Genomic DNA, 104066 nt, shown 5'->3' on the forward strand with positions numbered 1-104066 from the left:
CTTTGGTGAACTGATTAGAAGAAAACATTTCTCAAGTTTTGTGCTATCTTATTAAAATATTTTTTAAAGAGTGCAATTGAGCGGTAAAAAAAGCATAAATGAAAAGTTGGAGTCTTATCAAAAAATTTTTAAATTGGAAGTATGATAGCTTTCCAAAAAAGCTCTTGCGTTCTTTCTGCTGCTATGGATACTAAGTTTTGCCGCTCATACAACTTTTTTTCTGCATATTCTCTACACCTATTGATATTTCACAAAAATAGAACAAATCAGCTAGAGTGATTTGAGATTTCATTTAGAGTTAGGATTTGCAATTCAATTAACTGGTATTATGTCTATTTTACATTTTCTCTAATTCAAAAATATTAGGAGTTATACAAAATTAGTTAGTATAAAAGCAGAGAGTTGACAAATAGTCTCGGATCATATGTTAGATAAAATATTTTGTAGTATAAAAGTTCCCTTTTAACTCAAAATATTTTAGTTTGATACATTGTAAATACAATCTGAACCATTGTCGCTGTAGTTTGGGTTTTTGTTTTTGTATGCCAGTTTTAAATGGCATAGCCACATAAATATTAGTTGAAAGGCATGATGTATTAGTTTTTTGGCCAAAGTAATCTGATTTTTTTTGGTCTTCGATTACATGCTTTGCCATTTTGTTCTCTAGATAAACATCAGTTATCCGGGTCTATTTGCTGCTCGAGAATATAAATTCGTGACTCTTTTTGGAGTGCGTCTCATGATTTGTTCTTGCAAAACTGTGTTTTCTCCTTCTTTGGGACAATGGAAACTTTTTTTGCAAAATCTGTGTTTGCACTCATAAAACTTGTTTTCCAGGTTCTCATTCATGGCCGGTTATAGGGATTTAGTTTTATAACTCACAACGCCATTACCGCAATATCGTATAGTCCATCCAAGTTTTTTTGCCTTTGGTTCGGATTTTTCTTGCGCACCAGCAGCTATAAGTTCTTTTGATTTCGAATTTGTGTGTTTTTGTGTTTGTGTGTGTGTGTGTGTGGGGGGGGGGGGGGGGTTGGGGGGGGGGGGGGGAGGGGACTTGGGCCGGGGGGGGGGGGTTATATGATCAAATTGATTGTCGTCTTTTGCCTTTTGTTCACGTTCCGTTGCGCCAGTTGAAACAATAGGCATTAGTATATTCCAAATTGAGGTTCGAAAAGTGTTTTCTTTGTTGCCTTTTGAAGGTAAGTATGTTCGTAAAGGAATTATGTTCTTGTTTTGATCGAGTTTTTTTTTGCACTGTTCGTTTTGTTGAAATTTCTTACGAGATAGATAGCTTTTTTTAAATTTGAATCAGGCGGTCAACAAAAGCAATTGTTTAATGTTCCTCTGCCTGAGCAAAAGTTAGTTCAACATTTTTATTTCTCGAGAAAGTTTTGCAGTTAGTTTCTTCTGTTAGTTCGATTGGTTCTTATATTTCATTCTTGATTAAATGTTTCAAAAAACTTTATTAAGCTTGTGACGATGCAATTTTAGCAATTTCAATAGCCGAGAGTAACAAATATCTTTTTTTTATGTAGGAAATACCCGTCTTGTTTGATATTGGTTCACCAAAGTCTGTTTGAATTTCCTCATCAGGTTTTTTTGGATACAGATGGATGTGGGGACTATTTTTTTCCTCAAAAGAGACCGGTTTTTTCATTTGGCTATTTCAGTACACGCTTTGCATTCATTTACCTTTGCCCTGTATGTTTCCTTGAAGATAAGTAGTAAGATAATAGGGTACTAAGATAGGGGGGGATTATCCTACGAATTAATACGTGTGATAAAAGGGGGTTATGTGCTCAAGAAATCATCATGCAGGAGACCTTGATGAGCGGCCTTTGTTACTCCTTTAGCCGAAAGTTTTCGACAACCTAAAGAGAAGAAAAAGCCTTTAATCAAGTCTTTAAATGTTTACTAACCCCCTATGTATATAATAATGAAACTAATACAATTCAGATGCCAACTAACAACCTTTAATTAAGAGATAGAACTAACATGCTTTAGAATAAACAAAGAATACTTCCTTTTTGAGAGTATTGAGTATAATTTCGGCTTTAAACATACAAACTCCGTAATAAAATCTCCCGCAAATTCGTCCTTAAATTTGAGGACTACCCGCTTATTTTCTGAACTGTAAAAATAGTGATCGTTAGGATAATTGGAGAAATTGAATTTGCTAACAACTGAAGCTGGCTCTCTTGCTAATTCCTCATAAAAGTCTGTACTCCGGATTTTATATAGTAAACTATCCGTGTCACTATATAACAATCAAAATGAGCGCGCATTGTGTAGTAATGGAAATTGTACTTTTGATACTTGGCTAGATCAAGTGTAGTTGCTCCAATCATTGTTGGGGTATTCCAATAAATCTTTCTGGCGTGGAAAGACAATGCGGCCAGGTTATCTCCGAATATCATGAACTGATCAAACTCGAACTTTGAAATGGAACTCAGAACTTGATCAACATCCTGCGCTATGGTAAGCTTACTTCGTCTGCGTTTGGATTCGCAATTCTTACCATATACTGCATTGTTCATAAAAGTTCTCTTCAAATTTATTGCTAGCGGCTTGATGTTTATTACTGTTGAGTGAAATATAGGGTGCTAACCAATTCGCTTGTTTGAACTGTAGGACACGGTGTACTTCCGCAACAATTAACCCAAGACAAACATATAGTTTGAGAAGTTTGTAATGCAATACATAGTTCTCTTTGTCGAATAGCATCTGAAGCAATTTTTTAATCTTCGAGCTGGGTATTCTGTGTGGTTCTTTTAGCTCAAGTTGATATTCACCAAGCCAATCACCTTGAACAATTTCTTTGGTAGGGGCAATGGGAAAGTCTAGGTGGTTATCGTTTAAGTGAACAGTGTAGTTTAAGTCTACTTCAAGAAAATAACCAACTGAAGCGCCGTTAGGTTTTTTGAGGATTTCGTTAAGGTTATTTTCTACGTTAAAGGCGACTTCCCCCACTGGTAGCTTGCCCATCTGAATGACACCTCCATAGATATTATTTGCGTCTCCTCAGAAGGCCGGTATTCTGAAAAATACTTATAATTTGCATCAAAATGACGCTCCTCGTAAACAGGTGTTACTCCTCCTCGTTTTGCTGGTTCAATCATGTCCAAATGTTCTCGTTGTGTCATCAACTCAATGTTTGCCTTGCATATCTTTAGTGACGCCTCTTTTGCAATATTGGGGAGAGTGTAGAAATGCATGCAGTCGAGTTTGTATGTACGAAAGCTAAGTTCAGGGTGAAACTCACATACACAGGCTAATAAAGCGCAGTCCAGTTTAAGGTATGCGTCATGATAGTCTTGTAAAGTTTAGCACCCCAGTAACTTCCACATCTGGTTAGCATGACTTAAATCTTCTTCACGAACAGCCAATTTTCTGCCTTCTTATGTGTTGCGCCATTCTGAGAGGGGTGGTAGACGTTCCTCAGAAAACTATGTACAATCACATACATAAGAATAAGGATAATATCCTTTTTGTTTGAGTAAGTGTGCGTTTGATTCAAAAACCTAGGGGAACATCGATTTCATGATATCGAATTGTGTGTCAGGCAAAATTTCCACCAGTTTTTCCAGCGAACTGTTCATCATTTTGTACGAATCTATTAATCTTAAATACTCGTGAATTTTTTGGTTCTTCCTTCTTGAGTTGTAATAGTATCAATCAGATTTCCGAATGTCATTGATATGTTTTTCTCATCTGTTGGCGGAATGACTTTTACTGTTGTGGTAGACTCACAGTCGTTCAAACCAGACAAATATGATGTAAGTCATAGTTTTGTATACTATGACCGACCACAGGCTTAAAATTAACATAAAGTCTCGCTCGATTACATTTTCCGTGTGCCCAGCCCAAGAATTGGCCACTAAAATGACAATGGTCCAAATCTATGCTCTCCTCGGGGTCAAGCTCACTGTCAAATGGTTCTTCGCATATCCAACAGTGTGTAGTGCTATTTTTGTCCATATTTCTACAATTTCTATTGTAGAAAGGAAACTGTTTTTTGCGTTTATGTATGTCCCTTGCTAACGAATGCAGCATTCGAACAAAATTGCCCATGCAACCTTCTGAGTTGTCCACATGATGAAAATAGGGAACATTCGAATGATGATCAACAACTGCCAAAGCAAATCCACATGGCTTGTGCTTTTCAATCACGCGTGTTGATGATTGTCAGTTGTTGAATCACATCCAGCGACGGGTGGGAGAAACAATTCAAATTCAAAATAAATGACCAGATGAACAAACCACGTGGCTGAAAAATTTGAAAATTTATATTCATTTTTATCTGGTGATGGCATTTGAATAACGGCAGGGGCATTTAGATAACAGTTTTCGGTATGAATATTATAGCTTTCCAGTCCATCACGATACAGCCAGAAACAATTACGACAAATGCGATAACCAAATTTGGATTCCAGGTCTCTAACTTTCCAAACAACTTTCACAAGGTCAGTAATGAGAACATAGTGATAAATGTCGGCATCAAAAAGAAGTAAAAGACCCATAACAAAAACTGATTCAAAAGAGGAGACTCGTAGAAGGTAAAGTTGTCATTTATCATAACCAAAGACGTGGATTGCCACATCATTGAGGGTTTCAAAGGCTTTCATTTGCTCAAATTCTATTGGCATTTCAAATTCGCCTACAGGTTGGTGAATGTTCTGTTGTTGATATGTTGCTGGGGATGTTTTATCGATATGATAGTTGCCATCTCTATCAAGTCATCTCTATCAAGACTGATTTCATGATGCGCATGATACGCTGCCACGAAACAATAATTGAAACAATTGGCATCGTCGTGGTTTCAAATTTTGAGCAATCCGCGACAGTTTGCAAGCTTATGAGGTAAGTCAAGATAGCATGAGCCGCGAATTGGTCGGTAGCTGGCAAATTTGATGTCAAGTTTGATTTTTTTTTCATCAACCCAACCACTTCCAGATGAAGCAAACGTAGACAAGACAGCCATCATTTTCTCCACCATACTCCAGTACAACTCGTCTGTGAGACCCTCTACGAAAATGGGCGTCATGAAAGAGTTGGCATAAATTTCAAAGCGCTTCTCCGTTTCGGTTGAGTTTTCATCTTGATGCAGCTTCAATAACTGTATTCTTACCGCAAATTGTATTTATTGGGGCCCTTGGCTCAGCCGTTGCTCAATTAGCGTTGGAATTGCAGATATTTGATTTAGCATGAAGCTCTCAAGATCTCTGTCAGCTGTATTATTGACAGTTTCATAAGTTTGTAACGCACCGTTGAAAGCTGTCTCCGCTTTAGTCTCCTTCGGTTGGTATTCAGGTCCAAATACAGGCAGCGAGTGAAGGGAGTTCATATGCTGCGCAAACAAGTGCGCATCATTGAATCCCATGAAGCAGTTTGTAAACTTTGAGTGGCAAGTTCGCATATGCTGTTCCAGTTCAGACAGTTTCTGTGAATTGAACGCACATAGGGAGCAGTTGTAGACACGAAGCCCAACGTCGTCTGGATGAAATTTAAGTTGATGTCTCGAACGGTTCCCACGAGTGCTAAACGTAGCGGAGCAGAAGTTGCATGAATAGACCATTTCTAATAGTTTTGACGAATTTCAAATTCTAACAGAACTTTGATAACAAGTAAATAACGCGGAAATGACTAATGTCACCAAACTGAAGCACGAATGTAGTTTCTGAGCGCGATATTCAAAATTTCAAAACGCTGCACTCTCATTGGTCGGTTTTGGCGGGTACTTTTATTTCGAAAATTTGTTAGTTATGAGAGAAAAAAGATGTGTTTTCAACTCTCCATTGCAATCGTATGCCAAATATTCCACCATAAGGAACCCTACCGAGTGTTGCTGGTCATCGTTTGTTTCAAAAAACATTTTTTGAGAAGCTGGAAAAACATTTTAATTTTCAAAATTGTAATAAAATGCACTATTTTATGCACTTTCAATTACGAGTGGTTAGATATGTCCTACGTTGTTAAGTGTGATGAGCAAAAATGGTCCCCTTGCCGAAAAACATAGGACGCATATAAAAAATTTGATCAAAAAAAACAGAAAAAAAGTTTGTTTTTCTGTCAATCAAGTCATTAATTAACAATTACAGGACAATTACTTGACATAAACATGTGTCTTTTTTCTGAGGCCTTTTTTTGATGACAGCTGTAATGAGATAAATTTGCACTGAGGACACAATAAGTCCAAAAATGTAAGGAAAACTGATCTAACATCTTCTTTCCTTATGGTACTTCATATGCTAATTAATGCCGGATGTTAATGTGACATTAATTGCCAGATGTTTTGAAAATCGGTGAAGGAGCCATTTTTTGATGGTAAGGCTCATGAGCAGTAATGTCAGGCATGAAGCAGTGATTACAAAACCGTTGCAAAAATTTGAATTTTTTCTCCCTTAATTTTAATTAGGTTAGTTAACTCTTAGGTTAATTAGGTTAGTTAATTATTCGCTAATTAGGGGCTAATTATCTCCATAACGGGTGAGTAAAATTTGACAAGTGTGATGAGATAATTTGTACTTTAGAGTATGCTGAGTCTTACTGAACAATCAGTTTCATCCCAAGTATATATTGGAATCTCTTTTTGGGGTCAAAGGTCAGAGATCATGTGTCAAAAAAAATTTTTTTGAGTTTTTTTCGCTTTTTTTATCAAACATGCTCTCTTTCTTTCAATTGAACCCAAAGAAACAAATGAGAGTTGATTCTAGTGTAAGCTGAAGAGCGCATCTACTGATTTATGTGTCAAAATTTGACGGTTGAAATGCATTTTTTCGGAAATTTTCCTTGAATATTTTTCATTTTTTGAACATTTCTTCAACTTATGAATTGAATTTGGAGTTCAATCCATGCTACAGCTGTGGCATGGAGTTAGTATGTCATTAGCGTCAATACTGCATAGTCTAAAATATGGCTTAATCTGTAAATTTTTTGTTTAATATATATAATGTTAACGAAAATCTTTTCTGAAAATGTTCGAACTTGATCATTAGCCAAGTTTTAATTCCTTGGCTCAACAGATTTAAAACTGTAAAAACAGATATAAAAAGTTAAATGCAGCTTTCAAAAAATTGAAATCACATATTAATGAAACAAAATCAAGTTAGCATCTCACTATATAAAAGAGTTTTGTGGTGATTCATAAAGTCTTTTTTCAAGTTAGTCAAATAAGTCTATTAAAGAATTCTCAGGATGCCGTTTCTTTGGTGCAAAAACACGTGCTGGTTCTAGTGTTTGAAATTTTGTAGCTGACAGCAACACTGTATCAAGCTGGTTGTCATTGAACAGAGCCGTAGAATTATTCTTGTGAATTCCCGCAAAGAGAGATGATCTAGATGTCGGTGTTAAACTGGGATTTGGATCAACTGCTGGTGTTACTGGCAAGTTGGCTGAATCCATTTGCTATTGATTTTCCGGGGAGCAAGAAGATTACTTTATGCCCCACATGTCCCCACAAGTTTTCGCAAGCTTGATAAACCCCTAGCTGGTTTTCTAACAGAGGCAGACAGTCGCAACTGTAACGAAACAAAATTCGTTCAACGTCGTCAGGTAATGACTCCATGCCAAGATGTTGAAATGTTGGCAAAGTTTTTGGAGGTAAATGTTCTCCTGACGTAATAAGACTGCATTCTGCTGGTTCTGTCTTCTCTGGTAAAGAAGCATTTGCGTTAATGAAAAGCTTAGGTATCAAACAGTGCTGGTAAGTGTGCCAGACATCGCCTTGTCTCTTCTGTAGAGTCAGCACAACAAAATTTTTGAACACTGTCTGATAAACCAGTGTTCGCTCCAACGAAATTACAGATTCAGCAAGTGTTTGGACGGACATAATTTTTTTTACAAATTTTGAGAAAGAAATTAAAACCAATTTGATAGAAGACGGTTGGTAGGTGTTTGTCTAGTAACGAACAAAGCAAAGTGAGCTAATCGCAAGTTTTAAAGAAAATGAATAACTATTTTTATATTTATATAGCGCAACGTTTAATTCAACAATTTATATCTGGGGGTCAAATTTGTTTTTAAAATTGGTAGTGTATATGCTCTTTTATATGCTCTAAATTTTGTTATTATACACGGGTTGATACGCTTTATAGTGTGTACTGAATCAATTCTTATCTAGAGCGTATTTAATATTAGCATTTCATGATACACATTATTCTTATCGAAATTTCCTTACTGCTGTAGGTTCACAAGTGCTACTAATTATATCACACACCCAGGGTCACATCTGTTTCAAGTTATAAACATATGGTCCGCATATGATTCCAATAAACAGTGTGCACTGCATTGCTGGTCCAAATACACACCTAGGGTCACATTTGTTTTGTCAAAACATATGGTCCGCATATAATTTCAATAAACAATGTACACTACACTCCCCAATGAAGTCAAATACACACCTAGGGTCAGATATGTGTTTTGTTTTATCTAAGGTCACAGCTGAAGTTAATTATGCAATATGTGAACAACAGACAGACTCAAGTACGCCATAGGCGTACTTGAGCCTGTATTCAGAAATCATTTGGATTTAATTAGGCAGTTTGATGACACTTGTTTAAACCCAACTTGCCGCCCCCATTGAATTGGTGTTTTACACATTATAATACTTGAAAATAATAAAACAAGTTGCAAACTATGCCTTTCACGTCCACTAAACACACAGAGTTTGGAGATTGTTATTTCGATATTTCCAAAACTGATAAGCGCTTAATAAGGGCAACGCTGAAAACCTATGAAAGGACAGGGACATAAGTATTTCTGAAATTGTTCAAAAAAGCAACAGACGATTACGAGTTTGAACATAGAATTTCGTTAACTCTTGGAGATTTTGAAAATTTGGTCAGCTCAGCTAGCAAAATACAGAACTCAGTGGATGATCAGCAGTCAACAACAAAACTACCACTAGCAAAGAAACCAAAAATTCAAAAAGAAGTTGTCAACAACGATGGTTGAAACGATGTTTGAGCGTTCTCCAAGTTACTGTAAACAATTTCAGAAACAGTTCAAATTTCTCATTGTGGAAGAAAAATCTAGCTTTTCTATTTGAAAATTATATGCAGTTCCAAATTTTGCAATTTGATTCCGAATTTTGCAATTTAGTAAATAGCATTTTGATTCCGAATTTTGCAATTTAGTAAATAGCCATTATCACGTTCTGATTTATACAACTACTTTTGAAAACGAAACATTGAAACGATATCAGAGCTTTCCTGTGCCTTGTGTTAATACAGCTTTCAAATTTTTGTTTTGGACTGCGCCAAATTTGGAGACTAATGGAGATCTGTTTTCAAAGCTTAAATTAGCAATCGAATTCAACAGTTCTGCAGAAAAAACGACTTCCAAAAAACAGTCAGTGCGCAACCGACTTCCAGCTTTTACTAACCACAACAATTTATCGAAAAGCGGCTCTGCAAAACAAACAAATGTCAATCCCAAACCGAGTGCCAAAATTCCAGTAGTCGCTCAAAAGATTTTCTTCTATGCCCGGCCTCCATCAAAACAAATTCAAACTGATTTTGTTAATTGTGAAAATTTACGAAGAGTTGAAACAATTTTGTATGGTCCTCGTTCTAGTGCTTTTTGTCAAGTTATGGATATTTTTTTGAGTGGATATGGAAAATTGAATAATAATTCTGATTTATTGAGTGTTTGCTTTGTGTATGAAGAAAAAGTAAAGTTTTGAAAAAAAATAGATTTTTCAAGTAAGTAAGGTTAGAACATCATATGAAAAGCAAAACGAATCATTCCATTATCGTTAATATTTATAATTTTTTGAGCATTGAAAACAAAATGAGCAATATAAATACAAAAAAGTCCACAAAGTTTAGAGTTTGCACTTTGAATTGGTTGATTTTCTAAGAGTTGATAAATGTTGTGATTGCTGCCAACAGAAATGAATCCTTGATATAGTTGTTTTTACGATGAAATGGGCTGATCAAGGGGATTGGCAAACAAAAACTGATTGTTTTTCCTGCATAACAGTAACCAGTGGGTGCCAATATTTTGAGCAGTTGCTGTATTGACAATAAGGAAGCTGTTTCTTTTCATTTTTTCCGGAAAGTTGTTGGCCGTAAACACACCATGGAGTTTATTTTTAAGAGTTTTGCAGCCTTGGATTAAATCATTAATATCATCTTCATCCATCATTATTTTCCATCATTAATGTAATTCTTTGATACTCTTCTTGCACTATCAACAAAAATTGTGCTTGCTTTTTCGCCAATAATGAATATCTCCATATTGTTCGGTAAGGCCGCAGAAAAATTCAACTCAATAGAACTTGAAAAATTTGTCAGCTCAGGATGCATAAAATCGGGGGATGCTTGTTGGGTGCTGGTCAAATCAAAAAAATTATAAAATGGTTCGGGTAATCTGTCAAACTTATTCCATGACCATTGTCGATTTAAGCTAAATCCGATTTTGTATTAAAGTAGAGACGTTTGTCCTCACTTGTTGATATCGGACTGTCTGCCACAGGTAAACCGTTTCAATAAATATAAATCTGCCCAAGGTCGAATTTGCGAAAATTGGATAGTTTTTGTCTGTTGTTACCAAGAAACGATTCGTTAGTGTTCAGACAAAATGCTAGTCTACGAATCGGTTCTCTGGCAAAAATATCTTCTTGTTTCCAACAGTGGAGACCCGTTGACGTCAGAAAGGTTTTTGCTTTTTTGCTGGAGTCTCCAGATAGGGATACGAAGCTGGACTTGTTAATGAAGTTTTTTCTATAGCCGATACGACATCATCGTTCAATGTCATTTTGCGCACATACAAATTAGCTTCGACAATTTTTACTTTGTAGTGCTTGGCTGCTTTGTCAGATTTTAAAACAAAATCATCTATTGACCTTCTAAGTGCAATGCGAAGTGTCACACCACTCAGCAAATGTCTGTCACAAGTGAAGAAGTCAACTGCAACTTTACCGTAGAATGTGCACTCAGCCGATTGCCACACTAGGGCTTTGCTTCTGTTCACGCTCCTGGATTTTCTTCGTAGGAGTAGCCCTGACATGCCAACCAAGTGTTTTTTTGCATCTTTATTATGTGAAAATTCTGTTTCAATAAAACTTTTATGAGCGTAGTTTCCGTTTGCGTTTGAAATTTTTAGTCCCTCAGCAGACATTGTACAGTAAGAGAAGAGTGAATGTAACACATTATTGCAAAAATAGGGAGCATCTGTTTTCGCAACAATTGTTGCTGCTCCTGCGTCATATCTCAAATCAGCTTCTGATGAGGGGACAATTTCACATTTCACTTCACTGAAAAATTTTTTGTAGGTCAATAAAATTATTTCGGTCATCACAGTCATATGGGTCCATTTTGACTGTAGACTGGGCCCAACTTTTGACAAAAACTACCATCGAAAGTTACTAAAAGAGAAGATTTTTCGAACAAATCCAAAGAACTGCGAGTTGCTTCTGATGGTAAGAAGCGATCATCGTTCACTCTGGCAAAAAAATCTGACCGACTTCTTTTGGAGCTCTGTGCGTTGAAATGGTTTTTTTGCGTTTGTTGATTGCTTTCTGTGGCTTGACTAGAATTGACTTCCTCCGACGTGAAGTATTTCGTCAAGATCCCCCTGTATGTTTTTAACAGTTTTTGCTATTGTATTTTTAAACGCCTGTTTTGGAGATTTTTTGCTTCCGACTACATCCAAAATCTCTGGAACACTTTGTTTCAAAATCTCTTTCCCGATACGCTTCGTTGTAGGCAGAATGACACGACGTGCTAAAGGCAGCGCAACACGTCCAACGCCTGCAGCTAGAGCTCCAGAACCACTTCCTCTTTGACGATAATGTCCAGAGAAGTGAGGCAAAGACGTTGGTTGATTAGCATAATAAGAATCCATCTATGGGGAAAATTTTTTGAATTGTAGTGTTAGAATAACTTTTTCCGTTCCCGAAAAGGGAACTAATTGTCCTGTTTCCGTTCTCAGTTCAATTGAAATCTAATTTGTAAAAACTATCCGATGAGTTGGTTCAAGCTCACAAACACTACAGTTTTTCAGACGTTGTTTTGAATCAATGACTCGCAAAAGAGGAGCCTGAGTGTCACCGACGTATTGATATTCAATTATGTTAGTGTAGATGAAAATTAGATGGTTTCCAGCACGAAGGTCAGCTGCGAACTCCGCATAATAAGCTTTTGTATCATCACTTTTCATAAGTCTGTTCGCATTAGGAATCATTTTGTACGCAATATGTATTCCATTACCGTCAGGAATACCCTTAAATCCAATAATGCTCAGAATTTCCTCGCTGGGAAATGTAATTCCCTCATACTTGCCAAATAAGTTTTCCTATTTTCCAGAGTTCTTCAACTCTCTTAAAGAAAAATCGGGCAGTCTAATTGTTCGCTTAATTGTAGCAAGAAGTTGTGCCACTGTATCAAAGGTTCCTGGCATAAAACTAAATTGTTGACCACTATAAGGACTAGAAATAACATTACCTCAAGACATCTTTTGGGAATCTTCATAGTCTTTTAAGTTGTACACAATTAGATTTCCGTTTACTATGTTTTCTATTTTTGTTGGGAATATGATTTCACTTAACGCCACTCTCCAATCACCTGCAAGTTGAATTTCATCATTAAAAAAATCCGATATAATGCAAGTGTGTTTGAATCCATCATTTCCATTGAAGCGGATGAAACAACGTGAACTGTAAACTCGTCATCAAACCGGTTGTTGGACATTTTCAACGAGAGGGAGCCTGACAAGTTGTAATTCGGGTTGTTAAAATTTTCCTTGAATTGATTCTTTGTCTGCTTCGACTAAGGAGACTGTTGGTTGGCTTAATGTCGGTATTCCCGTTATTTCAAAGACTTCGTCTGTGATTGATTGCTTGTAAATTTTCCTGAATGCTTTATCTTTTTTAACTATTCTCACAAAGACTCCAATGTAAAACTTGGGCTTCTGAGTTGAGCTTGTTTGGCTGCGAATGACACCAGTCATGGCGCATCCCTTTTTCTAACTTTGTTAGGAGCAATTTTAGTTACTCGATTGACTCTTGAATTGATTCTTTTCACAAATTGGTCTAATTGGTCAATGTAGCTATAGAGATACCGATGAATTATCTTTTTGAGAGATTTAACGTTCCTCTCTGCAAAAGCTGACTTTTTTTCACTGAAAGTACTTTATAACTGAATTCCGCGTTTGTTGCACAATTGTTTGAATTCTCCTAAAAATTATGTGCCAACCCATACTTTTTCGGGCTGTTTGATTTAGACCATCTTTTTGAATGCTTCAGATGCTTCTGTTGCGTACTTTGTTTTTAATGAATCCGCTCGTAAATATCTTGACAGACAATCAACCGCTACTAGGAGATACTTCATATTGCAGTTATACTTTGCTAATTTATCAACATGTGCCAAATCTAGAGACCAAATTTTGGTTAATGTCTTTTACAAAAACTTTAAGTCTAGGAAATTTTAATCGAACTGAACAGTACTTTGTGAAAGACGGCATTGTCTCCAGATAGGACAGGACTTTACCTATAGGGAGCTTGCTTCGAGACTGTAGTCGTTTTATGCTTCCATACGATGCTGGTCCTTTTAAATAAAACTGATCCAACTTTTTTACTGCAGGAAAAGCAAGACCACATCTACAGACTGGTCTCTACTTTGTCTGGCGTTTGGTCCGTTTCTTCTTTATATCTTTTTTGGGTTAGTTTTGAGCCACTGGGCCGTTCTCCAGTAGAGAAGAGCTCTTGTCGACTGGGTTGTTCTCTACTTGGGAAAAAATTCTTGTTCACTTTCAGACGAGGCTTCCAAGATATGCTTGGCATGTGTATTTGCAACTAGATGAGGTGAGATATTAAGAGCAATTAAAAATTTTGAGTCTTTTCAATGTCATTTTTTTTAGTTGGTTGCTGTAGATTCTACAGAGAAATTGAAGTTTTAATGCCCAGTGTTTCTTTATTAACGTGATGAACGTCGTTCGACTCTATGGGGACTGTTTCAGTTTGGTTAATCAAGTCAAGTAAGATTTTTGTTCTTTTGGTTTGCTTTTTATTCATAAATTCTAGCTCTATCATTATGGAGTCGAAGTCGTTGCCTTTTCTTTGTTTTTTCACTACCGGTCCAATCTCGCCGTCTTTGCTCATGGGTTCTGTTTTTTCCTCCTCTGCCGTATCAATCACTTTGTTTGCAGTCTCAACTGGTTCAAGTGCTTTCTCTGTTTTTTTTTGCACTGAGTTGGACTAGTTTCTTTGCAAAAGAGACAGCTGTGCAGCTTTCTGTTTATAAAGGGGATTGTCCAAAACTTCTTTTTTTACCGGTTGATGTGAAGGAAACATTCGTTTTGGTATTAAAATGAATTCTTTGGTGTGCATTATGACTTGGTCAAATAACGATAACAAGCGAAACCAGCAGTTTTTACCAAATTTGTTTCACTAGCAAAAAGTTGTCTCTTTTCTTTCAAACTTTTTTGTCTAGACAATAGCTTTCTGAATGATTTTTCATAACCTTCTACAAAACTTTTTCTTATTGGAACATTACCATTGACAATGTTGAGCAAACATTCCACTACCTGGGTTCTATAAAATAGCGCGAAGCCTTCTTATATAGTTTGATCATGTTAAATTTCAATTTCTTCAAGAAGACCGAGACTTTTTTTCGTCTGAACAATTCAAAATTTTCATGTAAAGTTTTCATTTCGCGGTAATAGTAGTGAACCACTACCCGGGTTGAATACAATAGCTTGAAGCCTTCTCATACAGTTTGATGATGAAAATTTCAATTTTTGCTAGAAGACGGCGACTTAATCTTCTCTGAACAAATCAAAATTTTCATCTGAAGAGTTTTCATGTCTCTGGAATACTAGTAGACCACAACCCGGGTTCAATACAATAGCGTGAAGCCTTTTTATACAGTTTGATCGTGTTAAATTTCGATTTCTGCAAGATAACAGCGACCTATTTTTCTCTGAACAATTCAAAAATTTCATATAAAGAGTTTTCAATTCTCGGTAATACTAGTGAACCACTACCCAGGTTCAATACAAAAGCGTGAAGCCTTCTTATACAGTTTGATCTCGTGAAATTTCAATTTTTGCACGAAGACTGCGACTTATTTTTCTCTGAGTAATTCAAAAATTTCATATAAAGAGATTTCATTTCTCGGTAATACTAGTGAACCACTACCCGGGTTCAATACAATAGCGTGAAGCCTTCTTATACAGTTTGATCATGTGAAAATTCAATTTTTGCAAGAAGACCGCGAACTATTTTTCTCTGAAGAATTAAAAATTTTCATCTAAAGAGTTTTCAATTCTCGGTAATACTAGTGAACCACTACCCAGGTTCAATACAAAAGCGTGAAGCCTTCTTATACAGTTTGATCACGTGAAATTTCAATTTTTGCACGAAGCCTGCGACTTATTTTTCTCTGAGTAATTCAAAAAATTCATATAAAGAGATTTCATTTCTCGGCAATACTAAAGAACCACTACCCGGGTTCTATAAAATAGCGCGAAGCCTTCTTATATAGTTTGATCATGTGAAATTTCAATTTTTGCAAGAAGACCGAGATTTTCTTTTGTCTGAAAAATTCAAAATTTTCATCTAAATTGTTTTCGCGTCTCTGGAACACTAGTAGACCACGACCTGGGTTCAATAAAACAGCGTGAAGCCTTCCTATACAGTTTGATCATGTAAAATTTTTTTTTGCAAGAAGACCCGTTTTATGTTTCTCTGAACAATCCAAAAAATTCATAATAAAGAGTTTTCATTTCTCGGCAATACTAAAGAACCACTACCCGGGTTCTATAAAATAGCGCGAAGCCTTCTTATATAGTTTGATCATGTGAAATTTCAATTTTTGCAAGAAGACCGAGATTTTCTTTTGTCTGAAAAATTCAAAATTTTCATCTAAAGTGTTTTCGCGTCTCTGAAATACTAGTAGACCACAACCCCGGTTTAATACAATAGCGTGAAACCTTCTTATACAGTTTGATCTTGTGAAATTTCATTTTTTGCAAGAAGACCAAGACTTATTTTTCTCTGAACAATACAAAAATTATATGTAAGAAGTTTTCAATTCTCGTTAATACTAGTGAACCACTACCCGGGTTGAATACAATAGCGTAAGGCCTTCTCAAACAGTTTGATGATGTAAAATTTCAATTTTTGCAAGAAGACGGAGACTTTATTTTCTCTGAACAATTCAAATTTTTCATCTAAAGGGTTCATGTCTCTGGAGTTCTAGTAGACCACAACCCGGGTTCAATACAATAATGTGAAGCCTTCTGTTACAGTTTAATCATGTTAAATTTCATTTTCTGCAAGAAGACCGCGACTTATTTTTCTCTGAACAATACAAAAATTTCAAGTAAGAAGTTTTTATTTCTCGTTAATACTAGTGAACCACTACCCGGGTTGAATACAATAGCGTAAGGCCTTCTCAAACAGTTTGATGATGTAAAATTTCAATTTTTGCCAGAAGACAGAGACTTATTTTTCTCTGAACAATTCAAAATTTTCATCTAAAGAGTTTTCATGTCTCTGGAATACTAGTAGACCACAACCCGGGTTCAATACAATAATGTGAAGTCTTCTCATACAGTTTGATCATGTAAAATTTCATTTTCTGCAAGAAGACCGCGCCCTTTTTTTCTCTGAACAATTCAAAAATTTCGAGTAAAAAGTTTTGATTTCTCGGTAATACTAGTGAACCACTAACCGGGTTCAATACAAAAGCATGAAGCCTTCTTACACAGTTCGATCATGTGAAGTTTTAATTTTTGCAAGAAGACCGCGACTTATTTTTCGCTGAACAATTCAAAAATTCCATATAAAGAGTTTTCATTTCTCGGTAATACTAGTGAACCACTACCCGCTTTCAATACAAAAGCGTGAAGACTTCTTATAAAGCTTGATCACGTGAAATTTCAATTTTTGCACAAAGACCGCTACTTATTTTTCGCTGAACAATACAAAAATTATATGTAAGAAGTTTTCATTTCTCGTTAATACTAGTGAACCACTACCCGGGTTGAATACAATAGCGTAAAGCCTTCTCAAACAGTTTGATGATGTAAAATTTCAATTTTTGCAAGAAGACCGCGACTTATTTTTCGCTGAACAACTCAAAAATTTCATTTAAAGAGTTTTCATTTCTCGGTAATACTAGTGAACCACTACCCGGGTTCATTACAATAACGTGAAGCCTTCTCAAACAGTTTGATCATGTGAAACTTCAATTTTTGCAAGAAGACAGCAAGCTATTTTTCTCTGAAGTATTCAAAATTTTCATCTAAAGAGTTTTCATGTCTCTGGAACACTAGTAGACCACAACCTGGGTTCAGTACAACAGCGTGAAGCCTTCCTATACAGTTTGATCATGTGAAATTTCGTTTTTTTGCAAGAAGACCAAGACTTATTTTTCTCTGAACAATACAAAAATTATATGTAAGAAGTTTTCAATTCTCGTTAATACTAGTGAACCACTACCCGGGTTGAATACAATAGCGTAAGGCCTTCTCAAACAGTTTGATGATGTAAAATTTCAATTTTTGCAAGAAGACGGAGACTTTATTTTCTCTGAACAATTCAAATTTTTCATCTAAAGGGTTCATGTCTCTGGAATTCTAGTAGACCACAACCCGGGTTCAATACAATAATGTGAAGCCTTCTGATACAGTTTAATCATGTTAAATTTCATTTTCTGCAAGAAGACCGCGACTTATTTTTCTCTGAACAATACAAAAAATATATGTAAGAAGTTTTCAATTCTCGTTAATACTAGTGAACCACTACCCGGGTTGAATACAATAGCGTAAGGCCTTCTCAAACAGTTTGATGATGTAAAATTTCAATTTTTGCAAGAAGACGGAGACTTTATTTTCTCTGAGCAATTCAAATTTTTCATCTAAAGGGTTCATGTCTCTGGAGTTCTAGTAGACCACAACCCGGGTTCAATACAATAATGTGAAGCCTTCTGATACAGTTTAATCATGTTAAATTTCATTTTCTGCAAGAAGACCGCGACTTATTTTTCTCTGAACAATACAAAAATTATATGTAAGAAGTTTTCAATTCTCGTTAATACTAGTGAACCACTACCCGGGTTGAATACCATAGCGTAAGGCCTTCTCAAACAGTTTTATGATGTAAAATTTCAATTTTTGCAAGAAGACGGAGACTTTATTTTCTCTGAACAATTCAAATTTTTCATCGAAAGGGTTCATGTCTCTGGAGTTCTAGTAGACCACAACCCGGGTTCAATACAATAATGTGAAGCCTTCTGATACAGTTTAATCATGTTAACTTTCATTTTCTGCAAGAAGACCGCGAATTATTTTTCTCTGAAAAATTCAAAAACTTCATGTAGAAAGTTTTCATTTCCCGGTAACACTAGTGAACCACTACCCGGTTTCAATACAATAGCGTGAAGCCTTCTTATACATTTTGATCATGTGAAATTTCATTTTTTGCGAGAAGACCGCGACTTATGTTTCTCTGAACAATCCAAAAAATTCATAAAAAAGAGTTTTCATTTCTCGGCAATACAAGTGAACCACAACCCGGGTTCTATAAAATAGCGCGAAGCCTTCTTATATAGTTTGATCATGTGAAATTTCATTTTTTGCAAGAAGACCGAGATTTTCTTTTGTCTTAACAATTTAAAATTTTCATCTAAAGATTTTTCGTGTCTCTGGAATACCAGTAGACCACAGCCCCGGTTCAATACAATAGCGCGAAACCTTCTTATACAGTTTGATCTTGTGAACTTTCATTTTTTGCAAGAAGACCGCGCCCTTTTTTTCTGAACAATTCAAAAATTTCATGTAAGAAGTCTTCATTTCTCGGTAATACTAGTGAACCACTAACCGGATTCTATAAAAAAGCGCGAAGCCTTCTTATATAGTTTGATCATGTGAAATTGCAATTTTTTCAGGAAGACCGAGACTTTCATTTGTCTGAACAATTTAAAATTTTCATCTAAAGATTTTTTGTGTCTCTGGAATACTAGTAGACCACAACCCCGGTTCAATACAATAGCGTAAAGCCTTCTCAAACAGTTTGATGATGTAAAATTTCAATTTTTGCAAGAAGACGGAGACTTAATTATCTCTGGACAATTCAAAATTTTCATCTAAAGAGTTTTCATGTCTCTGAAATACTAGTAGACCACAACCCGGGTTCAAAACAATAATGTGAAGTCTTCTTATACAGTTTGATCATGTTAAATTTCATTTTCTGCAAGAAGACCGGGACTTATTTTTCTCTGAACAATTCAAAAATTTCGAGTAAAAAATTTTCATTTCCCAGTAATACTAGTGAAACACTACCCGGGTTCAATACAATAGCGTGAAGCCTTCTCATGCAGATTGATCATGTGAAAATGCAATTTTTGCAAGAAGACCGAGACTTTTTTTCTCTGAAGAATTCAAATTTTCATCTAAAGATTTTTCATGTCACTGGAATACTATTAGACCACAACCCGGGTTCAATACAATAGCATGAAGCCTTCCTATACAGTTTGATCATGTAAAATTTTTTTTTGCAAGAAGACCCGTTTTATGTTTCTCTGAACAATCCAAAAAATTCATAATAAAGAGTTTTCATTTCTCGGCAATACTAAAGAACCACTACCCGGGTTCTATAAAATAGCGCGAAGCCTTCTTATATAGTTTGATCATGTGAAATTTCAATTTTTGCAAGAAGACCGAGACTTTCTTTTGTCTTAACAATTTAAAATTTCATCTAAAGATTTTTCGTGTCTCTGGAATACCAGTAGACCACAGCCCCGGTTCAATGCAATAGCGCGAAACCTTCTTATACAGTTTGATCTTGTAAACTTTCATTTTTTGCAAGAAGACCGCGCCCTTTTTTTCTGAACAACTCAAAAATTTCATGTAAGAAGTTTTCATTTCTCGGTAATACTAGTGAACCACTAACCGGGTTCTATAAAAAAGCGCGAAGCCTTCTTATATAGTTTGATCATGTGAAATTGCAATTTTTTCAGGAAGACCGAGACTTTCTTTTGTCTGAACAATTTAAAAATTTCATCTAAAGATTTTTGTGTTTCTGGAATACTAGTAGACCACAACCCCGGTTCAATACAATAGCGTAAAGCCTTCTCAAACAGTTTGATGATGTAAAATTTCAATTTTTGCAAGAAGACGGAGACTTAATTATCTCTGGACAATTCAAAATTTTCATCTAAAGAGTTTTCATGTCTCTGGAATACTAGTAGACCACAACCCGGGTTCAATACAATAATGTGAAGTCTTCTTATACAGTTTGATCAAGTTAAATTTCATTTTCTGCAAGAAGACCGCGACTTATTTTTCTCTGAACAATTCAAAAATTTCGAGTAAAAAATTTTCATTTCTCGGTAACACTAGTGAAACACTACCCGGGTTCAATACAATAGCGTGAAGCCTTCTCATGCAGGTTGATCATGTGAAAATGCAGTTTTTGCAAGAAGACCGAGACTTTTTTTCTCTGAACAATTCAAATTTTCATCTAAAGATTTTTCATGTCTCTGGAATTCTATTAGACTACAACCCGGGTTCAATACAATAGCATGAAGCCTTCTTATACAGTTTGATCATGTTAAATTTCAATTTCTGCAAGAAGACCGCCAACTATTTTTTTCTGAACAATTCAAAAATTTCATATAAAAATTTTTCATTTCTTGGTAATACTAGTGAACCACTACCCGGGTTCAATGCAATAGCGTGAATCCTTCTAATACAGTTTGATCAGGTTAATTTCAATTTTTGCAAGAAGACCAAAACTTATTTTTTTTCTGAACAATTCAAAATTTCCATCTAAACAGTTTTCATGTCTCTGGAATACTAGTAGACCACAACCCGGGTTCAAAACAATAGCGTGAAGCCTTCTTATACAGTCTGATCATGTTAAATTTCAATTTTTGCAAGAGGACCGCGACTTATTTTTCTCTGAACAATTCAAAAATTTCGACTAAAAAGTTTTCATTTCTCGGGAATACTATTAGACCACAACCGGGGTTCAATACAATAGCATGAAGCCTTCTTATACAGTTTGATCTTGTTAAATTTCAATTTCTGCAAGAAGACCGCAACCTATTTTTCTCTGAACAATTCAAAAATTTCGAGTAAAAAATTTTCATTTCCCGGTAATACTAGTGAACCACTACCCGGGTTCAATACAATAGCGTGAAGCCTTCTCATGCAGATTGATCATGTGAAAATGCAATTTTTGCAAGAAGACCGAGACTTTTTTTCTCTGAAGAATTCAAATTTTCATCTAAAGATTTTTCATGTCTCTGGAATACTATTAGACCACAACCCGGGTTCAATACAATAGCATGAAACCTTCCTATACAGTTTGATCGTGTAAAATTTTTTTTTTGCAAGAAGACTCGTTTTATGTTTCTCTGAACAATCCAAAAAATTCATATTAAAGAGTTTTCATTTCTCGGCAATACTAAAGAACCACTACCCGGGTTCTATAAAATAGCGCGAAGCCTTCTTATATAGTTTGATCATGTGAAATCTCAATTTTTGCAAGAAGACCGAGACTTTCTTTTGTCTTAACAATTTAAAATTTTCATCTAAAGATTTTTCGTGTCTCTGGAATACCAGTAGACCACAGCCCCGGTTCAATACAATAGCGCGAAACCTTCTTATACAGTTTTATCTTGTGAACTTTCATTTTTTGCAAGAAGACCGCGCCCTTTTTTCTGAACAATTCAAAAATTTCATGTAAGAAGTTTTCATTTCTCAGTAATACTAATGAACCACTAACCGGGTTCTATAAAAAAGCGCGAAGCCTTCTTATATAGTTTGATCATGTGAAATTGCAATTTTTTCAGGAAGACTGAGACTTTCTTTTGTCTGAACAATTTAAAATTTTCATCTAAAGATTTTTTGTGCCTCTGGAATACTAGTAGACCACAACCCCGGTTCAATACAATAGCGTAAAGCCTTCTCAAAAAGTTTGATGATGTAAAATTTCAATTTTTGCAGGAAGACGGAGACTTAATTATCTCTGGACAATTCAAAGTTTTCTTCTAAAGAGTTTTCATGTCCCTGGAATACTAGTAGACCACAACCCGGGTTCAATACAATAATGTGAAGTCTTCTTATACAGTTTGATCATGTTAAATTTCATTTTCTGCAAGAAGACCGCGAATTATTTTTCTCTGAACAATTCAAAAATTTCGAGTAAAAAATTTTCATTTCTCGGTAATACTAGTGAAACACTACCTGGGTTCAATAAAATAGCGTGAAGCCTTCTCATGCAGGTTGATCATGTGAAAATGCAGTTTTTGCAAGAAGACCGAGACTTTTTTTCTCTGAACAATTCAAAGTTTCATCTAAAGATTTTTCATGTCTCTGGAATACTATTAGACCACAACCCGGGTTCAATACAATAGCATGAAGCCTTCTTATATAGTTTGATCATGTGAAATTTCAATTTTTGCAAGAAGACCGAGACTTTCTTTTGTCTTAACAATTTAAAATTTTCATCTAAAGATTTTTCGTGTCTCTGGAATACCAGTAGACCACAGCCCCGGTTCAATACAATAGCGCGAAACCTTCTTATACAGTTTTATCTTGTGAACTTTCATTTTTTGCAAGAAGACCGCGCCCTTTTTTCTGAACAATTCAAAAATTTCATGTAAGAAGTTTTCATTTCTCAGTAATACTAGTGAACCACTAACCGGGTTCTATAAAAAAGCGCGAAGCCTTCTTATATAGTTTGATCATGTGAAATTGCAATTTTTTCAGGAAGACTGAGACTTTCTTTTGTCTGAACAATTTAAAATTTTCATCTAAAGATTTTTTGTGCCTCTGGAATACTAGTAGACCACAACCCCGGTTCAATACAATAGCGTAAAGCCTTCTCAAAAAGTTTGATGATGTAAAATTTCAATTTTTGCAGGAAGACGGAGACTTAATTATCTCTGGACAATTCAAAGTTTTCTTCTAAAGAGTTTTCATGTCCCTGGAATACTAGTAGACCACAACCCGGGTTCAATACAATAATGTGAAGTCTTCTTATACAGTTTGATCATGTTAAATTTCATTTTCTGCAAGAAGACCGCGAATTATTTTTCTCTGAACAATTCAAAAATTTCGAGTAAAAAATTTTCATTTCTCGGTAATACTAGTGAAACACTACCTGGGTTCAATAAAATAGCGTGAAGCCTTCTCATGCAGGTTGATCATGTGAAAATGCAGTTTTTGCAAGAAGACCGAGACTTTTTTTCTCTGAACAATTCAAAGTTTCATCTAAAGATTTTTCATGTCTCTGGAATACTATTAGACCACAACCCGGGTTCAATACAATAGCATGAAGCCTTCTTATACAGTTTGATCATGTTAAATTTCAATTTCTGCAAGAAGACCGCCAACTATTTTTTTCTGAACAATTCAAAAATTTCATATAAAAATTTTTCATTTCTTGGTAATACTAGTGAACCACTACCCGGGTTCAATGCAATAGCGTGAATCCTTCTTATACAGTTTGATCAGGTTAATTTCAATTTTTGCAAGAAGACCGCAACTTATTTTTTTTCTGAACAATTCAAAATTTCCATCTAAACAGTTTTCATGTCTCTGGAATACTAGTAGACCACAACCCGGGTTCAAAACAATAGCGTGAAGCCTTCTTATACAGTTTGATCATGTTAAATTTCAATTTTTGCAAGCGGACCGCGACTTATTTTTCTCTGAACAAATCAAAAATTTCGACTAAAAAGTTTTCATTTCTCGGGAATACTATTAGACTACAACCGGGGTTCAATACAATAGCATGAAGCCTTCTTATACAGTTTGATCATTTTAAATTTCAATTTCTGCAAGAAGACCGCAACCTATTTTTCTCTGAACAATTCAAAAATTTCGAGTAAAAAAATTTCATTTCCCAGTAATACTAGTGAAACACTACCCGGGTTCAATACAATAGCGTGAAGCCTTCTCATGCAGATTGATCATGTGAAAATGCAACTTTTGCAAGAAGACCGAGACTTTTTTTCTCTGAAGAATTCAAATTTTCATCTAAAGATTTTTCATGTCACTGGAATACTATTAGACTACAACCGGGGTTCAATACAATAGCATGAAGCCTTCTTATACAGTTTGATCATTTTAAATTTCAATTTCTGCAAGAAGACCGCAACCTATTTTTCTCTGAACAATTCAAAAATTTCGAGTAAAAAAATTTCATTTCCCGGTAATACTAGTGAACCACTACCCGGGTTCAATACAATAGCGTGAAGCCTTCTCATGCAGATTGATCATGTGAAAATGCAATTTTTGCAAGAAGACCGAGACTGTTTTTCTCTGAAGAATTCAAATTTTCATCTAAAGATTTTTCATGTCTCTGGAATACTATTAGACCCCAACCCGGGTTCAATACAATAGCATGAAGCCTTCTTATACAGTTTGATCATGTTAAATTTCAGTTTCTGCAAGAAGACCGCCAACTATTTTTTTCTGAACAATTCAAAAATTTCATATAATATTTTTCATTTCTTGGTAATACTAGTGAACCACTACCCGGGTTCATTACAATAGCGTGAATCCTTCTAATACAGTTTGATCATGTTAAATTTCAACTTCTGCAAGAAGACCGCCAACTATTTTTTTCTGAACAATTCAAAAATTTCATATAAAAATTTTTCATTTCTTGGTAATACTAGTAAACCACTACCCGGGTTCAATACAATAGCGTGAATCCTTCTAAAACAGTTTGATCATGTTAAATTTCAATTTTTGCAAGAGGATCGCGACTTATTTTTCTCTGAACAATTCAAACATTTCCAGTAAAAAGTCTTCATTTCTCGGGAATACTACTAGACCACAACCCGGGTTCAATACAATAGCATGAAGCCTTCTTATACAGTTTGATCATGTTAAATTTCAATTTTTGCAAGAGGACCGCGACTTATTTTTCTCTGAACAATTCAAAAATTTCGAGTAAAAAGTCTTCATTTCTCTGGAATACTATTAGACCACAACCCGGGTTCAATACAATAGCATGAAGCCTTCTTATACAGTTTGATCATGTTAAATTTCAATTTCTGCAAGAAGACCTCCAACTATTTTTTTCTGAACAATTCAAAAATTTCATATAAAAATTTTTCATTTCTTGGTAATACTAGTGAACCACTACCCGGGTTCATTACAATAGCGTTAATCCTTCTAATACAGTTTGATCATGTTGAATTTCAATTTCTGCAAGAAGACCGCCAACTATTTTTTTCTGAACAATTCAAAAATTTCATATAAAAATTTTTCATTTCCTGGTAATACTAGTAAACCACTACCCGGGTTCAATACAATAGCATGAAGCCTTCTTATACAGTTTGATCATGTTAAATTTCAATTTTTGCAAGAGGACCGCGACTTATTTTTTTTTTCTGAACAATTCAAAAATTTCCAGTAAAAACTTTTCATTTCTCGGGAATACTATTAGACCACAACCCGGGTTCAATACAATAGCATGAAGACTTCTTATACAGTTTGATCTTGTTAATTTCAATTTTTGCATGAAGACCGCGCCTTATTTTTTCTCTGAACAATTCAAAAATTTCATGTAAAAACTTTTCATTTCTTGGTAATACTAGTGAACCACTACCCGGGTTCAATACAATAGCGTGAATCCTTCTTATACAGTTTGATCATGTTAAATTTCAATTTTTGCAAGAGGATCGCGACTTATTTTTCTCTGAACAATTCAAACATTTCCAGTAAAAAGTTTTCATTTCTCGGGAATACTACTAGACCACAACCCGGGTTCAATACAATAGCATGAAGCCTTCTTATACAGTTTGATCATGTTAAATTTCAATTTTTGCAAGAGGACCGCGACTTATTTTTCTCTGAACAATTCAAAAATTTCGAGTAAAAAGTCTTCATTTCTCTGGAATACTATTAGACCACAACCCGGGTTCAATACAATAGCATGAAGCCTTCTTATACAGTTTGATCATGTTAAATTTCAATTTCTGCAAGAAGACCTCCAACTATTTTTTTCTGAACAATTCAAAAATTTCATATAAAAATTTTTCATTTCTTGGTAATACTAGTGAACCACTACCCGGGTTCATTACAATAGCGTTAATCCTTCTAATACAGTTTGATCATGTTGAATTTCAATTTCTGCAAGAAGACCGCCAACTATTTTTTTCTGAACAATTCAAAAATTTCATATAAAAATTTTTCATTTCCTGGTAATACTAGTAAACCACTACCCGGGTTCAATACAATAGCATGAAGCCTTCTTATACAGTTTGATCATGTTAAATTTCAATTTTTGCAAGAGGACCGCGACTTATTTTTTTTTCTGAACAATTCAAAAATTTCCAGTAAAAACTTTTCATTTCTCGGGAATACTATTAGACCACAACCCGGGTTCAATACAATAGCATGAAGACTTCTTATACAGTTTGATCTTGTTAATTTCAATTTTTGCATGAAGACCGCGCCTTATTTTTTCTCTGAACAATTCAAAAATTTCATGTAAAAACTTTTCATTTCTTGGTAATACTAGTGAACCACTACCCGGGTTCAATACAATAGCGTGAATCCTTCTTATACAGTTTGATCATGTTAAATTTCATATTCTGCAAGAAGACCGCCAACTATTTTTTTCTGAACAATTCAAAAATTTCATATAAAAAAGTTTCATTCTTGGTAATAGTAGTGAACCACTACCCGGGTTCAATACAATAGCGTGAATCCCTCTTATACAGTTTGATCGTGTTAATTTCAATTTTTGCATGAAGACCGCGCCTTATTTTTTTTCTGAAAAATTCAAAAATTTAATGTAAAAACTTTTCATTTCTCGGCAATACTAGTGAACCACTACCCGGGTTCAATTCAATAGGGTGAAGCCTTCTCATACAGTTTGGTCATGTGAAAAAGCAATTTTTGCAAGAAGACCAAGGCTTATTTTTCTCTGAACAATTCAAAATTTCCATCTAAAATTTTTTCCATGTCTCTGGATTACTAGTAGACCACAACCCGGGTTCAATACAATAGCGTGAAGCCTTCTTGTGAAGTATGATCATGTTGATTTCAATTTTTGCAAGAAGACCGCGACTTATTTTTTTCTCAACAACTCAAAATTTTCATCAAAAGAGTTTTCATGTCTCTGGAATACTAGTAGACCACAACCCTGGCTCAATACAATAGCGTGAAGCCTTCTTATACAGTTTGATCATTTGAAATCTCAAATTTTGCAAAAAGACCTTGACTTATTTTTCTCTGAACAATTGAAAAATTTCATATAAAGAGGTTTCATTTCTCGGTAATACTAGTGAACCACTACCTCGGTTCAATACAATAGGGTGAAGCCTTCTCATACAGTTTGATCATGTGAAAATGCAATTTTTGCAAGAAGACCGAGACTTATTTTTCTCTGAACAATTCAAAATTTTCATCTAAAAACTTTTCATGTCGCTGGAATACTAGTAGACCACAACCCGGGTTCAATACAATAGCGTGAAGCCTTCGTATAAAGTTTGATCATATGATTTTTCAATTTTTGCAAGAAGACCGCGACTTATTATTCTCTGAACAATTTAAAAATTTCATATCAAAAGTTTTCGTTTCTAGGTAATACTAGTGAACCACTACCCGGGTTCAATACAATAGCATGAAGCCTTCTTATACAGTTTGATCATGTTGATTTCAGTTTTTGCAAGAAGACCGCGACTTATTTTTTTCTCAACAATTCAAAAATTTCATCAAAAGAGTTTTCATGTCTCTGGAATACTAGTAGACCACAACCCTGGTTCAATACAATAACGCGAAGCCTTTTTATACAGTTTGATCATTTGAAATCTCAAATTTTGCAAGAAGACCGAGACTTATTTTTTTCTGAACAATTCAAAATTTTCATCTAAAAACTTTTCATGTCGCTGGAATACTAGTAGACCACAACCCGGGTTCAATACAATAGCGTGAAGCCTTCGTATAAAGTTCGATCATATGATTTTTCAATTTTTGCAAGAAGACCGGCCTTATTATTCTCTGAACAATTCAAAAATTTCATATAAAAACTTTTCATTTCTCGGTAATACCAGTGAACCACTACCCGGGTTCAATACAATAGCGTGAAGCCTTCTTATACAGTTTGATCATGTTGATTTTGATTTTTCCAAGAAGACCGCGACTTATTTTTTTCTCAACAATTCAAAATTTTCATCAAAAGAATTTTCATGTCTCTGGAATACTAATAGACCACAACCCTGGTTCAATACAATAGCGTGAAGCCTTCTTATACAGTTTGATCATTTGAAATCTCAAATTTTGCAAAAAGACCTTGACTTATTTTTCTCTGAACAATTGAAAAATTTCATATAAAGAGTTTTCATTTCTCGGTACTAGTGAACCACTACCCGGGTTCTATAAATTAGCGCGAAGCCTTCTTATATAGTTTGATCACAAAAATTATTTTTTTGCCAGAACACCGCAACTTATTTCTCTGAACAATTCAAACTTTTCATTTGAAGAGTTTTCATTTCTGGGTAATACTAGTGAACCACTACCCTGGTTCAATACAATAGCGTGAAGCCGTCTTATACAGTTTGATCATTTGAAATCTGATATTTTGCAAAGAGACATTGACTTATTTTTCTCTGAACAATTGAAAAATTTCATATAAAGAGTTTTCATTTCTCGGTACTAGTGAACTACTACCCGGGTTCTATAAATTAGAGCGAAGCCTTCTTATATAGTTTGATCACAAAAATTTTTATTTTTTTGCAAGAAGACCGCGACTTATTTCTCTTAACAATTCAAACTTTTCATATAAAGGGTTTTTATTTCTCGTGATTACTAGGAGACCACAAGCCGGGTTCAATATAAAAGCGTGAAGCCTTCTTATACAGATTGATCATGTGAAATTTCAATTTTTGCAAGAAGACCTCGACTTATTTTTCTCTGAACAATTCAAAATTTTCAGATAAAGAGTTTTCATTTCTCGGTAATACTGGTGAACCCCTACCCGGTTTCCATAAAATAGCGCAAAACCTTCTTATATAGTTTGATCACAAGAATTTTCATTTTTTGCAAGAAGACCGCGACCTATTTCTCTGAACAATTCAAACTTTTCATATAAAGAGTTTTCATTTCTCTTGAATACTAGGAGACCACAACCCGGGTTCAATACAAAAGCGTGAAGCCTTCTTATACAGTTTGATCATGTGAAATTTCAATTTTTGCAGGAAGACCTTGACTTATTTTTCTCTGAACAATTCAAAAATTTCATCAAAGAGTTTTCATTTCTCGCTAATACTAGTGAACCACTACCCGGGATCTATAAAGTAGCTCAAAGCCTTCTTATATAATTTGATCACAAGAAATTGCAAATTTTGCAAGAAAATTGCGACTTAATTCTCTGGACAACTCAAACTTTTCATTTAGAGGGTTTTCATTTCTCTTGATTACTAGATGACCACAACCCGGGTTCAATACAATTGCGTGAAGCCTTCTTATACAGTTTGATCATGCGAAATTTCAATATTTGCAAGAAGACCTCGACTTTTTTTTTCTCTGAACAATTCAAATATTTCATTTAAAGAGTTTTCATTTCTCGGTAAAACTAGTGAACCACTACCCGTGTTCTATAAAATAGCGCAAAGCCTTCTTATATAGTTTGATCACAAGAAATTTCAACTTTTGCAAGAAAACCGCGACTTATTTCTCTGAACAATTCAAAATTTTCATATGAAGGGTTTTCATTTCTCTTGATTACTAGATGACCACAACCCAGGTTCAATACAATTGCGTGAAGCCTTCTTATACAGTTTGATCATGTGAAATGTCAGTTTTTGCAACAAGACCGCGACTTTTTTTTTCTCTGAACAATTCAAAAATTTCATAAAAAGGGTTTTTATTTCTCGGTAATACTAGTGAACCACTACACGGGTTCAGTACAATAGTGTGAAGCCCTCCTATACAATATGATCATGTGAAACTTCAATTTTTGCAAGAAGACTGCAAATTATTTCTCCTTGAACAATTCAAAGTTTTCATCTAAGGAGCTTTTATGTCTCTGGAATACCAGTGAGCCACTACCCTGGTTCATTGCAATAGCGTGAAGCTTTCTCATACAGTTTGATCATGTGAAAAAGTACTTTTTGCAAGAAGACCGAGACTGACTTTTCTCTGAACAATTCAAAATTTTTATCCAAAGAGTTTTCATGTCTCTTGAATACTAGTAGACCACCACCCGGGTTCAATACACTAGCGTAAAGCCTTCTTACACAGTTTGATCATATTAAATTTCAATTTTTGCAAGAAGAGCGCGACCTATTCTTCAGTGAACAATTCGAAAATTTCAGATAAAAAGTTTTCATTTCTCGGTAATACTAGTGAACCACTACCCGGGTTCAATACAATAGCGTGAAGCCTTCTTATACAGTTTGATCACGTTAATTTCAGTTGTTGCAAGAAGACCGCGAATTATTTTTTTCTTAAAAATTCAAAATTTGCATCTAAAGAATTTTCATGTCTCTTGAATACTAGTAGACCACAACCCCGGGTTCAATACAATAGCGTGAAGCCTTCTTATACAGTTTGATCATGTGATATTTCAATATTTGCAAGAAGACTGCAAATTATTTTTCTCTGAACAATTCAAAATTTGCGTCTAAAGAGCTTTCATGTCTCTAGAATACTAGTTGACCACAACCCCGGGTTCAATACAATAGCGTGAAGCCTTCTTATACAGTTTGATCATGTGAAATTTCAACTTTTGCAAGAAAACCGCGACTTATTACTCTGAACAATTCGAAATTTTCATATAAAGGGTTTTCATTTCTCTTGATTACTAGGACACCACAACCCGGGTTCAATACAATTGCGTGAAGCCTTCTTATACAGTTTGATCATGTGAAATGTCAATTTTTGCAACAAGTCCGCGACTTTTTTTCTCTGAAAAATTCAAAAATTTCATTAAAAGGGTTCTCATTTCTCGGTAATACTAGTGAACCACTACACGGGTTCAGTACAATAGCGTGAAGCCTTCCTATACAGTATGATCATGTGAAGTTTCACTTTTTGCAAGAAGACCGAGACTCATTTTTCTCTTAACAATTCAAAGTTTTCGTCTAAAGAGTTTTCATGTCTCTGGGTTACTAGTAGACCACAACCCGGGTTCAATACAATAGCGTGAAGCCTTCTTAAACAGTTTGATCATGTGAAATTTCATTTTTTGCAAGAAGACCGCGAATTATTCCTCTCTGAACAATTCAAAGTTTTCATATAAGGAGCTTTCATGTCTCTGGAATACCAGTGAACCACTACCCTGGTTCAATGCAATAGTTTGAAGCTTTGTCATACAGTTTTATCTTTTATCATGTGAAAAAGACTTACTTTTCTCTGAACATTTCAAAATTTATATCTAAAGAATTTTCATGTCTCGGGAATACTAGAAGACAGCAACCCAGTTCAATACACTAGCGTGAAGCCTTCTTATACAGTTTGATCATAATAAATTACAATATTTGCAAGACGACCGCGACCTATTTTTCTCTGAACAATTCAAAAAATTCATATAAAAAGTTTTCATTTCTCGGTAATACTAGTGAACCACTACCCGGGTTCAATACAATAGCGTGAAGCCTTCTTATACAGATTGATCAAGTTAATTTCAGTTTTTGCAAGAAAACTGCGAATTTTTTTTTTCTGAACAATTCAAAATTTGCATCTAAAGAGCTTTCATGTCTTTGAAATACTAGTAGACCACAACCCCGGGTTCAATACAATAGCGTGAAGCCTCCTTATACAGTTTGCTCATGTGAAATTTCAATTTTTGCAAGAAGACTGCGAATTATTTTTCTCTGAACAATTCAAAATTTTCATCCAAAGAGTTTTCAGGTCTCTGGTATACTAGAAGACCACAACCCGGGTTCAATACAAAAGCGTGAAGCCTTCTTATACACTTTTATCAAGTGAATTTCAATCTTTGCAAGAACACCGCGCTTTTTTTTTCTCTGAGCAATTCAAAAATCTCATATAAAGAGTTTTCATTTCCCGGTAATAATAGTGAGCCACTACCCGGGTTCAGTACAATAGCGTGAATCCTTCTTATACAGTTTGATCATGTGAATATTCAATTTTTGCAAGAAGACAGCAACTTATTTTTCTCTGAACAATTCAAAATTTTCATCTAAATAGTTTTCATGTCTCTGGAATACTGTTAAACAACCACCCGGGTTCAATACAATATCGTGAATCTTTCTTATACAGTTTTATCAAGTGAATTTCAATCTTTGCAAGAAGACCGCCCTTTTTGTTTTTCTCTGAGCAATTCAAAAATCTCATATAAAGAGTTTTCATTTCTCGGTAATACTTGTGAACCACTAACCGGGTTCAGTACTTTAGCATGAAGCCTTCATATACAGTTTGATCATGTGAAATGTCAATTTTTGCAACAAGATTGCGACTTATTTTTCTCTGAACGGTTCAAAAATTTCAGAAAAAGAGTTTTCTTTTCTCGCTAATACTAATGAACCACTACCCGGATTCTATAAAATAGCGCGAAGCCTTCTTATATAGATTGATCACAAGAAATTTCAATTTTTGCAAGAAGACCGCGACTTCGTTTTCTCTGAACAATTCAAAAACTTCATAAAAAGTTTTCAATTCTCGGTAATAATAGTGAACCACTACCCGGGTTCAGTACATTAGCGTGAAGCCTTCTTATACAGTTTGATCATGTGAAATTTCAATTTTTGCAGGAAGACCGCGACTTATTTTTCTCTTAATAATTCAAAATTTTCATTTAAAGAGTTTTCATGTCTCTAGAATACTAGTAAACCACAACCCGGGTTCAATACAATATCGTGAATCCTTCTTATACAGTTTGATCATATGAAATTTCAATTTTTGCTAGAGGACCGCGACTTACTTTTCTCTGAACAATTCAAAAATTTCATGTAAAAAGTTTTCATTTTTCGGTAAAACCAGTGAACCACTACCCTGGTTCAATGCAATTGCGTGAAGCCTTCTCATACAGTTTGATCTTATGAAAATGCACTTTTTGGCAAGAAGACCGAGACTTATTTTTCTCTGAACAATTCAAAATATTTATCTAAAGAGTTTTCATGTCTCTGGAATACTAGTAGACCACAAACCGGGTTCAATACAAAAGCGTGAAGCCTTCTTATACAGTTTGATCACATAAATTTCAATTTTTGCAAGAAGACCGCGAAATATTTTTCTCTGAACAATTCATAATTGTCATCCATAGAGTTTTCAGGTCTCTGGAATACTAGCAGACCACAACCCGGGTTCAATACAAAAGCGTGAAGCCTTCTTATACATTTTGATCATGTGAAATTTAAATTTTTGCAAGAAGACCGTGACTTATTTTCCTCTGAACAATTGAAAAATTTCGTATAAAGAGTTTTAATTTCTGGATAATACTAGCGAACCACTACCCGGGTTCTATAAAATAGCGCGAAGCCTTCTTATATAGTTTGATCACAAAAAATTTCATTTTTTGCAAGAAGACCGCGACTTATTTGTCTGAACAATTCAAACTTTTCACTTGAACACTTTTCACTCCTCTGTAATACTAGTGAACAACTACCCGGGTTCTTTCAAATAGCGCAACGCCTTCTTATATAGTTTGATCACAAGAAATTTCAATTTTTGCAAGAAGACCGCGATTTATTTTTATCTGAACATTTCAAAAATTTCATAGAAAGAGTTTTCATTTCTCGGTAATAATTGTGAACCACTACACGGGTTCAGAACAATAGCGTGAAGCCTTCTTATACAGTTTGATCATGTGATTATTCCATTTTTCCAAGAAGACCGCGACTTATTTTTCTCTGAACATTTCAAAATTCTCATCTTAATAGTTTTCATGTCTCTCGAATACTAGTAAACAACAACCTGGGTTCAATACAATATCGTGAATCCTTCTTATACAGTTTGATCATGTGAAATTTCAATTTTTGCAGGAAGAACGCGACTTATTTCTCTGAACAATTCAAAATTTTCATTTAAAGAGTTTTGATGTCTCTGGAATACTAGTAGACCACAACCCGGGTACAATACAATATCGTGAACCTTCCTATACAGTTTGATCATATGAATTTTCAATTTTTGCAAGAGGACAGCGACTTACTTTTCTCTGAACAATTCAAAAATTTCATGTAAGAAATTTTCATTTCTCGGTAATACCAGTGAACCACTACCCTGGTTCAATGCAATAGCGTGAAGCCTTAAAGAGTTTTTGTGTCTCTGGAAAGAGTTATCTAAAGAGTTTTTGTGTCTCTGGAACACTAGAAGACCACAAACCGGGTTCAATACAATAGCGTGAAGCCTTCTTATACACTTTGATCATATTAAATTTCAATTTTTGCAAGAAGACCGCGAATTATTTTCTCTGAACAATTCAAAATTGTCATCCAAAGAGTTTTCAGGTCTCTGGAATACTAGCAGACCACAACCCGGGTTTAATACAAAAGCGTGAAGCCTTCTTATACAGTTTTGATCATGTGAAATATCAATTTTTGCAAGAAGACTGACTTATTTTTCTCTGAACAATTGATAAATTTCAAATAAAGAGTTTTAATTTCTGGATAATACTAGCGAAACACTACCCGGGTTCTATAAAATAGCGCGAAGCCTTCTTATATAGTTTGATCACAAAAAATTTCATTTTTTTGCAAGAAGACCGCGACTTATTTGTCTGAACAATTCAAACTTTTCACTTGAAGACTTTTCACTCCTCTGTAATACTAGTGAACAACTACCCGGGTTCTTTGAAATAGCGCAAAGCCTTTTTAATATAGTTTGATCACAAAAAATTTCAATTTTTGCAAGAAGACCGCGACTTATTTTTCTCTGAAAATTCATAAATTTCATTTAAGGGGTTTCATTTCCCAGTAATAATTGTGAACCACTACCCGAGTTCAGTACAATTGCGTGAAGCCTTCTCATACAGTTTGATCATGTGATTATTCCATTTTTCCAAGAAGACCGCGACTTATTTTTCTCTGAACATTTCAAAATTTTCATCCTTATAGATTTCATGTCTCTGGAATACTAGTAAACAACATCCCGGGTTCAATACAATATCGTGAATCCTTCTTATACAGTTTGATCATGTGAAATTTCAATTTTTGCAGGAAGACCTCGACTTATTTTTCTCTGAACAATTCAAAAATTTCATATAAAGAGTTTTCATTTCTCGCTAATGCTACAGAACCACTACCCGGGTTCTATAAAATAGCGCGGAGCCTTCTTATATAGTTCGATCACAAGAAATTTCAATTTTTGCAAGAAGAGCGCGACTTTTTTTCTCTGAAAAATTCAAAAAATTAATATAAAAAGATTTTTCAATTCTCGGTAATAATAGTGAACCACTACCCGGGTTCAGTACATTAGCATGAAGCCTTCTTATACAGTTTGATCAAGTGAAATTTCAAATTTTTGCAGGAAGACCGCGACTTATTTTTCTCTGAACAATTCGAAATTTTCGCTTCAAGAGTTTTCATGTCTCTGGAATACTAGTAGACCACAACCCGGGTTCAATACAATATCGTGAATCCTTCCTATACAGTTTGATCATGTGAAATTTCAAGTTTTGCAAGAGGATCTTGACTGATTTTTCTCTGAACAATTCAAAAATTTCATATAAAGAATTTTTTTTACTCGGTACTACTAGTGAACCACTACCAAGGTTCTCTAAAATAGCGGAAAGCCTTCTTATATATATTGATCATGCGAAATTTCAAGTTTTGCAGGAAGACCGCGACTTATTTCTCTGAACAATTCAAACTTTTCATATAAAGGGTTTTAATTTCTCTTGATTACTAGGAGACCACAACCCGGGTTCAATACAAAAGCGCGAAGCCTTCTTATAAAGTTTGATCATGTGAAATGTCAATTTTTGCAACAAGACCCCGACTTTTTTTCTCTGAACAATTCAAAAATTTCATAAAAAGGGTCTTCCTTTCTCGGTAATACTTGTGAACCACTAACCGGGTTCAGTACTTTAGCATTAAGCCTTCATATACAGTTTGATCATGTGAAATTTCAAATTTTTGCGAGAAGACCGCGACATTTTTTTCTCTGAACAATTAGAAATTTTCATCTAAAGAGCTTTCATGTCTCTGGAATACTAGTAGACCACAACCCGGGTTCAATACAATATCGTGATCCTTCTTATACAGTTTTATCATGTGAAATTTCAATTTTTGCAAGAGGATCTCGACTGATTTTTCTCTGAACAATTCAAAAATTTCATATAAAGAATTTTCATTACTCGGTAATACTAGTGAACCACTACCCAGGTTCTCTAAAATAGCGCAAAGCCTTCTTATATATTTTGATCATGTGAAATCTCAACTTTTGCAAGAAGACCGCGACTTATTTCTCAGAACAATTCAAACTTTTCATATAAAGGGTTTTCTTTTCTCTTGATTACTAGGAGACCACAACCCGGGTTCAATACACAAGCGTGAAGCTTTCTGATACAATTTGATCAGGTGAAATGTCAATTTTTGCAACGAGACCGCGACTTTTTTTCTCTGAACAATTCAAAAATTTCATTAAAAGTGTTTTTATTTTTCGGTAATAAGAGTGAACCACTACCCGGGTTCAGTACATTAGCGTGAAACCTTCTTATACAGTTTGATCTTGTGAAATTTCAACTTTTGCAAGAAGACCGAGACTTATTTCTCTGAACAATTCAAACTTTTCATATAAAGGGTTTTCAGTTCTCTTGATTACTAGGAGACCACAACCCGGGTTCAATACAAAAGCGCGAAGCCTTCTTATACAGTTTGATCTTGTGAAAGGTCAATTTTTGCAACAAGACCGCGACTTATTTTCTCTGAACAGTGCAAAAATTTCATATAAAGAATTTTCAATTCTCGGTAATAATAGTGAACCACTACCCGGATTCAGTACATTAGCGTGAAGCCTTCCTATACAGTTGGATCATGTGAAATTTCAACTTTCGCAAGAAGACTGCGACTTATTTCTCTGAACAATTCAAACTTTTCATATAAAGGGTTTTCATTTCTCTTGATTACTAGGAGACCACAACCCAGGTTCAATACAAAAGCGTGAAGCCTTCCTATACAGTTTGATCATGTGAAATTTCAATTTTTGCAAGAAGACCGCGACTTATTTCTCTGAACAATTCAAACTTTTCATATGAAGGGTTTTCATTTCTCTTGATTACTAGGAGACCACAACCCGGGTTCAATACAATAGCGTGAAGCCTTCTGATACAATTTGATCAGGTGAAATGTCAATTTTTGCAACGAGACCGCGACTTTTTTTTCTCTGAACAATTCAAAAATTTCAATAAAAGTGTTTTCATTTTTCGGTAATAAGAGTGAACCACTACCTGGGTTCAGTACTTTAGCGTGAAGCCTTCGTATACAGTTTGATCATGTGAAATGTCAATTTTTGCAACAAGACCGCGACTTATTTTCTCTGAACAACTCAAAAGTTTCATATAAGGGGTTTTCATTTCTCTTGATTACTAGGAGACCACAACCCGGGTTCAATACAAAAGCGCAAAGCTTTCTTATACAGTTTGATCTTGTGAAAGGTCAATTTTTGCAAGAGGATCTCGATTGATTTTTCTCTGAACAATTCAAAAATTTCATATAAAGAATTTTTAATTCTCGGTAATAATAGTGAACCACTACCCGGGTTCAGTACATTAGCGTGAAGCCTTCCTATACAGTTTGATCATGTGAAATTTCAACTTTCGCAAGAAGACTGCGACTTATTTCTCTGAACAATTCAAACTTTTCATATAAAGGGTTTTCATTTCTCTTGATTACTAGGAGACCACAACCCGGGTTCAATACAATAGCGTGAAGCCTTCTTTTACAGTTTGATCTTGTGAAAGGTCAATTTTTGCAAGAGGATCTCGATTGATTTTTCTCTGAACAATTCAAAAATTTCATATAAAGAATTTTCTCTACTCGGTAATACTAGTGAACCACTACCCGGGTTCAGTACATTAGCGTGAAGCCTTCCTATACAGTTTGATCATGTGAACTTTCAACTTTCGCAAGAAGACTGCGACTTATTTCTCTGAACAATTCAAACTTTTCATATAAAGGGTTTTCATTTCTCTTGATTACTAGGAGACCACAACCCGGGTTCAAAACAAAAGCGTAAAGCCTTCCTATACAGTTTGATCATGTGACATTTCAACTTTTGCAAGAAGACCGGGACTTATTTTTTCTGAACAATTCAAACTTTTCATATGAAGGGTTTTCTTTTCTCTTGATTACTAGAAGACCACAACCCGGGTTCATTACAATAACGTGATCCTTCTTATACAGTTTTATCATGTGAAATTTCAATTTTTGCAAGAGGATCTCGACTGATTTTTCTCTGAACAATTCAAAAATTTCATTTAAGAATTTTCATTACTCGGTAATACTAGTGAACCAATACCCAGGTTCTCTAAAATAGCGCACAGCCTTCTTATATATTTTGATCATGTGAAATTTCAAGTTTTGCAAGAAGACCGCGACCTATTTCTCTGAACAATTCAAACTTTTCATATAAAGGGTTTTCATTTCTCTTGATTACTAGGAGACCACAACCCGGGTTCAATACAAAAGCGTGAAGCCTTCGTATACAGTTTGATCATGTGAAATTTCAATTTTTGCAACAAGACCGCGACTTATTTTCTCTGAACAACTCAAAAATTTCATATGAAGAATTTTCAATTCTCGGTAATAATAGTGAACCACTAACCGGGTTCAAACTGAAGCCTTCCTATACAGTTTGATCATGTGAAATTTCAACTTTTGCGAGAAGACCGCGACTTATTTCTCTGAACAATTCAAACTTTTCATATGAAGGGTTTTCATTTCTCTTGATTACTAGGAGACCACAACCCGGGTTCAATACAATAGCCTGAAGCCTTCTGATACAAATTGATCAGGTGAAATGTCAATTTTTGCAACGAGACCGCGACTTTTTTTTCTCTGAACAATTCAAAAATTTCAATAAAAGTGTTTTCATTATTCGGTAATAAGAGTGAACCACTACCCGGGTTCAGTACATTAGCGTGAAGCCTTCGTTTACAGTTTGATCATGTGAAATGTCAATTTTTGCAACAAGACCGCGACTTATTTTCTCTGAACAACTCAAAAATTTCATATAAAGGGCTTTCATTTCTCTTGATTACTAGGAGACCACAACCCGGGTTCAATACAAAAGCGCGAAGCCTTCTTATACAGTTTGATCTTGTGAAAGGTCAATTTTTGCAACAAGACCGCGACTTATTTTCTCTGAACAATTCAAAAATTTCATATAAAGAATTTTTAATTCTCGGTAATAATAGTAAACCACTACTCGGGTTCAGTGCATTAGCGTGAAGCCTTCCTATACAGTTTGATCATTTGAAATTTCAACTTTCGCAAGAAGACTGCGACTTATTTCTCTGAACAATTCAAACTTTTCATATAAAGGGTTTTCATTTCTCTTGATTACTAGGAGACCACAACCCGGGTTCAATACAATAGCGTGAAGCCTTCTTTTACAGTTTGATCTTGTGAAAGGTCAATTTTTGCAAGAGGATCTCGATTGATTTTTCTCTGAACAATTCAAAAATTTCATATAAAGAATTTTCTTTACTCGGTAATACTAGTGAGCCACTACCCGGGTTCAGTACATTAGCGTGAAGCCTTCCTATACAGTTTGATCATGTGAATTTTCAACTTTCGCAAGAAGAGTGCGACTTATTTCTCTGAACAATTCAAACTTTTCATATAAAGGGTTTTCATTTTTTTGATTACTAGGAGACCACAACCCGGGTTCAATACAAAAGCGTGAAGCCTTCCTATACAGTTTGATCATGTGAAATTTCAACTTTTGCAAGAAGACCGCGACTTATTTCTCTGAACAATTCAAACTTTTCATATGAAGGGTTTTCTTTTCTCTTGATTACTAGGAGACCACAACCCGGGTTCATTACAATAACGTGATCCTTCTTATACAGTTTTATCATTTGAAATTTCAATTTTTGCAAGAGGATCTCGACTGATTTTTCTCTGAACAATTCAAAAATTTCATATAAAGAATTTTCATTACTCGGTAATACTAGTGAACCAATACCCAGGTTCTCTAAAATAGCGCAAAGCCTTCTTATATATTTTGATCATGTGAAATTTCAAGTTTTGCAAATAGACCGCGGCTTATTTCTCTGAACATTTCAAACTTTTCATATAAAGGGTTTTCATTTCTCTTGATTACTAGGAGACCACAACCTGGGTTCAATACAGAAGCGTGAAGCCTTCCTATACAGTTTGATCATGTGAAATTTCAATTTTTGCAACAAGACCGCGACTTATTTCCTCTGAACAACTCAAAAATTTCATATAAAGAATTTTCAATTCTCGGTAATAATAGTGAACCACTACCCGGGTTCAGTACATTAGCGTGAAGCCTTCCTATACAGTTTGATCATGTGAAATTTCAATTTTTGCAACAAGACCGCGACTTATTTTCTCTGAACAACTCAAAAATTTCATATAAAGAATTTTCAATTCTCGGTAATAATAGTGAACCACTACCCGGGTTCAGTACATTAGCGTGAAGCCTTCTTATACAGTTTGATCTTGTGAAATTTTAACTTTTGCAAGAAGACCAAGATTTATTTCTCTGAACAATTCAAACTTTTCATATAAGGGTTTTCATTTCTCTCAATTACTAGGAGACCACAACCCGGGTTCAATACAAAAGGGCGAAGCCTTCTTATACAGTTTGATCTTGTGAAAGGTCAATTTTTGCAAAAATACCGCGACTTATTTTCTCTGAACAATTCAAAAATTTCATCAAAAATGTTTTCATTTTTCGGTAATAAGAGTGAACCACTACCCGGGTTCAGTACATTAGCGTGAAGCCTTCTTATACAGTTTGATCTTGTGCAATTTCAACTTTTGCAAGAAGACCAAGACTTATTTCTCTGAACAATTCAAATTTTTCATATAAAGGGTTTTCATTTCTCTTGATCACTAGGAGACGACAACCCGGGTTCAATACAAAAGCGCGAAGCCTTCTTATACAGTTTGATCTTGTGAAAGGTCAATTTTTGCAACAAGACCGCGACTTATTTTCTCTTAACAACTCAAAAATTTCATATAGAGAATTTTCAATTCTCGGGAATAATAGTGAACCACTACCCGGATTCAGTACATTAGCGTGAAGCCTTCTTATACAGTTTGATCTTGTGAAATTTCAACTTTTGCAAGAAGACCAAGACTTATTTCTCTGAACAATTCAAATTTTTCATATAAAGGGTTTTCATTTCTCTTGATCACTAGGAGACGACAACCCGGGTTCAATACAAAAGCGCGAAGCCTTCTTATACAGTTTGATCTTGTGAAATGTCAATTTTTGCAACAAGACCGTGACTTATTTTCTCTTAACAACTCAAAAATTTCATGTAGAGAATTTTCAATTCTCGGGAATAATAGTGAACCACTACCCGGATTCAGTACATTAGCGTGAAGCCTTCTTATACAGTTTGATCTTGTGAAATTTCAACTTTTGCAAGAAGACCAAGACTTATTTCTCTGAACAATTCAAATTTTTCATATAAAGGGTTTTCATTTCTCTTGATCACTAGGAGACGACAACCCGGGTTCAATACAAAAGCGCGAAGCCTTCTTATACAGTTTGATCTTGTGAAAGGTCAATTTTTGCAACAAGACCGCGACTTATTTTCTCTGAACAATTCAAAAATTTCATATAAAGAGTTTTCAATTCTCGGTAATAATAGTGAACCACTACCCGGGTTCAGTACATTAGCGTGAAGCCTTCCTATACAGTTTGATCATGTGAAATTTCATTTTTTGCGAGAAGACTTCGATTTATTTTTCACTGAACAGTTCAACAATTTCATATAAAGAGTTTTCATTTCTCTGTAATACTAGAGAAACACTACCCGAGTTCAATAAAATAGCGCGAAGCCTTCTTATATAGTTTGATCACAAGAAATTTCAATTTTTGTTTGAAGACCGCGACTTAATTGTCTGAACAATTCAAACTTTTCATATAAAGGGTTTTTATTTCTCTTGAATACTAGTGGACAACAACGCGAGCTCAATACAAAAACGCGAAGCCTTCTTATACCGTTTGATCATGTGAAACTTCAACTTTTGCGCTAAGACTGCGAAATATTTTTCTCTGAACATTAATTCAGTTTATTACTGTTTGACTCTCTTTTATAAAAAAAATATGAGGTCGTTCTAGCAGTCAGCCTTAGATAAAGAAACAAGTAAATTCTGAAATTCTGAATTGTTTGGTTATGTTGTGTAAATTGGAAAAAACCAGCCTTTGTTCCCCTCCAATCGACGCTGGGCATAAAAGTCTCGGCGAACGAATGCAAAAGTCTGCACCCCTGTTGTATTCACATTTGAGAGAATCGCAATATATGGCAATTTTAAGAGCCCATCTTGTTTCGCTGTCAACTGGATTGCAACATATGTCGTATTCCCACCCAGTGATTCCATAGTTAACCTCAAGCTCAGCCCAGAATGCATCAGTTTTTATTTCTCCGTCAATTAAAACGCCGTTTGTCTGTTTAGGACATCCGTACCATTTTGCCAGTTCATTCTCACAAGAGGTATAATTATTTTGCTCTTCTTCTTGAATCCATAGGTCACAATTTTTTGAGTAATCCTCGTTCGCATACAAATTTACTGCGAGCGAGAGGCAACGTCCTAAATTTCACGTTTGATTAAGTTCAAAATTGTCAATTTTTATTTTGAAGTTTTTCTCTTGTTATCGCCGTCCCATAAACTTCTTTACTTTAACTTAATATGGAGTTTTTCCGAAGATAAAATCTTATATTTTAAAAGCATAAGAGTTAGGTTAGATAAATACTTGATAAAAATCTAATTACAAATCACCCATCATTTTTAACCCTATTTCAAATATAAAAATGAACCCCAGGCTGCCAGTATGGGATTGCAGATCGAAAGCTAAGACCTAATTAGATTTTAGAATAAAAAATTATATAAGATCTCACAGAAAGTTTCAAAATCATATAAATTGTTTTCATCCCTTGCAATGTTTTTATGAGAACTAACACAACTGACAAGACAAATAAACGATTGTATAAAAGAGTTTTTTCAAGATCTTGTATTTTCTTATAGAAGAACTCAGCATTATTGAAGACCTAAAGTTCCATTGAGCGGGGTCTCAACAAACAAATTATTTAATTAAGAAAATGCTGAAAGCAACAGTTGGCCCAGATTCGAAAACTTTTGGAATAACTGTCGGTAACGACGTTATTATCCAAAGCTGTCTAATTTCGTCTATTCAATCAAAAACATGAATCAACGGAATACTCGTTTTTATTTTTTTGGGACTTCGGTTTTGTTTTCAGTAGCAAAACCTTTAGAACTGGATTTGCCTTAATTGACTGTAAAACAAAAACCTTCATTTTTCACGAAGGGAATATATTTTACGATAAAAACCTTATCTGATCATATGCGCACAATGCTCTAGATTTAGTTTGATCAGAGTTTAATTGGGTCTGAAAAGTCTCTGCATAGTCTGATTATGATCTGGGCAATGGTCTGAATTTGACTCCTCTGGACTATGGTCTGTAGAAAGTCTGATCAGAACTTGTTCGGTCTGGAAAGTCTAGAGATCCTCTCAGTCTGGAAAAAGTTCTCAGAGGTAACTTTGGTCTGGAAATTCTAACCAGAGGAAAAGTTAGGCCTTGTTCTTAACCTGGGCCTGGATTTTTCTGGAATGATTAATAAGTGTATCGATGAGTATCTTATTATCTTAAAATTTGTGATAAGGAAAAATTTGTCATACCACGAACATTCTATTGAGAGGTTTTGAACCAGCAATGGACATTGAAAGAGAGTAAACAGTGAAACTGAATCGTGAGAAAAATTCTAACTAGACCAGAATTTTAACAGTTTTCTCGCATCGGGTAGCAGAGTTCAACTTTTAAAAAATATATGTCATTGAAAAGTATCTTCCAATTAAAGTCTTAAAAAAATAGAAATTCTGATAGCATATCGTACACATCTTTACAATCAAAATTCAGTGTGATTAACAGCCATTGGAATTTGTATAGAGTATTCACTGTCGATACTAATGATCCCGTGGAAATTGGGGTCAGATCCCTGTTACTCGAATCCACGAAACTCAAGTTTAATCGACGTTTGATTTCTTGGTCATTGGCAGCGTTATGGCGTCCCTAGTGATGAGCGGATTCAAATCTTGCAAAAATCTTGCAAGAGGATTCAAAACTTGCAAGATTCTTGCAAGAATCTTGCAAGATATCAATCAAGGCCAAAAAATAAATCTGGGTACAAGTGTTTTAGGAAACATCTTTGAGGCAAGTTTTTGTTTACTGAACAAGTTACGAAGCCTAAGTCAATGAAAAAAAATTAGCCAGGATTCAAAATCTTGCAAGAATCTTGCAAGAATCTTGCAAGAATCTTGCAAGATTGTGAATTCTGGAAAAAAATTTTATGTGTTTTTGATAGCTAAAACTAACTGAAAACCAAATATGATGACTGATGTCAGAATTCTTGATCAGCAAAACTGAAAATAAATGACTTTTTTCGTCAACGCCTTTTGAATGTGAAATCTTGCAAGAATCTTGCAAGATTCTTGAAAGATTTTGAATTCAAAAACAGCTTTCCGACAAATAAATAGAAACAACTCGAGGCAATCAAATCCGTCTTTTTAAAGTACAATTTACCTAATAAAAAAGAAAAATATTTCAATCTTTTTCTCATCTTTCATTAAAACAAATTATTTTTAGAGAAACAAACAGTTGGGAGCTTTGTTGCTGATCCTGTCCGTAATTTAGCATGTTTTTGTTGTCATAAAAAAATTCCGATTAATTTGAAGTCTAATTCTAAATCAGTACTCCTATAGCTTATTTCAGTAACTCCGCCACTGCCGGTCCCCAGCCCGGAATGAAAAAGGAGGAGGGATGAACCACAAAAATTATACAAGAAAATCTCGAAAAAGTCAGGTTTTAACTTGACTTCAGAAGATTTTCCGACATTTGATTAACTATTTCAGCTCAACCAACAGTAAAAAAGCAGCCAGGTAACCAGGACCAAAAAAGGTAAATGTAAATTCAAAATCTTGCAAGATTCTTGCAAGATGGATTCAAAATCTTGCAAGATTCTTCCAAGATGGATTTAAAATCTTGCAAGAATCTTGCTAGATGGATTCAATTCTTGCAAGAATCTTGCAAGCAAAATGGAAGAACTATCAATTTCCCTTGCAAGATTTCTTGCAAGATTCTTGCAAGATTTTGAATTCAAAAACAACTTTCCGACAAATAAATAGAAACAACTCGAGGCAATCAAATCCGTCTTTTCAAAGTTCAATTTACCTAATAAAAAAGAAAAATATTTCAATCTTTTTTTCATCTTTCATTAAAACAAAATATTTTCAGAGAAACAAACAGTTGGGAGCTTTGTTACTGATCCTGTCCGTAATTTAGCATGTTTTTGTTGTCGTAAAAAAATTCCGATTTATTTGAAGTCTAAGTCTAAATCAGTACTCCTATAGATTATTTCAGTAACTCCGCCACTGCCGGTCCCCAGCCCGGAATGAAAAAGGAGGAGGGATGAACCAAAAAATTTATACTGGAAAATCTCGAAAAAGTCAGGTTTTAACTTGACTTCAGAAGATTTTCCGACATTTGATTAACTATTTCAGCTCAACCAACCGTAAAAAAGCAGCCAGGTAACTAGGACAAAAAGGTATATGTAAATTCAAAATCTTGCAAGATTCTTGCAAGATGGATTCAAAATCTTGCAAGATTCTTGCAAGATGGATTTAAAATCTTGCAAGAATCTTGCAAGATGGATTCAATTCTTGCAAGAATCTTGCAAGCAAAATGGAAGAACTATGCAATCCCTTGCAAGATTTCTTGCAAGATTCTTGCAAGATTTTAAATTTATCGATCACCAGGGGTTATGTTTGAGGCGAAAATTCCTGGAGTTCATCAAACAAAAAATTAGTCCGATACAAATTAGTTCGTAGACTCTTTTTTATTTAAATGTATCTGATTTAGATAGTTCAATTTTTGAAACTGGACCCTGTGAAGGCTTATCACTTTTCAGTGGAGCACGGTCAAAGGCCTGCAAGTGAACTAATAAAACTCTGAGTGAGAAAAAATCAGGTCTCTGATATCAGTTTGTATAACGTTCGGCTTATGTGAAGGCATAATCTCTGCCACCAGGCATAATTATAACTCGAAAACCAATATTCAACCGTCAAACAAACTGTACCAACCAGCAAGTCAATTCGCGCGCTCTCAGAGGGAATTTAACTCTGGACTTTCCTCAAAATGTGAAGATGATAACAATTGTCTCCAATTTTAGTAACATTTAGTGCCGTACTGAACCTATATGAATATTTTTGCCGAGATGAAATATAAATATTTGAAAAGTATGTTGTCTGAAATAGTGGGTTAGCTGATGTTGCTCGATTTTGCCGTTTCCTGGTATCTCTATAAAATATAGAAAAGGACCCTTGTAAGTTAGGACTCGAAATTTTTCCGGCTTGATCCAATTTTGCCTCATCACTCGAGAGCATTTTTAAAAAACCAAAAACCTTTGACATTGGTTCTGACTACGAGTTCTACAATTCCTACTCGAGGGAATTGCCCCAAAGAAAAAAATGAAGAAAGTCATGTTTTCACGGTATCAAAGGACTATTTTAATAATTACGAACACCCGGGTCGACTATCAAATTAATTTTTTTTTATTTTTGTTCTATCTCATATATGATCGTTAGTAAACTGTTTAATTTTGACTTCCATTGAAGTTGAAAAATTTCCTGAATTCAAACAAGGTCATATATGACACATAAAACATTGACTGGTGCAGCAAATTCTCCTATAATGTAGTAAGAGAACTTGTTAAAAAACAATATCGCATTTGCAATCCACATTTGGTTCCTTGTGTGTGCTAAGCGAATGATTTTGCAGTTTGAACATTTTTAAAAATTGAATTAGATGTTGTTTGTAAAAATTGTTCTTGATTATTTCTTATAAATGAGCATTTTTATTTAAAACGGGCTTCAGATTAAATCAAAAAATTTAGCTATCTATTTGTACTTACTCTTTTTTTAGTTCCCAACTTAGCAAATGATATTGTGCGTTCTCTTGGCGGATTAGAAAGTGATACAGGGGAGTTGCATATGTGATGCCCTACCGAATAAAAACAACAGAAAACATATATCTTTAAATATTTTTGAAAAACCGATGTATGAATCTTGGATTTTGCATTAGGGCAAAAAATGATTTCTTGGTAATCACACAAAGATCGTATATGATTTCTTTGATTTCATGCAAAGATTGTACTAAGAAATCAACTATGGGCAGTACGAATTCATATATGATCTTTGTATAAAATCAAATAAAGTTCAACCCGGGCATGGATTGATCATAATGGACCTTAAAACTAGCCTAACCAACAAAGATTAAAGAACTGTTTTCCAAATTTTGCTATATTGAATGAGATCAATCAAGCCGCCGAAACCCGAAAAAGAACTCCATTAAAGTTCTGTTTTATGGAAACGAGTAAACAAACTTTGGTAGAGACAAAATTTAAAGTTTATATTGTTTCTGCGAACAGAATAGTTGGCTATGGCAAAACTGCTTTTTGTGTTCCTCACCCACTATTATTAAACAGAGGAACATTCCTTCTATTTAGATTAAGCAACCGTGAGTAGTAGTAGCCAAGCAAGCCAGGGTTGTTAATAAAAGGACGTCCCTACGTATAATGAGTAGCCATACCAAATTTTCCCAATTTTTCAGAGAAATGCCTTTGAAACAAAGCGAGAACAATAGAGATGTCGTTTTATCTTAATTATTCCAAGAAAAATGCGTCCATTTGTGATAATCGGGTTTCTGTTCTAATGCATTTGTTTTGTTCTATCTAATTTTATGTACATCATGAAATCTAACTGGAAAACTTTCACACTAAACCTTTTTCTCATACAGTTCATTCGCGCTTAATTTTCTCAATTTCAGTTGTCATTTGTTCAATTATTTAAAAAAATGTTTTTTTTTCTTAGTATTCATTGAAAATTAGTCAGTTTTTTGTACAAGTTTACGTAAAGTTTTCATCAATAGTTGCCAAAAAAGGCAATTCTCGCCAAACTTATCCATTTATTACCAAAAAACCCATTTCCTGACAAATAATACCAATGTTTTTTCCAAAAGTTACCAAATTATTGCTAGAAACACCCACTTCTGCCCAAAGTACCAAGTTTTTTGCCAAAGAAAAACAAATTATTGCCAGAAAAACCCAATTTTTTCTAACAACTCCAACTCATGCAAAAAAAAACCAAAATTCTGTAAAAACTACCCAATTGTTTCCGAAAAATAACCTTAAAAAAAAATTTTTAAATATCCAAGAAAAACATAATTCTTAACCAAGAATATACATTTCATTCCAGAGAAACAATATGCACCAGAAAAAAAGGATCATTTTTTTCCAAAGATACTATATCCATCCCTTTTGCCAAAACATTTACAAAATTTGTTAATAAAAACAACACTGACCAAAAAAGATCACAATTCTGCTGAAAATACCCACTTTCCTGCCAAAAAAATTGCCAAATATAACCCTTTCACGCCAGAGAGACCCCTTTCTCGCAAACCAGATAACCAACTTTCGAGAAAAATTGCGCAGAATTTGACAGAAAGTTTTGCCAGGGGTGTGGCTAAAAGGACGTGCTTATGTTAAATGATAAGCTATAGCCTCTTTTTGATTTTTTTAAAAAGTACCTAGAAAACACAGAGAAAGCAATAGAGCTGTCAACTTATCTTAATTAGTGGAAAAAAATGCGTCCATTTGGTATCATCGGGTTTCTGTTCTGATGCATTTGGTTTTGTTCTACCTAATTTTGTCTACTCCGTAAAATCTTACTGGAAAACTTATACACTAAATCTTTTTCTCATACAAATCATTCGCGCTTAATATTCTCAACTTGAACTGTCAATCGTTCAATTACGTTGAGATATTGATTTTTTTTATTAATTTCAATGAAATTCGGTCAGTTTTCACTATAATTCATCTGATTTTGTACAAATTTGCGTAGTAATTTTTAATTTTACCAGTTTTTGCCAAAAAAAGAGCATTGCTTGCCAAAAATATCAATTTGATGCCAAAAACCCAAAACCTGAGAAGCCGTACTGTTTTCTTGCAAAAATTACGAAATTATTGCTAGAATTTGACAGTTTTGGCCCAAAGTACCCAATTTTTTGCTAAAAAAAAACCCAATGTAATGCCAGAAAAAACCAACACTTGCTCAATATCAACCAGCTCCAGGAAAAAATTCAATGATGAAGATAGCTTATTGTTGACAAAAATTTTGTTCTTAAAAAAACAGCTCTTGCCCAAGAACATCTCTCCAACAATAGCCAATTCTTTCAAAATTACAAAAAAAACTCCAGAAAAGAAACAATTCATTTCAAAGATATCATATGTAGCTAAAGGTGACCAGTTCTTGCCGCGAATAAAAGCGCTGACCAAATAATAATCCCATTCTTCTTAAAATACACAATTTTTGGCAGGAAAAAATATAAATCCTTGCAAAATAAAACCAGTGTTTACCAGAGAGACCTAATTTTCGCTAAAAAGATAAGCAACTCTTGCATATATTGCACAAAATTTCGCTGGGGTGAGTCTAAAAGAACGTACCCGTGTACAATGATTAGCTATGACCTATTTTCTTGAGTTCTTCAAGAAATAGCTCAAAAACAGAGCCAGAACAATAGAGCTGACAACTAATTTTTTCGAGGGAAAATGCGTGCATTTGTGATATTCGGTTGGTGTTTAATTCATGTGTTTTGTACTGCCCATATTTATCTACTTCATCAAATCTAACTAAAACGATCACACCAAAGCTTTTTCTCTTGCAAATCATTCAAGCTTGTTTTTCACAATTTCACCTGTCATTTGTTTATTTATGAATAAATACTGCTTCTCTTCTTTTCTTATTGAAAATATGTCAGCTTTCACTAAAGTTTAATCGATTTTGTACAGATTTACGTATAATTTTCCAATATCTCCAATTCTAGTCAAAACATCCCTTACTTGTCAAAATTTACAAAACAACTGCTAGAAATACACAATTCTGGACAAAAATAACCAATTTTTGCCCAAAATTAGCAAATTATGCTATAATTACACAATACTTGCCAAAAAAAACCAATTCCTGCAAAAATAGCAAAGTTTTGTCAAAGAGACCAATTTTTTGCCAAAATAACCCACTTTGTGCTAACAAAACCCAATTTTGCTCAAAATTATCCAATTCTCTCCAAAAAATACTCAATTCTTCTCAAAAATACTCAATAATTGTCAAAATTAACTTTTTCCTAAGATAATATATCTTGCTAAAGTGTGCCGAAAAAACAAGCGCTGTTCAAAATAAATCCAAACTGTGCTAAAATGCACACATCCTGCCAGAACAAAAACAATTACTGCCTAAAAAAGACCAATTCATACTAGAGAGAGACAATTTTTGCAAAGAAAAGATAACTAAATGTTGCTGAAAACTGAACAATTTTTGCGAGAAGAACCAATTTTACATGAGAGACCCAATTCCGCATAAAAAATGTTAAAAGTACCCTTATGAGTACCCTGATTTTCCTTAAAAATTTTTCAACTGCAGCAAAAAAAGCATTTCTCTCAAAAAACACAATTTTTGCAAAAATAAAGACAATCTTTACCAGGAGCTGACAATTGCATCAAAAACTGCTGAATTCTTGACGAAAAATGGCCACTTCATGCCAATAAGTTTTCAGCTACTTTTAAAAATTACGAGAGTCCTGTACCTGGCAATAAAACATTTACAGATTTCTACATTACCAAGCAAGAAAACTTACTAGTCTCAGATAGGATAGAACTAAGCAGATTAGTCTATTTGCAATTCTTTGATTATCAATTTTCCTGCCGACAAATATTTGAAAATCAAATAAGATTTTATGAGGACAAAAGGAACCAAAATTACTCTAGAGTATGTCTGACGTGTATGGCAATTTGCAGGAGCAGAAGCCTGCTCAGAAGTTTGAGGATGGGAAAATTTAGAAATTCAAACAGACTACTATGGCATGCATAGAAAAAGATATAGCACTTGGCACAAAGTTTTGATAACAAAACACGTGACGAAACACGTGGCAAAACTACGTTTTGCGTTGTGCTCCAGGAACTTCACATGATCCAAAATTTATAGTTAAAAAGCTTGATAGAGCATCGATTTTTAAAAATACTTGCTTAAGACTGCCGGAACCTTTCTTCAACCAATAACTGACGGAGATGAGGATCAAAAGGTCATGTTAATTCTAATGAGGCAAGTGAAAAAATGTGTGCAAAAATTCTGTGGAGTCTGAGCGACCGGCGTATATTACCAGAAAAAAAAACAGAATTAAGTTCCTGCTGGCAGTAAGAAAAAACTTTTTTGTAATCAAAAGACGATTGAGAGAAGGGCTTCTTCTGAAAATGATGCTGAGAGTGTGGGAGGTTATAAAGTCAGAAAATTATGATAACGAAGAAAAAATTGTTTTCCTCCTTGACAAATTTTTTGCTTATAGTCTTGGTTCACTTCAGATCTAAAACTACTATTTTCCGAGATTATTTGTCGACTGTTTATTATGCTGTAGGGCGTTTTTATGCAAAAAAATTGACAATTTTTTGTAAAAAAAATTCGGAAAGTTCCTTTCTTTAATTTTTTTTTACTTTTTTGGGTTAAGACTTGTTCGTTCATTTTTTTAATATGTTTTGGTTACTAAAATACCATAATTCGTGTGCATTTTGTTTTTTATCATATTTATCAATTGAAACCTATCTTCCTCAAAAAAAAAATCATATGAAAAGCATATGTGAAAAACAGCGTCCTCGTAAAATCACTTCTGATACTTCAAAACGGAAATGACCAATTTCACTGTGTTCTTTTGATCGAATAAGCAATTTTTGCAAATTGTTTTCATGATATAGTCACTTTCGAAAAAGAATTCTTTATTTTTGTCTCTTTTTAAAAAATTGCTTTAAAAAATTCGTTAATTGAAAACATCTTGATCAAAATGATCAGCTAAGGGTTAAATTTCTGTTGAAAAAAATTTTTTTGCAACAGATTTAAACAAAATTTTGTTTTCTTATCATGTAGTTTTAACTAAAACATGCTTTTTTTTAAAAATTTTTAATGAAAATTTAAGTGATTACAAAAGATTGTCATCAGTTTTTTTTTGAAAAAAAAGTTTTAAAAACTGCAATCTAATAGAACATCGCTAAATTATTCAATTTTTTGATTAAATTTTAAAGAGAGTGCTGATATATAAAGAAAAACCTTTAAAAAGTAATTTTTTAAGGTTATTTTTGATAAGAAAGGCATTCTTTGCAAAAGTTGTATACCCAACAATTAAATTATGTTTTGTTAAAATTATTATTTGTTTGAAAAGCACTCTCAGCAAAACGTTTTTTTTTAAAAAAAAACCGATACTTAAAAACCTTTTTTTTTAATCTTTTTGCAAAGTTGTTTATGACAAAGGCACTTTTTGAAAAGAACTTGCGTTTTTTGAAAAGCACTGGCGCTTTTTGAAAAGAAAAAAAAATCAAGTTTTATTAAAAAAAATAATAAAAAATTTTTCTTTTTGTTATGGATCTCTACTTAAAAAAATTGTTGCAATTGAATTTGCCAAAGGCATTTTCTGCAATTTTTTCAAACAAATTACTTCTCTCCGAAAAAAATTACTTCCTCCAAAATAGTGTTTTCTAATGTCATTTTTTATCTAAAAAAGCGTTTTAAAATGTTTATTTTTGATTTTAATCTTCTTTTTAAAAATTCTTAATTGGCTAGCCTTATATCATAGGACAGAATTTAGTTTTATTTAAAAATTTTGTCAAATAATTTTGACAAATAATTTTTTTGACTCACACTCTTATGAGTACCCTGATTTTCCTTAAAAATTTTTCAACTGCAGCAAAAAAAAACAATTCTCTCAAAAAACACAATTTTTTGCTAAAATAAAGACAATCTTTACCAGGAGCTGACAATTGCATCAAAAACGGCTGAATTCTTGACGAGAAATGGCCACTTCTTGCCAATAAGCTTTCAGCTACTGTTAAAAATTACGAGAGTCTCTGTACCTGGCAATAAAATATTTACAGAGTTCTACATTAACAAGCAAGAAAAAAACTTACTAGTCTAAGACAGGATGGAACTAAGCAGATAAGTCTATTTGCAACTCTTTGATTATCAATTTTCCTGCCGACAAATATTTGAAAATCAACTAAGATTTTATGAGGACAAAAGGAACCAATTGTACTCTAGGGTATATCTGACGTGTATGGCAAATTGCAGGAGCAGAAGCCTGCTCAGAAGTTTGAGGATGGGAAAAATTAGAAAATCAAAGAGACTACTTTTGCAACTATAGAAGAACATATAGCACTCGGTCCAAAGTTTTGATAACAAAACACGTGACAAGTTAGTCTACGTTTTGCGTTGCGCTCCAGGAACTTCACATGATCCAAAATTTGTAGTTCAAAAGCTTGATAGAGCATCGAATTTTAAAAATACTTGCTTAAGACTGCCGGAACCAATCTTCATTCAATAATTGACGGACATGAGGATCAAAAGGTCATATTAATTCTAATGAGGCAAGTGAGAAAATGTGTGCAAAAATTCTGTGAAGTCTGAGCGATCGGCGTATGTTACCAGAAATATACAGGAATTAAGCTCCTACTGGCAGTAACAACAACTTTTTGTAATCAAAAGACGATTGAGAGAATTGCTTCTTCTGAAAATGATGGTGAGAGTGTGGGAGGTTGTAAAGTCAGAAAATTATGATATCGAAGAAAAAAATGCTTTCCTCCTTGACAAATTTTTTACTTAAAGTCTTGGTTTACTTCAAAATCTAAAACAACTATTTTCCGAGATGATTTATCGACTGTTTAATATGCTGTAGGGCGTTTTTATGCCAAAAAATTTACAATTTTTTTATAAAAATATTTGGAAAGTTCCTTTTTTTTTTACTTTTTCGGTTTAAGACTTGTTCGTTGATTTTTTTAATATATTTTGATTACTAAAATACCATATTTCGTGTGCATATTGTTTTTTATCATATTTATCAATTGAAACCTATCTTCCTCAAAAAAAACATATGAAAAGCATATGTGAAAAACAGCGTCGTCGTAAATTCACTTCTGATACTTCCAAACGGAAATGACCAACTTCACTGTGTTCTTTTGATCAAATAAGCAATTTTTGCAAATTGTTTTCATGATATAGTCACTTCGAAAATGAATTCTTTATTTTTATCTCTTTTTAAAAAATTGCTTTTAAAAATTCGTTTATTGAAAACAACTTGATTAAAATGCTCAGCTAAGGATTAAATTTCTGTTGAAAAACTTTTTTGCAACAGATTTAAACATAATTTTGTTTTCTTATCATGTAGTTTTAACTAAAACATGCTTTTTATTAAAAATTTTAATGAAAATTTCATTGATTATAAAAGATGGTCATCAGTTTCTTTTTGAAAAAAAAGTTTTAAAAACTGCAATCTAATAAAACATCGCTAAATTATTCAATTATTTGATTAAATTTTAAAGAGAGTGCTGATATAAAAAGAAAAAACTTTAAAAAGTAATTTTTTAAAGTTATTTTTGATAAGAAAGGCATTCTTTGCAAAAGTTGTATACCCAAAGATTAAATTATGTTTTGTTAAAATTTTTATTTGTTTGAAAAGCACTCTCAGCAAAACGTTTTTTTTTTGAAAAAACGATATTGAAAAACATATTTTTTATCTTTTTGCAAAGTTGTTTATGACGAAGGCACTTTTTGAAAAGAACTTGCGCTTTTTGAAAAGAACTGGCGCTTTTTGAAAAGAAAAAAAACAAGTTTTATTAAAAAAATATAATAAAAAATTTTTCTTTTTGTAATGGAACTTTACTTAAAAAAATTGTTGCAATTGAATTTGCCAAAAGCATTTTCTGCAATTTTTTCAAACAAATTACTTCTCTCCGAAAAAAATTACTTCCTCCAAAATAGTGTTTTCTAATGTCATTTTTATCTAAAAAAGCGTTTTAAAATGTTCATTTTTGATTTTAATCTTCTTTTTAAAAATTCTTAGTTGGCTAGCCTTATATCATAGGACAGAATTTAGTTTTATTTAAAAATTTTGTCAAATAATTTTGACAAATGATTTTTTTGGCTCACACTCTTATGAGTACCCTGATTTTCCTTAAAAATTTTTCATCTGCAGCAAAAAAAGCAATTCTCTCAAAAAACACAATTTTTGCAAAAATAAAGACAATCTTTACCAGGAGCTGACAATTGCATCACAAACGGCTGAATTCTTGACGAAAAATGGCCACTTCTTTCCAATAAGTTTTCAGCTACTGTTAAAAATTACGAGAGTCCCTGTACCTGGCAAAAATACATTTACAGAATTCTACATTAACAAGCAAGAAAACAAAACTTACTAGTCTCAGACAGGATGGAACTAACCAGATTAGTCTATTTGCAATTCATTGATTATCAATTTTACTGCCGACAAATATTTGAAAATCAACTAAGATTTTATGAGGACAAAAGGAACTACTTTTACTCTAGGGTATGTGTGACGTGTATGGCAAATCGCAGGAGCAGAAGCCTGCTCAGAAGTTTGAGGATGGGAAAAATTAGAAATTCAAAGAGACTACTATTGCAACTATAAAAGAACATATAGCACTTGGCCCAAATTTTTGATAACAAAACACGTGACAAGGTAGTCTACGTTTTGCGTTGTGCTCCAGGAACTTCACATGATCCAAAATTTATAGTTAAAAAGCTTGATAGAGCCTCGAACTTTAAAAATACTTGCTTAAGACTGCCGGAAACAATCTTCATTCAATAATTGACGGACATGAGGATCAAAAGGTCATATTAATTCTAATGAGGTAAGTGAAAAAATGTGTGCAAAAATTCTGTGGAGTCTGAGCGACCGGCGTATGTTACCAGAAATATACAGAATTAAGCTCCTGCTGGCAGTAACAAAAAATTTTTTGTAATCAAAAGACGATTGAGAGAAGGGCTTCTTCTGAAAATGATGGTGAGAGTGTGGGAGGTTATAAAGTCAGAAAATTATGATAACGAAGAAAAAAATGTTTTCCTCCTTGACAAATTTTTTGCTTAAAGTCTTGGTTTACTTCAGATCTAAAACTACTATATTCAGAGATGATTTATCGACTGTTTAATATGTTGTAGGGCGTTTTTATGCCAAAAAAAATTGACAATTTTTTGTAAAAAAAATTCGGAAAGTTCCTTTCTTTTTTTTTTACTTTTTTGGGTTAAGACTAATGGGTTACTAAAATACCATATTTCGTGTGCATTTTGTTTTTTATTATATTTAATAATTGAAGCCTATCTTCCTCAAAAAAACATATGAAAAGCATATGTGAAAAACAGCGTCGTCTAAAAATCACTTCTGATACTTCGAAACGGAAATGACCAATCTCACTGTGTTCTTTTGATCGAATAAGCAATTTTTGCGAATTGTTTTCATGATAAAGTCACTTTCGAAAAAGAATTCTTTATTTTTATCTCTTTTAAAAAAATTGCTTTAAATAATTCGTTAATTGAAAACAACTTGATTAAAATGCTCAGCTAAGGATTAAATTTCTGTTGAAAAACTTTTTTGCAACAGATTTAAACATAATTTTGTTTTCTTATCATGTAGGTTTAACTAAAACATGCTTTTTATTAAAAGTTTTAATGAAAATTTAATTGATTACAAAGGATGGTCAGTCAGTTTCTTTTTGAAAAAAAAAAATGTTTCAAAAACTGCAATATAATACAACATCGCTAAATTTTTCAATTATTTGATAAAATTTCAAAAGAGAGTGCTGATAAATAAAGATAAATCTTTAATAAATGATTTTTTAATGTTTTTTTCGATAAGAAAGGCATTCTTTGCAAAAGTTGTATACCCAACAATTGAATTATGTTTTGTTAAAATTATTATTTGTTGGAAAAGCACTCTCAGCAGAACGTTTTTTTTTTAAAAGAAACCGATATTTAAAAACATATTTTTTTTCTTTTTGCAAAGTTGTTTATGACGAAGGCTCTTTTTAAAAGAACTTGCGCTTTTTGAAAAGAACTTGCGCTTTTTAAAAAAAAATCAAATTTTATTTAAAAAATATAATAAAAATTCTTCTTTTTGTTATGGATCTTTACTTAAAAAAAGTGTTGCAATTGAATTTGCTAAAGGCATTTTCTGCGATTTTTTTCTAACAAATTAGTTCTTTGCGAAAAGAAAATTACTTTTTCCAAAATAGTGTTTTCTAATGTCATTCTTTATCAAAAAAAGCGTCCTAAAATGTTCATTTCTGATTTTAATCTTCTTTTTAAAAATTCTTAATTGGTTAACCTTATATCATAGGACAGAATTTAGTTTTGTTTTAAGATTTTGAAAAATAATTTTTTAAAATAGGATGATTATCATTACTGTTCTTTAAAAATACTAAATTTACACAACCTGTGATAAAAGACAAGCTCTTCAGTACAACCACAGGATACCGTTTTTGAATTGTGGCCATCACTGCCTCTCCTGAATACCTACTGCGCATACTTGGGTGTTGTTTGTGACTGCAACATCGTAGGGTGCGCATAACTTATCTATTAATTTCAAAAAAAACTATGCATAAGAAAAATTGTTTTGCTGAGAAACTTATACAACAATTGATCAGAATGAAGCTTTGGATTAAACCACCTGAAAAACATTGTTGCGTGGTGATAATTACTTAGTTTACTATATGGCTAGCGTGCATCATGGATTCTTGTTTGGAAATGAAACCGGCAACAAATTTTCTTATAACACACTTCAAATAAAAGAGAAGCATACGTTTTTTATGTCAGCTTCTTTTTCAAAAACAGTTTACATAAAATTCAATCAACATTACACCATAAAACGCACCATTTTTTTCAAACGTATTGCAAAAAAAACGTTTTTTTTTAAAAATCCTAAACTTCAATTTTTTTTTTCAAAATAACGCGTTTTACAAACACCATTTTGTGAAAAGGAAAAATCAAAAAGGCTTTTTTTCTATATGGATTTTTTTGTAAAACAATTTATACTCAAAAACCATTCTGTATCAAAATACATAGGATAGTGGGCAGCCCTGTGGGAGTTATTTTAGAAAAAATATTTCTACAGAAACCTAATCCAAAAATTGAAACATTAGCCTTAAACACAAAAACATTATCGAAAAATATCGTTTTTGTTTAAAAAATCAGCAAAAAATGGATTTTTTATAAAAAGAACAAAACAAAAAACAAATTTTTCAAGAATAAATTAAGTAATTCAAAAAAGCATCCCTGGACAGAATTTTGAACTCAAAATTTAAAATGTAAAGACGCTGTAATTTGTAACGACTCTCTATTTTAACTTTTCTTTTAGAAAAACTACCTAGAAATAATGAAATTCTTGAAAATTTTAGCTTTTTTCTAATTTCATGGTTTTACTTTTTTGTAAAAACCTTTTTTGGAAGAAAAATTTTTACTGTAAAATTGTTTTTTTAAAAAATGAATCCTAATATGCTATTTTCGAGAACAATAGATATCAAAAAAACAATTTAACAAGAGTTAATACCATGTCCGCAATTAGGTATCAGTTGAAAAGCATAAAAATTCAAGTTTTCATGAGCACTAAAAAGACAATATAGAAAAAAAACAGTTATTGAACCATCTAAGAAATTACTATTTTCAGACTAGAAATGTAACAAGGAGTATAAGCAAACAAATATTCAAGTAATTTATCAACTCCTGGACTTTTCTTTCCCGCACTCTCAGTTCTTTGGCCAGCAGGAGGTCTATTGTCGATATTATTTTGTGTAGAACAAGCCGGTTCACCAGACTTGACGGAGGTTTTAGGAGATTGTTTCACATGCTCCATTAGGGGCATTTTGGGCAAGGGAATCTTCATCTCCTTCGAATACTGAATCAAGGTTGCTTCTGGCAGCCTGCAGCGAAATATATTTATCAATAGGTGCTCTATCTTTCTCGTTATTTATATCATTTAATCAAGTCACGTTTCTGGAGTTATCGCGCAAAGATGGAATAATTGTCTAGTAAACTTTCGGTTACCAAAATTCGGATCAAACACGTTTTCGTCTTCCATTCTTGCAGCGATTTTCGCTCTTCTCATTACTTATCAGGTTGCAAAACGTCATACTCATCAGAAACACACAAGACGACTTTTGATTCCTACTCGACCTCCTAAAACCCCATGTCATTTTCATACATTGGTTTATGGGAGAGTTCAAAATCACAGGAACGTGCACTGGCTTAACTGCTTAAATCCAAGTAGTCTGAGACTTGTAAGTTTGTATATTCTATCTTGTTGTTCTAAAAGTGTACGATTGTCAGTTTGTAAGGCACAGAGGTTTCTGGTGAGCTCTCGATACTAGAAATGAAGACAAAAAAATAAGAACAATTGGTCAGCCACCAAATCTGGGCGTGTTTTTTTCTCTTTTACAATCACTACATCATCAGTGAACATGTGGTAGAAGAAATGGGCCATGAGATTCTCGCTCAAAATCAGAGGTTGGATTTTCTGTTTTCAAAGCCCTTCTTTTCCAACACAGATTTTTTATATCGCTCTAAAGAAGTAATGTGCTATTTGCAGATCAGCAAGATGATTCTCACAACACTTCGTTTTTTCAGTTGCTTGTTTTCAAAATATATGAAAGCAATGACTGACATGGAACAGAAACATGGAAGAAATCCTGGACCTGATAAATTACACTTGCAGTAAAGAAACACTGAAACAATCTCAACAAAGGAATTAAGGCTAGCTATATTTTATATGCCGAAAAGAAAGAAGGAAAAGGAGAGCATTGAAAAGGGTTTTTGTTAGTGTGCTATGACAAGAATGACATCATCAAGGCGCAAGCAGTTTTTAAGAGATTTCAATCTCATGCGCTGGGCATTTTGATTAAATGTGGAAAGATATATCGTAAATACAATTGATTTTACTTTGTTCACATGATTTCATGGACACCATACATGCATGAGATTATTGTATATCCAGAGCTATCACAATAATATGACATACATGACTAAGTTTTTTTTCACAGGTGGTTCTTTGACCCCCTACAAGGATGAAAAAGTCTAATTTGGTGTAATTTTGTCGGAAAGATGACGTAATTTGAGAATGTCAACAGGAAATTAAATAAGAACAGATGATGGTGTAAAAATCGTATTATCTTTTGTATATTTTGTATAATTATTTGATAAATTTTGTAAAATTGCGCCCAAATTGGCAACATTTAAATGAAAAATTTTGTTGATTCTTAGTGTTTTTTGAATGGAACTACAAAATTTTTGAGCTGAAATTGAATGTCTCTGGCAAGATTTTTGTTTTTGAACGGCGAGATTAGAATATATTTTGCTACAATTGGGCAACGTTTGGCAAAGATTGATAATTTTGTTAGTGAAAAAGGGTTTTTTTGGACAAAATTTTGTATTTCTTGGTAGAATTAAAATATAATTTTTGTAAAGATTTAAAGTTTTTTTTTGCAAAAGTTGGGTATTTTCTGGCATAATTTGTGTAGTTTTTCCAAGAATTGTGTATTTCTTGGCAATGTCTATGTATTTTTGGGCATTCTTTAGCGAAAATTGAGTATTTCTGTCACAATTTTTTTATTTTTTGACATCAAACGGGTGTTTTCTTCTAGGATTGAGAATCCTTTGGCAAGGATTGGATTCAATTTGTTCAGAATTTGATTTTTCTTTGCGCGATCTTTTTGGCAAAAACTGTTTTTTCTTAACCAGGCTTTGTTTTTTGGGCAAAAAATGGATGTTTTCTGACAGGATTTGGGCATTTTCACTACAATGTGGTCATAGTTGGATACTTCCATTGGGAATTTGTGAAATTGGCGGCAAGAATTGGGTACTTTTTAAGAAAATTTGGGGTTTGTTTTGGAAAAAAAAATTAAGTATTCTTTTAGCTACATTTAAGTACGTCTGGTACAATTGCAATATATTTGGGAAAAGTTGGGTGTTTTCATCACCAAAAGTTTTTATTTGGGAAGAATCGGGCATTTTTGGCAATATTTGACTGTTTTTGGCTACGATTAGCATTTTTTCAGATTTGCTTATTCGTGTTTATTTTTGACATGATTCATTTTTTTGGCAAGAATTTGATTTTTTTTGACAGGAAATGCGTACTTTAGGCGCAAATCGGATATTTTTTGGTCTCCACTGTTTTTTTAGCAAATTTCTGGCAAAAATATTTTGGCAAGAAACAGGCACCGTTTGATATTTAATGTACCATTGGAAAAAACTGTTTTTTCTCTCTGGCAAAATTTAGGTTCTTTTGAAAGATTTGCCTGTTTTGGGAGAAAATTGAGTGTTTTTGTTTGCCCATAATGGTTAATTGTTTGCAAGAATTGGTACCTGGTTCAAAAATTTGATATTTTATACGCGAATTGTTCTTTTTGGTATGCATTGGGTTTTTCTGGCAATATTTCGGTATTTTGGAAAAAAATGGGTATTTTGGGCCAAAATTAGAAGTTTCTAGCAGTACTTTGTTAAGTTTTGTCAAGAAATAGGTAGAAATTGTCAAAAAGTGAGGCTTTGTCATGGAATGGTTTTTTCTGCCATATTTTGGCAAATATTAGTAAAATCAGAAAAATGTTACGTAAACTTGAACTTAAATTTGTTCAAGTTTACGTAACATTTTTCTGATTTTACTAAATTTTGCCAAAGTATTTGAATGAGTGACAGTAACTTTTTTGACAGTCATGCGCTAAAGAATTGTTTGAGAAAAAGATTTTGTGTGAAATTTCTCCAGTTAGAATTTATTAAGTAGATAAAAATAGCTATAACAAAGGAAATGCATAAGAACAAAAACTTTATTTTTCAATATATATGGACACTTTTTTGCGTCTAAAGTTGAGATAATTTGCCAATTTTTTGTCATCTAGGCATTTCCTGTAGGGTAAAAAATGGTGAAAACAGGCTAGAGCTACTCATTATACATAGGGACGTCTTTTTTGCTTCACCCCTGGCCTGCTCAGCTAGTACTGCTCACGGTTGCAGTATTCAAGTTAATGAAATGTACTTTTCAAAGACAAAGAGCAGTTCCGCTAATACCCATTACTCTCTTCGCAGAAACAATTAAAACTTTAAATTTGTTACTAGCAAAACTTTTGTTTACTCGTTTCCACAAAGTGCAACTTTTTTTGCTTTTTTTGGTTTTTGGTTGTTTTATTGATTTTGCCCAATATATCAAGAACTGATAAACAATTTTTTGATTTGTTTAGGTTAGAAGCTTGAAGGAAATCCCTACAGAACTAACAAGCAGATTCAAAATCAAACGATTTTGGTTTTGTCTCTCCAATGATATTGATTTCCGATGAAAAAATTGTAAAACTGGATCGAGCCCGAATAATGTTGCGTCCTAACTACAGAAGTCATTACTTTTGGCAAGTATGGAAATAGTCCAAAATCGCGTAAGACTGAAGTCGAAAATCGCGTTTTGGCAAGTATGGAAATAGTCGAAAATCACGTAAGACTGATCAAACAAAAGAAACGTCTAGTGAAACGTGATTTGCAATGAAAATTGATAAAATACTATTCTCTTTACATAATTGAAATTTTTAACTGTGAAAATTTTGCACAAAAGAATTGTATGAGAAAAGGTTTTAAAATGAGAGTTCTCCAGCAAGATTTTTAGTAGATAAGCATAGTTATAACAAAAGAATTGCATCAGGGCAGAATTAACTATCACAAGTGGACGCATTTATCTTTGTGCAATTCAGATAAGCTGACAATTCTTTTGTTCTCAAGCTGTTTTATATGTTCCTCTTTAAAATGTTGACGAAAACACGCTATTCCTAATTTCTAGACGTAGATACGTCCTTTAATCCCCATCTACCCACCCCTCTTCTGCTAACCTAATACTACCGTGCTGTCAGGTGATTCTTGAGCTAAATTCTCTTATTGTAACTAGTTTACCCACACACACACGCTAAAACTTTAACCTCAAAAATTTGGTTGAGAAAATACGTGACAATTCGCGTAAAAACTCAGTTGAAGAATTTTACGCTATGATGTGTCTTATATACACAGATCTGAAATGTCATTGGTAAACTTGATGTTTTTTCCTTCTTCGAGAGGAAACACTGATTTAGAAGATCTGTTTTCTTTGCGACAAGGAAAACCATTTCGACTCCCACCTTTTATCTAATCGAATCATTAAATCAAATCACAACTGTATTTTGATCCGCTTTTCTCCATTTTTCAAGCAAAAATAGGAAATTTATATCAGGCAAAACGAGATTCAAGCCCTAATCAGTACTTCTCCAGTGAAATACAGGTCTTGAGCTGATATATCAGTGTTAATCGCGTCTCATCTCAAGTCCTAAGACTTGTGAAGACATGACAACACTTTCCCAAGACTTGTCAAGTCTAAGTCGAGCATTGGCCGAGAATTGGATAGTCTTGAGTCAATGGGCAAAAAGTGGCCATGACTGGTATCTTTGCGCAATCACGGATTTGTTTTTATTCTCTCTCAATTGAACTTCGAGGAAGTTTTGACACTGTCATGCGCTTTTTTTACTTTGCAGATTTTTAGGCAGGCCGCGGTAAGTGACTGCCTTCTTCTTCCGTTACCAAATGAAAGCAAACCAACAATAAAACCCGTGTCCATGATTTGTCAAATCTTGACAACGATTTGCTCAAGTATTGCCAAGTCTTGGACTAGACTTGCGCAAATCAAATCATGTCCTGACCAAGAGTTGACGCAAGACTAAAGACTTTACTTAAGACGTGCCATGCCTAAAAAGTTACATGATCACAGTTCTGATACAGTACTGATCCAGGACATGCAATTTAAGTTAATCAGTACTTGACGAGGTACAATTGGGTTTTATTTGGGAAAAATGGGTGTTTTCATCACCAACCGTTTTCATTTGAAAAGAATCTGGTTTTTTGGCAATATTTGACTGTTATTGGCTAAAATAAGCACTCTGGGATAAGAAATGCGTATCTGTGTTTTTATTTTTTGGCATGATTCGTTTTTTTTCGGCAAGAATTTGATTTTTTCTGATAGGAAATATGTACTTTTGGTGCGGATCGGATATTTTTTTGGTCTTCACTGTTTTTTTAGCAATTTTTGGCAAGAATATTTCGGCAAGAAAAAAGCACCATTTGCCTGTTTAAGTATCATTGGCAGGATTTTTTTTTCTGACAAAATTACTGTTTTTTGAAAGATTTGGTGGTTTTGGGAGAGAATTGGGTGTTTTTGGGCGGGAATTTATTTTTTTTTGTTAGCAGAAAAGGGGTAATTGTGAGCAAAAATTGGTACCTTGGACAGTAGTTTGATATTTTTTACGGGAATTGTTCTTTTTGGCAAGTATTGGGTTTTTCTGGCAAAAATTTTTTGTATTTTTTTGCAAAAAATAAGTATTTTGTGCCAGAATTAGAAGTTGCTAGCAGTACTTTGGTAAATTTTGGCAAGAAAGGGGTAAAAATTGTCAATAAATGGGCCTTTGTCATTGAATAGTCAATTCTATCATATTTTGGCAAACTTCAGTAAAATCATAAAAAAATTTTTGCAAATTTGAACAAACTTGGTTATTTGAATGAGTAACAGTAAGTGTATTGACAATTATGCGCAAAAGAATTGTTTGAGAAAAGATTTAGTGTGAATATTATCCAGTTAGAATTTATTAAGTAGATAAAAACAGCTATTACAAAGGAAATGCATTAGAACAGAAACCTGATTATCCAATATGGGCACATTTTTGCTGGAAAAGTTGAGATAATTTGACAACTTTTTTGTTCTCGCTCTTCTAGGCATTTCCTCTAGGGTAAACAATGATGAAAGCAGGCTATAGCTAATCATTATACATACGTACGTCTTGTTAGCCTCACTCCTGGCCTTTTCACCTAGTACTACTCACTGTTGCATTATTCAATTAAAAGAAATGCACTTTTCCGTATTAATAGTGGATCAAAAAGACAAAAAGCAGTTTCGCTATGACCCATTACTCTCTTCGCAGAAACAATTAAAAATATAAATTTGGAGTCTACCAAAAAATTTGTTTACTCGTTTCCACAAAGGGCAGTTTTGATTTTTTTTCGGTTTTTGGTCGCTTTATTGATCTTGCCTAAAATATCAAGAACTGAAAAACAATTTTTTTTTTGCTTGGGCTAGCATATTGAAGATAATTCCTACAGAACTATCAGTCAGACTCAAAGTCAAAAAATCAAAAGTCAGAATCAAAATCAACAAAATTTTGGTTTTTTCTTTCCAATGCTCTTGATTTCCGATGAGGAAACTGTAAAATTGGATCGAACCCGATAAATGTTGCGTCCTAACTTACAGAGGTCATTTTTTTGGCAAGAACGGAAAAATTTTTGTGGAATTGTTATACTGCAAAATTTTTAAGAAATGCGTAAAATTGTTCAAACAATGGAAAGGTCTATTGAAAATATACTTGCAAGGAAAATTGATACAATAGTATTCTTTTTGCATAATTTAATTTTAAAACTGTGAAATTTATGCGCAAATCAATTGTATGAGAAAACGCTGTAAAATGAGATTTTTTAGTAGACAAGCATAACTATAACAAAAAAAAATCATTACAGCAGAAAAAACTAGACGCAGTTCGGCTTGGGCAATTAAGATAAGTTGACAGCACTTTTTGTTCTCAAGCTGTTTTAAAGGTACCTCTTTAAAGTATAGACTAAAATAGGCAATCCCTATTTTCTATACATTTATACGTTCTTAAGGCCCCTTCTCCCCACCCCTGGTCTGCTAACCTACTTATAGTACCGTACAACGGGTTTTTGAGCTAAACCCTCTTATTGTAATTAGTTAACCCACACACGCTATATTTTAACCTTAAAACTTTGGTTGGAAAATTACAAGACAATTCGCGTCAAAACTCGAGAAAAAAACACTGATTTAGAGGATCTGTTTTCTTTGCAACAATGAAAACCACTGCGACTCCCACTCTTTATCTCATGGAATCATTAAATCAAATGACAACTGAAATTTGATTCGTTTTTTCTCCATTTGCTTTTAACAAAAGTAGAAAATTTACATCAGGCGAAACGAGATTCAAGCCCTAATCAGAACGGCTCCAGTGAAATACAGGTCTTCAGCTGATAAATCAGTGCTGACAGCGTCTCATCTCGAGTGGTAAGACCTGTGAAGACATGGCAAAACTTCCTCAAGACTTGTCAAGTCTAAGTCACACAATAGCCGACAATTGGCAAGTCTTAAGTCAATGGGCATAAAAAGTGGCCCATCGGTATTCGATTTTTGTTCATTCATAAAGTTTTCACATGTGTGCTTTTTTCATTTTGGAGATTTTTAGGCAGGCCACTGTAAGATACTGCCTTCTTCTTCTTGCTCAAGAATAGACAAGTCTTGGACGTCAGGTCAAGTCCTGGCCAAGTGTTGACTCAAGACTTTATTTAAGACGTGCCGAGCTTAAAAAGTGACATGACCAAAGTCATGATACAGTACTGATCCAAGAGATATCGGGGGGGTGTATAAATATCGAGTGGGGTGTATAATTTTTCGATCCAGACGTTTAAAAGTTTTCAGTTTTGACTATTTTTGAGTTTTGACGAATTGTAAGTATTTTTTCAGTTTCAAAGGTTACTTTTTACTGTCTGGTGGCTTTTTTAGCTGACTTGAAGTGGCGCCAACATCGCCGGCCCTGTTTTCGGTCTCGGAAACACCATCGTAAAATACTGGCGCTAACTTCACTACTGGCCAGTTCAGTTCTCCATGTGCCATTTTGACTCCAGCTGATCGCACAACAACGTCGTTACCAGTGTAAATCTCAATGATTCGTGCAGCTTGTAATCACATTTTTTCACGGAGGCATCTACTAACCACTCTAACTCGCCTTCTCTCAGGTTTCGCACATGTTCTTTTGACCACTTCGATCTTTGGTTCCATTGATGAAGGTATTCGAGAGTCCATCTGTTCCATATCATATCGTCATATGATTGGGCGATTTTCAATGATTTTCTCGGCTCATGGTAGTGTTCACTGTATGGCATGAATGGTGCAATCGCGTTCTCTCGTCCTAGCAAAAAATTTTTTGTTGTGAGTGCCGTTAAGTCTTCAGGGTCTTCACTTACTGCTATCAGGGGTCTTGCGTAGATTGTTTGCTCTACAAGACACATTGTTGTGCTCAGTACCTCGTCGGTAAGGCTTTGCTTATCCAAGATTGCAATCTTGGCCTTCTTGCAACTTTGAACCAGACTTTCCCATATTCCACCAAAGTGTGGAGCTCCAGGAGGACTGAATTTCCAAACAATCTTATTCTGTGCTAAGTCACTCTCTATGTTATCTTTTCCCACTCGTTCAAGAATGCTTTCAACTCGTTAGCTGCTCCAACGAAATTTGTTCCGTTGTCACTGATTATTGTTCTTGGGTAGCCACGTCTTGCGATGAATCTTGTCACTGCAGCTAGACATAACTCCGTGTCCAATGACTGTGCCACTTCGATGTGAACTGCTCCCGTTGTTAGACAGGTAAAGAGGCAGCACCATCTTTTCAATGTACGTCGTAGGATCTTCACTTCCATGGGTCCAAATTAATCGACTCCGGTATGGGTGAATGGGAACACATAATCATCAAAACGTTCTCGGCGTAGGTCTGCCATCGGTGGGTGGATTGGGTTGGCGTTCCCGAGTCTGCTCTTGTTACATCTAGACTTGACCTTTCTTAATGCATTTCGCTATCCAATGTTCCAGAGCTCTTGATGAAGAATGTTTCTCACTTACTCTCTGCCTTCGTGTAGTTTGTCTCGATGTGATTTCTCCAACAGAAGTTGTACAACTGGAATTTTCGCTGTTAATAATATTGGGTTTTTCGCATTGTAATCAAGGTTTGAATGATACAGTCAATCTTTCACTCTAGTTATTCCATCTTCCTCTATAAAGGTTGACAGACAGATTGGCGATGTTCAATGTTTTGGAGATTTCTTTGCTGTTTGCTATCGACTTTGAAACATTCGGGAAGCTTTTGTTTTTTTAACAAATCGAAATAAAATGTGTTCTGCTGAGTGGATCTCTTCTGCTTTGAGAGTTCCTTTCTGCGTTGTCGTGAACCTCATGCAGTACGCAATAAAGTTTCTAGTTCGGTTGAAACTTCTGTATCGTCTCCAGTCAAATAGGTGGTCTTGTTTAGTTTCTGTGGCTACAGTACTGGTAACTTGCTCGGTTTCGAGTCGATTCTTTTAGTACCATTGCTTTGGCGAGTTTTCTTTATCTGTCGGGAGCAATACCGGTACGTTTATCCACACAGACTCCTTGAGGTCTTCTTTGGACATTCTTCGGGTTCCGAGACAGGGTTTTCGACACCTTTGACGGGTCTCCATTGATCCTTCGATAAGTTTTCTAGTATTTCTGCTCTTCTATTTGCAACAAACTTTTATTGTCTCTTGAGTAATAACTTGGCCGGCCCAATTTTTGTGTGATTTTCTTCAGGAAATATCATATTGCCACCGCTAGCAATTGACATGGCGTCATCCGCATTGCAATTTGCTGGCATAAGTTTTTTAATGCGAAGAATCAGTTTCTCCACTGACCGCAAGATATGATTTCGATTTAGGGCATGTCTTTCGAAGATGTCCTACTCATTGCCCTCATCAAAATGAGTCTTTGTGGTGTCTTTGGAACGCTCTTATGCTGCTAATGGGCAATTTCTTCCGCATATTTGTTCAGATGTTTTTGTTGCTTTGACATTTTCAACTTTGGTGAAGATCCTTGAACAATATGTTTCAGTTTCCTCCACAATCACAATGTTTCTGAACTGTTCTGTTTGGCACAATGGTTGTTCATATCGCTTCCACTCTGAGAGTTTCTTCTGTTGATGGACATAGTGAACTTGACAGGGTTCGTTAACACAATGAGTCTCATGCACCAAGTCGGAATTTTCGGCCTTCTCGGAGATGAGTGAGTAGTACATCTGCTCTTAGGTTATCTTACTTGTGTTCTCTGCTGTTTGAGCCTTGTTCAGTGTAGAACCAATGCCTCCTTGAATGCTTTTCATGTGTTTGTCGATTTCCTCAGTTGCACCATTGAGAGAGTCTATAGGCTTCTGCTTCCTTTTGAACTTCTTCCGGTTTTGGTTGGTAACAACTGTTTGCATCAGCTGAGTCCCATTCTCCTGTCTCTGTTTGTCAAACGGCAGTGATTGCTGCTGTAGCTCCTGAAGCTCTTCGGTTAAGTACACGATTTCCGTATCTCTTTTTTTGGTAGCAGAAAATGGGTAATTGTGAGCCAAAATTGGTACCTCGGACAATAGTTTGATATTTTTTTACGGGAATTGTTCTTTTTGGCAAGTGTTTCTTGCATTATTCAATTCAAAGAAATGCACTTGTCCGTGTTAATAGTGGATCAAAAAGACAAAAAGCAGTTTCGCTATGACCAATAACTCTCTTTGCAGAAACAAATAAAACTTTAATTTTGGAGTCTGCAAACGAATTTGTTTACTCGTTTCCACAAAGGGCAGTTTTAATTTTTTTTCGGTTTTTTGTCGCTGTATTGATCTTGCCTAAAATATCAAGAAGTGAAAATCAATTTTTTTTTGATTTTTTTCCTTAGGCTAGCATATTGAAGATAATTCCTACAGCACTATCAGTCAGACTCAAAGTCAAAAAATCAAAAGTCAGAATCAAAATCAAGGAAATTTTGGTTTTTTCTTTTCAATGCTCTTGATTTCCGATGAGGAAACTGTAAAATTGGATCGAACCCGATAAATGTTGCGTCCTAACTTACAGAGGTCATTTTGTGGCAAGAACGGAAAAATTTTTGTGGAATTGTTATTCTGCAAAATTTTCAAGAATTGCGTAAAATTGTTCAAACAATGGAAAGGTCTTTTGAAAATTTACTTGCAAGGAAAATTGACACAATAGTATTCTTTTTACATAATTTAATTTTAAAACTGTGAAATTTATGCGCAAATCAATTGTATGAGAGAACGCTGTGAGATTTTTTAGTACACAAGCATAACTATAACAAAAAAATTCATTTAAGCAGAAAAAACTAGACGCAGTTCGGCTTGGGCAATTAAGATAAGTTGACAGCACTTTTTGTTCTCCAGCTGTTTTAAAGGTACCTCTTTAAAACATAGACTAAAATAGGCTATCCCTATTTTCTATACATTTATACATTTATACGTTCTTTACGCCCCTTCTCCCCACCTCTGGTCTGCTAACCTACTTATAGTACCGTACAACGGGTTTTTGAGCTAAACCCTCTTATTGTAATTAGTTAACCCACATACGCTAAATTTTAACCTTAAAACTTTGGTTGGAAAAATACAAGACAATTCGCGTCAAAACTCGAGAGAAAAACACTGATTTAGAAGATCTGTTTTAAAAAATCGTTGCAACAATGAAAACCAATGCGACTCCCACTCTTTATCTGATTGAATCATTAAATCAAATAACAACTGAAATTTGATTCGTTTTTTCTCCATTTTGTTTTAACAAAAGTAGAAAATTTACATCAGGCGAAACGAGATTCAAGCCCTAATGAGAACGGCTCCAGTGAAATACAGGTCTTCAGCTGATAAATCAGTGCTGAAAGCGTCTCGAGTGGTAAGACTTGTGAAGACATGCCAAAACTTCCTCAAGACTTGTCAAGTCTAAGTCAAACAATAGCCGAGAATTGGCAAGTCTTAAGTCAATGGGCTTAAAAAAGTGGCCCATCGGTATTCGATTTTTGTTCATTCATAAAGTTTTCACATGTGTGCTTTTTTCATTTTGGAGATTTTTAGGCAGGCCACTGTAAGATACTGCCTTCTTCTTCTTGCTCAAGAATAGACAAGTCTTGGACGTCAGGTCATGTCCTGGCCAAGGGTTGACTCAAGACTTTATTTAAGACGTGCCGAGCCTAAAAAGTGACATGATCAAAGTTCTGATACAGTACTGATCCATGAAATATCGGGGGGGGGGGTGTATAAATATCGAGGGGGGTGTAAAAATTTTTGATCCAGACGTTTAAAAATTTTCAGTTTTGACTATTTTTGAGTTTTGACGAATTGTGAGTTTTTTCTTTCAGGTTCAAAGGTTATTTTTTACTGTCTGGTGGCTTTTGTAGCTGACTTGAAGTGGCGCCAACATCGCCGGCCCCGTTTTCGGTCTCTTAAACACCATCGTAAAATACTGGCGCTAACTTCACTACTGGCCAGTTCAGTTCTCCATGTATCATTTTGACTCTAGCTGATCGCACAATATGGTCGTTACCAGTATAAATCTCAATGATTCGTGCAGCTTGTAATCACATTGTTTCACGGAGGCATCTACTAGCCACTCTAACTCGCCTTCTCTCAGGTTTTGCACATGTTCTTTTGACCTCTTCGATCTTTGGTTCCATTGTTGAAGATATTCGAGAGTCCATCTGTTCCATATCATATCGTCATGTGCTTGAGCGATTTTCAATGATTTTCTCAGGTCATGGTAGAGTTCACTGTATGGCATGAATGGTGCAATCGCGTTCTCTCGTCCTAGCAAAAAACTATTTGTTGTGAGTGCGGTTAAGTCTTGAGGGTCGTCACTTACTGCTATCAGGGGTCTTGCGTAGATTGTTTGCTCTACAAGACACATTGTTGTGCTCAGTACCTCGTCGGTAAGGCTTTGCTTATCCAAGATTGCAATCTTGGCCTTCTTGCAACTTTGAACCAGACTTTCCCATATTCCACCAAAGTGTGGAGCTCCAGGAGGACTGAATTTCCAAACAATCTTATTCTGTGCTAAGTCACTCTCTATGTTATCTTTTCCCACTCGTTCAAGAATGCTTTCAACTCGTTAGCTGCTCCAACGAAATTTGTTCCGTTGTCACTGATTATTGTTCTTGGGTAGCCACGTCTTGCGATGAATCTTGTCACTGCAGCTAGACATAACTCCGTGTCCAATGACTGTGCCACTTCGATGTGAACTGCTCCCGTTGTTAGACAGGTAAAGAGGCAGCACCATCTTTTCAAGGTACGTCGTAGGATCTTCACTTCCATGGGACCAAATTAATCGACTCCGGTATGGGTGAATGGGAACACATAATCATCAAATCGTTCTCGGCGTAGGTCTGCCATCGGTGGGTGGATTGGGTTGGCGTTCCCGAGTCTGCTCTTGTTACATCTCGACTTGATCTTTCTTAATGCATTTCGCTATCCAATGTTCCAGAGCTCGTGATGAAGAATGTTTCTCACTTACTCTCTGCCTTCGTGTAGTTTGTCTCGATGTGCTTTCTCCAACAGAAGTTGTACAACTGGAATTTTCGCTGTTAATAAAATTGGGTTTTTCGCATTGTAATCAAGGTTTGAATGATACAGTCAATCTTTCACTCTAGTTATTCCATCTTCCTCTATAAAGGTTGACAGACAGATTGGCGATGTTCAATGTTTTGGAGATTTCTTTGCTGTTTGCTATCAACTTTTGAAACATTCGGGAAGCTTTTGTTTTGAACAAATCGAAATAAAATTTGTTCTGCTGAGTGGATCTCTTCTGCTTTGAGAGTTCCTTTCTGCGTTGTCCTGAACCTCATGCAGTACGCAATGAACTGTCTAGTTCGGTTGAATCTACTGTATCGTCTCCAGTCAAATAGTTGGCCTTGTTTAGTTTCTGTGGCTAAAGTACTGGTAACTTGCTCGGGTTCGAGTCGATTCTTTTAGTACCATTGCTTTGGCCAGTTTTCTTTATCTGTCGGGAGCAATACCGGAACGTTTATCCACACGGACTCCTTGAGGTCTTCTTTGGACATTCTTCGGGTTCCGAGGCAGGGTTTTCGACACCTTTGGCGTGTCTCCATTGATCCTTCGATAAGTTTTCTAGTATTTCTGCTCTTCTATTTGCAACAGACTTTTATTGTCTCTTGAGTAATAACTTGGCCGGCCCTTTTTTTGTGTGAGTTTCTTCATGAAATATCATATTGCCACCGCTAGCAATTGACATGGCGTCATCCGCATTGCAATTTGCTGGCATAAGTTTTTTAATGCGAAGAATCAGTTTCTCCACTGACTGCAAGATATGATTTCGATTTAGGGCATGTCTTTCGAAGATGTCTTGATCATTGCCCTCATCAAAATGAGTCTTTGTTGTGTCTTTGTAAAGCTCTTATGCTGCTAATGGGCAATTTTTTCCGCATATTTGTTGAGATGTTTTTGCTGCTTTGACATTTTCAACTTTGGTGAAGACTCCTTGAACAATATGTTTCAGTTTCCTCCACAACCACAATGTTTCTGAACTGTTCTGTTTGGCACAATGGTCATTCATATCTCTTCCACTCTCAGAGTTTCTTCTGTTGACGGACATAGTGGACTTGACAGGGTTCGTTAACACAATGAGTCTCATGCACCAAGTCGGAATTTTCGGCCTTCTCGGAGATGAGTGAGTAGTACATCTGCTCTTAGGTTATCTTACTTGTGTTCTCTGCTGTTTGAGCCTTGTTCTGTGTAGAACCAATGCCTCCTTGAATGCTTTTCATGTGTTCGTCGATTTCCTCAGTTGCACCATTGAGAGAGTCTACAGGCTTCTGCTACCTTTTGAACATCTTCCGGTTTTGGTTGGTAACAACTGTTTGTATCAGCTGAGTCCCATTCTCCTGTCTCTGTTTGTCAAACGGCAGTGGTTGCCGCTGTAGCTCTTGCAGCTCTTCGGTTAAGTACACATTTTCCGAATCTCTTGATTTCTGCTTTTTTGGAACTGAAATTTCGTCTGATTGTAATCCGGGGCTGTTTGACTCAATTTGCAAGTTGAGATTTGCTCAGCTGCCGCTAGCGCTTTTTTTCTCTGAGACTATGTCCTCAACTGCTTGCAAGATTCTATAAGTCTTGCCTGGAAACAAAAAATTTGAAAACGTTGCTCTTCTACTACTCCATGACAGAAAAATCGAGCTACTGGAATTAGAGATTTCTCGCGCATCAGTTCTCTGCACTGGTAATTTGCTGCATCCTTTGACATTACTTGGTTTCCTTTGTGGACATGTATGTATCCTACTGAACCACTAGGAACAGAGTTTTGACTGCTTGTTTCCAACTGTTCTGAAGGTGACAATGGAGAAAGTAATAACTCATATTCCTTCACCTTCTTATCAATAGTTTTCTGAGGGTCTGCAATTGTTTACTCTCACTTCTGAATTGTTTCATACATTCTTCTCATTTTTCGGCAATCTTCGCTGTTTGGCTTAGAACGTTAGTAAGCTTCCTTGTGCTTTACTGCATAGTTGGCACTTTCTTGTCTGTTTTTCAATTACACGACTGAGTTCAATTTGAAGAGTCGATATCTCTTCCTCTAGTTGAGTAGACATTTGCGCCATTTGCCATTTTGTCTAATCTAATGTCGTTTTCACTAATTTGTATTCTTCATTGTTTCTCTCGTTGTTTTTGCTGATTTCTTTTTTGATCCTGTAATACCTGTGAATATAATTGTAAGAGTTTTCGTCTCTATGTTTCTGTTGCCAGTTCTATTCCAGACGACTTCTTTCAGTTACTACGACTAACATCTTGCTGTTAACAGTCAATAATTATGTTGCGCTGATGTCACCCAAGTGTGAAAAGGAATGTACTTGAATGTAACGCTCAAGTCTTATCCACACTATTTCGTTTGTTTACTTCTTGTCAAGATCGTCTAAAACAAGAGCTCTGCTGTTTTAGTCCGGGTACCGTTGTTTGGTTGGTCCACAAATTCGAAATTAACATTCGTTTCTGTCGTATCATTGTTGTTGTCCAGGTCGTAATACTGTTGTCCGGGTCTGCGAACCAAATGTTGCTAATGCTCAAGAATCTCAGCGGAATCGATACATCACAGCCTGGTTCTCGAGTTTTACACCGGCCTTGTTCTTCGCAAGGCTCGGTTGACTAACAATCTCGTCGAAATAATTAGTCGCTCCGACGTAATAAAGGACTGTAGCATTAACTTGGTTCATTGAAGTTAAGAAAATGTTTAAAGATAATCTATGTTCAGTCTCGTGCTGAAATTTGTAAGGCTTCAACCAGTACCTAGTATTGTTGCTAACTTCTCGTCAAATGAGCTGAATAAAACTAACACTCCCAAGATCTAGCCAAACTTAGCAAAAAGAATAAAGTTGTTAAAGTGTCAAATTTTAGTCTAATATGAGAGCCAACTGATCTTGGTAACAGTTTCTAATGGTTCTGAAAATAATATTGTTTCACTATTCAAACAATTGGGATAAAATAAATAATCAAATAATAATCCTTTATAACATCATCACTACTTGTTTCTGATTGGCTAATCAAGAAAGTGATTTAGGTCATTGTTAACCTGGTAACTGTTAATTAACTGCAGTATTTACTTCTAATGACAATAGCACGGATGGTTATTACATAGCCTTTAATGCCTCGAATGTAAGGTATTTGAAGTTGACCGTTAATAGTCAGCGAAAATATAAAATAAACAACTTAAGAAATTAATTATGCAATAACGTTCGTTGGGTCCATGAGTATCGTAGATGTATCCCTAACCGTGTGCCATAAGCTCGGGTACCTCAGGTTTTCCCTTGCATAAATCATTGGCGGATGTACAGAACTTCGGTCCCAACTTGTAAAAATTTTCAGTTTTCACCATTTTTTAGTTTTGACGAATTCCAAGTTTTTCCAGTTTCAAAGGTTATTTCTTGCTGTCTGATGGCTTTTGTAGGTGATTTGAAGTTGCGCCAACAACCACAACAACATGATGACGATAATTTCGCCTACATAAAAAGAAATGAAATTATATAATAATAATAATAAAATATGTCTATATAAACCTCGTGGTCAGGGTAATGTGGAGTTATTTAAACCAGTCATTGATTTTGATAAAGAGAGAAAATGTGTCAGAACCTTAGTTTGGGATTGCTTCAGGGAACCTGCTTGGAAGATATATCACCACGATGATCAACGGGCTTCTTCCGCGACCAAAGGACAATCAGCAGGCTGTGCTCTTTTTAAAACAACAGAAACATTATTAGAAAGACCAAATAAAAAGAATCAAAAATACTATTAGTGTAATAGGTGTACAAATTAGTTTGATTCACCTTGATTATAATAATCACACATGTAGTCAGTCATTTAAACAAGAGATTGCTTGCCCTAAGTAGAAGCATATTACTTTCATAAATGAACATATACGCCAAGAACGAAATCTATTATGACTGCTGATATAGAATGCTGTTTTATCAACATCACAGAACACGGTGAAACATCGTCGAAGTCTTATACTACAAAATGTGTAATAGTTGAACACATACCAATAAGTGTAAGTGTGGGTTACATGTTTAACGATGAGTCCAAATACTGTTTCGTTCTTGACTGTATCAGTTATTGGGCTACTGATCTACTAACTATTGAAACTGAGAATAACTTCAAGTACAACAAACAAATGATATATACCACTGAAGGTCAGCTATAACACAATGCTAATAATATCTGTCATATATGTATTAAACAATGTACAAATAAAGTAAGAAATCATTGTCATGAAACAAAAAATAACCTAATTCCTGTTATATTTCATAATGGCTCCGGCTATGATTTCAGTCTACTATATTGTGAATTATTTAAACAGAATAACGATAAGAGAAAAGTAGATAGCATACAATTAGCTGAAGACAGGTATAAATATGGTTAAGATCCAACTAAGTGTATTTACAGATTGATAAGGAAATATTAGACTATTGCATGATTGAATATGTTAATCTAAGAAAAATTGAATTGGGTATCAATCCTCTATACTATGTAATCGTCCCAGGTTATAGTTATGATTGCTGGTTATTGTCAACTGGTGTCACATTAGACAATTTAAAAGATGAACAAATTCTAGAAGAATTTCTTGCAGCAAAGAGACGTGATATTTATGGTATAATAGGTGATAGATTCGTCAGCACTAGCAAAAGTAATAGATCTATCTGGTACATAGACTCAAACAACCTATATGGCTATGCAAGGAAGCAAAAGAGTTCAAGTAAACTACTATATCTCTATACATTTATTAAATCCTTCAGATGACAGTGATTATATTTATTATAGAGTTTGTGATGTTGATTACAGTGATGACTGTAAAGATAAAACAGAGTAACTATCTCCAATGCCTAATAAAATAAAATTAAATGATAATCAATTAGGCTATAGAGAAAAAGAGAAAGGTAGAGCAAGAACAGAGAAATGAGTGTTCGATCAAAATAGGAAATATGAAAAAATGGTTCATTATAGAAGTTTAAATTATTTGGTTAAAATGTGTGCAAAACTAAAATACATAGAGTAGTTAAATTTAATCAAGATTATATATGAAGAGATTCTATTCAAAACAATATCGATAAAAGAGCTACTCCTAAAACTGAAGCAGAGAAGGATGTAAGCAAATAAATGAACAACTCATTATATGTGAGAATGGGCATGAATCCTCTATACTTCCTTCAATATAGGTTCTTGCATGATAAAGAAAAGATAATGAAAATTATAAGTAAATCAACTTTTAGGAATACAACTAGATTCAAGAATTCTAGCCAATTTGAATGTACAAAGAAAAAAATAGAATTTGAGTCACCAATTTAGTTGCTACTATTTTAGAATTAGGTAAACCAAATATGTATGAATTCTTCTATGATATAATTAAACTATTACTTAAAGATATACAACTACATTAAATGAATACTGATAGTTTTGTTTTAAGTTATACTGAAGGTAATGTTACTGACGAGCACATGGATCTGTCCAATCTAGGTTCCCCTATCAAAACTTAAAAAAAGACATATAGATTCGAACACTGCAGTTCAAAAGAGATAGGAAGAAAGAAATCTAACAATGCTAAACACACAGACTATTATAATGCACTAATATATGACGCAAAGAGAAGTGTAGAGGAGTGTAGAATACAAAAAAGAGAGATAATATGAGAACAAAAAACAAGCAAGACTAGTCTATACTCTTTCGATGACAAAAAACTTTATGTAATTTGTATTTTAAAGCTATCCTCAAGATGAGAATCTATATCTATTCAAAAAAAAAATTAATACTGCTCCAAAAGAGCTATTAATAAAGTTAGGCCTCGGGTTAGACAAAGACAAAAGCAAAGACAAAGACCTAATAATAAACAATAATGAAGAGTTAATCTTTAATGATGATAGAAAGTTAATCCTAGCTGCTATTACACTAAATAATGATTTATCAGAACATCGGTTATAGTCTTAATATTAGTTTTTCTAATCTTAACAACAGTTATAGTCTTAACTAAAACTAAAACTATAGTTAGAGTCTTATTAATAATATTTTTATTAACATTGGTTATGGTCTCAACAAAAATTATTATCCTATATTTAATTATAGCCTTAACTAAAACTAAAACCAAAAACTAAATTTTAAAACTAAAACCGCGCTATATTTATAAAAAAAACGTGTAAGCTAAAATCACTAAAAGAAATAGCTAAACTTGAAAAACTGTGCAGAAGAAATAGATTAGAACATAAATTAAATCAAGAAGACTATTACAGTGATTTAGAAGAGTTATTTGATCCAGTAACTAAAGCTTTAAATACTTATGGCGAAACAATGCAAGCTCTTCAAAACCAAACTCCTCAAAGAGTGTGGGTTAACAGCGACAAAGTAGCCTTCTTGATGAACGAGGTGCTCTCATGTCACCAAACCCCCCCCCCCCACCCGTTCCCCCTGTAACGTTAAAATATGATACAGTTAAAACAATTGATGTAAATAATGAAATGATTGACTTTTATTTTATTACTATGGTTGAACAAACAGTTCGAGATGAAATAAATTGATCCAAATGCAAACAATTTTAAAACAATTGGTATAGATGTATCTAGTATTTGATGTTATAAAAAAAGAAAAATCTATGGTTTTTCTAAGGGGTTTGCTATGTTTATTACTTATAGAGACATAAAAGCTGAAGAGACTGAAGAGACATAAAAGGCGATGAACATAAATTAAAGAAACTTCTGAGGTATATCGGTTATAAACAAAGAGGAGATACTTAATGTAATAGATCAAAATTTATAAGAAGAATATTAACTAGGAGTGCATCACCAAGAAGAGTTCTCTCTAGCGAAGATAAAATATGGTGACGCGATAAAAGTGATTATGCTCAAAGGGCAGGAACTGTTCACGGGAGTGACAAAGAAGTGAAAGCTAGTGGTCTTAGCAAGGCTAGAAAGACTAGAACAACTTACATTAGAATCAAAAACTGGACATGATGGTTTGTATGATGAACTGTTGAATATATCTAAACAATTATTATCTACAAATATTTTTAGTTACGAGCATCTAGATAATTTTGTTTTTATTATGATAAATGAAAATTCCCGTTGGTGAATTATGTTGCCGCAAAGCAGAGAGTCACACCCACAACTACATTTAACGCTAAACATCCACTACCAGCTAAAGAAGTATTCAGTCCTCAAATCAATTAGAAGAGAAAGAATAATTCAATTACATAAAGAAGAAACATGGTCAGCTGATTTGATTGAAAAGTTATCTTATGTAAATATAATAAATTTTATTTTAACCGTTACAGATATGTTCACTAAACAAGCCTGGGCTGTACATTTAAAGATTAAATCTGGTATATCTTTAACTAATGGTTTTGAATTAATCTTATCAGAAGTTCCACCGATTGGCTCTGACTTTAGAAAAACAGAAAAATTAAGGGCTGATAGAGGTAGTGAGTTTTATGATAAAACATTTAAATATTAACCTAAGAAATTTTAAACTGAACTATATTCTGCATATAGTGATCCCAAATCTGTTCTTATAGAGAGATTTAATGGAAGATTTTTGCACATAATTAAAAACCAATGTTTATAAATGGTGATGGTAATTGGGTACTTCTAGTAAAAGGTGCTGTTGTGACATATGGGAATAATAACCGCACAACAACAAATATGACACCAGTTGATGTGTCAAACCATCCTGAAAAAGTTAGATACTCATTCAGTTTTAGGAATAATAAACCCAAGCTCAAAGTCGGTGATAAACGTAACATTTCCTCTAACGGATATACAAATAATTGGAATACAGCGTTATTTAGGACTCATCAAAGTCTAAAAACTAAACCATCAATAAATAGAGTAACTGATATCGATGTTAAAATAATAAAGGCAAATACTATGAACAAAGTTTATCAGCAAGTAAGGCCCGCCAATTATTCTTAGAAGATATTGATGATATCGACAGAGAGTTTTAGCCTTACTCATAGCCATAGTTATAACTGTAGTCATAGTTATAGCTATAGATAAGTTTGAAAGTATAGTTATAGTCATGATTATAGTCATAGTTATGGTCATAGTTATAGTCATAGTTATAGATATTACTAATGCACAATAATTAGTTAATTAAAATGGAAGAAACTAAACCTAGTGCACTTTTACTTTAACCCTAATTTTAACACCATATCAGAACAAGGCATAAATGATAATACCCTAGCTAATAATAAATAAAATAACAATCGTAACATTATAAAAGTTACTAAAAACTATTATGAAGCAGAAAATTATATTAAGAAGCTGAGCTAATATAAATCTTATATTATTATAGCAGAGATAACTGAAATAGTAATATCATCTATAGCAACAACAGCAACGATAACATCAGGTGCAATAAGTGGTATAGGTAATAACTGGTATAACTGCAACAACCACAACTGGAGCTAAACAACAACTATTAGCTAAAGAACTATTTAGTCCAATGATAACAAAGTTTGAAAGCGAATGAATAGTACCCTTCTATACAGATGAAACTTGGTCAGCTGATTTGATTGATAAGTCATCTTTAATTAAAAAAAATAGTTAAAAGGTATATTAACTGTTATAGATATATTCACTAAATATGCCAGGGCTATACCTTTAAAGAATGAATCTGGTATATCTATATCCAGTGGTTTTAAAATAATCTTATCAAAAGGGAGAAACCCAGAAAAGTTATGGGGTTATAGAGGTAGTGAGTTTTATCACAAAACTTTCAAATATTTACTTAAGGAATCTAAAACAGAATTGTATTCTACTTATAGTAAGTTTAAAGTTGTTTTTATAGAGAGATTTAAAAGAAAATTTTTGCACATAATTAACAAACCAAAATTTGTAAATGGTGATGGTAATTGTGTTAGTCTTAATTGTTGCCATTGTAACATTGTAACAAAAATGAACAATTAACATTGAAATTGACACCTGTTGATGCGTCAAATCATCCCGAAAAAATAGATACTCAATCAGTTGTTAGAATATTAAGCCCATGCTCAACGGCGGTTATTATGTTATAAATGCTGATAAACGCAACATTTTTTCTTAAGGATATAAATCTAATTGGAATAGAGAAATACCTAAAGTAAATCAAGTACTAACGACACAACCAACAACAAATTGAATAGAAGATATCGATGGTGAAATAATGGAAGGCAAATACTATTAACAAAAATCATTAAAATCTGATATTTAATTGTAATCTAATAAAAAAGATTTGGAATCTTTAAATATAGACTTCCGGTCAACTGCAAAGCAGCTTCCCTGATAAACCAGCAAGCTGGATAGACCGACGGTAGGCTACAAAGTAGTTATAGTTTATTACTGTAAACAAATACAAAGACGACAAGAAAAAGATTCAACCAGGCTAAACAACAGTCAGCATCAACATCAACATCAAAACTAACCATAGCTCGCCAATTACGTTAGAAGATAATGATAACATTGACATGAAAAATTCCAATAAAGTTACAAATGCATACACTCCTATTGATGAAAAAGATGTTGTTAATAAAGAGTGTTTTAACAGTAACTTCATTTTAGGTAAAAATAAAACTGAATTAAGAAAAGTCGAGTTTGATAAGAATACATCTGAAACACTACAGCTTAAAAAATACAAGTTAACAATGAACTAACTGATGAGTTCATTAAATCAGCAAATGAAGTTACCAATACATTTAATTTTTGCAACGGGGTTAAGTTTCTCTGAGTATAATCAATTAAAACTAGAATTTGATAATGACAAGCTTATTCAGAATCTTGCTAACATAAATTTAGATAATCTCACTACAGGTCTAAGTTAATTTGAAGAATTTAATGAAAACACTATTCCTGCTGTTGATGAGGCTCCAATATGAACAAAAAGACAATAGTACAATATACAATATCAATATTATTAGGAAGTAAGCTAGTAGACAACAAAGAACAAGCAAGACTTGCGATGCATTATGATTTTGAAAAAGAAGATATAATGAGGGAAAATCTTAGTTATTTCACTATATAATTACAACTATGACTATATCTATGACTATGGCTATGACTAAAGCAATTTTTCAGTTAATTAAAATGGAAGAAACTAAACCCAGTGCAAATTTAAATACACTAATAATAACTCCTTCTCAGAACAATGCTTAAATCACAAAGTCTTAGCTAATATTTATTTTAAAAACAATATTGATATTATAAAAGATATTAAAAAAAACTGAAACGATTTAAAAAACAAAAAAAAATCAAAACTAAAAGATTTAAAAAACTGAAACTAATAACAATAACACAGTTAAGTAAAAATAAAACATATATTAACATTGCTGAGATAACAGAAATACTGTTATCATCAATAGCAACGACTGCAACAACAACATCAGTTGCATTAACGGGTATAGGATTACTTTATTCTATACCAACAGTTTTTGCTACAGCCAGTGTTTGTGGTTCACTATCAAAAACAATTAATACTAAAATAAGAAATGAAAATATGACGTACTCACAAATGTATATTTTAAGTATACGGTTTGAGTGACAAGTTTAATAAACTATATATTAAAGAAGTGAATGATAACAAAACAGATAATGATGAATTTAATGAATTAGTAAAGTTATATGAAGAACATAAGAAGAGCAAGAAAAATAAATGAGCATTTTCAAAACTACAGTTATTAGTGTTTTGTAATAAAAATGTTTTTAGAAATAATGATATCAATTTTATATTTACCGCTAGTTTAATGTTATTACTTTATCTAGAAATAGATGTAGATATATCGATACAGTTCTAGATATAGTTATAGATACAGTTATTGCTATAGTTATCGAAGCAGTTTCCCCGATAGTTATAGTTATAATAATAGTTATTAGCTATAGCTATGGTGACACAAGGACGAAATCCTATAGTTATAGTTAAGCTATCTTTCCTTAGTACCTAATTATAACCCTTTTGATTTTTGTACTACTCTTGTGCCTTCAAAATTGGTGTAGCCGCTAAAGCTGCTCTAGGATTTTTAGTTGCAGCTGCACTTCCTTTTTTTCTTGCTATTTCCAATTCTCTTTTTGGATTACCAGCAATTTTCGTTCCAAAGTTAATTGTAGCTTTACCAACGCTCTTAAAGTAATCTTTTAATCCTTCTTCCGTTGTTGCGTCACATACTGTCATTGACTTAATTCGTTCACATTTAGTACCATTCTCTTTTTACATTTTAGTTCCTTTAGCCGTAACAAATCCCTGTTTGTTATTAGTACCATTATAATGTCTACCACCAACACAATAAAAATTAGTTTCGAACTTCTACAAGGGCGGTTGCTCTTGTAAATATTATTTTCTCTTTTCCAAACTTGAAGCTGGTGGTATTAATGTTGAATACCTAATAGAAATATCGAACAAAAGTTAGACCCCCAGCACAATACGCATGATACTCGTGATACGCATGATTTTAGGCAGGGCACCATGCGTGTTTATGCGGGTGTGTTTATTCTAATATCTTGTGATAGTGTCCTATATATTTTTCCTTTTTTTAAGATTAAATAACAGAAAAAATAAGCAAAACTGTAGATTTAAGCTGGTTTATATAATTTTTGGAAAAGTTCATTTCTTAAAAAGAAAAAATAAGCAAAAGTTTAATTTCTTACATATTTGACAAAAATTGATAGTACAAGAAGTCAAACTATAACTCAAACCCGAACTACCGTCGCCATCTGCAAATCAGTTTGCCAATGATGCACAAAACACAACTGAAAAAAATTCGCGTGAAATGCTTATAACAGCTTCAGTTTTTTTCTCTCCCCGAATCTGGCGAATAATCAATAGGAAACTTTGGAGTTTACCCTAGTATCAACAACAACTATGACTATTGCCTTGAAGTCGTAGAACTTCTATTTGAAGATTTTTTCGGAAGAAAAGACGATATTCATTACTAAAATGCATCAGATCTTTTACGACCGGTTGTGAGTCACTCTGTTGTTGTTTCAAAATATTCAAAAAATATCCGTGGGCTTAGCCAAAGCTCTTGACATCAGCTTTACAATGAAAAGGCGAGCCACTTTATGAAAAAGTTTTCAGTTATTAAAGTCTCGTCAAATGAAATTAATTGTTTAAAATTTGTCGCTGGTTTTGTAGTGAAATGAAACTCATGATAAATCGCCAAAAAGTGTCAGGTAGAAAAAAGGTCTACTCAGGTGGAATAATTCTAGATCATTCTTTTTCTAAAACATTCCGTTATATTTGATAACTTAAAATAAGTTATGCTTTCCCAATCAATTACCCGTTTTAAAGTAAGAAAAAAGTAAATCATTTTGTTAAAGTGAACACTTTGAATAACAAATTATGAACTAAATAGAAATTTAAATATTACTTAAACTTGCAAGTTAATAATCAAAGACTTTTTATTCGAACTTTTCACTCGTTTGATATCACTCTGTTAATGGTGGCGACCATCATTGTTAACGGAGGCGGCCATTTTAGCATGACATGAACTTTTTTATTTTCATCATTTCTATTTATAGACGGAACAAAATTGTTCACGTAGGGGTGGATATATCCGCTACGCTAACGCGCGCATTGGGTAAATTAAATTTTTCCTTTAAAAACAGGGAAAAATATTGTCTGTGTTTTGTGATGAATAAATTTGTGCGTGTATAGTGGTGGATAAAAGGGGGAAATCTATTTGACGCAGGATTTGGCTAGTTTGTTTTAGAGGATAAAACGGGGGGGGTTAGCGATTAGACGCGAGCTTTGGGTCGGCTTGTAGTAGTGGATAAACGGGAGAAACCGATTAGACGCGTGATTTTGCCCGTTTCCCCATACGCGAGGAGCGTGTGGGGAAATGGGGCGAGTCGGGTGGCTGGTCGGCTTCCCCCTTGGTATCCACTACTCAACTATTTTTAAGACCTGGACAAGACTTGCGCAAGTCTGGTCATGTCTTGGCCAAGAGTTGACTCAAGACTTGTCAAGACATAAGACTTTTTTAAGACGCTCCTAGTCTAAAAAGTGACATGATCAAAGTTCTGATACCGTACTCATCCAAGACATGCAATTCTAGTTAATGGGTATTGGTTAAGAATTGACGCTCAGTCAGTGTAAGCACTCCGTCTACTTGGATGCATAAAACACGTCACTGATATTTTATAAAAATGGGTCCTGAAAGTGGTAATTTTCATCGGTTATAAAGTAAGTTAATTTTACCGTCAGGTGTGCTGTATTGGATGGAATCGTCATTATTTGGATCTGGAGTGGACAAAATGGAATCTGACAATGAATGCGTTCTCACAAACGGTGAACCTAAACAAAAAGGAAGATTAACCCAAGAGAACTAATCTATATTTTAGACAAGTTCTATATGCATTCTATATAGTTACGTGAGGACTGAGAGACACTGGCTTCTGTCAAGAACCTCAAGGGATAGCTTAGTTTTTAATTACACCCGTTTTTGGCTGGCTTCAAATGAGAGAAATTAGGGATCAGTTGAACTTTCAAAAAGTTTGGACGTACTTCAATATTATTGGAAAATCAAGTCGGTCGTAATAAAAGGTCTGATTGAAATTTTCTCATTGGTTCACACTCAACTTTTAAAAAAATCATAATAAGCCTGTTTATTAACAGAACTTTCCCTGGTCCATTGGTTGTCATTTGATTTTGCCCAATTTTTTTCTGATGGATCAATGACTTCCTCCTGGAGCCACTTTCCTATCACGTCGGAGAAAATATCTTAAGAGCTTTTGTGGAAGACCTGAATAAGCAAGATCTGAAATCGTAAGATCTGAAATTGTGTCTCCTTCTTCGCAATTTGCCAGCGTTTTCTCGAACTAAGAATTTTTGTGTCGGTTTAAAAAGTATTTTTGTGTCAGTGATGAGCCAGTTACTGGAAATTTTTCAACCAACTTTACGTTGCTTCACGAAAGGAGTTTCAAGTTTGACTGTGGTACAGCTGGAAAGAACAAACTTTATTCGTTGTAACCAGTGAACTCACAGGCAGGAGAAATCAGCGCAGAACATTTCATTAAACTTGATAACTCTTCACATGGTTCAGCAAGTGAGTCACGGGGGCTGTGAACAGCACTAAAATCTTTGAAAAGTAGAGTTGCGTTTTTTTGTAAGCGGTTTTACTATTTCCGTTTTGACAAAATGCTTAGGTTTTTCGCCGGTTGCTTTTGTTAGGTTCAGCTACATGGTTTCATTTTACTATTTTCCATATTGCAGATAGATTAAACAAACATTTGCTAACTGCTTTACATTTGCTTACTAACAAATTATTAACTAGAGTGAATTTTCAAATCAGAGCGAGAGGTTAAGTTTTCCATTCTAGTGAAACCTAAATTGGTCTATTTATTTTCTGAAAACTCTTTTTCTTAAAAAATCAAAGTGAAAACTTTTTTAAAACTGAGCGCAAATATTTTTTGATTATCATGTATCTTTAATCTAATCAACATTGAGAAATTTAATAGTAGCACAAAACACAAAAATCCTGCAATTTGATTAATACCTCAAAAAGATCTGAAAATTTTGTCATCTCATTGGCTCAAATTATAAAGGAAAACGAGGAAACACGCTCAATGACGAATAAACAGATGGAAATTTCCACGAAAAACACTGACTTTCACCTGAATAGTTAAACACTTTGCAGCAATAACATTTCCAATGGTTTTTCAGGCATATCGGATGGTAATTGAGGACATATAGAAAAGAACAGCCCAACGTCAATGATAAACTTTGTTCGATATGTTTTTTCCTCTATTGGTGACAAAGACCAATCGACCATAATTTTATCTGCCAAATCTTTTCAGGTTCAATTCACTCTTCGATTAACTCAAAAATCTCTCTCTGAAGAGGCATTTGATCTGCATTGAGTCAGACTACAGAATTTTATTTTCATTCCTGATCCGAACATGGACAAACGAAACACAATTGCCCGCACATTATGTCATTTTTCAGAACTGCAGATGTCAGATACGGTTTCTCGCAAAAAATCTCGTCCTTCAATTTTTTCGATTTTTTTTTCTTTTTCGAGTTAATTTGTAACACGCAGATTTTTCATCAGATACAAATCTCAAGCTTAGAAATTGATTTAAATTTTATTCTACTATATAGCTGCAATTGTCATTATCAAACGTAGAAAAACAATTGGATAGATTAAGTTCATTCAGTTAATATTCAGTTAGAAAAAAAGGGAACACAAACTATTACGTTTTGTCTTTGATTACGCCACAAATGACTGTTTTTAATGTACGAGACTTGGGTATGTTCCTTTCAAAAAAGCATACAGTACACAATGGGCTTAGTTTTTTTTTTAGAAAAAACCTTGATAAGTTCCAGTTCAAATTTCAAATACAGGAAAACATACGCAAATTCACTTTAAACTAAAATTTCTGTAATAAAAATTTCATGTGCTTGTTTTCTTAATATCAATTAAAACTCCGTGAGTTTAAGTTATCGCGCTAAAATTTTTTTTAGAAATTTGCCCAAGGAAAGTACGTCTGAATTTTCAATTTGTAAACGCTGAAAAAATGTCTTTGGCATTTTTTTGTTTCACAAATTAAATACAGTATCTTAATTTTTAAAATATATTTTTTTAATTCTTAACTTTACCATCAATGATAAGCTTTTGTTTTTGATATTTTTTCCCATATATGCAGGCCAATTTATTGAAAATTAATTTTGCGTGCAAGATGTTTTCAGATTCAATTCAATCTTCGGTTACATCAAACGGCTGATTGAAGGTCCATTCTCCCTATGAGGAACAGTTCGGTCAGCATTTGATCAATGTAGAAAAAATTTATTGCAAACCCGAACCGTATATCGACCAATGACACACAATTGCTCTTACTTAGAAAAAATTTGCAGAATTTCAAAGCGACCTCAGTGTTGGTTTGTCCCAAAATATTTGCAGTTTGCAAACTTAAAACTCTTTTAACAACAAAAAATTCTGATGCCTGTTTTTTTTCAATTTGATTTAAATTTCAATCAACGATTTTGCTTCAATTGCCGTTATCAAACAAAGCAAAGCAATTGTCGGTTTTTACTGAGTTAGTAAAAAGGGGAGAAAACTTCAGCGTTTTTTTTGGTTAGTTGTTTGGTTAATATTATTTTCAGACAAAGAAGACTTCGGTATGTTCGGTTCATAAAGACACACTGCTTAGTTCGAAAAAGAACCCTCAGTATGCTTCTTTTAAATTACAGGAAAACATACGCAAATTGAAAAAGTTCTCCTTATTGTATAAATAGTCTTGCAACCGACAGCCATTTTTTAGTGTGTGTGTTTTGTTTCTTCTTGGAAAATTAATAATCCATCAATATAAACCCTTGAGTATCTGAATTTTCTCCCTTTTCAAAAATCAATGCGGAAATCGCCTGTAACAATTATCGGCTTATTTTCAGTCGCAGCATAGGCAAGGTTCAAAGCTAAATCATGAAAAAAATCAAGCTAGACTGCTTTCTACTTGGGTAGTGGGAAATAATTATTAAAATTGTTTTATTTATTTGCAATGCTGAGATTTATCCAAATCGATTCAAACTGCGGAATTACTTTGTTCAGATCATACCTTGTTTTTGGCGACAGGTGTTTTGGAACTAGTGCAATACCTCCCTCCCCCCGTTTCCTTTTGTCTTTGATGACCTGTTGTTGCAAAAGCCAACATTATCTGAGAAAGGACTGCAGAATTTTTACTCCTCAATTTTTTTTTGCGATTTATGAAGAATTTTTGGTCCAGAGTTTGAGGCAAAATTGGTCCTGGGTTTGTTTCAATTCTACTAGATCTAAGGAGATTGATTAAATAATGAAAAAAAATTCAGGGATTTTAATAAAGTTCTTGTTAGTTTTGCTGTTAGAGTGAACTTAAAAGGGAGAACCTTGCATACAGCTTTTTTTTGAAACAATTTTTTTAAACTATTTTTCTTTGTGGACGCGGGAAAACTTGAGGTCAATAGAAGAAAGAGGATAAAAGTTCTCTTTGGGTCAGATACAGCATAAGAATGATCACAAGAGATTGTTATTACTACGCCTCCGTAAACAGGTTTTCGACTCTGAAGTGTCATCAATAGTTCCAGTTACGGGCAGTTGTGTTGCATTATTAAGCACCAGAAGCATTAGTAGCATAATTTGGATTACCTTGCTGTTACCAAATATTCGGATTATATCTGTGTTGCCCGTTGAATTGTGTTTTGTTTGCTTTTGCAGATTTCACTTTATATGAACGGCCCTGTAAATGGGTGAGGATTTTAGTGTCAGATGGAATGGTGTTGTCTGCTCGACCGTTTGAGCTGAGTAACAAATGTGGTAGCATCCAGTTTTATTAGCAACGGTACTCCAAACCGACGATTAAGTTGCACATTATAAAACGATAAATTGAATAAAATAGAATAAAGCAATCCATCGTTGTTTGATTGTTACTAGTTGTTTCCTCTTCGATAATTTTGTTCACATTCAAGATTTTAAAACGAATTTGTTAAATGTATTAGCTCATAAAACACTTCAATACAATTGTTATTGTCCATGTTGTGCGGTAAGTTTTCTAGAGGAGGAACTTCGCATACAGCAAAGACTGTTTGTTGGAACGTATCAATACATTTTTAACAAGTTTGGTATGTACCGCAAAGTGCTTTTGCGCAATTTTTCGATGATGTTTAAAAACATTGTTCCTGCTGTAATGTAGGATTAGCTTTTCAATTTTTCTTTCTTCATATTCACTTACAACGTTCAATTTTTCATTTGTGGTGGATCTCTTGTACGGATGTACAACACATTCAATTGCAATTGTTTTAACAAATTCTAATTTAGCAATTATGCAGCAGCCAAAATAAAATTTCGGGTCTCGGCTCGAATTGTTTTTTTGGAAGGGTCTTGCTTTCTCACATTTGCGTGCTACTACCGTGATTCCTGGTCGTAGTTGGATTCCAGTCCACAATGGCTGGGTCACCGTGCGCTCTTGATTTACCATCAAGCATCTTTTGAGCTTATTTGGTAATAACATCTTTGATAAACACATTTTATAGCTCCAACTTTATTTTCAGTTAATCAAGAGTTTTATGAGAGACCCATGTAGGCTTGTTTGTCAATCATATTATCCAAGTAATGCAAATAAAGAATCGAAATTGTGTTACAGAAGCAAAAAGAAAAATTCATTAATTGAATATTAATTTTTAACTGAAGAGCAAATAACAAATTTGCGTCACTCAGTGGTATTAGCGTTTTTAAACTCTAGGCCCTATTATAGCTCTTCATTCTTATTATTCAAAACAAAATTGTTCAAAACTTCTAAGTTTTTGAAAAAAACACACAAAGGATTCCATACGTTTCAAAACCAAGCACACCGATAAGCTCCTATGCTTCAAAATCGAGCATATTGACGATTATGCAGATTTTCAAACCAAGGAAACGAAAACTTTTAATCCGATTGAAACTTTATGCACAAAACTAAACGTTTATACTAACAACATTGATATCTGAACGCTACTTTTTTGTTTGGTGTTCGGGTCTGGCGCGTAAAATTGTGTACTTGGGTCTGAATCACTTCCTGGTCACACAGAAACTTTTTGGCATGGTTTTGATATGCTAATTTTTTGGATTTACTGTCGTATAATAGGATAATTTTAGATTAGATTTTATATGGATTATCACTTGCAGGTCTCAAGATTCTAACGCCTTGCAAATTTATTGTACTAATCACAGAACAAAAAGGTAACGGAAACCTATAACTAACTCGATTTTGTTGCCCTGTAATCTGCAGTGAAATTATTGAATGCATCAGTGCAGTTCGTGAAATCCGAGATGACCGCTTCAATCAGCTCATCATTAACATCTGTTGTAAAATTGTTCAAATTGTTCAGGGTGCCAGGATTTACGAAAAAGGCTGTGAAGTGGCCGGGAAAAGTGAAGTCGCTATTTTGGACGAAGAAGGCGGCAGGTCCCGTTTGATCTTCATCAAAGTAGCTTATCTGAATTGTTTGCCGCGTTACGTCATACGAGGCATAATATAATATCGGAGAATTTTTTTGACTGTGCTTGACGATAAAGTTAACGTGAGTATTGCTAGGTTGCGTTGATATAAGACAGTTAGATATTTTAATCTCAGTAACAGTACCAACAGGAATAATATCAGGCTCCAATGGGCCTTTGCAATCAAATTCGGGCATGATTTCATCCAAGTCGGTCAACCGAAACACAGAAGGATTTTGGATTGAAGAAACTTGATTAATTTCATAAAGCCATAATCCAGGATAGTCTTTCGGAAAGAAATTTGAATGTGACGCTAACGCCATTATTTCTGCAGTTCTGGACTCTGGTAATTCTAGTACGAAACCTAAATGAACAAAAATGTTACTTCTGCAGTTTCTGAGCAATATTTTTTTCTATTGCTGACAACAGGACAAGAGTTGAATTGAAAAAATAAAAAAAATATGAAAAACTTTTTTTTGTTAGTCGATTTCATAATCAATTGAAAAAAAAGTTCTCCTGTTATTCTTCCTTCGTTAGTTCTGCAGCACAAAAGCTGAACATTTTGTCACTGAGAATCATTTCAATTTTGTAAAATGACAATAGACTTTGCAATAGACTTTCCAAAATGCCAATAGTCACTCTTTTGAACTTTATCAGGGTGTTTTCTCCAGAACAAATAGAAGAAAACGAAAAATTCGATTTTTTTGAAATGATGAATTAATGTTATAGCTAAAAATTTGAACTCAACAGCTAATCACTCAGCGGAAAATTATATAAATTTTGATTTCTTCAGTATATATTCCGGACATTCTGGAGGCATGTAAACTTCAGAATGGTCCGGAATAAATTTTGAAGAAATCAAAATTTATAAAATTTTCTGCTGAGTGATTATTGTTTCCCATTAGGCTGTTGGTTCATTTTATAAGACCCAGCTATCCGATTTGACGTTCTGTTGGTACATTTTCATGCTGACTTTGTCAGAACTCTGTTAAAGTTTTCTGAGTAAATCTTTTTCCCGTCACTCTTATATCAAAAGATAGCTTATTTCGCTTTTGTATGCTCTTCAAAATCAAGGATTTTTTTCTTCCGCTTTGAATATTTTTGCGTTTTTGTTATCAGCCATTTGTTCTGTTTGAACTAGTGGTGAGGTCTCTAGTGGTGAGGTCTCTAGTGGTGTCTCTAGTGGTGATGTTGACAGAATTTTAAAAAGCATTTTAAGCGTTTCGAAAATTTTGTCTTTGAAGTTTCATGAGAATAATGAGACGATAAGTTTTCTTGAAATCTCGTAGCTGTTTTCAGAGAAAGTTTAAAACACATAATTAGAACTTATGACATATTTGAAGACAGAATTTGTAGTAACTATATTGTATTTATCCTATTTTTTCAAGATTTCTGAGAGTTTTTGATCTCTGCCTCTATTAGTGTCAAACATTTAAATGATCTAACTCTCCGAGACTTAATCTCTTTTTTTATCATATCTAGATCATAGAGGCTACAAAATGATGTCTTTCTTTTTCTCTACGTTGCTTGAAAAAAGTGAAAAATCGAAGGAAACAATGCCATCCTATCACATGAACTCCCTATTTTTGAAAAAATGTTGGAACAATAAACAGATGCATCATTATATCAGAAAAAGGAAGAGCCAGTTAAAATTCAGTTGAGTTAAATTTTATTAAAAAATGAACTCGATCCTTTCCTTGGTGCACATGTGCTTTAGCATTAGCTTCGATACCATAATCGTGACAAAAACAGTTCTTCCTAATTTTTCTGTCACAGGCTTTTTTTCACTGTGCGTAGGTCTCAGTTCTAGAGTTCGGGCTTCTGCATTTCTGTAGGTTACGTCTGCTCTAAGGCCTTGATCAAATCCAGACAGTTCCACTTTGCTCCGCGAAGTTTTTCTGCTTAGGTTGGAGGAAGAAATTTGTTATTGTTATTAGTCAGTTGATTTTCCTTTGCCTCACGAGTTGAGGAACACAACTCTTCGTCCGCTGGTTTTATGCCCGGCGGACTCCGGTATTGGGTTCCGTACTCTTATTGTTTCATCGTAAAAAGTTCTGATGTTTTTGCACGTCAGTCAACGTTGATATTGGTTTCTAGTGCTGCAAAGAGGAGCGTTTCGTGTTCTACGGCAGTTTGCATCGAAGAGGAATATCTTGCTGGAAGTCTGTGACAGTTTGGCATTTGTCTTTGAAATTCTGAATGATCTGATTTTAATAGATTTTAACTTCAATTTTCTTGATATGTTTTCAGTCTAATTTAATTACTAGAGTTCTTTTCTTCCTTCATGTACGCGAGTTGTTTTTTAGTTGACTAAAGAAATCTTCTGTCTCCTTAACACATGGATGGTAAAATACAATGCTGTTAAACTGGTGAACGAAACTTTGCCACTCTCACTCTTTGAGTCTCATTGTCCATATACTACTGAAGCATGAGTTCCTGGTTAGAATTTCTGCTATGCTAAACAGTTGGCGGCCTGCCAATTGGAATTACCAAAAAAGGAGTGCAGATGAATTAATATTGGTAATTTTTGGTCAGGTGAGGAACTCATCTGCTAGCTATTATGTTTTTTTTCTCTGGAGACTATGATAGCAAGTTCTGTAACCGCGCCTAAATTTAGTGAGCCCAAAATCATTACGACGCAGAGGTATACCCAAATCGTCACGGGCAGATATGCCCGATGTTTGTATCTCGTGTTCGTTTTTACTATGTTAATACATTGAAAGTGGTACAATATTGCGGAAAATAGCTACTTTAGCAGTAACCGGCAAAATGGAACGGAATATCGTATCCCGTGTTCGCAAAAGAGTCCTAATTTTAGACGCGAAATACAAGTACAAACTCAATAACCTATTTTTTGCGCAAATTTTATCACGCATCCGCTCAATTTACGTATCGATTTTTTGCACGCAATGTAGCTTTTTTTTGCATATATTCCGCAATTATGCCTAACTTAATTACTACTTATTTAATTAAGCCTAACTTATTACTACTAGTAGTACTTTATTACTACTTTATTACTACTTATTGCACTTTATTACTACTTATTTCTACTTATTAGTACTTTTTATTACTACTTATTAAAATTGGCCAATCCCACATTGATATACAAAGTCTTTGATGTGCGAGGGATTTTTCGGAAAAAAATCAGTTTTTGTGGTTGCATGTATTTAAAGAACTTTAAAGTTTTGAAGGCTTCAATTAAATTTTTATTAAAATGCTTATTGCATGCTCAAAATGCGCGCGAATAACAGATACCTAAATTGAGAGGAAACGTGCTACAAGATTTGTTATTACTTTTCGCACCAAATGTTCTTTTATTTCGCTAAATTGGCGGAACCCGTTTTGCGAAAAGTAACATACAAAGGATGTCATCTAACTTCGCTCATTGTATGTCGTTCATTTTCGAACCAATTTTACTAAGGCGGAAATTTTGAGGTATACCTCTGCATCGTAATGATTTTTTCCCAAAAGTTTGGCCAAAGATTTCTTTCGGCTTTTCTTTGAAGTTCAGATTGCACTGGCGCTCCTTTAAGTGCATTCCTTATGCTCTCTACAAAATCCTTAGTGCGGCTCTCTACAAAATCCAACTTGTTGAAAGGCAGTTATGCTAAGAACTGTCAACGAAACGACTTTTTCACCAGATATGGTCATCTCGAGTGATTCTCTCATCTGATAAACTTAAGGTGGGTCTGGAGTTGAGTTAAACCACGTTAAAACCTTTATGTTCTATAATGTAGGTGTAAACGTGTCGCTGTTAGGCACGCTGCTTCTTTCTGATGCTCAAAACTCGATGACTCAAGTCGTTCGGACGAATTGGCACTACTGATGTCTAGTTTTAGAATATATTGATTTACAAGGTAATTTCAAGGAAAACTGAACAAACGAGTGCGCCGTTCAGAAGCCAGAGTAACAGAATACAACATAACTGGCAGATTGCCAGAAAATAGCCGCAATAGCTTCGTAGATCTGCAGTCTAAAAAAACAGTAAAAAAGACAGACCAAAAAAATCGCCTTTTCATTGAAGGCTGATATGTTACATTTTGATCTAAAATCTGTATAAGTTTTTGTTGCCTCTATTAGCTGCTCTATAATAACCTTCATTTAGAGTGACACCCACACATTTGACCTTATCTCTTTGAACTAAAGTAAATAAATGTCAATTTTAAAGTGAGGAAGTCATTATTGTGAGTGAGGTAAGTCAAGTGTGACCAAAAAAATAATCACGCAAATGAACAAAACACTCACTCCACTATGAGCGCAAAATGACGTCACGCACGTACTTCAGTTGAAATTGCATGAACGATTGAACAAAAAGCAGATTTGAAGTGGTTGTGACGTCATATGGTCGTAACAAAAATCGCGACGACGCAATAAAAAACATAGCAGGACAAGTCCTGACGTACAATTCAAAGAAATTTCATTGACTAAACAGAAAACTAGACCCAGAACGCACTATGAATGGATTGGGAAAACCATTTAGAAAAAAATCCGAACCAAAAAATTGAAAAAAACAGTAAAAATCAAAGTGAAATTGCCGCATGTGAACAAAAAACCACTAGCGAGAAAGCGAATTTTTGTTCAAACACCGTTTTCTTACTCTACTTAAATTTTAGAGCAAAAACAATTCACGCCCAAAACCACTCGTTTTTTCGTTCCACTTCCTGTTTCGGCGTGACCAAAATCAATACTCCAATTTGACTTCAGATATTATGAAAATGTGTGAACAGATCTTAAAACATAGCAGGACAAGTCCTGACGTACAATTCAAAAAATTTCATTGACTAAACAAAAAACAAGACCTGGAATGAACTATGAATGGATTGGGAAAACCATTTAGAAAAAAATCCGATCCAAAAAATCAAAAAAAAAACCAAAGTGAAATTGACGCATGTGAACAAAAAACCACTAGCGAGAAAGCGAAATTTTGTTCAAACGCCGTTTTCTCACTCTACTTTAAAATTAGAGCGAAAAAAAATCACGCCGCAAAACCACTCGTTTTTTTTGCTCCACTTCCTGTTTCGGCGTGACCAAAATCACCACTCCAATTTGACTTCAAAAATAATGAAAATGTGTGAACAGATCTTAAAAAAAAGACAGCGCCCCAATAAAATTCAAATTCTTTGAATTGTAAAAAAAGACAGCGCCTTAATACAATTCAAATTCTTTGAATTGTAAAAAGATAGCAGGACAAGTCCTGAAATACAATCCAGGGAATTGAAGGAAAAAACAGTCCTAAGGTACCTGACCAGCAGATCAATTGAACAATCCCAGCCAAAAAGATAAAATCTGAAAAGTTGAGAAACTAAAGGAATCAAACTAACAAAACAAAAATTCAATGCTAAAACACTTGAAGCTTTTAACTTGGAGGCAATAGCCTTGAAAGAGATTAAATTGCCACTAACCGTAGATGAATTTGCGAAATATGACAAATGCTTCAAAAAATTGAGAAGTGAAATTTTTGGTCTCGGGAGTTCTGTCATGTAACTTGTCTGCAACATTTAAAAAGTTTTGTTGACCAGTAGAGATCGTTAATTTCAGAAAAAGACAAAAAATCAAAAAGTTTGACGACAAGAAATTTTCAATGGCAAGCTTTATTAAAATTAAAAAAAAATTGCTCACATTTGCAAATTAAAAAATTGAAAAGTATTTGCCAATAGGTACTATGCAAAAACATACTAGCCAACCCAATAGGAGTTTCCCTGGCTACTGATGAAAAATGCAAAAATTTCGAAAATTTGAAGAAAAAAATTGCAATTTGAAAATCGCTGAAAGATTTAATATTAATATGTTGAAACTTGTTCTCCATTGCCACTAGAAACTATGGAGTAGCCTGCTATCAAACCCTAGTGGAGATTCCGTGGCCGTTCAGGTTTGAGCAAACTAATAAATGATCATTCCATTACATCTAGAAACTGTGCAGTAACCTATTATCGAACCCTAGATGAGGTTCCCTGTCACGTAGGGCTAAAAAACTCAAAAATTCGTCAAAAAGCTTGAAAAAAATTATGAAAATTAGTGTAAATTTGGGTGTTTTTCTTTGGAGTAGCAAAACATTTAACTCTTGAAATGGCCACAAAAAGTGATTACGTCTTGCAAAAGACCTTTTTGACTTTTTGCAAGCCCCAATTTCAGACTGGTCCAGAAAAAGATCCGAAAAATGACACAAAAAATTGCAAAAAAATTTCAACAATTTGGGCTCAAAATCTCCTAAAAATAAACTTTTAACCTTGAATTACGGCATTCCCAGTAGCTTCACAACTCCAAGTACATGAATGACTAAGGGCCTCCTGCACGCGGCTAAGGGCCTCTAATGAAACTTGATGTCCGCTGAACTTAACCTGTTTATAAGGTTTTGAAGGCTTAAAGTCATGCAAAAAGGTGTGAAAACATCTAGCAAAAACAAAAAAAGGACAGACCACCAATACATTCCAATTCCTGGATTCTAAAAAAACCAGGAGAAGGCCAATAATAGCCCCAGCTATCGCTGTGCGGCTATTAGTAAACAATCTTTTTGAGGGTAGAAAAACTGATGCAATGAACTGGTGGAGCTAATTTTCACCAAAATGGAACTAAAAATAGCTATGTTTTGTTAGAACTGAACATAGTTTATTTATCTAAGGCTTTTTTACCTAGAATCTCAGTGAAATGCATCATAAATAAAAATCACTTTCGAAAGCTTTACGAGCAGTCAAAAAATACAATTTTTTAAAATACCAATTATTACGAAATAGTATTTCGTAGAGGTCCAGCAAACAAAGTCAAAATATCCTCACTACGCATCGCACAAAAAATTGTTTGAAAATTCTTTTTGCAAGTATCCCTACCCTCTATTTCGCCCTTCCCCACTCTTCTCGCCTTTCTTCTCCTCTCTCTATCTCTCTCTCTCTCTCTCTCTCTCTCTCTCTCTCTCTCTCTCTTTTTCTCTCTTTCCCCCCTTTCTCTCTCTTTCTCTCTCTCTCTCTCTCTCTCTCTCTCTCTCTCTTTCTCCCCTACTCTTTCTGGCCTCCTCCCTATCTCACGCTTCCATTCCCTCTCTTCCTCTTTCTTTCCTCCTCCTCGTTTATTTTAGTTTTGAGACTTTCGAAGTGATGAAATTCGAGTACCTGGATGATAGTTGGCTAACTGGCAGTGTTTACGAGAAATTCCACAGTCAAAAGAGTTTGTGGGCGAAATCGAAGTGACGTCCCAGGAAACTTCAGGAGGCTGTCGTCTTACTCAGGCGTTCGGAAAAAGAAAATTTACTAAGCTGCTGGGCTTTTTTGCGAGAGAACTGTTGAAGCTGTGACAAACTGAGAGTTAATGAAAATAAACTTAAAATGTTTAAAAATAGAGACATAATTGATTGTTGTGTATCTCCTAGTTTTTAATCTAAGAGCAAACGCGGTTTTTTCTGGAGGCTGTTTTCTGGTTTTGCTTCAGGAGGCTGTCTTTTTACTCAGGAGTTCAGAAAAAGTATTAAGCTGCTAGGTTTGTATTTTGAGAGAACTGTTGAAATTGTGACAAACTGACAGTTAGTAATAATAAATTTCAAATATTTAAAAATAGAGATACATTTGATTGTTGTGTATCTCCTGGTTATCAATTAGCAGCCGCGCGTTTTTTTTTCTTTTTTCAATTTTTCCCTACTCTGGAATTGGGCGGTCCAGAAAGTTCACAGAAAGATTTTTGACTGTGCATGATAATCGAAGAATTCGATTTTGGACTGTTTTCAGAGAGCCGGTTTTTTAACTATGAGTTTTTGTCCGAGCAGTGTGAACCGTGCCCGAACAGTGTCAAAAAACAACTCTATCAGCCAAGGGGAAATGTATATCTATAATGACCAACAGTGCTAACTTTTCTTGCATTCGTTGTCATCAATGGTCTAGAAACCTTATTTATCTGAAAGCTTTTAAAAATTATGAAAAAAATTATGAATTTTGACTAGCAAAGAGGGGAACACACAAAATGTCTCAAACTAACCGCTGCCGTCGTCAAACCCTGCAGCTGAAAAGGAATCGGCGCTTTGCCAGCGATTCCATTGCAGCTCGAAGTAATCAAATAATGTAAAACATCTCTTAACAGTTTCAACTGATCCGCAAATGATTATAACTTGAAAGCTATTGAAGGCGTCAATCCGATACCAGAGAGTTCCTACTTTGTACCAGGTAGCCACGTAGCCCCACTCTGCAATAAAATTCGCAACTTTTTTTCTTATCAATTCCTCGCACAGAACTTTGTCGGATAAGCTCAATTGACGTTTGAAAATATTGTTGGCCAGATTGACATATTTTGTCGTTTCGTTTCCGAAAACCAGTCTTGAAATGTAGTCATCGTAGTTAAGATGGAAAGTGGAGCCTGCGAATAATCTTTGCTCCCAATCGATAGTTTTGTTTCGTACAATTTCATTGACAATATAATCATTAGTGTAGAAATTAATCGAGAACATGGCCGACGTATTTGCAGCCAAACAGGCTGCCTCGTAAAACGGCGTCCAGCTAGGGGCAAAAATGTCGAACTTGTCATCGTATGTTTGGTATGGATAAAAGCACATTCTATCAAAAAACTGATCACGCGTATCAACATCGGCAACAAAAGGAGCAATCGTTGCGGTAACATTGACAGTTTTGAACTCGATAATGCCATTATTGCAAACGAAAAGCGAAGAATAAAAGTTCGGACCAAATTTAAAAGAATAATCAAATTTTTGCTCTGATGAACAGGCACCCGGGACTTTTGGGTTAAACGTGTCATTATAATCAGGCCCAAAAGGGAAATAAAAAGGTTCTTCTAAATTTAAATTTGTTGTTTCTATGATTCCAATTAAGAAACTGAACAAAATGCAAAAATGGGACATTTTAGTTCGAAAATAGATTTTCATAGCTTTTGATGTATTTTTCTGACCTGAGGTCTGTAAATTCAAACTCTGCTTACAATTTTTTTCAAGCTCTTACCGAAGTCTACTGTTTTGCTGCAAATGAAAGTAAATAAGTTGTTATCAAATCAATTACTTTGAGAAGCGTGTCAGAAAATCTCCAGAATAATGGCTTGCTTGATAAATTTAATAGCTTTTTTGCTTCAAATTTTAAAGTAAATAGCAGCTCTTCATACGCTCTTATCTATTCATTATTTGTTGTTTTCTTTCTCTGAATTTCTAACCATTGTTGACTCTCATTTTGGTACTCGGCGTGTTTTAATAGCTTATATTTTCAAAACGAAACGTTGAGTATGGGTAGTTTTTGAAAATTGACAATCAGAAACTATAACGAAGAAAGGGGGAGTGAATTTTTAATCTGATTTGAGCGCACGGCCAATTAGTTGAACGTTCGAACACGAGCTTCAAAATAAAAACTTGATAGCTGTAGTTCTGCAGTCCAAAAATAAAACTCTCTGCAAAAGACACTCCTCGTCCAAATAAACTTTTCGTTTTGTGGTATCAATTGGTAAATTTTGCTCTCAGCTTTCTACTGTTTTTCATTCTTCGGCTATTATCAGTTTGTGATATAGCGGACCAATTTTTATAATAAGCTATCGCAGAGTATTAGAGTAAAATATAGTCCCGTAATGGCGGTTATCAAATTCTATTTTCTTGTGTGGCTGCTTTTTTTGTTCACTATTACGGAATCAACTAACTTCAATTTAGAAGAACCTTTTCTTTTTCCTTTTGGACCAGATCAAGGCGACAGCTTCAATGTAAAAAATGACGACTGGTGTTCACCTGAAGAAAAATTAGATTACTTTTTTCAATTCGGTCCGAAAAGTTATTCATCATTGTCTGTGTGCAACAGAGGAACAATACTGTTTGAATCACAATCAACTTTTCGCACCGTTTATTCAAACATTGCTCCCTTTTTCGGAGATGTTGATATTCGAGACATGTTTTTTGACAAAAGTTGCGATTTCTACTACTACGAACCACGAAATTGGGTCAAGTTATTATATGAAACAAGATGTTCGGCATCGAAAAACGAAGAACTTTTCTTCTCAATTTATTTTGACGATGACTACATTTACAATGATGTTATTAGAAATAAAACTTTAGCATGGCAGCAAAAGACATTCATTACATTGGCTGGTATTTATTACGACGATTATATCTCGAGGCTTGTTTTTGGTCGGAACACGACAAAATACATCAATCTAGCCAACAACGTATTTAAGCGTGAAATGAGCTCGTACGACAAACTTCTAGCGCAACAGTTTATTCGTGAGCTAATTCCTAGTTTTGTAGATGAGTGGGGCTATGTAGTAACTTGGTACAAAGTTGGATCAAAATGGCACAACATTGAATCCTACAACAGTTACCAGGCAGCAATAATTTGCGGTCTAGTTGACACGATGAAGAGATGTTTTGTCCTTTTCGATTATTTTCAGCTACAATGGGTGTTGATGCGAGAAGACTCAGCAATTGTACGGGCAGGTTTCAACGATGGTTACGGTACGCACCTTTCTAGTTCTCTATTTTCATAATATTGACTCTTTCTGTAGTCCAGAAGACCGAACTAAAATGTTGGAAAAGTTTATTTTTTTTATTTTCCACCTAAGAAATCGTCTGTACGCTCATTTTTTCCGGTATATTTGTTTTCACACGTAAGAGTGAAAAGTGTCACTAACGTTAGATAAAACGTTTAGCCAAGCAAGACTCCGAGAAAATACTTAGTTTGCAAATTTTTTGAGGCTGATCTTCAACAAATTTAGTAATTAAACAACCAGGAAGAACTTGGTCGATTTAAATTGGAGGAAAATCTTGCTCATTTTTGCTAAACAAAACAAAAGCAAAACTTGTTCCGCAATGTCATTAAGTTTTCAAAAGGACAAAGAATGAAATACAGAGGCGATCGTAAACAGTGAATCCAACCTAATTACAGCCAAATTACAGCAAAGACTGCAAATAAATTATATCAAACCCAATAGCAGATTTGGTTCGGAATTCTTCCCAAAACGCTAAAAATTGAGCTTCTAAGAAGAAAATGGTGATTAAAATTTAATTGTGTGTTCACTGTAACTAGCTGTACGTTGGTAGAGAATAACTGGTGGTTTTCAGGAAAGATACAATGGGTAATCTAATCAACAAAAAAGACTGCAAAAAGAGAGAGAGAATTTTACTTCACTACAGAGTTGGAAACATATTTGCTTTCAAGATAATGGTTAACAGCAACTCAGGTAGAAAACAAAGTGAGGGGGTTGAAAGAATTGTTTTGTCAAACATACAACACGGGAAATCGACGCGCATTGTGTAAGGAAAAATTATACTAAGCAATTGCGAATTCAAAAAAACTATGATAACTAAATATAGGCTTTTAGGTTTTTTGTCTATGTAAGATAACGATATGTGTATGGCAACAAAAAATAATTAAAATGAGCAGAAAAGAGTTTGAGGGAAACAAACAAAAATTGGAGCTAAAAAGAAATTGAAATGATTTTTTGTTTGTTTGTTTATATAGTCGTAGTTTTAGATAAAAAGTCGGTAGACAATTTTTGGGGGGTGTTCCTACGGCAATTGTTTTCTAAGTAACGTCCTTTCCTTAATAGCCAGGCCTAATTCTCTACAAACTCTATCAAAGCGAGTCGATTGAATCAAAAGCTCAGTACAGCGTCGAAAAATAATCGTGCAAAAATCACAGCTCCGTTTTATCCCGAATGATGGGAGGCGCTCCTGGAACATTATAAGAAAAATTAACAATCTGTTCAAGTTTCACTGCTTCAATATGGTTGTGATAGCGGTGGTTTTAAAAAAAAATCTCGCATTCCTGGAATGTAAGACTTTGAGCCCCAATTTTTAATTAACTAAGGATAATTTTGTTTGAATAAATCAGCCACAAGAAAGCTTCAACCCCGACGATTTTTCCTTGTTTTATTTGATTTTTTAGGTATAGTATCACTGCTGTGGAAATTCAAAATTTTGTGAACTTTGTCCAAATTCATACCTTTGTAGGGTTGGCTTTGAATTTATTGCTAGTAGGAAGAGATTTAAATACGAATAAGCAAAGGACTAATCACGTACACTAGTTTGATTCAAAACCCTCTCAATGTACAATAAAATAATAAAATTTGTTTCTCATTTGACCGACTTATTGTCAAAAACGAAAGAAACTCAATGTCGCCGAAAGTCACCTCCCATTCGTGAAACTCATCAAAATCCTCCTTCCTCAATTTTGATCGCCTGAAACTTTTATAGATGACTCTTTAGTTTACGCAATGAGAAAAACAACAAACGAGCTCTTTCTGATACTCGAAACCGTTCATTATGCCTTGTAAATCAGAAATATAATAATTGGCTTTTTTGTGCTTCTATGAAAGAAATAACAGTTTAACGAGAGTTACAGTGTTTTTTTTAAAACTCATTTAAAGTTGAAGAATTCAATTGGATAATGTTCAGTTGCAAGGTATAAACGGTACCAAATATCATTTATGGAAAAAAGAATAGGAAGATCTAAGATTTTGTCGTTTTTTTAAATCGAGATCAATAAGAGAATTGTTAAGAAAGTTTAAAAACGGACATTTCTACATTATAAGGGAACCAAAGGCACTCCTAGGTTACATAAAACTTATTTATCACCATGAAAGTATAAAAACTGGCATGCATGCATAAAAACTCTTGAAGATGAAGCATAAGCTTAACTGAGTCCTGAGATAAGCAAGCGAAGTAAACAACGGATTTGCGGTCATTTTTTACGGACATTTATGTAAGATAAGTTGCATCTCATGGCTGTACTTGTACGGCCACCATTGCACTTTTACGTTGGATCAAATTGTTCTAAATGAAACAACACATTGCTTATTGCCTATAAAAACTCATAATGTTGAGTACCTTTAAGCCTAAAAAAACGTTTAAAGTTCACAGTGAGGCCTACGAAGCTGAAGGTTGGTCCGTCAAATTTGCGAAAACAAGATATATATATATATATATATATATATATATATATATATATATACATATACATATACATATATATATATATG

The 104066-nt window shown here is 34.2% G+C and overlaps 1 protein-coding gene across 1 annotated transcript; it reads right to left on the reverse strand.

The window, feature by feature from the left end:
• Positions 1–42216: 42216 nt before the first annotated feature.
• Positions 42217–100411, reverse strand: LOC142348533 (uncharacterized). Its single transcript, XM_075399907.1, has 4 exons — positions 99087–100411; positions 90892–91491; positions 85382–85477; positions 42217–42677 (listed from the first exon to the last, which is right to left on the reverse strand). Exons 1-4 carry the CDS (start codon positions 99982–99984, stop codon positions 42217–42219), a joined length of 2055 nt encoding a protein of 684 aa, XP_075256022.1. The 5' UTR covers positions 99985–100411.
• Positions 100412–104066: the final 3655 nt, after the last annotated feature.

The sequence above is a fragment of the Convolutriloba macropyga genome, chromosome 10 (genome assembly GCF_964194025.1).
Source record: "Convolutriloba macropyga chromosome 10, txConMacr16.3, whole genome shotgun sequence".
NCBI classification, from domain to species: domain Eukaryota; kingdom Metazoa; phylum Xenacoelomorpha; order Acoela; family Convolutidae; genus Convolutriloba; species Convolutriloba macropyga.

Coding starts and splice junctions, on each gene's coding strand:
- LOC142348533 (XM_075399907.1), bottom strand. CDS start 99,984: ATGAAAATCTATTTTCGAACTAAAATGTCCCATTTTTGCATTTTGTTC. Junction 85,478..90,891: donor TTACAGGGCAACAAAATCGA/GTTAGTTATAGG, acceptor CTTTTTGTTTAG/GTTCACCGTTTGTGAGAACG. Junction 42,678..85,381: donor CCAATACAGCACACCTGACG/GTAAAATTAACT, acceptor CGTGAAATTTAG/GACGTTGCCTCTCGCTCGCA.